Genomic DNA, 144,179 nt, shown 5'->3' with positions numbered 1-144,179 from the left:
ACCTCGCCAGTGTTGGCGCGTTTCGATGTGGCCGCCGCCACCGAAGTCCATACTGACGCCAGTGGCTACGGCATCCACGCTGTGCTCTCCCAGCGGCAGTCCGGTCACGGCCGTGTCATCGCATACGCCAGCCGCCTCCTCTCTGCCCCAGAGCGCAATTACTCCTTTACAGAGCGTGAGTGCTTAACCCTTGTCTGGGCAGTTGGGAAATTCCGTCCCTGTATATACGGCCGCCCATTTGCGGTTAAAACCGACCACCATGCGCTGTGTTGGGTCTCTTCTCTGAAAGACCTTTTAGGCAACCTTGGTCACAGGGCATCGCGCCTGCACGAGTACCATTACATAATGACCTACAAGTCTGGAAGGTTGCACAGACACGCTGACTGCCTCTCCCGTTAGCCTGTTGGCCAGTGTAACATTCTTGGCACTACCAACGAAGCCAACCTGTTCTCTGTCTCTGTATTCGCAAACGTGGGCGAAGAACAGCGCCGTGATGACGAGTTGCGCTCAATTATCGACCACCTCAACTCCAATCCCTTAAACCTCGGATGCGGCACTTTGTGCTCATGATGGAACAGCGCTTTTGGTCACGGTAGCTTCATGACGCCTGCTTGGCTCGTCTGTCACCGCTGGCTGGGCCTCCGATCACAACAAGTACAAAATAAAATGCATTGCGACTCAAGAAGTGAATAAGCAAGTCAAAAAGAGTTGCCTAGTGGAAAACCGAATACAAAAGCCAAAAAAATATGAGCATAACAAAACACATCCCACGGAATAGGATACATAAGTGCCATATGCTTCGTTCAGGTCTTCTAGAAAGAAGTTCACTGTTTCGCAGTTAACCACGTTTGGAGGCAGAAAACTCTATTCAGCGATAGTGAGGACAGAAAAAAGCATTCGTTTTACAGAAAAATGTTGCCACTTTTATTGAATAATAGAAACCCGGTAGGGCGGCGAGTAACGGGCGCGACTAAATACATTAATCTATGGTTATTTTATTATGATAATATAAGAAGAATAATTTTAATCTGTCGTGGTGACCACGCATATCTCGCTATTCAAGTACTATCGGGGACAAACTTCTGCGGATTACGCGTTCCTCAAACGAAGCCGATAGTTCTGTTATTAGCCGGCGGCTGGAAACCCCACTTGTGGAAGTGAAAGAGAAAAAACAATTATTCTTTCAGCTCCAAAAGTTTGGTCTCCAGCTAAGGGATAATAGCAGAGCTATCGGGTTCGTTTGAGGAACACATGGTCCGCAGACTTTTGCCCCCGACTGTACTTCAGTTTACAATACGGGTGTACGGGATTTATTCCTTCTTCGACAGTTAAAACAAATCTATTAGCTTTGCCTAAGATATTTTCAAGTTTCAGTTTGTTTTGGTCCACGGATCCAATTCAGCCGCAACATATTCTAATATCAGCCGTACAAAAGTTTTATAAGCTAGATGCTTTATTTCTTTTATAGACTGCGGTAGTGTTATTAAATAACGTAGTTGTGATTGGGCTTTTTTTAATATAAGAGAGATGCTCATTTCATTGGCGGGCAGAAGATAGCGCGATTCCTAAGTATTTGTATTTATTTACGGCTAAAAGGCGTTTGTTGGCTATGCGCTATCTAAAACTTAAAAAATTCTATCTGCGTGTAACAGTCATTGCTACGGTCATTTTGGAATTTATTGTTATTTGCCACGTCGAGTACCATTTTTCTGTTGTAGATGGGACACAACTAAAAAGTAGCTGGTCGTTTGACTGAATTTTTTTAAAGTTATCGAGTCATAAATGAATATTCGTATTTTAACCTGTGTATTCTGAACAATGTCACTGATAAATACCACAAAACAGGACCCATGCCTGAGCCCTTCGGAATGCCAGATTCCCCGAGACCGGATCAGAAAGGACATAATCGACCACTATACTTATATCTGCGAAAGACAAGCTTCAACTCAGCAAAGAAGGTAGTCAAGTTTTAATATAGTTTTGACTTCTACAATAATTTCTGATGGGATGAGCGATCAAACGCCTTTTCGAAGTCGAAAGAAATAATATCAACTTAGTTCATTAAGTTTACTCACCAAAAAAACACTGTTGACCTGGACAAAGTCATGATCATTAATGTTGGGTACCGCGTGCAGCAGGCCTCCATTCCTAAATTTTGATAAGGTCAAACCAGTACCGAGTTAACAGTAAAGTCCGTAAAAAAAAACGCGGGACAAGCGCATTCGAACGTCCCTACCATGCTGCTCCCAGTCGTTGTTTCACTGAGCGAAATCAACTGCGGGCATGGTTGTACTGCCCCCTCTTAGTGGTAGGCCGATATATTGGCGTTGTTTCGAGCCACCGCTTCAGCCAGTCTGGGCGCGCGACGGTGCCAGATGCAAAGAGTGCGCTGCGCTTGACGGGGGCGAGAAATAGTCTCGTCCTGACAAAATTAAAAAGTGGCGAGGTTGTTTTATCGCTCAAAGGCAAAATAGAAGTAAAATGTATTACTGGGCTGGTGGGATTTGTAGGAGACAGTGTTTTCATTTTGTAAACACAATTTTGAACGCTCAAGGTGGTGGTGAGGCGCGGCTTGTAATGCGCTCTTGTAGTGACAGTATTATGTGGGGCCGAAACTAAGATAGTGTCGTTTCTAACACAGCAGACATGCCTTTTACGAATATAGCGAAAGTACACATGACTCTCCCTATGTAAGCATCTGATGGAATTAGAAGGCTGGCTACAAACATCGTGCGACCATAGCATACAGGCTACCAAGCGGAAAATTGCGATCACAATTTTGCGGACCTACGAAACCATCAGACTGGTGGACCATTTAGACGGACGCGGCACAGCGCTCTTATTAAAGATGAGGATATTATGACTAAAACTGTATTATTATTCTCTTTGGGATCCCAGTCGAGAGTCCTTAACGTGAGCAGGCATCGCAGTGTCTCGAAGTCATCAGTATGGCGGATTTTTCGGATACAGCGCTTCCTTCAAAACCACGTCCAGCCCCATGATAATAAGTGGCCACAATACGTTCACAGCAAGACCGACTTTGTGAATGAGATTCTCATAAAAATGCAAGATAATCCAGATATTCTCGCCAAACTGACGAGGACAGCAAGCATCATTGTTCTCCATACGCAGATAAACATACAAAGTGTTCATTACTGGAATTGAAAAATCGCTTCTAGTTCTTGCCCTGACAGCACCCTTACCAAAGGTCGTTTAAGGCGTTCTAGGGGATTTTCGATTGCTGTTTTGCTCGGTCCGGTCCCTTTTTTCTCCACCAAACGCTGAAGGCACGATCCTATGTCCTGGATATGTATCAGCAGCGCGAACACAATCAGGAAACCGATGCAAATAAGACAGAGCTTAAGTAGAACAGAAAACTGGGCGAGTTGGTGAAGGTTCAACATTATGTATAGCGCGAAAAACTAAGACAGGGGAAGAAACACGCAGACAAACAAGCGCTGACTATCAACTGAAAATTTTATTAGGAAACTCGTGGTTATAAAGGCTTCAACCCTGCACGCGCAGGCGCACAAAGCCTGAAACAACAAAACAACAAAACAGCAAAACCGAAACAGCAAACCAAACCACACGTGTGCATTAGCCTCATTGCACTGCCGCAGTACTATCAATATATTCCAGTTCTACCTGGTGTAACGCCACCGAAGGTTTAGCAACGCATGGAATGCGCGATGTGGCGATCAGATACGCCTCTACTATTTCCCGGCACTTCTGATCCCTGTGCCTGAAGACAACGTCAGCACTCCCCAAGTCCGGAGTACACACGCTGTCATTTTTCTTACTGCAGTCACGGCAGTGCAGAGCGAGATTAGAAGAAGCGGCAGACGCCCCCAGCGACCTCTCGTGTTCTCTCAGGCGAACGTTGAGGCACCTTCCAGTCTGCCCATAATAAATTTTCCCACATGATACGGGTATTCATGAATAAATTTTCCCACATGAATACCCGTATCATGTGGGAAAATTTATTATGGGCAGACTGGAAGGTGCCTCAACGTTCGCCTGAGAGAACACGAGAGGTCGCTGGGGGCGTCTGCCGCTTCTTCTAATCTCGCTCTGCACTGCCGTGACTGCAGTAAGAAAAATGACAGCGTGTGTACTCCGGACTTGGGGAGTGCTGACGTTGTCTTCAGGCACAGGGATCAGAAGTGCCGGGAAATAGTAGAGGCGTATCTGATCGCCACATCGCGCATTCCATGCGTTGCTAAACCTTCGGTGGCGTTACACCAGGTAGAACTGGAATATATTGATAGTACTGCGGCAGTGCAATGAGGCTAATGCACACGTGTGGTTTGGTTTGCTGTTTCGGTTTTGCTGTTTTGTTGTTTTGTTGTTTCAGGCTTTGTGCGCCTGCGCGTGCAGGGTTGAAGCCTTTATAACCACGAGTTTCCTAATAAAATTTTCAGTTGATAGTCAGCGCTTGTTTGTCTGCGTGTTTCTTCCCCTGTCTTAGTTTTTCGCGCTATACATAATGTTAAGACAGAGCGCTCTATTATATCTCCATATTTGTCTTTATTGTGTTCGCGCTGCCAGGGTCTGTGACTACTCGCCAGGGTCTGTGATTTGTCGTTTCACAATTCCAGTTGCCGGAATAGTTGATTCACCATAGTTGTAGTGAGAAATTTTAAATAATTTTATTAAGCACGGTCGCATAACACATAAGATATAATCAACGGTGACTCCAACTACGTTTATCGAAACTGCAATTACACTCCCAGTGCAAACCATGCAAGACTCGACTTTATTATAACAAATTTCATTCCACGAGCAGAGATAAAGCACGCAGTGCCACCGGAAGTATTTTTATCACTGCGGCAGTCGTCTAATCCATCAGTGACACATTTCGCTCAAGGCTAGATTGCGAAAACAAGTTCCTGGGTACATGCGATAAAGAATCCCTTTTTGCTGCGAGTTTTTAGTTTTTTGTTTTGCTCCGTCCTTTCGTGCGTTTGTTTGGATACGGTCCTCGTTTTAAAAGTGAATGCGATATGCCAAAGTGCAGCTTAATAACAAGAACTGATTCTTTACAGCTTAATTTCCAGGAACTTTCTTTCCTGCCAGCAAGGAGACAGATGTGTCACAGATGCTCTAAATGCCTCTCGTTGTCATAAAGAAGGCCTCAGACAGCTCGCTTACTAATCGACTTATGTTGAGGAAAGAATTTCGACATGCTCAAGTCGAGGATCGCATCAGGCGCAGCGGGTGGGCATATTTAACGAGCATTCCAATCACGTCAGGGGACACGAAAGACCTTTGCGCAGTGCATCGAACTTGAATTCGCCTGCCCACTGCCGCTCATGGAAGCATCCACTTGAGGATGCCGAAGTTCTTTCCACGAGCAAGAACAAACTAGCGCGCGAGCCGTCAGAGGCCTACTTTATCATAGCGAACAGAATTACGAATGTCACTGGCACTTCACTCGCCCTGATAGCGAGAAAAGTAATGTCGCTGGCATGCAGAGGATAAAGCAACACATTTTGCTTCAAGAACGTCACTAACACGAGACGTTAGAGATGAAGAACCAAAAGAGAAGAGAATTGTATTGAAGTAAATTTGTAAATTGCGCATTGTGAAAAACATGTGATATAATAAAAGACTGGCTGTACGGTGGCGCAGCTCGAGTAGCTGTATGTCTGAAAGCGATTTCAGATACTTAACACTCGTGCTGTAATGGTATGAAGAATGAATAAATCTGACGGCGCGGTTTTGCAATACTTCTAATTCGTTGTTCAGGTAAGCTTGATGTGGGTGCCAAATGGGTGATGCATATTCTAATTTCGATTTCACAAGTGCTTCGTAGGCTAATAACTTAATGTGCATGGGCGCATCGCGAAGATGACGTTTCAGAAAATCAAGGGATTTGTTACCTGAAGAAATGATGTTAGATATATGCGTTTTCCAGGAGAGGTCAGCGTGCAAAGTTACGCCTAAATATTTGTATGATTCTACTGGCAGCACGGGAACGGAGTCGGTATGATACAAGGACACGAGCGGGTTACGGCGGCGATGAAAACTGAGTACGTTGCATTTGTGTGGGTTAAGCTCTATTAGACAAAATTTTACACCAATCCTGAATCATGTTAAACCAGTACATGACCTCAGCCATAAACAAACACCAGGCCAGCCTGCAAGATCTGAATCTCAGCAGAGCGTCGATGATCGCTCATGTATCGTGGAAATGCAGCACACATTTAAGACCAGGAGTGGCTTGCCTCAGTCAGCTTCTTTAGCTTCTTTTCCACAGTTTTCGAAGAAAAAATTTTCTAAACTGCTCAGCATCTTCAACCCTTCTATGAAAAGACAGGAATACATCTGTAAAAGCGTAACAGGTTCATCCTTGAAGTTGATCTTATTAGTATGTAATGACTTCATTGTAAGGCACTTTTAAATACTGAACAACGCTTACGGGCTAATGGCGACTTATGGGTACCGGCGTAATGATATGCCGCATTTGCTTTTTCTTCTGTCATCATCAACGTCTCTCGCGGCTCGGTTAGTCAAATCCCAACGGCCTAAGGGGTACTACTCGCAAGCGCTGGTCATTAGGATTGTTATCAGTTAGGTTTTCTTAAATTTTGTCTCGACGAAATTCGTCCGCAGCCGATAGATTGAGCCTGAGTGAAGTGTGCTGCAACGTTCTCTTAGTTAAGCGTGCAAATTTTTTTAGTAAGAACCTGCCAAACCGTGAATGACATAGTTTCCTCAACGTTAGCGTTGGTGCTGTATCCTTCCTTTCCCTCTCGTTTTTCACCACTATTTCTTTTCAAAAGGGCCGGATCGAACTGCTGGAATCTGTAAAATAGCCTTGAAAAGGAGCACCGATATGTTCATTTTTACGTTCTACTCTTGCGATATACTTTTCTGTTTGCAATATAGTGTACTCCCACTTCGTTCTTCTTCTTACTCAAAAGCACAGCGTCGAATATCACTGCGCGAGCCGAGAACAGCTTGCACGTAAACCAACATTCCTTTCAAAGCACTTGAACATCTCTTTCTAGTTCGCTCTTTCTCACAAGGCTATTGCTATGGCTTCTGTGCTCAGTTGGCTGGAACCGGCTGCACAAGACGTATTACAGATCGAGTTGAAATGCCTTAATTACATTAAAGAAAAAAATTGTTTCTCGCTGCTCTGCACCATGCTACTTTTTGTTTATTGGCATGTCACAAGAAAGGTCATGCTCTCTCCAATTAATCTCATCGTGACAACGACTTCAGCTGCGCATCTTAAAGATAACGGTTCAATAACTGAACAGTCATTAAAAATAATAATATTTAATTTCTTAAAGCAAGACAATACGGTTAGCTTTAACAGTGTTGTCTCGAAGGAGTATATATACTAACCAGGATCTCCAGTCGAAACAGTGGTTCACTGTCGAACAGGCAGGTCTATAGCACCAGATATGAAGTCTGCAAAGATTTCCTTGTTGTTTGTTTTGGTTTCTGCGTCCCAGTCCACGTGAGTGCCGTCTAATTTTTTTTTCTAAACAGAAAGCATCATTTTGCAATTTTTTTCACCAACAGAATGAAAGCGCAGGAGCACGAAAAATGAACTCTAGTTTAACAGGCCTGATGGTGGCGACGGTCCCTTTGCGAAAACTAATACATTTGGAATATACGGCGGGGTATTTATATTGTATTTTAAACCTATCTATATTTTTTAATGCAGTAAAAAATCCAAGAAATAGGTCGCGGAAATTTCATGCTTGGTATCCGAGATATATTCTTATAATTTATCAAAGATGCCTCACCTAAAGAATTTACCCAGCGCGTATCTATCAAATGAAAAGATGTGTTTGGCATCTTTATGGTTTTGGCATCTTGTCAGTGTATTAAAAGTTTATTTTTCTGAATTCGAAATCAATTGGTACGAAGTATACTTGAGTTCTTACAAACAGGCAGTCCTTGTAAACATATTTGCAGCACACTTCAAACTGCCGTGGAATAATCGTGGACTCGAAATCGCGTTTCAGGAAATTGCATTTGCATGTTGGCAATATATCTTAAGTGTACTTTTGTAAGCACAAAATTAGTTCGTCTAAACTATCATGCAATTTTAACAACTGAGCAGTCCATGTAAAGATAATTCCAGCACACTTCAAGCTGCTGTAGAACAATCCAATGCTTGAAATAGCGTTTCGGAGAACAGTGGAAACTCGCCCTTTTCTGTCATCCTTTCGTTTACAACTTCTAGCAGGAACACAACCACCACTTATTTACATTACGTGTGGAGAACGTATTATTCCGGCAAGATAGCCTTGACCATCTCCAGGCCCGAGCATGCCAGCGAAATAGACACCGATTCGCAAGGTCGACCGGCTCCCATAGGGACCCTTGTATTTTTTGGTTCACAGTTCGACTCTTGACCGGTGTCTGACGAAAGCTATCATTAGCAGTTCGGTTCGAGGTCGCCCCCAGATTCGAACGTGACTAGGGCAGCAATTGTGCGACAATTTGCGGGCCGATAGTCTTTGCGCCAAACGCGCCTCACCGGGCAAGATAATGTGTCGTCTCTCGGGGGGTATATATAAAGCAAGCCAAGTAACACGCTTGTCGGAGCAGTTCCTGTTTGTTACTTCACTTTCTGTCAACATTTGCTGTGTGGAGACATCTTTCTATTTCAAATTGTCTCACGTGAGCTTGTAATGCTATAGATCTCTTGATTTATAGCAACAGCGCGTATTCTCAGAGATGGGTTCCTTATGCTTTTTGCTTGAAGCCGAGTAAGTCATTAGTTCTCCTGTGGATAACTTTTATTTAATGACTCTCGCCCAGTAAAGCTGACCAGTAGACCTTTTTTAAGCCGAAGTGAATGTATTTTTAATGTATAAAATGGATATTCATTACGTATTTTAAATGTAATGCAATGTATTTCATATTTATTTTTAGTACAGCTTTAATGCATAATAAATATGCTAAGCCGCAAAAGTTGTATTTTTTTCGTATTTGCAAGAATCTTCAAAATATTACTCCTATCATACTTCGAAAGCATTCGTAATGAAATTTAATAATAGTGACAAAAAATAAAAATTAATATCAAATTAATACGATATGCTCGAAATGTATTTTTAGCACACCCTTTTTCGGCTAAGGGATGGCTTTAAATCTACAAGGTTTTTGTTATGCACGAAAGAGGGCTCAGAATTAAATGTGCGCACTCTGGTATGCCAAGTAACTTCGGTTTTACACACGTCTGTGTCACGCCATCATATTCAGCTGGTGTATATCTCCACAATCCACACCTTAGACCGCATCTCTTGAGGCGGTTCATCTGGGCACCCGAAAGAGCGCCAAACTGCTAAGTGAAGCGAATAAATTGATCCACTTGACGCTTGTCTGCGCAGAAAAATGCCAGATCATCAGCATAAGCTAATACTTTGAGCTCATCGTCTATTATACGGAAACTCCGAGTGGCATCTCTGCAGAATACTCACGCATAACGGCTCTAAGCAGAGCGCGAACAGAAGTGCCGATAATATACACCCCTGCTTGCAAGGTGAAACGGTAGACACGGGTTGTGAAAGAGAACCATTCACAATCAAGTCAGCAGAGCAATTATTGCAGTAAACACATATTCCCTTCTAGACAACTGAACCGACATTAACGTGTTGTAGAAGCGAGAACAGAAAAGTTTGCCGGACACGATAAAAGGCTTTTGCAAGGACAATATGAAGCATTGACAGTAGGGGTGTGCGAATATCAAATTTTTCGAATACGAATCGAATACGAATACTTGGTTCCGAATATCGAATCGAATATCGAATAATCAAGGACAGGCGCATTTAACCACAACAAAACATTTATTTGAGCTCTCAGGAACATCACAGTTCAACTATCAGTGATGAAATGAGCACAAAAGGTGTGTGTGGCTGCACAAAAAGTACCAAAGTCTCGAACATTGTTTTAGAAGAGTGAAAATATCAGAGAAGATGGCTAGTACACAGCATTGACCAAGGCTAGCTTGTCATAAGCACAAAAGCGCGTTGCTGGGATGAACATAAAAGGTTGTCGTGAAGGAAAACCGGCTGCTCCACATGGTCAGGCAGAAGTAGTTCCCTTCTAGCTGAAACGACTTCTCCAGCCACAGAAAATTCCCTCTCAATTGGCACTGAACTGGCTCGTATTGCGAGGTATTTCGTGCACAGCTCTGACTATACCAGCTTCGCAGGTATAGCCACAAAGAAGCTTACCAGCGCAGTCAGCTACTGCATGGACCAACGTTACGCATCGCTCTGGGCGCCGCCATGTTCTTATGTCTCTGTCGATAGGACTTGCGGACCGAAATGAACGCCGGTGCTCGCAATAGAATATTCGGCTAGATACGAATATTAGCGCCGTGTTGAATATTCGAAACAACACGAATACTTGGACTTCGAATCGAATACGATACTAAAAATATAATATTCGAATTATATTCGAAAATTTCGAATATTCGCACACCCCTAATTGACAGCTGTTCCTTAGTGTTGCTGCAGAACTGTAAAACTCTTCCGCAGCTATGTACGTTAGTTTGAACGGAACGGCCCCTCAAACCACATGTCTGATGAGGTCCAATGGCAGTCTACATTGCAAACTGTTACCGATACGCCAGAGCTTTTGTAAAAATCTTATAGGCTACAATAGACAGCGTAATGAGCCTGTAGGCCTCTACACACTGCAATTTTTCTTTGTCAGTGCTCTTTGGCATCAATACTATGTTCCACAAAAAACACTTTACTTTTGCCAAATATATGTAAACCTATTGTAAGCTTTTCCTTACGACTGTATGCTAATGAGTCGGCGTGTCATAATAAAAGAAGGAGTATTTAAGTAGCCTCTCAAAATATCTCAGGATGACACGATGATTTGGAATTAAAAGCACATAAGTAGTCTTAAGAGCCCTCCGTAAGTTTTTTAGCCAAGTTCGCGAGGAAGAAAGCGACGGGTCCCGCCCCGTATCCCTCGACGCGAAAGCAAACGTGATCAGCAAGAAGCAAATGACACTGAGCGAGAAGGTTTATGAACGCAGCGACGCTAAACTTTCTGTTACAATCGAGAAAGTGTATCGCGCGTACATAGGTCTACAAGGATTTTCGGGCTCGAATGGATCAAGTCGCGTACCTTGCGATGCCCGCTCAGCCGCGGATACCGGTGGCGCGGTATCAACTCCACTAGCATGATGTACTGTGTGGGCAGAGAAGGTGCAGTAGACTGTAGGAGGGAGATGCTATGTGGGCGATGCCGCAAGATGTGGGGAGTGTGTGGATGGCCACCAGTGTGTGGAGAGGCCATGCCTGGTGGTTAAGCGCACGGGCGGTAACGTCCGCTACCTTATTTTCCTCTAACCCCGCATGTCCTGGGACCGAGATGATGGTGCGCCGGGTTGCGACCTCGGCGGCAGCGTCTCGGTGGAAGCGGAACGCAAAGGCGCCCGTGTGCTGTGCAATGTCAGCGCAGAGGGGAATTGACGTTAAAACTTAAACTCCAGACAGTTGACGCCAGCTTTCGAGATCGGGTGTAAAGGGCAGTAGCCGAAAGGGTTTAATGTTGCTTTCCGCATTCATTGCATTCCTTTTCGGTCTCATGCTATGCGTCGACATGATGCCAGCAGTAAATTTTTCTCAGACACCATCGAGCTTCGCGGCGCAAACACCCAGAGACGTGCCAGAAAAATGGCCTACGAGGAACGCTCGTTCAAAGAACGCCTGAAACTGGCGAGCTGGCGATCCCGGCGTCTCAGTGCTGTGTTATTTTCGCTTGAGCTTCGTAGTTGTCCTACACACCAGTAGGGGACTGCGTCGGGTGCTACAGGGGTTTTTGAAGGCTTCTAACTAAAATACTAGATGCTTCACAGCCCCAATATTAAAATAACTGTTGTTCATAAGATGCGCAGTATATGGGGTGCGGAATTAGCCGAAGTAAATTTTGGTCAAGCAGGCCTTTAAATTTTGCCTTAAAAGTACTACGCGATAGCTTTAATGGCGCCGTTTAGCGGCCTGAGGTCTTTCTTTCATGTCACTTCGCAGAAACGGGCACTGCCACACAAGACACAAAGGGTCCTTATTTTAACCACGTCGTGTGAAAGTGGGTCGGTGGACCAGGGGCAGCGTGTCTCAGTCGGGATCCAAGGGGCGTGGGCTCGAGTCCCATCCCACCCCAATTCTCTCCTCAGCGCAATTAACAAAATTTATATTCGTACATGCCATAATGACTTTTGAGACAGGCTGCGACCTTACATCCACAATTTATGCGATGTTTTAATAACCATTTAAATCCGCCGCTCCATGTTCCGCGCCGCCCAGTTCACCGCTCTAGGGCAACATAACGCTATCTTGTTAAATTAAGGCAAGGTACTATAAAACAAAGACTTTCGAACATGCAATTACTTGCGTGCACTTCCCTTCTTGAGCCTAAAAGTTTGGTTATTGGGGTCTAACGTTCCAAAGCAACTCAGGCTATGAGGGACGCCGTAGTGAAGGGCTCCGGAAATTTCGACCACCTTGGGTTCTTTAACGTGCACTGACATCGCACAGCACACGGGCCTCTAGAATGTCGCCTCGAGCGAAATTCAGCCGCCGCAGCCGGGTTCGAACCCACGTCTTTCGGGTCAGCAGCCGAGCGCCATATCGACTGAGCCACCGCGGCGGGGCTGAGCCTAAAAGTTTATGCCTCGTTGTATGTTACCCCAGCTAACGTTACATGATACGTAACGTTTAACATCATGCGACTTCCTTCTGTAAACTTCCAGGAAGTAAACTTGCTCTGTGTACCGTTTTATTTTTTTCCTGATTAGAAAACTTACTGGAAGCAATGCATATTTTTCTCCTAATAAGCACGCTAAACACGCTATAAATGACACGTCTGGCATTCGTTTTTTTCACAGCTGGAGTGCACAAATTAAAATACAGGCCAGATCCGAAACTACAAATAATGCGGCAGAGTCATGCGTGAACAAGACAACGACGGAAACCACAACATCGACAACGGAATCCTCGTGAGTTTTTTAGGGGAGCACGGGGCGAATATGCGTGCAGGCTGACCGGCTCTTCGCGAAAAACAGGAAGGGCATATCATTTAATCGCCATGCCGCTGCAGGCGTGCTTTCTGCTGAATTGCTGTATTCATCCGCTAAATGAAGCATCATCTTGCTGTTACCTCTGCGGTGAAGTTGATGTTCATTTATTTATTGTGGATTGGGGTTTAACGTCCCAAAGCAACTCAGATTATGAGGGACGCCGTATTGAAGTGCTCCGAAAATTTCGACCACCTGGGGCTCTTTAAGGTGCAATGACATCGCACAGTGCACGGGCCTCTAGAATTTTGCCTTCATCGAAATTCGGCCACTGCGGCCGGGATCGAACCCGCGTCTTTCGGTCAGCAGCCGATCGCCGCAACCAGTGAACCATCGCGGCAGGGCGCACAGACTCAGGAGCGTTCACTCAGATTAAATTTTATTTTTGCTCCCTTGTGATAAAACCCACTCCGATGAAATCCTCTTCAAAAAATGTTAAAGACTCGGTTATCAAATACGTATGTTGTGTATCTTTGCTTTAAAGGCCTGTACCAGAAGTAGGCGGTTAAACGTGGACAAGAATGCTATTTTTTTAGTATTCTCGAGTAATATGCCAAATATTGGGGCAAAAATGTATCTTCCATCAGTAGTACGACCTCATGGCAACTGAGAAAAGTAGTCCCGGCAGTCTCGGAAAAACTAAATGTGCAAGAAAAGATTCATCTTTTCCGCGGCCTTCAAGTTGAGATAAGGCGTGAAGTAGCTAACCGTGCTCAGTATCAAATTTTGTACCCACCTCATTAAAGTATTTTATTTAAATCCCCGCCGTTTGCTGGCAACCCGCCTGATGAGGCTATCTGCATCATGTGGCTCTTCATTCGCTTCAGAATCCCTCCGTTGTGGCCGTGAGACTGGAGAACTAGGCAGAGAATTTGTATCTGCTCTACTTTTGGGACTTCTGCTCCCGCTACCTGAATTCGAATTTCCTAAGGCGCCTGGCACCTGAGATGCTTGTATTGCAGATGAATAATTCCGATTTTTGTGGCGAACAAGGCAATCCTTGCTCGGTCGCGTACCTCATGATTGTTTCGGTCACCGGCAGGAACCCTTGTTCAATTTCTGAGTCACTACCCTAGTTGACCCATAAGGTAATGTTGTCCGCGTAAAGTCTCTAGAATTTCACCTACATCGAAATTCGACCACCGCGGCCGGGATCGAACCCGCGTCTTTCGGGTCAGGAGAAACTAAATGTAACAATTGTACTATTCAGAACATAGCTCAGCTAGAAAATAATGTAGATTCATACCAGACGCGTCATTTTGAACCATGGAAGGTTAACACAAGTAGAACTACATGCGGTCTACAAATGCTGCAAAACAAGTTACCCCGATTACTAAACAGTTTGCAAGCTAAAAATATCCAACTCGACAATATAACTTTCAAAGCACTGCGCGATCTTTTCAAAACGAAATAAAACGAGATTTTGTGTCTATAATATTTCCCCATGAATGTATTAAAAATGTGAGTACGTGTTACACTGAAATGTGGTAACAGTATATATGTTTTAGCGTTTTTCTTGTAATATGTTGTTTTTTTCGCTTTTATTCTTTACATGTTGTGATAAAATATGCTGTGTATAAACTTTTTTTTACGACATTCCGCCAACTGCCAATGAAAGGGGGCCTGCGGCCCTGTCAAGCTGGCTTCTGGCAGCTTTTTCTGCAGGCTTCCTGCATCATGTAATGTGATGTGAATAAACTTCTTCTTCTTCTTCTTCCTCTTCTTCTATCCCCTCGATGAATTCCAGCTACCCGGGGAGCGCGACATGGCCACGTAAGGCTCAGATCTGAGAAGCCTGGTTTGGTTTAGGTTTAGGTTTAGGTTTATGGGGGTTTAACGTCCCAAAGCGACCCAGGCTATGAGGGACGCCGTAGTGAAGGGCTCCGGAAGTTTCGACCCGTTGGGGTTGTTTAACGTGCACTGACATCACACAGTACACGAGTCTCTAGAATTTCACCTACATCGAAATTCGACCACCGCGGCCGGGATCGAACCCGCGTCTTTCGGGTCAGGAGCCGAGCCCCATAACCACTGACTCACCGCTGCGGCGAACAAGCCTGGTCTGAGACAACGCAGAGGTAAACGATACACTGCTCGCATGGAAAGTTTCACGCTCGGAGGAGACACTGCAAGAATCACTGCTTGCTGGCGAAAGGTTTGGGTGGGAGATGAACTTGGCAAACTCGTTGTAGACGTGCAGTCCGGCGTGAGAGTTCAGGGTGAAATGTGCGGGACTTAGCAGGACCGACGGGTAAAAATAAATTTCGCGAGGTTTAACTCTTGCAGACCTAGTGATACAGCTCTCTTCCGTTGCTTTGCAAGTCTAGCTTCTCGTTTCTCCTCTGTTTAAGCGGCTCGTTTAGCTCGCGTCCTCTGCTGCACACCTTCTCGGCGAGCGATACCAACTGGATGATAGGACGCGGCTTGACGGCGACGCTGAAGAGTTGACACATGGTCCGGCGCGTGCCTCATCCATGGCGAAACTGAAGGAGAAACCGCCGACATAGCAACTGTTACACCCTTTCCTAGTCACGTGGCATCACAACGGTGAAGCCGGCCAGGGCGCACAGCTGCGCCTCTCCCAGCCTCGTCGGTAATTCCCGCAACTATGAGTAGCTCAAATGGGAGAGACCCTAGGCAGCGATAACTACGTGCTACAGACCATCTTCGAAAGCAACAAGCACCACAGATCACGAGAGCAAGCCAGAATTACAGACTGGGAGACATTCAGGAAGGACACAGAACTACCTACATTTGATTAAATAACCAATTACGAAGATTGGGCGGCCTCCATTCTCGACCTTAAAGAAAAGCTGACAAAATCCCTCGCCACCACGGAGGACCACCCAATTTTGGACAACCACCTCCTACACATTTAGTAAGCCAGACTAAAATGGTGTAAAAAACAAAGGCACAATCTGAAACTCATAATTCGAATAGCCAAGCTTACTATTCAAGCGGACCAATACGCATGGGCCCTCGCTCGCACCAATTGACTAGCAAAGTCCGAATCCCTGAAAGGTCGCCTAGACACCAAGGCTACGTGGAACCTTCTGCGATGCCTAATTGACCCTCCGAAAGCGAAGAGTGAACAACAAAGGAATTTCCATCGAGGCAAACACAGCTTTCAAGGCACGGATCACGAACTCGTGGGTGAACTCACGCTTTGCTATTTCTGCACCGCGAGAGACCCACAACATTGCAATAAGGAGTACCGAGGGAAACCTAACGAAGACATAGACAGAGAATTCACTTTAGAAGAAATCATTGCAGCGTTAGCACATATGCCCCGACGCCCAGCCCCGGCACAACACAAAATTACGGTCGTACTGCAGGCCAACCTCGGCACGGAAGCTCTGCAGAAACTCACGGATTACAATAAACGAATTCTGGCGCACCGGCACCATTCTACAAGCATGAAAAACAGTCAATGTACACTTCGTCATCAAACCCGGCAAGAAAATCAGCATTGAAAACCTACGCCCTATTGCTCTGACGTCATGCGCAGGCACACTCACGGAAAAGGCAGTCCACGCGCGTCTCTCCTGCTATCTTGAGGACATGCATCGAGCTACTGTGACACACGATGTTTGGATTCAGGGCTCACTTGTCCACCCATGATATGCTTCTACAACTTAAACGCGATGTCATTGATCTCGCACGAAGAAGCAGTAACCTAGCGCTTCTAACCCTCGACCTCAAGGGAGCGTGTGACAATGTCAAGCACTACAAGATCCACAACAACCTCCACAACATGAACTGTGGCCCGGCGAGTCTACTCGTACATTTGCGGTTTCCTTACGGACAAAACCGTCAACATCAACACCAGCACAAAACAAACAACGCAAGTGAAGATGGGCACGAGAGGTGCTCCGCAAGGGGCAGTACTATCCCCACTTCTCTTCAACATTGCACTCACAAATTCCCCACCCATTCTCAATCAGGTACAGGGCATACGGCACGCCCTGTACGCTGATGATATAACCGTCTGGACAACCATGGGAAGTATGGGAATGATTGAAGAACAACTACAAACAAAGGCAACAACAGTTCAAAATTATGCACGGACGTGTGGACTAACGTGCTCTCCTGAAAAATCTGAACTCATAGACTTCCGTCAACACAAGAAGCAGGACAGCGGAGGTAGTGACGAAGCACGGCTACGGCCGCTTATCTGCTTTTTCAGCCAGCATCCGCTTCGGTAGACGCGGTTGCTGCTGCGACGCGCGTCTTTTCTTTTCTTTCTCTGTTTCCTATGATCTTATAACTCTCCTCTATCTGCACGTGGCAGCGGTGGTGGCTCGGCTGGAGCCAGTTGGCAGGCCCGTGTAATTTCCATTTCATCCTTCTCTCAGTCGCAACACACACAGCAACAGCAGGACAGCATCGACATCCGCCTTGACAACTCACCCATAAAGGAAGTTCAGACCTCAAGATACTGGGTCTGTACATAAATAACAATGTCCACAACCTTCTTACGCTCCAGAAAATCCGGCTCGTGAGCGAGCAAGTCGCCAGGATGATCGTCGGGACAACGACGTGTAAATCAGGGATGCGAGAAAAAGATACTCTGCGGCTGGTGCAGGCTTTCGTCGTAATCCGCGTCGTCTACGCAGCAACCTACCTCGGCCTCAAGAAGCGTGACATCAAGAACCTCGACGTCATAATCAGAACATCCTACAAGAAGGCCCTGTGCCTCCCTCTTGTGCCATCGACGGACCGACTCTTACGACTGGTCGGGCACAACACGATAGCCGAGCTGATGCAGACACATCTCACGGCGCAGATGGTATGGCTCTCCGCTGCTTGGACTGGGCGACAAGTCCTCACTGATTCAAATAACTGCTGCCGGCAGCTAGACACAGAAAAGGACATCCCAGCCCCATGAAGTGGACAATTCAAGGCAGTTCCACTACCCAGGAATATGCACACCGATTTTCACCAGTCAAGACGACAAGCACGAGCCGAAGCTTTGAAAAGGCACTACGGTGGGCGCGAGGGCGTGTTCTAGGTAGATTCTGCGGGTCCCGAGCAGGGAATGACGGCCGTCGCGGTAGTGCACCAAAATGAAACAATCGACGGGCTAGTGCTGGCTAGCCAGGACATGCTGGCTGCGGAAGAAGTGGCGATTTTTTTAGCTCGAACACACACTAGCTCAGAATGCATTCTTACAGATTCACAGACAGCGTATCGCAATTACCTCAAGGCCAGGATTGCACTGCTAGCAGCTAAAATCCTGCAAGTTAGCTACACGCGTAGCGGCTGCCAACCCACACACAAACACTTAAGATGGGTACCAGGCCACCACGTCATCCCAGGGAATGATAGCGCACATTCCTCAGCCCGACATTGCCGTCGCCTTGTCTGTTACAACCAGCAGAGGACACCTTAGTCGCGCTTTAAGCTGCGAAACCAATGGAGCGGGAGCTTGGAAAGCAAAAGAAAGGCTCATAACTTCCCACCCGCTGACGTGGTGGTAGTGACAGGTGTGCTGCATGCGTTGGCATTGGCAACGTAGTGCCATTTTAAGGGAAGGAAGAGCGCATAACTGGCTCCCTGGGTCAGTGGACGCCTCAATCGCGGTTATAGGTACGTGGGGGGACGGAAGAGAGGTGTGGGCTGCAGGCATTAACAACGTTGTGCTAGAAACGCTGCGCTGAAGCCATAGGCCGTCGTCGTTTATTGTGTTCATTGGCGTTGGCGTTCGCAACGTTTTACACTCCGATCATTTTTGGGAAAGGAAGTGCGCATAGCTGGCTCCCTGGGTCAGCGGACGCCTGAATCGCACGTATAGGTACGTTTGGTGATTAGACAGATATGTGGGCTGCATGCGTTAGCGCTGACAACGGTAAGCGAACTCTCACGATTAACCATTAACTGGAACTTGCCCGAGTGGCAGTGTGGGTGGGGACTTTAATGTAGATATAAAGACAAACAGGAATTTCTTACCACTTATGCGGGACAACATCCCGCTCCTCTCGCTCGTAACGCCTCCTACGGCTGTGACAACCTCGTGAAAAACTTTCGTAGACCTCGTCTTTACGAACCAAGCATTGGTGCATCAAGTCTAGCCTATATCCATCTACTTCTTCGACCACAAAGCTTCCTTCATGACATTCAAGAACTGTTAGTGGAGTGTTTCTTGAAGAAGGAATGTGTGTGAAAAATAAGTTGTCTCTAATTGCACATACATATCTTGCTCGAATTATTTACCTCAGTCTATCGAAAAGCTGAAACAGCTTATGCGCAGCGCTCAAATTTCTCATTAATAAGTAACGTAATCGTCGGCAATTTTTCAAAGATAAATATTTACTGGCCTAGACTGGCCTAGAGGAGCAGGTGGTACTATAGACAACAACAGATAGAAATGACGAGTAAAATCATGGTTAACTTAGTCGAACCAAACTCAAGCAGCATCGCTGTGTCATCAGCCGTACACGAGAGTCTAATCAACCCTACGATTCTTTTTTTTTTCAGGAATAACGCACAAACCACGCTGCCCACTACGCGAAATTGTTTCTGCGAGATATGTGATACCGAGTAGTGAGCGATTTATTGTGGCGCCAACTGGGCAGAGTAGCTCGCGGTGATCACTTTCTCTTCCATACCTACATATAAGCCGTGCAATTATCGCACCAAAGCAAGGTTGCCCCAATACCGACATATTCATTGACATAGAGGCGCAGAAAGCCTACTGTCCACAACAGGCGCGCGTGAGGTACAGAAGTTCCTGCGATGTTTTTTTTTTCAATCCGAAGCTGTCCAGACCTATTATCTAACGAATTACAGAGTGCTTGCATAAAAACTCCGCGTACCTGCTGCGACAAACCACGTCAAAAGCATGCCAGAAACAACCAAGATAGAGTCATTTTCTTTTCCCAGACGGCAACATAACGGGTGCTGCGATCCCAAGTGTAATTATTTTGAAAAATCATCCATCCGCTACTAGTAACTAAAGAAAAAAAAAGCTTCCCCAGAAAGACTGAAAACTGTCCGCAGCCTCGTGACAAACTCATCATTCGACGAGAATCAAAAAATACCGCATTCCGCCCGAGCTCGGATTCCCTGACTTGACCGACAGCTCTATTGGGGACCAGGACGCCGGCGTTGAGGCTTCACCGCGATAACTTTCTCACCACTTAGCCTGCAAAGAACTCTAAACACTCGGCTTTAAGGTAAAATTATGGCTACAATTATGGCATAGGAACCATATTCGAACTACGTTAAAACCCTACCATTTATTTAGTATAAATCTCTTCTACTGATCTATAATCTTACGGCACTTTTGTCTTCTTGAATGTATTCTTCTCGACGCTTGGAGGTCATTGTGACATGTCATTTTTTTAGTGTCTGTTTCTCTTGAACCAAGCGCATGTTTCATGCATTTTTTTTTTCAAAGCACAGCTAATACATGGTAATCTGCATTTGCATCCTCCCACCTGTTTTGTCTTGCTATACTGGAGCATATTGTCACGTAGTGGTGACTGCAGTCCGGAGAGCAGGGATACAGCGAAAATGACTTCTAAATGAAACTATTTGGGCGGACTTGGCGCCCACAAAGGACTGAATCAATCGGCGGCGGTCTTAGCAACAAGCGTGCTCGGCGGTCGCCGAAAAGAATGCCAGCCGCTTTCGGCCGTGCTCTTTTTAAAGCTAATAGCGAACTTTCCAGATACAGCGTGGAAAGTTCCTAGGATCGGCTCCACCTGGATGAGATCAATCGAGATAAACCTAGGTGTGTCTTGCATCACAAACAAAGCGATAAAGCGGCGTGCCGGCAGCTTTAAACAATGAACAAACACTGCAAAGATTCGTGGCAATATTTTAAGAGCGAAATAGATACCGCGCACCTCTTCGCTTCACAGCAAACAACAAGGCCTGCATTTAAAGCCTCCTTCCCCCAAGACAAAACGCTCCCACAAACGTTTTAATGCAAGCAACGCATCACAAGGCTTGCGAGGCCGCCGTGTCATCTTTCGGACACCATACTAAACTTCTAGTGGTGCCTTCTATTGGCTGCGAAGTTGCCATTTGTCTCCGTTTTACTCAAAACAACTGTCCCAGATGACTTTCCAAACGTATTTCTATGTAGATACGCCGAAAGATGTCCTAAATATTCTTTGTAATTTTTCGCCAAAGCCTGTGCACTGGGGAACTTCAGGAGAGCTTGAAAATAGGCAAAAGTTGCTATTTAATAACCTGGGGATAAGCATACGTATTTCACTGCCAGCTTATTTCTGTGTGCATGGTGGGAAATGTCTAGAAACACTTATTTTTAATTAAATAAGCTCTTTTGTAAAGAGTAATCATTTTTTCTTTAACAGTCGACATTATTTCTGTGGAGGCTTCCCGATGCCACGCAGTTAGCACACCTCCATAGGCCATTTGTTTTGTCGCATCTGTTTCTAAGGCCTTTTGAGTTTCCTTCTTTGCCTTACTCATACTTCCCAGCCCTTCAGCCTCGAGGAATTGGTCTGCAGTGTCGGAAAACTCTTGCAATGAACACAACTTTCTTTCTTTCTCTCAGGAATAGCGCTAGCTTTGGACTGCATTACACTCAAGGCTTTACTGTACACGTTTTCCTGCCTTCTAAGGCAAAAAAGCCTCTACCACTTGACGAGACATATGCTTCCGATTATTTCACTGAAGCCTTTGATACTAGTTTGCCCGTCTTAAGAATAAAAACGCTTCTACCACTTCAAGCGACTCTTGGTTCTGAACCAAAATGGTAACCGAAATCTAGTGTCACGTGAATTGTTAAAAGCATTGGTAGAAATGAACAGAGAAAATAGCGTATAGGATGTCATATAGAAACGACATTTGAAAACATTGAAGCAACTGTGCAAAAACGAGAGCTCTTTTAAAGAAAACAAAATGCGAGGCCTGCTAACAGACTTGTCATTTTTGCTCTATTATTTCTTGTAAACGCTATGCACCATCATGCCGAAATACAAGTTTTATTAAACTCGATTACTTCTCTTAGTATTAGCGACGACATTTGAATGGGGATGGACGACCTCTGTTCAATCGAGGACACCCATGGGTGCATGAAATACAGGATGCTCTTCGAAAATAGGGCTTCATCCGCCGCAAGCATACTAATCTTCGAGCGAAGATCGATGATCGCTTGCTCCTCAGTCTGGAAGTCGATGTCCAAGATTACATCGAGGGAAAACTGCTGCAGTGCTACAGAGGCCGCGTGCTAAGTGTGCTCGTTGGCCGTAACTGGCGCGGTGTATCGTCCTTATGGCATGATTATGTGGCTCCAGCGGTGCGGATTTGCGGCTGCCCCAAGCCGTAGCAGCATTGTTCATCAAGGCGGCGAAGGGTCCAATGATAATGGAATGTTCTGCTTCCGCGTCGACCAAGGCAGTATCACTGAGACCATCGAATGTCACTTCAAGGTCTGCGGTTCTTGCACTCTAATTGCACGTTGGCCTCGAGTTGTGCCACGGCTTCTGCGAGTATGGTAATCGTAGCTCAGGCACATTGTCGTTCTTTCTTTGGCTGGCATCGTCATCTGAGATTTGCGTCGCGTCGCTGATGGGCTAATTTTTGTGTGTGGCGTCGTCCTTGCAGATACCGCATCGTCATACGTCGTCGTCGTGGGAGAATCTTCGGCACTTTGCTGTAAAACAACCCAACTACCAGAGGCTGCTCTTTTGGGCTTCGCCTAGAATGGCGGGGGGGGGGGGGGGGCGAGGGGAAGGGGGACCTTGTCCGACTTCTCCACCCTTTCCTGTCATTAAAATTCTTTTCACTCTCTCTCTCTCCCCGCACAGCCAGTGCTAGCCTCGGGCAAGTGACGCAAAGTCTGTTGTGGAAGAAGATAGGAAGCGGGGCAGACAAGTCAACGGCATGTACTCCTCTAGATGCAGGCAGACGTCGATCTCTGTAGGTCCCTGTCGAAGGGGTGATCGCAGTGCCACCGGAGAGTTGCCACGTAGTCTCATCCACCTATATTTGCTGTGCCGAAGGATCTAATCGAGCTCCCCGCAAAGGAAGCAAAGAGCGCAACGCTAGTCGGGGGTCCTCCAGACGCCAGGTTCCTTTCCGTGGCTGATTTACATGTGGATGGGCTACCGGTTAGTAGTGGTCGTTGGAGCCAGACAAGGGGCCTCAACCGCGGACAGATGGGGCGCCTTGGTGTGTGCACATTGGCGGCATAGATGATCATGTCATGGGCCGGCATGGGTGGTTGCGTGGTTGGTGGCCCTAGTACAGGCTGTGTTGTGTCAAGTTCCTGCTGTGCTTCCTCCCACAACAAGTTCGGAAGGGACAATACTTGCGGCTGCTGTTAAAATGGCATATGTCGCAGTTCTTCTTGGATGATCTCTCTTATGACCATCTGTAGATAGTGATCGTTGGTGCCAAGTTTTGCATGTTGAGAGAGAAGACTTAGGTCCGCCGGTGGGTCTTACTGGTGTGTTACTTACTCGTCAGGCAATACCATTTTTCTCCAACCCACGTGAAGAGGGAGATTGCCTCAGAGCTAAAGGGTGTTACATGCAGCAGGAAACCGAACATTTCGGGACTTAATTGATTGCGGGAAAGAGTGCAATGCGTTTAAAACCTAGCTTTGGAGCCCGGTCCATTGCTTTGAACAAGGATTCGATTCTCTGCATTTTAATGTTTGTCGAGGAGGGAAGATTTCTTTGTTAGCCAGCTGTGGCTTGTTTTTCGCTCTGCTTGATATGCTGTAAATTTTGCACAAATCCGGTAAAGAAGCTGCATTCATACTGGTGTGGCACCACAGGGACAGGGACAGAGACAGAGTGACAACAACACAAGTGCTCACTAACAACTGAGTTGTTAGTGAGCACTTGTGTTGTTGTCACTTTGTCTCTGTCCCTGTCCCTGTGGTGCCACACCAGTATGAATTCGTACCAACTCGCCCAATTTTCAACCCTTTTGAAAGAAGCTGCACTTCATCTTGTCGTTTCTTCCCGTCATTGCAAGTTGTCATTGCAATGTTCTTGATGTGGCAGATTACCTGCAACGAGCTTTCAAGTCAGCAGACCATCTCCCACTGGGCGCCCCTTTTATCACGAAAAGAACCATTGGTATTTTGCTGTTGGATTGCAATCTAACCTTTCTTCTGGCACTGAAAGGGTGTTTTCACACTGAGAGCAGGCATGCATGACGTGTCAGGCATAAAACAGGCGTGTAATGCTTCTTATGCAGGTTCTGCTCAAAGTAGTGAATTCTTATAAACATTTGGCAGGGTCAAAGAAACATTCGGGCTCGTGAACACCTGTTTGGGGCTACCAAGCTTTTACAGCTACTTTACGTGATCAAATTATTGTTGAAGGCGTCATAAAACGGCTATTTGTCGCTTATTCTTTCTACAGTTAGAGCAGCAATGAAAAAAGCTGACTGACGGAGCAGCTTCAGAAAATTCGGTATCTCCCGGCGTTCCGGCTACTAAGCACAGTGCTCGAGTTTCACTCTTGCATTTGAAAATTAGAAAGCCCGGAAGCGAAGAGACCTACACACAGCTCAGCGGACGAAGGACGAAGTACACCAAACGTCAAACGTATGCTGCCCAGGGCGTTTGCTTGTGAGGCCTGCTGCATGCCTTGTTATGCATCCTCACCGACCGTAACCTCTCAAAAGAGGAATGCATCGCGTCCTCAATCCTCCTAAGCTTTAGACTGCTAGATATGCTAGGGAGCCCCACTAAACAGCTAAAGAGAGTTGCTGTTTTATACGGAACTGTAGTTACTCGCGTCGATATATTATCATCGTGAGCCAGGAAACGCTACTCCGAATTGGTAGTGTAGCAGTCACGTGAGCTCATAATGTGCTCTTCATCGAAAGCCTAGTTCAAATCCACACTGCAGCATTGAATCATTTTAAACTCATCAGCCATGTCGACCGCGCCAACTATAATATAGATATGAATGGAGTTCTCCTCCAGACCATAGACCGTTCGAATTATTTCCTGGGAGTCGCTGTAGCCACTGGCGTGTTTTATGTTAACTAACTTCACTCAGTCAAAAATGTAGACGACCTGAATGCCAGTGCATTTCAGCTTCAAAAAGGAATTCATTGCGTGTTCTGCATATTGCAATCAAATAAGAATTTTGAACTGTTCACCGAATACTTTTGAGCAAACATATGGCAAAGATAACTTTTTTCTGGGAATATAATCTTTCTCTCGGCTGCAATTTTCTTTCTATCGTTTTTTTATGAGAAAAGTCATCTAAATTCTACTTCTTTCGAGCGCCAATTTAGAGCTCGAAATGAACTGGATGCTACTGAGAAAAAGCTGCAGCCCTGATGTGCACAACATCTTTTAATTAAAGGTTCTTTGGGATTTGCTCAGCTAACTTCCCGCCTCAGAACTGCTTTAATTGTAGATGAACCTGAAACGCTGGAAAGGAAGTGAAAACCACCTGACAACATTTCAATGCTTTCCGTTCCAGTTGTTAACTATCTTACGTATACCTTAAGAATTCCTTCCTGGCAGTTTGCAGTGTCGTGACCGAATGATAATCTTCGCCAATCGTTCGTAAACCGTCTAAATTAAGGCTTCATACAGGGTAAGTTCCGGTGCGTCGATTCACTTTTAAATCCTTTAAATCAGTTCTCGTATCTTACCTGGTTTGCAGTTCAGTTTATTTTCGTTACTCGTCGCGTAGCGTAGCATTTTTTTTCTTTATACACATTCTTAAGAGCCATGGACCATATACTTTCTAAAAGCATCCCTTTTGTTGACAGCTTTAGTTCTGTAATGTATAAGCAAAAACGTCACTAACTGTAATGTATTAAGCCTATCTGCTTGCAAAGGCGAAGTTCTATACTTCGAACATTAAATGCTGCTTGTATGGATGATGTGAATGCAGCAGTATAAATACACGTGGGGATGGATGAATAACTACAGATCTTCGTACAGGGACCGCTTTTTAGTATTAAAAGACGACTCTAGCCACGCTCCTATCATTTTCACTTCTTGCGAATGCCCCCGTGATGATGGGCGTATGCTATGATAATTTCTAAATGAGCAAAACGCGTAGTTAAAAAGCTGCTGTAGTCTTTAGTGTATTGTCTAAATCTACTCCTGTAATCGCTTGGACGGTTTCATGCTGCCTGCCTTGATGTCGTAAGAAACAGCGTAATTTCTTTACAGGAGATTTTTGGAAGAAGACGAAGAGCGCTGCGAACGCAGCTTATCTTGATCGAGCTCCTGCTTTTTCAAAATAATTTGTGCTTCTGTGGCCTTCAAGGCAACCTCGCCGTCCCAGGCGATGGCGGATGACCCGCCGCCTCTGCTGCCTTCTGTGGTTAGCAGTGTGAACCGCACAGATCAACCTGGATGCAGTATGGATCTTCCCTCCGAGCTCCCGGGGTCGTCTAGTTTCTCCGACTCGGATGACATGGAGTTCGACGGTGGCTACACCGAGATTGTGAGTCGGCGCCTGAAGAGGAAGCTTTCCAAAACCCCGACTGAGTGTGGGCCCAGTGTGCGTACGAAGCGGGCTAACAAGTCCATTGTGACCACGAAGATGCCTAACCAACAGAGTGTGAGCAAGAAGACTGCTAACGTGGCCAATGTAAGTGAGCAATCTCTCACTTACACAATTTCATACATGCCTGTTGAGGATTTAGAGAATCTCAACTCCATCAACAGGCAGACTTTGACTCTTCTTCTTGAACGACTGGTTCCGGGCCAAGTCAAAGAAGTGCGTATTAATGCAAGAAGGAATATCCTCTCTGTTGATGTCTCTAGCCAGGCCACCCTGGAGAAGTTGAAGACCGTGTCTGTCCTTGGCAACATACGAGTCCGCTCGTTCTTCGCTCATGGACTTAACACTACTGCTGGTGTGATTTCTGACGTGGACATAGAGATCAAGGATATGGACTTGGTGCAACTGCTATCAAGTTCTGTTCGCATAACTGACATCCACCGTTTCGGCCAATCACGGTGTGTCAAACTAGTGTTTGAGGGTACTACTTTACCATCCCATGTGAAAGTGGGTTTTGTGAGGCACCCAGTGCGTCCTTATGTGCCCCGACCGGTGCAGTGCCGAAAATGCCAGAAGATTGGACATGTAAGTGCTGCGTGTACGAGCACTAAAGCATGTCCGCGTTGTGGTGGCGTGCACGAGGGACCTACATGTGCGATTGAGCCTCCAGTTTGTGCCAACTGCAAAGGTCCTCATGAGGCAACGTCTAGGGAATGTCCGAAGGTGAAAACAGAGATGAAGATCTTGAAGAAAATGGTGAGAGACCATTCTACTCACCGAGAAGCAGCAATCGCGGTACGTCGCTCCAGGAGGAGGACACGAAACCGGCAGAAGAAATTGAGCTCAGTAAATGACGTGTCAATACATCAGGAGGACCGAGACCACTCTGCCGCGCAGAAGCCACCGCCTCCAGCTCCGCAAGAGCCAAGACTGTCAACCACCCAGGAGGACTCCGCAGAGTGGCCACCTCTACCATCGCGTACTGTAAGCTCTGTGACACGTCCGCCTGTGCGTCCGCCGGATGTGTCTACAACAGATGATCAAATCAGGGCGATGCTGAAACAGCTGATAGGCACCTTACGGCTGATAATTGCTGGAGTGGACACGCCAATTGCTAAGGCTGCCGTCCAAATTTTAGACGCTATTGAACCGGTGCTTGCCACCCTTTAATAGCAGTCAAAAATTATGGCTCTACCGTCGTCAGCACCCTCACTACAGGAGAGAATCTCTCGATCGGCAGTATTACAATGGAATGCTCGAGGTCTGCGAGGCCGCCTAGCAGATTTTAGGCAGAGGATTTTCAAGTACCGATTTCCAGTGCTTGTAATATGTGAGCCTAATATCACATCTCCTTTTCGACTGTCTGGTTATGAAAGTTTCCTCTCTGAAGCGGCTGGGCATTTGAGCAAGGTACTACTATGCGTCCGTCGTGACCTCACTTACATTCGGCATCAAATTCCTGGGGGCAGTAGCAACGAGTATGTTGCAATCACTGTGACTCTGAATGGGCGCACAATCTCTATTATAGGTGGCTACATACCGCCAAGGGGTCGATTTGATGCCCTACGACTACAATCGCTACTCGACAGCGTTTCGGAGCCCCATATAATAGTAGGAGATTTCAATGCGCATCACCACGGCTGGGGAAGCGCCATTACGAACGTTCGAGGGCGGGATATCGCCACGTTCATGGACAATGCAGGTCTTGTTTTGCTCAATGATGGTGCGCCGACATTTCTACGAGGGACTACCTACAGCAGCTGCCTGGACCTTGCATTTGTATCCAGGCGCCTCTCATCGTTCGCAACGTGGTGTGCTGATATTGAAACTTACGGAAGTGACCACATACCAACGTATGTGCAGCTACGGTGGTTTCACCGTCTTCCAAATGCCAAAATACGTTGCACCGACTGGAGTGCTTTCCGCATTGCTCTAGAAGAAACCTGTGGTAACCTCGCTGATCCAACAGATGTAGAACAGCGTATTATTTCGGCCATGCAAGATACAACGCGCAACATCTCAGCGCCCAATTCCACAGCTCCAGTGGATGTGATCTACGCGCAGCTTCGGGCGATTCGTCGGCGCGCAGAAAGAAAATACCGGAGGACAAAGGATGTCTCGGATCTCCGGGCCTCTCGACGTGCCCAGAAGCAAATACAGCGCTATTTGGAGAACCTAGGAAAACAACGGTGGCGGTCATTTTGCAGCAGATTGGATCCCCGCAAACCACTCTCCAAAATCTGGCACGTCGTTCGAGCACTGCCTACATTTCCCCAGCAGAAACACCCTTTCCGTGCATTGGCACTTTATGAAAGACGGCAGGAACTAGAGGTGGCAGAGGATTTCTGTTCGAGAATTGCCGGAAGCGCTTCTTCACCTCGGCAGCATCGATGTGCTCCCCCCACGATGGACGATCGACTGGACATCCCCTTCACAATTCAAGAACTGAAAGCGGCTCTTTCTGCTTGTACGCATCCTTCGTCCCCAGGACCTGATGGAATAACATACAATGCGCTTCGTCATCTAGGCCCACAGGTAATGGAAGCCCTCTTGACATTGTTCAACCACTCTTGGGCCTCTGCCACTGTTCCACAGCAGTGGAAAAGAAGCCGCATTGTGGCCTTGCTCAAACCAGGGAAATCGCCACTCGACTTAGCATCCTACAGACCAGTAGCTCTGGCAAGTTGTATTGGCAAGACGATGGAGCGTATGGTGCTAACCCGTCTAGAATGGTTCCTTGAAAAACGTGAACTGTACCCTTCCACAATGACGGGTTTCCGCAAAGGCCGGTCTGCCATCGACAGTGTAATTGATCTCGTGTCAACGGTAGAACATGAAAAACGCCGTCACAGGTTGACTGCTGCTCTTTTCCTCGACATCAAGGGCGCATTCGATAATGTTCAGCATGATGCAGTACTAAATGCACTCGATGAATATGGCATAGGCGGACGTCTACACAATTGGATTGCAAGCTATTTGACAAACCGGACAGTCTACATGGAGACTCTTGAAGGAGACACAGCAGATCATCATGTTGCTTGTGGTGTTCCTCAGGGAGGAGTGCTTAGTCCAACGTTGTTCAATCTCGTGCTCATTGGCCTTTTCAAACAACTGCCGAAGACTGTTTCGATATCCGCCTACGCAGACGATATTTGCATATGGACATCAAGTGTCACGCGTCCCCAAGTGCAAGCAAGATTGCAGCGTTCGGTTTCCATTACGTCTGCGTACTTGCGCCGTCAGGGGCTTGAACTTTCGCCAACTAAAAGCGTAGCATTGGCTTTCACACGCAAGTTAATGGCGTGGTATCCGGTCACAATCGACGGGCAAATTGTTCCATACGTAACACATCACAAATTCTTAGGTGTTACGATAGACCGTGACCTGTCCTGGACGAAGCACATTTCTGTGCTCAAGAAAAAGCTCGACAGCTTTGTAAGCATTGTGCGGTGTATGGCAGGAAAATTTTGGGGTCCCTCTGAGCGATCTTTACTACATGTGTACCAGGCGCTGGTAGTCGGTCTTCTCAGATACAGTGCACCCGTTCTCTCGGGAGTCAGACTATCAGGCCTGCATGTGCTTGAAAGCGCGCAGGCTCGTGCTTTAAGAGTATGCTTGGGTTTGCCATGTAAAACTTCTACATGGGGCACATTTTATGAGGCCCGAGCCTGCCCAGCACGAATTTATTTTCAACAGGAGCCACTTCGTGTGCATTTGCGGCATCTGACCAGGCATCGTCATCACCCCCTGACCAACATTAGTGCGGCGCGTCCAGATGCAGCCTTTTCCAGAGCCCTTAGGATGCAGCGCCATGCGGTGCCTTCGAACTACGCGCCACACCAGATTGCGGAGGTGCCACTTTGGGCAGTACCAAAACCATCTATACGGACAACAATCCCAGGGATAACAAAGAAGACGCACATTCCAACAGTCGGACTGAAACAGCTGGCGCTGTCATACATTACATCTATGTATACTAACACCCAGCATGTTTTCGTGGACGGATCCGTGACGACCACTTCTTCAGCTGCAGCGGTGATAGTGCCAGGAAATGCCTCATGTCACCGTTTCAGGCTCATGCACAAAACGTCCTCTACGGCAACCGAATTGGCAGCCATACGAGAAGCCGTCCTTTATATTGGTCACCAGCCAGCGCAGCAATGGACTATATTCTGCGACTCGAGATCGGCATTGCAGGTCGTACAAACTTATCTAAAACCAAGGGCATGCGAGCAGCTGGTTCAACAAATTGTGGTTTTGTTAGCCGAAGCTTTCCACCGCGGCCATATCATAAAGTTTCAATGGATACCGAGCCATTGCGGCATAGCGGGAAACGAGCGTGCTGACGCCGAGGCTCGGATGGCACATAGTGATGGTGCTTTCATTGAGATAGCCTTTTCTAGATCAGACATTGGAGCCTTGTTGGCGCATTTAATGCAAGCGGAAATGCAGTCGCACTGGCATGATTCGAGTCATCAACAGGACCGCGTCTGTAAGCTTCACGCTGGCTCACGATTACATTTGCCATCTATGGTGGTGCGACGTCATGGGACTTTACTCCACCGGCTACGGCTTGGCGTTGCCTACACCAAACACTATCTTCACAAGATCGGCATCGAAAGTAACCCAAATTGCGCACAGTGCCACACTCCAGAGACTATTGGACACCTTCTTTGCGAGTGCCCGAACTATACTGCTGAAAGAACAACATTGGAGGCGACTGTGAAACGACTGGACTCTCGCCCTCTCTCTGAGGAAACTCTTCTGGGCGCCAGGACGAGACGTTCTGATTGGTGCCGTGTGACAAAGGCCCTGCTCACCTTTTTGTGTGAAACAGGCCTGGATACTCGTCTGTGACCGCCTGTGCACAACCTACATGGTTAATGACATGTGTCGGTGTTTGTATTGCTGACACCAGTTTTATGAGTTTTATGTGCGTCTACTCACCGCGATGCGAGTGCCAGCCAGTGTGGTGTGTGTGTGTGTAGACATCACCCGAGAAACTCATTGTGTTATGCCATCATCAGCCTTCATTCGCACTTTCCTTTTCCTCCTCTTCCCTTTCCCCTGTGTGGAGTAGCAGGCCAGGGCCATGTTACCACCGGCCGACCTCTCCACCTTTCCCTCATTAAAATTCCTTTCTCTCTCTCTCTCTCTCTTTGCAGGAATCAGCAACCCTATGTACGCTGCGGTTACTATGACCCCGGATGTGAAGCGATCAGCACGGTCAGTCTGTTTTTTCTATCCTTCTGTATAGGTCACTGCGTCTGCTGTGTGAAATTGTGGTGAACTTCTGAGGTGAACTTCACAATTAGTATGACTCGTTTTAAAGCCGCTGTTACAGTTGTCCCCTCCGCAGAGTTCAGTGGAGGACTGTAGGACACACTGCCTTGGCTCAGCCACTTGCGCGGTCGCTCTGATACTCCTATCGGTGCAAGCAGATTGTAATTGCAGTATATCACAGAAGGAGCCAACCAAGAGCCAACCAGATGTATCACAACCTCCCGGAGTTTGTTTAACATAAGCTATGGCTGCGGCATGACAGGCACCGTGATGAACGACAAGTAGCGCCGCATTGTGGCCGTCACCTCGTAAGAAGCGACCATGTTACACGTTTTGAAAGGAACCAAAGAAGAAAACAGTTATTCCTGCACCGGCAGGGGGCCAGGAAGCGATATCGTCGTATTCTGATTGTCTTGAAAATCACACATTCACTGTAAAGGTCAAAAATTTTAAAAGGTAAAATTTCCTGAAATGCTCTCATAATTTTTTTAAGTGCCGGCTACCAAACATTTTGTTGCGGCGCATTTGGCGAAAGTAGTTATCACCTGTCTATTAAAATTAGATTATCTGTGCACAATGTAAATCACGACGGCTTAACTTTCTGTGATCAGCTGACTCCAAGCTTTCTGCCAAATTAATATCAGAGTTTACGTTTTCCGGCGTGTGTACGCCGCGGGGCAGGGACTCCAAAGACGGCCATGCAACGACCGACCCAAGCTGCCCTGCTCACCGGCGAGCTACGCAACACCTGCGCGCAGAACATTAATGAAAGGGTTCAGTAGTATGCACTACAGAGCATAACACTTGCGGTGACATCCGAGCGCTAAGGTGCCACAAATGCATTGGGAACCATGCGCCAAAAGACCTGAGGGGCCCAGCAAACAGGAGTCTTAAGTCTAAAACTCACTACGCTACTCGCTCAAACGTGGAAACAGCAGCCACTGATGCAGTCCCGAAAAGCCGCCTGCTTCTTCGGCGACGCAAGAGCAGCAGTAAGCCGATAAATTTTCAAGCCGGTGCTCAGGTGGCCGTGCTACCAGGTTTCAATGCGACACGGGCAAGCCGTGTGCCAGTATCATCACAGCTCGACCGCCGCCCGTGTTAGGAAGAAAGGCGGAGTTTCCCCTGCTTCCCGAATCTTTCAAGCTGCTCGCCAGGCACACCCTCCGCATAGACAATGATCGGAGTCTACAATTACGGCTACTAATTCATTCAGTGTTACCCGCAAGAACGCCAATACCGCGCCAGCGTAGCAACCCATGCGCCTGTTTTTCGCGGATGACCATCAGTTCCCTCCTGCTCGCGTGAGTGCATAGGCCGGCCACAATTTCATCACGCTTTTTCTTGAACTTGTGCACCGTTTCAAGCACAACCAATACCTGATGGCCGGTACTTTGCAAGCCATCAACTCAAGCCTGAACTAGATGATAAGGCTTACTCAAGTTCTAATGGAACGTCACAATTGCAAGCTCCAGAAAATCGTCAAACCCGCAGCGAAGAGTTAGCCACGTGCATCATTCAGTTGAATTACCTTTGTTTTGCTTGCGAGAAAGCATAGTTTCCTGCTCCGCTACACGACGAGATCGTGCCTCCCTGTCCTCCTACTGCAAGATACCCTAGTTCCAACTCTTACACTTCCCGGATATGTTATTATCAGCAGCCAACCACGCCACACCTGCTGCGAACAGTGATAAGAGCAGTTGGGACAGTGAAGCATGCAGTGGTGCTCGTGGCTTCACAAATCCTACATGTGAAATTAACGTCAGGCTTTGGTGTACAGCAGATCATTAAATTGTTAAGACACGTTATATAGGTTTATGTATCCTAACTTTACCCCGCAACTACATTAGCGTAATTTGGTCTTGGGTCAATGGCGTTCGGAAGAAACACCCCGGTGCGGTCATTGGGATTCTTGGCGAATTGAACATGCAGCACAATGAATGCGGATGGAAAAGAGACATGCATCGCAGCTCGAACCTCGTGAACGTGATGGATGAGGCTCACTTTAGTTTCCTCAACCAGCCCACCAAAACTACCCGCATCAGTGCGTACTCCCTCCAGAGTGACACCACGACTAACCTTATGAGGACAATCCATCTTGAGTTCTCGCTGGCTTGTGCTTCTGCACGCATGGGGGAGTAATCATGTGCGTATATTTATTACACTTCGTGACCCCAAAGACGCCGAGGTCAGAACGTACGGACAGTGCCCTCTGTTGGGAAGCTTTCCGGCTGACACTTGAGCGGACCTTTGAAGATCCTGTGGCAGACCGAGAGTAGGACCGGGGTTTGGCTCACCTTGAACAGGTTGTGCACCAGGCCGAGTGCAGGGTAGCCAAGCGGAAACCTTTCTGGTTAACATCCCTGCCTTTCCCGCTTATCTGTATCTATCAGTATCCCGTATGGACAGAACACAATGCGCCTTCATCTCACTGATCTTTGCAGCAACGCCTTGATAACCTGCGTGAGCACAGGTCGGTACAGTACCAGGCCTGTAATGCTGTCTGAGCTTATTTAGGGCTGAGGCACGCGACTATATTAACAAATAAATAACTCTGGGCTTCACGGCAAGATTTCTGCTCAAAGTTTAATGGAAACAAGGGTGGGCAGCGCATATGGCAGCTGTTCCGCATGTGGCAGTCGTAACGGCCCACTGTAGAGCATAACGGCTCCATCCGGTATACAGCGATCATTCAGAGCGCAAGACTAACTGGAGGCCTCCTACGCGTTCACTAAACGCCTTTTCGATCAACGAGCGTACCAAATTAGTCAGCGACAACATTAGCATTCCACGTTCAAACAATATCGGTGTACTGCAGGGCGCGACCGTAGGGTTGGGAACGTAGTAAAGTGCCTGTCGCTTTTATCTCTCACCTCCATCATCCTGTATCGATGAAAAATGATAATAATAATACTTATTGCTATTATCATTATCCACGTTAAAAAACCTACTTCATTAAATTTTAGCCTTCACGCCGGGTTTTCATTGACAGGTGTTGTTTCATAGGAACCTTTTCCACAGGATTTAATTGTCGGGAGGGTCTTTCCTTTCACTTCACCTGTCATAAAGAGGGAATCCTTTTTACGTTACTGCGGTTTTGTTTATTGTATTTTAAATACAATAAATACAATAAAAACCTGTGTATTGCCGCGCAAACTTGCCGGGCCAAGTCCTACAAGCCGCTTGTGGCTTAGACGGGCCTATGAGCTTTGTAATGAAGTATGATTGCAATAAAGTATTATTATTATTATTATTATTATTATTATTATTATTATTATTATTATTATTATTATTATTATTATTATTATTATTATTTCGAGAGTTGTCCTGCACGCCGGTAACCCCTGGCTTACGTTGGTGCGCGTGAAAGCTGTGCGCTGCTAGCTACCTTCCAACGGAAAAGTTGCCTGCCCCGCCCCTGCTCGCCTTTTTGGTCACTACTAGCTGGCTTCATTCAGCGGGGCACCTGCACAAGTTGGCAGCTGTAGCGGTGCTGCGGCGTGACTTTGGTAACGGCAACTGCTTCGCCCGGTGTGCGCACCCACCCCTTCATTCTTTCGAGAGTTGTCCTGCACGCCGGTAACCCCTGGCTTACGTTGGTGCGCGTGAAAGCTGTGCGCTGCTAGCTACCTTCGAACGGAAAAGTTGCCTGCCCCGCCCCTGCTCGTCTTTTTCGTCACTACTAGCTGGCTTCATTCAGCGGGGCACCTGCACAAGTTGGCAGCTGTAGCGGTGCTGCGGCGTGACTTTGGTAACGGCAACTGCTTCGCCCGGTGTGCGCACCCACCCCTTCATTCTTTCGAGAGTTGTCCTGCACGCCGGTAACCCCTGGTTTACGTTGTTGCGTGTGAAAGCTGTGCGCTGCTAGCTACCTTCCAACGGAAAAGTTGTCTGCCCCGCCCCTGCTCGCCTTTTTGGTCACTACTAGCTGGCTTCATTCAGCGGGGCACCTGCACAAGTTGGCAGCTGTAGCGGTGCTGCGGCGTGACTTTGGTAACGGCAACCTCTTCCGCCCGGTGAGCACCCACCGCTTAACGAACACTGTTCCCCTGCATGTGTTTGTAAGAGAGATTGTGTTTCGATTCCTTTGTTAATTTCCTTTTTCATGCCGCCGATTGCTGAGTGTTATTTCTGAACATTGCTGCGTTGATATGGGTGACAGCGAGGAATGTATTGTCTGTCAGAAGACATTGCCGGATGATGGCCGTTTTATGAGATGCATGGATTGTAAAGAGCCGTATCAATTGGGACAGAACTGCTCAGGTATCGCTCCAAATACGTTCAGTACGATGGGCCCGCAAAAAAGAGACGTTTGGGTGTGCAAAACCTGCCGTACTAGCAAAAAACGCAGTGGCTCGAATTCGCAGCAGCTGACACAAGCAGCGGACAGCTCTGACCTACTTGCAGCACTTATGGCAGAGATTAAAGACATTAAACGAAATGTCGAATCCATACCAGAGCTCCATGTAAAATTGGATTCTTTGCTACTGCTAAAAGCAGAATTCACTAAGCTTTGTACAACGGTTCATGAGGTGGAAGAATCGGTAAGCTTCCTTTCTGCCAAGTATGACGCAGTGGCCGAACAACTTAAAGCCGATAAGGAAGAAGCCTCGGCTCGTAATGAAGAAATATGCCAACTGCAGGAAAAGGTGCACGCTCAGGAATCTTTGATTCAGCGACTGCAGAATGGGCTTAACGATTCTGAGCAGCATAGCAGGAACGCTAACATGGAAATTCATGGCTTGGAGATGGAAAGAGGTGAAAATCTGATTAAGTTCCTTGACGAGCTGGCTGAGAAACTTGAACTGCAAAAACCTTGTAATGGGGAAGTGGTGGCTGTCCACCGTCTTCCAAGCAAGAAATCATCGCCTCCGATCTTGGTACGATTCTCCTCTGTTGCTGTTCGAGAACGCTGGTTCGCAGCGAGGGGCAAGCTCCAGAACCTTTCTGGTCCGGAATCATCGGACCAGCTTTACTTCAATGAAAATTTGACAGAGGGCAACAGGAGGTTGTTTTGGCTTGCAAGAACCAAAGGAAAGAAAGAACACTACAAATTTGTTTGGGTTAGAGGCGGCAAAATCTTCGCAAAGAAAGACGAAACCGCAGCTCTCATTCGAGTTACTTGTGACTCTGACATCGATAAGATAAAATGAATCACGGGTCCTTCACAAATTCACTCGAGTTTAGAGACTTTGCTGCTTTTAAGGCAAACCTTGGCCGAAATGCAGGTCAGGAATTCACGTTGGTAAACTTCAATATTCGTAGTCTTCGCAAGTATTGGGAAGAATTAAAGATGTTAGCAGATGAATCGGTAGGTTTTGTTGACATATTTGTTGTCACCGAGATAAATTCACCGGAATCCTGTTTACATTTGTTCGCCGTGAATGGTTACCGTGCTAGTTTTGCCACACGCGCGGCGCGCCGTGGTGGAGGCATTGCTGTCTTTGTGAACCAAAAGTACGATGTTTCTGTTGTCGACATCTCGTTTGCACATGCGGAATGTTTAGCCTTAAATATAGATCTATTGCATGCGTCCCTTACATTATTGGCTGTGTATAGACCACCATGTGCTAGCATAACACGATTTGTCACTGAACTCGAAGAGATGCTTCTGAAGCACAAAGCAGATGACTTGTTCTGCGTTGCAGGGGACCTGAACATCGATATTTTATGCCCAAATAAGATTCCTGTTTCCGATTACCTGTCCTCTCTGTCGGCTTTTGGAATAGAAAACATGATCAGTGCCCCTACGCGTGAAGATCTCATGAACGGTCGACTGGTGAGGTCTTGCCTTGATCACATTGCTGTTCGTGCACTCCATCACACCTTGTCCGCATGTATTATTTCACAGCGGTTAGCAGATCATTATTTCACTGCCTGTCGTTTTTCGCCGAAATATAAGCTACCTGGAACCACTGCATCAAACGGCAGGGATGCTAATATGCTAACTGTCACAATTATAGATGAAAGAAAATTGGATATGCTGATAGAGTCCTTTCGCTGGGCACACTTAACTGAAGGCGAACCGGTGGAGATAGTATACAGAAAGTTGTGTAATAAACTTGACCAGCTGAAAGAAACGTGTACTCGGAAACTAGTGCGTAAAAAAGGCGGAATCACAACTGGTTAAACCCCGAAATTGTGCGGGCAATCGCAAATCGTGATTGGCTTTGGAAACGCTCTAAACGTGTTCCTAAAAATAATGACCTTCGTTCTGAATACAGAACCGCCAGGAACAGGGTTGTGGCCCCTTATTCGATCCGCACGACGGCTGTACTTTCAGCAGCAGTTCCAACGATCCTATAAAAATCCTGCAAAAATGTGGTCTCTGATTAAACACCTTCAGGGAAATGATAGGAACCTGTCTTGTTCGGACGTTTTGGTAGACGAACTTGTGTCGAAAGGTGATGATTTGAATAAGTATTTCACGCTAGCGGCCGAAATGGCAGCAGCACGGCAAGGCTTGAAATGTACACTAAAAAATTCTTTATCAGCTTCCGCATATCTTCCAAGGCTATCAAAGGACGATCTTGCCAGGTTAGTGTTTAGCTTCCGACGAAACAAGCCCGCCGGAATAGATGGTATATCGGCTGCGCTGGTACAGCGGAATTTTCGCGCTCTTTCGGACATACTGCTCTTCTTGATTAACGGGTTTCTGGAAAACGCCGTAATACCTGAAGATTTGAAAACTGCTATCGTAAGGCCGCTGTTCAAGGGAGGACAAAAGAACGCTATCGAGAACTACAGACCGATTTCTATCCTGCCAATTTTATCACAGATTCTAGAGAAATTCCTATTTGAATGTATGACTTCCTTCTTAGATAAATTCGATGTCATTTCAAACCGTCAATATGGGTTCATTAAGGGAAGAGGAACTACATTATTGCTTGAGGAATTTGCTGATGAATTGTACGCTGCTTTCGATGAAAACACGTTTAGCTGTGCTCTTTTTCTAGACGTTAAGAAAGCGTTTGATACGGTTAATCATGCTATTTTATTACAAAAACTGTACCTTCTGGGTTTTCGAGGACATTTCTATGCTATTCTAAAGAATTTCTTAAGCGGACGTTCACAAGTGGTCAGAATTAACAGCCAAATGGAGCACAGTGCAAAGCTCCCTGTGAAAGCGGGTGTACCACAGGGATCTATTCTATCTCCATTGCTCTTTAATATATTCACAAATGATCTCAGCTCAGTAACATCCAAGTGCTTGATTTTTCAGTACGCGGACGACACAGTTCTGCTCACGAAGCATATTAACTACGAGACGGCAGTGAATGTGTTGCAGGAAAACATTAATTAAGTCATGAAATGGTTTTCCGAGAATGGAATCTCGGTGAACATAAACAAAACCAAAATGGTATGTTTCAGAAATCCTTTAAAGACGCTACTTATAAACAGACAAGTATTCTTGCATGATCATGATTCCCTTCCCTGTGGTTGCAAGCCAATAGAATATGTAAACTCGATCAAATATCTTGGTGTTGTTTTTGACAGCAGCTTATCTTGGCATGACCACTTGGCATATCTGTGTGCTAAGCGGAAGGTTACATGGTTACTCTTCAATATGAAGTCTTTGGCGCCGATGTCGGTGAAAAAAACTATAATTCATGCACTTGCGTACAGTGTTCTCAGATACGGCTTAACTGCATTTGCGCCATGTCCTTCACGCTGGCATTGTCGTATTGATAGTATACTAAAAAACATGTTGAAGAGCATTGTGTACAATTGTCACATGCCATCCGGCACGGACGTCTTTCAGTTCCTAGGTCTTCCGTCATTTCATTCTCTTTTTGTGCAGACAGTTGTTCAGCGGCATTTTTGGAATTCAGACTTTTTAATTATTAATACTCCTAAACGGAAATTAAGGAAAACAATTCGTTATTATGTACCGCGCAGTGTAACTAGATACGGAAAAGCAAGGCGCTGTGCTTATGTACCTGAAATCTTTAATGAATTACCGGATGAAATTTTTGCTGTAACTTCTATGCGTGACCTGAAGATGCATCTGAAAGCCCTGTGTTGATCTTGGTATTCTTCTGTTAGTGAAGTTATGCTTAAAATGTTCGTTATTTCATTTATTTTTATTTTTATTTTGACGTATACTCTTGGTTTATAGTTGAATTTCTGAATACTTGTGCTGTTAACCTGTGTTTTCCAATTTTTGTTTGTTTTTTTTGCTCTCGTTTGGGTGTAACGAGAAGCGTTACTGTATCTATTGCCTTTTTTGTAGTCCTGGCCGTAACTGCCGGGCCCAGTCACTCAAGCCTCTTGTTGGCTTTGACGGGCCTGAACCTTATTGTATTAGCTACAAAGTGGCAATAAACATTATTATTATTATCATTATTATTATTATTATTATTATTATTATTATTATTATTATTATTATTATTATTATTATTATTATCATTATTATTATTATTATTATTATTATTATTATTATTATTATTGTTATTATTATTATTATTATTATTATTATTATTATTATTATTATTATTATTATTATTATTCAATATTGCAAATACCACACATTGGCCGTTCCTTGCTACCACTCTGTCATTGCATTGCGCCTTTCACGCAGGCAGCATCTCCATACATGAGCAACGACACGTAGAGCGGGTGAGCTAGAACATACTCTCCAACTAGGTTTAATTCCATCAAAGATTTCTTAAGCATAGTGCGCATGTCAGCATCGCGAGAAAAGACTGAATACGTCGTTATAGTTAATGGCCCACGCAGACAGGCGGAAGTACTCCGCAGGCTTATCAACCTCTCCATGTCTGGCCAACTTACTCGACGCCAAGCTTACATAAGGATTCTGGTGGCGTATCTTGATCAGACGGAAAGGGCACGACACGGATGAGCAAAGAAAGGGGAGCAGTGCAGTGAGCAAGTAAGCAATGCAAGACCCTCCTGTGCTTTATTAGTGGAGTGACCAGTGTTGAGTCGTGTACAGTAGAAAAAGAGACCCTTCCCCTAGTCACAGCCTTTCTTGGCTTATGGATTTTGTTTTAAAAAATTACCACTTCTTCGCAAGAGAACAGTGCGACAACCTTCAGACGCTGAGTTGAGAATCCATTCACATTGCTAGGTGTATGCCGAAGCATGCACATCTCAAGGAGCTTTATACGCACAGTGGCATGAACCTGCTCTTATAGATTGCTGGACAGCCAGACCTCGTCCAAAAAAAAAACGGATATTTGAACTTAATATGTTTTAGGAACTTCATATGCACACGAATGTAAAGTTCTCCCCTCACAATACTACATCTCCTCCAAAGGCCCCTACACTTGTACTCAAAGACTGCTAACTACGGCACGGAAAAATAGCTCCACGAGGTGGAAGCTAGGAGCGACACAAGCGCTTCACTAAAGCGCACAGACTACCGACTACTACCACTATCAAATACACCGATGTGGCAGAGACTGTAATCTCCACAGCCAGTGAACATAATACCAACGAGAACAGTCCCCAACCATGTCCGGACAGTGGCGGGGGTTGGCACCACACGTCGCATGGTGAATACATCTATACTCCCCATTGTCAACGAAGTCAACACTATGTAAGTAGAACACACAGCTCTCCTAAAAGCAGCCCAGTGGGCCCTGTAAACGTTACCGCGTTATGACTCCAGACTCAGACTGTACCTCTTCACAGTTCCGGTTCACGCATAACAAGCGTGCAGACAAATGAGCGCAAGCCCATCAGCTAACTATACCATCGTCAGTGACCTATTAGCAACATTTAAGAGACTCAACCACAAACTAAACATTACGACTATTTCATGGGTGCCTGAGCACGCAGTCATCGAAGGCAATGAGTAGGCCAACAGCGATGTGCAAGCAGCAGCCCACAAGATTGCATCCGCGCCAAACTCTTTTCACACTTTAGCGGGTACACAGAACTGCCCGTTGGGCCCCAACGCTTCCAATAAATTGCGAAGAAGCGACGCAGCAGTTCTGCATCTCAGCGGAGAACGAGACGAACGCGCCGAGGAGAAGGCGCGCCTTATTCCTCCTATACTGGAGGAGCTACCGAGGGGCACACAGACTCGGCATCACAACCAACACTGCACTAACCGTGCTATTAAGGCATAAAATATACAATGACTACAACGAGGTGATGTGCTGTCGCTGCCGAAGTCCCGCAACTGCTACCCACATCGTCTGGGAATGCCATGAATACTCGAACCCTTCTCCTAGCTACGTAAGTGTCTAGCTCCTGTCATGCACATGCGACAGCACGGCCGTCGCTCTGCTCCGGGCTAAGCTAGAGGAATTTGTTTCAGAAGGCCCTAGCACTAAGTTTACAGCAGTCAGCGACGAGCGAATCAGCACCTGCCTTTGTCACTTGACAACTGTGTGGCTGGAGGCCCACATAGATGCCTCGAGCATTATCCACGTGATGGTTTTTTAATAAAATATGTGTTTTAATCAATCTTAAAGAAATGGCACCTATTTTACCCCTAGCTTGATTCTCAAACTAATCGACCGTAGTGATCTCAACAGCTACCGCTGAAAGAGAATAGGCACCATAAAAGAAATTAAGATATTCTTTAGCGTTGTTTTAACCGTTTTGAGAAATGTCGTTAAGTTAAGCGCAAAAATCGCAGAGCATGATCTCAGCATCACTCCTGGTATTGGGGTGCATAGCACGTCGGGGGGCCTTTATTGATTGCGCTATCTATTTGGCCCAAGCTCAGTTCAGATTCATTTCTGAGTGTGCTGATGGAATGATGCCAATAGGTGTCGTTTTCACACATTGTACCTGCTGGGTCAGCGAAGATGATTTGTTTTTGTTCCAGCCAACATACGCACTGAAGCTGTAATCATTAATGCTGCAAGATAGTTTTCAGGCGAGCGTCTGAAATCTCGAATAGCGAAAAGGCGAAGAAACCTCTGGCATGCACGGAAAGAGTAAAATCAAATCTTTGATATCTACGCTCGTAACTGTTTTGGTGAAGTATACAGAGCTACCCTCAGTGATTGAGGTGCGAGCTCTAAGCTGAATAATGCTACTGCATGAAGTCTGCTGGACATAAAGCATGATTTCAAGATGCCACGGCTCTGCTGCTTTAACAGTTGTTATGGTGAATTTCTTTCTCTCCTTTATTCTTTCAGTAGCCATACAATCATTTGTTAGGCAACAAATATATAGAACTAATTTCCAGTTACCCTAGACGACCCGGCGCTGCAGAAATTAGAAACACGCTTTGATCATCAAGAAGCTGCTCTTGCTTCCATCAAGACGACGAAAACCCGAACTAAACTTGGTGCAGCCACCTTCGATATGCGCCGTTTTCTCTTTCGTTGTTGAGTTTCTATAGCATCTTTTTTCGGGGAAACAGAGGTTACTTTTCGCCACTCTTTCTTGGGCTGGCGATACCTAAACGCCATAATTAAAGGGTAGGATATTCAGTGTCGTGGATTACATTTAGGGAGATAAGAGCGGCAAAGTGTCTTGTCTTCCGCGGGGCCCATACCGTGTTCCCCTCATGGAAAGAATTCGTGCGGTAGTCTCAACAGGATACCCTTACCTTCGTCTTTATTCTAACCTGTTTTTTTTTTTCAGAGCTGCGACAGTGATGCCGACTGTGCTAGCGGATGTGGTTGCTGGGGAAACCTAGTAGAAGGACCTGAGAATAACAGAAAATGCTGGTGCAAAACAGGAGCGAAGCTGGAGCCGTAAACTTTCTCGTTCACACATGATGTCTTTGACTAAATTTTCGCTTGAAGCAAAGCTTTCGCAATTGCGTTTTCTTAGCAGATGAGATTGTGCCTGCTTTTTCTGGCTCGGTGGACGATGAAATGAGGCAGGCGCTCCTCGAGAACAATTGATAAGGAAGAAATACGCACTGAACGTTATTCAACGAAAAAAAAAGCTCCACAAAAGTGGCTCGGTCACACATTGTGCGAGCTCTGAAAAAACAATACAATATATTATCTGGGGTTATTAGACGTTAAAGGCTTACTGTACCGAAATTTTGCTGCGGCATTTTATGAAGAAAACGATAATTTACCTTTTAAGTCTGGTGACTGCGAAGAACGCTCTCATGAAAAAAAACTTGGGTGCCTTCTTAATCACATTATTAAAAACAAAGATCTGTCTGCCTTTATGTCGCGTGGTACGGTGTCTAGAATGAGGGCCTAATGCTCTTCCGGTTTTGCCGACACAACTCCGGCTGGAACGAGTTCCATTGCCCTTATGTGGCATGCATGGGTCATGACCTTCGATTTTATTGTATTAACGTATGGCATTATACTACTCCAACCCACTATCTACTTCACTCACTCGCTAATCCCCACTAAGCATTTTTAATTTATTTCCTCAATTGGGCCTAGTTCAAAAATTTTGGTGGCCCTTTGGAATTTTGGGGGAGGGCTAGCTTAAAAACTTTGGAGTCCTCAGATTTTGAAATTTGTTGGTGCCCTATGATTTGCTCACTGGTGGTCACGTGGTATTGATGACGTCACGACCCTCTCGATTGCATAATAGATTTTGGGAGGTCCTCAAACCATACAGCCGCAGTTTTGCAGCAGTTAAACGATCCGCCACTGCCCGAAACGTGGCTGTTTCAAACGCAGCCACCGGAGGGTCTTGTGACCCAATTTGGTCCTCCCTTGCACCCGTAAGTGTCATGGGCTGCGACATGGAGGACAAGTTATGATGGCGTCCCAAGATCACGTGATCTTTCTCTAATGATATAATTTCTTGAAGAGAAGTCGGAAATTTTTGTGACTAGACAACCTAAATACTATGGCATTAAAAATCGCCTTACATATAATTATTTGCAATATTTTAGCATAGCTCCGCTACGCTAGAAAAGTTGCATTATAACACAGCCGCGTCCTGCTCCCGCGCACATCAAATCGCTGTACGCGTGTAGGCTGTGTAAGTAACGGCATAGAGTTACCCATGCACAGGTTTCTTTCAGCCGTCCCCATTCCGGTGCCCGACCCTCTTTCCTGTAACGTCCGCCATGGCGTAACGGAATGCTTAGGTACTAAAGCATTCACGGTGGTCACAAAAGCATCATTCATCGAGGCACTCCCTCATGTACGTTTTTCAGAGATAAGAAGGCCTGAATACGTTAGATTCGCGGAGCGCAGCAATGACAGCTAACACGAATGCTTTTAAAAGTCGAGTTCGCTCTATCGAAGCATTTTTAACAAAACGAATATTCATTCAGTCAAAATGAGTAAAGTACGTGACAACATGCTGATGAGCAACCCCTGAAGCACAATACGCTATCGCCCTCTGAATTGAACAGGCAGCGGTGTGAGGACGTAGGTGCGCGTTTCAGAACAGGCGTAAGGAGGCTGTCACCGTTTCTAAAGCGAAAGCTTTAGTAGCCTAGCGGCGCTGATTTCGCTGTGCCTGCACAAATAACCTTGAACAGGAGTTGCGGAGCTGCGTAAGTAACCATAGAACGCACCACGTGTCTCGCATCAGCTGCAGCCGCGCGCTCCGCCGTCGCCGCAGCCGTTGCGCGGACCGCTGCGCACTGCCTATACTGTGTCTCGCTCTGGAAGTCAGCCGGAGCCCGCGTCCTCGAGAGTAGGTACTCGCAGACATCGGGCCGGGTCTGATTATCTGCCTTATATTCTAAGGGGCGAGACCAACTGGAAGCAAGGGTGGTCTAGCGGGCTAGTTGGCAGTTCATATTGGGAAAAAACAGCGCACCCTTAAGACCTGGCCTGAGCAAGAAAGGACGCCACAGCGCTGCGCTGTGTGGTCTAATCTTGCGCACTCCGTGCAATAAGGGTGTGCCGTTTGTTCCCAATATTAACAGAAGTCTCTCCTCGAGCGCATCTCTGTAAATATAACCAAATAAATCCTTTCGCCACCGCTGCCAACAACGGAGCGAGAGAGAGAGAAAACTTTACTGCCGGAAAAGAAGGGTCCTTGGATGCTTAGCAGAAGGGCCAGGTGGCCGTTAGCTGATTACTGGCGGCGACCTATTCGGCGAGCTCGGTGGCTCCCGCCTGGACGGCGGGGTCCGAGCTGCGCAGCACTTCTCCCCAGGCTTCTGGAGAGGGAGCTTCTATAAGAGCTTCCGGAGGAGGCTCTTCCGGGCAGTCCCATAGCATACCCGCGATACATCAGTGGTGCGGGAGAGACCCAATCTAGGGTCTCAATCTACTCTGTCCCATAGCATATGACAGAGGGCGGCAATGCGACCGCAGTGAATGCAGGTGGGGTCTATGAGGTCGGGGTACATGTGAGCGTAAATGTACGGATTCGGCTAAGAATGGGTTTGAAGTCTTCCCCAAGCCACCTCTTGGTGTTTGGAGAGTGACTTGTGCGGGGGAGGATAGATTCTTCTGGAGAGTTTGTAGAATTAAGTAATGTTGTGGTAGGAAATCACTGCCTCCATCTCGTCACCCTGGACGAGAGCCCACCGCTGGGCCGACAAAAACTCGAGCGTGTTGGTGGGCTGCTTCGTTCCCTGGGTTCCCTGAATGGACAGGAGTCCATACCAGTTCTATCTCTCGTTCTAGTGTAATATTTGTGAGAATGTTTCTAGCGGTTAGAGCTTGGTAAGAGGTCGCGTGAAGTTGTCGAGAGTACATAACCCTCGACGACTTTGTCAGCCCACTCCAATGCCAAAACTTGCGTTCTGGGGTCAGAGCTAGCAAGCATTGTCTTCCACCGCTCGAAGAGGAGAAGCGGTAACTAGGTCCCCCGGAGGTGGCTCTATTTTACAATCCCACAGGATGTGATTGTAGTTTGATCGTTGGTCACAGTGTTTGCAGGTGGGCTTGTATAGAACAAGATAAATGTGCGCGAGGAGTGATAGGGTGCATATGGATCTCGTATGTAGACGACGCCACGTAACCTCTTGTTCTTTAGTCAGGCTTTTGTCCGGAGGGGGGAAAGTTCTCTTCTCTAGTTTAAAATGATTGGCGAGATCATGATATGGGATCATGGAGTCCTTCGGGAAATTCAGGGAGCCGGACTCATCCACTGCCCGGTCGAGGAAACCTCGGGCTTTACTGTGGGCTGCCTCGTTCCCCGGATTCCGTGAATTGGCTGGGACCCATATCAGTTCGGAATAATTTGGGGAGAATTTGATGGCGTTAAGGTTTTTAAGGGAGGTGTTCATGTTTCGCCCTTTTGCGAGATTATTAATAGCCATTTTGGAGTCGCTGAAAATGATGCTCTCTTGGGTATGCGCTAGGGCGTGGGCTATAGCCGCCTCTTCTGCCATTTCAGAGCATTTCGTTTTGATTGTTGCTGAGACGATGTTGTCACCATTCTTGTTCACAGCCACAATTGCAAAGGCATTCGTATGTTTGTATTCTGCCGCATCTACATACGGTGTTCCAGCGCACTGTCCGTATTTATTACCTAAGGCTTTGGCTCATGCCTGTCTTCTACCCTCATGGTGTATGGGGTGCATGTTTTTGGGGAGTGGTTTGATTAGTAGGGCCATCCTATATTCACGGGGCAAGTCTACTTTAGCGTCTTTATTCGTAGGTTGAAAGTTAATACGAAGCCTGGTAGGAATACACAGCGTAGCGAGATATTGGAAGGAAAATTGTAGGCGTAACTTTAAGAGACAGGAAGAGGCAAGGGTGCGTCAGGAAGCAAAGATGGGTTAATGACATCGTAGTCCAAATCACGGGGAAGGAATGGGCTTGGGCAGGGCATATAATGCGAAGGCAAGATAACCGATTATCGTTAGGCTAATGGACTGGATTCCTAGAGAAGGCAAACGTAGCGGAGGTCGGGAGAGAGGTTGCCTGACGAAGTTAACAAGTCTTCTGGGACAGGGTGCTGGCACTGGCACAGCACAGGGTATTTGGAGTGACATGGGAGAGGCCTTTCTCCCGTAGGGGGCGTAGCCAAGCTGATGCTGATCGCACAATCCCTACAAGCATCCTCCTTACATCTGCCTTATTTTTTTCACTCTGACTTTCCTGCTGTCTCTCCTGTCCGAAGTGCCCGGATGAGCATATACATGCGGAGCGCTCTCCTTTATCGTGTCCTGTCACGTTGCCCACTCCGTTCATACTCTTTTCATTTCGTTATTTGGCACTGCCCGTCGGTCCTTGAGCTTTAAGTGCCTGTTTTGGAATTTAAGGGCTAAATGCCAGCCTATTTGTAATCTTCCTAGTGGCCAGAATGTTCGTCTTCGTTGTAACTTGTAGATAAATCTCTTTCAAGAGTGGAAGGCCTGGATGACTGACTGACCCTAAACGGATTGCATACCGGATGTCCCAACTAAAGCCAGTCAAGCTTTTCAAAACGACGCAATTCCCTAGCCCTAGTGAAACAACTGAGGGCTGGTCAGAGGAGCTTGGGCATGTCTGCAATATTAAGATTTCCTACTAGAAAGTCAATTACTGGTGACGATTCATTATCTAACTTTTACTATTTACTTCAGCAATAAATTGTCAATTCAGAAGTTGTAGAGCTTCAGAAACGCCATACTGAAACGTTTGCCCCAAGTAGCATTGATATAAAGTAGCTTCTCATACCGGCCTTAAAAACTTCCACCATACAAAAAGGTTCAAGGTGTTGGCATCCAGTAATGGTTCAACGTCCCAATTAAGCGTCTTAGAGCACAAAACCCCTTTTATCAGAAGAGCTGTCCTTGCTGCGGCTTGCCGTTGCACTGAGCGAGAGGTGCGCTCAGCAGCTATCAGGTGGCAATTTTCTTTTGACAGCCCTGAAACAAGCTGCTTAGACGGTATCTTGGTGCAAACATTTCAGCCAGCCTATTTTGAAGTCGATCTACAGCTCCTGAATTGACACTTTATCCCTTAAGCCAACAATAAAAAGTTACGTACTTAATATTTACTAACGAATTAACTTTTGAGAACAAAACACAGTAGACAAGGCCATGCGACTCTAAACAGCCAGGACACTCCGGTTTCACTGGTTTCACTCGGCCAGGACACTCCGTAGTTTCATAATATTGGTTAGTTTTAGCTGCTACACCCGGTATACAGTGAACACACTGAACGAAGATACGTGTTATGCGGTCGTAATGATTGCGCGAGACAATAAAGGTTGCCTAGTGGCTTCCACTTGAAGAAAACTAAGTCCTCTCCGCAACCAAAAATGCAGAAAACCCAAAAACTTAATTGTTCATATTTTGCTGGTTAGTGCGTTGTGTTAAAAACTGGCGATTGTTATGGCGTTTGTTGTACGTGGCAGTGTACATTGCCTTCCTTTTGTTGTGTTGCCTTTGATTGCGTTTGCGTTATTTTCCCTCCCTGCTAAAATCCCTTGTGCATTGCAGTATATGTAAATAAAAAAATAAATAATAAATAAATATTATTGCAGAATTGTAGGAAGATCTGAAGCTAACAGGAGATACGAATCCGAAGAAAGTAACGATAGCAAGTGCACAAGATGGACGAGTATACATGTTTACAGTTTCGCGAGACCTGAGTTGGTTTTACCTGGAGTTAATCCTTCTTGAAAGAAAAATATATTCCTCAATGACAGCGAGAACAGTTTCTTTCGGACATTTTATCAGCTGAACCAAGACTTCCCTTTCTATCCACTCCGAAATGTTAGTTTTAGCAAACAAGTGGAAGAGTGTGCACACACTGTTCCACCACTGCCGAAGAGTTCGCGATCGCGCAGGCCATCGCAGATCCCTGCACACACGCACGATTCTCAGTGACTGTAAACGAGCCATTAACATTTCTTGACGAAGTCAATTTGTCTACCGGCCGCAGTCATCCCCGCGGCTGCACTCTCGACCGCACTGTAAGCTTAGTGTGAGTACCTGCGTACGTGGGGAACTCTGGGAACGAAGGGGTCGACCGTTTTGCCCGAGGCCTAACCAAGCGAGTAGCCGGCCCCTTGAATCCGAATGCTCTCGCCGAGGCCCCCTATCCTATGCGGAAATCACCAACTTCTACAAGGAGAATGAATGAACGAAAAGCTTTATTGTTAAAGGGTTCTTTCTCTCCGCGTAGGTGGAGCCCTCAGTCCAGGACCCCAGTGGCCTTTGCAGTCTTGCGAGCCCTGTCGATCAGCTTGAGCTGCTCTTCAGACTTCGAGCTGGACAGCGCAGCCTCCCACTGCTCCGGTGTTGGTGTGTTGTTTATCGGCGCTGCCTGCATTTTCTGACAGGCCCATGTAACGTGGTAAAGCGTTGGGTGTTCACCGCATAGCGGGCATTTGTTGTCATGTGTGGGAGGATAGATTTTTCTAAGTAAACTCAGATTGGGGTATGTATTAGTCTGCAGTTGACTCCAGGCAACCGAGTGCTCTCTACTAAGGTCTTTGTGGGGAGGGGGCTAGGTCTTCCTGAGGGCTCGTTGGTGTTCTAAGATCACTCCATACCGTCTAGTGACTGCGTCCAATTCCCCTTCGGTGCGCGCCTCCCGGTTGGCGTATGCTCGGGCGTTGGCGTCCGCACGTTGGTTCCCTTTGACAGCCTTGGTGCCTTGGTGACAGGCTTGGTGTCCACGTGATGAAGCATCGCGTAAAAGTGATTGTCCTCGCCTTGTGTATGTTAATGGCTGCAGTGGATATGCATCCACTGCTGCACTTTCTGCACGCCTCTTGCGAGTCTGTAATGATGTGTGCATGGGGCTCGTCACTTTGCTGGGTGATGGCGAGTGCAATTGCTGCTTCCTCAGCCCCGAGGATGTTGTTGGTTTTTATCGAGGCGCAGTTGATTTCCCTGAGCTGATGATCCACCACGCTGGCTACCGAGACGTATCGATGTCTGTATGTGGTTGCGTCAACGTATAATACGTCTTTTACTCCGGCGAAGCTTCTTTCGTGGAATTCGGATCTTGCCTTTCTTCTCGCCTTATGTATGTCTGGATGCATGTTTTGCGGAATCGGACAGATCTCAATGATCCTCCTGATTTCATTTGGCACGCTCGCTGTGCTCTTGATTTTTTTCAAAGCGTCCCTCATGCCCAGCAACCGCAGCGTGTTTCTGCCCGTTTCGGACAACATCAGTCTTGTTTTCTGCGCAAGAGGGTGGGCCTCGATATGTTCTTGAACTGTGTTGTTTATGCCCAGTTTAAGGAATTCCTCCGTCGAAGTGTTGACCGGCAGTCCGAGAGCGCATTTGTATGCTTTTCTAAAAATTGCCCCTAACAGCTCCTTTTCTTGCTCGAGCGGTGTTTGGTAGGGGACGCCGTATAAGATCCTACTGACCACGATGGCCTGTACTAGCCTACATGTGTCTTCCTCCTTCATACCGCTTCTTCTGTCGGAAATTCTTGATTTCATCCTGGTGATCTGCGCTGTGGTATTTGCTAGCTGCCTGATCGTGTGGTCAATACGATGGTTGCTTTGGATCCACATGCCAAGGATACTTCTGGAATCTTCGTTTCCCCTATGTAGATATCTATAGGGTTCTGCAGATCATACCCTTTTCTGTAGACTCTGAGCAGCTCGGATTTTTCAGGGGAGCATGCAAGTCCGCAGTGTCGGGCGTATGCGTTGACCGTGTCTGCTGCACGCTGAAGGAGCTCTTGTTTTTCCCCTAAGGATGCCCTTGTCACCCAGATTGTGATATCATCTGCGTAGAACTTCGAGCGCCCTTGCTAAGCCAATCACTGCGATGTTAAAAAACAAAGGAAATAGCACAGCGCCTTGCAGTGTTCCTTTTTGGGGGTGTTGAAGCTGTCAGCCCTGATGCCTCCTATTCCAATGGTAGCGGTTCCGTTAATCAGGAAGGCTTTCACATAATTGAATATTCTCTACCCTCAACCCAGTTTGCTGAGCCCCTACTGCATACCCTGTGGCTGACGTTGTCGAAGGCCGCTTTAAGATCGAGAGCGAGCAATATGTTTTCTTCATATTTTGGGACGGTATTAAGCACCTCCTCCATCTGCAGGAGAACGTCTTGTGTTGATAGGTATATTCGAAATCCAAACATAGTGTGCGGCATGAGTTCGTTGTCCTCAAGATGGGTCAGCAACCTGTGATGCATAACTCTCTCGTACATTTTTCCCAAGCATGGAGTTAACGAAATGGGCCTAAGATTTTCCAGGTTTGGAGTCTTCTCGGACTTCGGAATCATTACTATTTCCGCATGTCGCCAGTCGTCCGGGAGGATCCCCTGTTCCCAGTTTTTGTTGACGAATTCCATGAATCTTTTGATTGAATTGTCATCCAGATTCCTTATCATGGCATTGGTGATGCCATCGTTCCTTGGTGTTGTGTTCTTTGTGGCGGACATCACAGCGTGCCTGACTTCTATGGTAAGGGACGAGAGAAGCCAACAGCCACAGAAACCAAGGAGCACAGGGGATTTTTTTTTACTTAATTTTTTTTTGTGGTGTTGATCAAGTAAGAATATTACTGAATATGTTGTCGCTTAAAGCTAATTGATGTTCAGAGCGGGATTCGCTCCGCCCGTGTATGCCAAGCTGCTGTCGGCGTATGTTGCATTGCCGATGTAACGCTGCTTGATGTTCTGTAGCATTTCCTCGTCAGTGCCTTGAAATTGGCGCGCTCCTTTGGGTCGTCTTACGAGTTTCGGATTTTGTCGCGGTTAGGTCTATAAGAGCCCTTAGCAAGGCCCATGTCTTGGCCCAACCTAACGTCCCCTGCATTTCCTTGCATTTTCGATCCCAGTCGCGCCTCGAGAGCTCCGTCGCATATTCTTCGGCTTGTCTGGTGACCTCAGCGATCTTACGCTTGAGCCGCCTATTATGCTTTTGCCTTCTCCATCTCTTTAGTAGGCCCCGTCTTGCGTCCCAAAGGTGTAAGAGATGTTTGTCCACCTCGGGTGTGTTGGTAGTGAGGGCAAACTGGAGCCGAGACAAGACGCGTGTACCCGCCTCCCCACCTCGACCTTTACCGAGCGCAAACCACCGTGCTTCGCAGACTGCAGACCAATTCCATTCTGAGTCATTCTAGATTATACCTCATTACTGACGGAGAATACGACCCCGTCTGTCCTAATTGCGAACATGGAGTATTTGCCGCTCAGGCACACATCCTCTGGGGATGCGAGGGTAACCCGCCCCCACAAACATTACCGCCAGCTCCCTCCTCGGAGGTTTGTATCCAACTTCTTCCAAGACCAGACAAGAATACACAACCCGCACTCGTATCGTGGGCTCACGACTTCGCCATCACCTGGGGGCCAAACTCAGCCCACCTTCCCTGACTCCCAACCCTCAAGTGGCAAATAAAGTTGTTCTCTCTGTCTCTCTCTGTCTCTCTCTACTCGGGTTCGAACCCTACCGCGGAGGCCACGTTTCGATGGAGGCCAAACGCAAAAGGCGCCCGCGTGGTATGCGATGTCAGCGGGGGTATCTGTTCTCGCTTCGGCGAGCGCGGCTTCGGCCGCTTATCTGTTTATTCAGCAGCGTCCGCTCCGGCGGACGCAGTTGTTCCTGCGACGCGCGTCTTTTCTTTCCTTTTTCACTTTCCTGTGATCTTTTACTCTCCTCTATCTGCACGTGGCAGCGGTCGTGGCTCGGCTGGAGCCAGTTGGCAGGCCCGTGCAATTTCCTTTTCATCCTTCTCTCAGTCACAACAACATATGCGATGTCAGTGCACGGTAAAGATTCCCAGGTGGTCGAAATTATTCCAGAGCTCTCCACTACGGCCCCTCTTTCTTCATTTATTCTTTCACTCCCACGTTCCTCTCTTCTCTTACGGTGTGGTTCAGGTGTCCGTCGAGATGCGTGATACAGATACTGTGCTATTTCCTTTCCTCAGAAAACTAATTTACCAATTTACCAACGTGAGGACGGCACCTTTGTCATCCTTTCTTCTTTCACTCACTCCTTTATTACTTGTCTTACAGGGCGGTATGGGTGTCCACCGAAATATGTGATACAGTTACAGCGTCATTTACTTTCTTTAAAAACATTTTCACGGTAAAGGGTCTCTTAAAATGCTCCATTTCTCCTCAAAGGCACCAGTTAGGAGGAAACCTGAGAAAGAGTTTACTAAAAACTGAATACTTGATCTAAAAATTGGCAGCGGCTTAGCTCACCTATGCCAGGATATATGTAGCGAAAGGCCTCAACTGTGGTTGCGGCGCACGGGAGCTCTCCTTTTCAATCCTCCGACATGTTATGAGGCATGCGACGCAGCTGGCGAAGCGAGCGGAAGCGAGCGCAACAACGAGGAAAGCGGTGTGACGTCATACCGAACGGTGGCGGCGGCTCAGCGGCAAGGCGCACGGTGTGACGTTATGCCAAATGGCGCAGCGAGCGCGCGGCGTCCACTAGCTGCGGCGGTTGCTAGGCAACGACTCAAAGTCGGTCTCTGTTCTCCTCGGAGCACAGCCACAGCAAAATCGCAAGTTCGTGGCCAATGTAGCTTTCGTTACAAAATCTTCCGGGCGGTTTAGCATTGCTAAGCACAGAATATTGAGGGAAAGCAGGTTTTTGTAGGCGGACATCAGTGCCACTCACAATAAAAAAATCGAGATTGAGGTGTCCATTGACCAAAGGAGCCAGTTTTGCGCCTTTCCTTTCGTGAAAACCAGCGGACTCTACGATGTTGTCAACGCCAACGCCAATGAACGCTGGTGGCCCACTTGTTCTGTTAGGTGTGGTTTTTGAAGAAAGGATAAGACACAGTCACTGTCACATATTGGTGGACGAACCACGCCGTAAGGGAAGGGATAAAGAAGGGAGTGAAAGAAGGTAAATAGAAAATTGTTTTTGAGGAAAATAAATGGAGCACTATCTGTCTGACTACTAAGTGGACACCTAAACCACGCCTTAAGGGAGGGATAAAGGACGGAATTAGATGATATGTCACGTGGCTGCCGATCCACCACAGCTCCTCCACTTGAAAGTCCAATTGCGGCGCCGATGACATTGGCTTTAAAGGCCAGTATAAATTCCCCAGTCATTAATTTAACCGCCACATGCCGCTGTTAGCAGGTTGGCGTGACTCCGCAAGGCCACGTTACATAAGTGGCCACCAAGGCTGCTGCTCTGTGAACGCCAAAATAATGTCTCAATCATAATATAGAATACTGCTGTATGCAGTTTATGGCCAAGTAGGGCAGCCAGAATTTTTTTTTTTTTTTTTTTGTAGAGCGACCTCTTGTCGAAGTGACAAAATAATTTTAGAGGCCAATAAAAAAAACTACACTTTCGGAAACGGTTTCAAAAGAGCAAACGTTTTAGGTTACACAACTTATCATTAATAAAAGAGGCAAAAGGGATTCTTTGTCGCATATCTCAGGGGATATTATTTCCGAGCTTGTTTACGTCGGGACAAAAACAACACACAACGAAGCACCAAGCACTTTTTTTTATTATTTTCTTTCCTCAAACTGTGCATTCAAACATCGTCGCCAGAGCTGGTGGGCCACTGTGGCATGTTAAGTAAACTGTTCTCCGTCGGAAGTCAGCTTATCAGGAATTGGGGTTGGTAACCTAGCCCATACTGAAGCTCTGACAACTGTAGACGAAGGAAAGTGACGCGAAGTAGGCCGTTTCTTGAAGTACTTTATTGTAGACGAACATGAGGTATGCTAGGAACAGGTCCCAGGCTTTGTGTCGAAGATGCGAACACATCGAAATCATGCCGGCAGTTGTTTTTTTTTTAGTTTCTCTGCCATCTATTTTACGAATAAAAAAAATATCCCATGATATTAAAACTGTTGAACGCCGCGGATAGTTGGATCCTGTTGTCGACGGCATTCACCCCGCTGCCGCAGCGCGCACAGTTTGTTCCCATCTTTACACGTTCCCGGTAGTCGCCCCGGCTAACGGAGGTCTTCGGAGAGGCTGTGCTTTTGTTCGCCACAATTATCCCGCCGCAAATCATATCCTTCAGCATGGTATGGTTGTCCATAGCGGCAGAAGTGGGAACACGCACAGTGGCTGCCGCTATTTGCGTTGCACTCTCGTGATTGAGAAGGAAGGAGAACAAGTTGTTGGATCTGCTGTAGCCTCAGGTCTGTTGTGTTCAAAGTGGTACTGTCGCCTCGGGAAGCGCACGGTGCTCCGGCGCCGACATCTCTAAGGGGACTGCGTATACCGAAGGAAGCCAGCGAGAAGAAGGTGGAGAAGATGGTCGATGTTTTGACGTTAGAGCGGCACTCAGTTTGTTTCCTTGTTACATATTCTATTTTGCCGTCTGGTTTGAAGAAATAGATTATCTCTGCATGCCATCGTTTATTATAAATTTTTCAGCTCTGTTAGCACTCTCGCCAAACAAAAATGATAAATACTCTGGAACCATGCCAAAAAAGGCTTCATCGCCGGAACCCAGCAGATCAGTTTCCGAGAGCAGGGTCATTCCGCAATAGTTATCATTTTTTTAACTAAACTGCGTAGAGAGTTGTAAAATTTATCGAAAGGGATGATTCAGAGTACATTATGCTTCAAACGATGCGGGAAAATATAATATGTTGTCTGGCAAGTAACTGAGCAGCATTTTAACATAAAAACTTCCATCACTTTCGCTGCGAAAGGTACGAACACGCGAAAATGCCGAACCGGCAACTAAAAGAAGACCCTGCGCCGGTTAGAAAACAGTGAGCCGCTTTTTGTCAAAATATGTAAAAGAAAAAGCATGCCTGAACAATTCGCCAAAATCAATCAAGAATCCCTAGTTCCGCATTGATGCTAATTTGTGGTTTCTCCTATCAAGCTGGGGAATGGGAACGGGGAAAGGGTCGTGGAGGCGCAATCGGCAACAACTTCGTAGTCGATCACACAGCGGCCCCGCCACGCACTTCGCGGTGCGCACCAAAGGATCGAAGCAATCATGAGGCATGCTGCTTTCGATATTCCGCAGCCCATGAGTGTTTAAAAATGGACCTCCATGTTATCGAAAGAATAATTTAGAAGTAAGAATACGATTTAGTATTGCAGCATACGACCATTAATTTGTGATTATTCCAGAAGCTCTAGATGGGGAAAGCCAGCATAGTCTTTTTGCAAGGATCAATGAGGCAGCATGCTACGCGAAAGAAATCCAAAAAAAAAAATAGGAAAGGCTCTGTTTGTTTTCAAAACTTCAAGACTTTTCAAGCAGCCGGCCGTCCAATGCTTGGCACAACCTCAACACACGCAACATTGTGGAGCATACAAAGTATAGGGGAACGCATACTTCTTTGTCATAAGAAGCCGCAAAGGTTGCCATGTACAAGCAAGCCGATCCCAAAGCAACCAACAAATTCTTTAAAAGTATTTGGCGCGGGGAATGAGCTTTGGTTTCGAAGTAAGCTATTCTCACATCAGGAATTTTGTGCAGTAAGCAGCCAATGTTTAAAAATGTGTCTTTGACAGTTAATAAATGCTTGCTTCAAGTAGAGCTGAACATCAGTTTTCACGCAGTCATCGACGTTACAGAAGTCTGAACCTTGAACTTTTATTGTTCAGTTCCCTTATGTATCTTCAGATGGTATGTATATCTCCCTGAGACAAAAAAAGTGACGTTCAATACTGTGATCGTTAAGCATCCTCACGTAGCTTCAGAATTTTATGTCGATGATGTTGACAACAACATGCATGCATTGGATAATCCTTATACACACAATTAGAAGTCAATGTCCATCCGCTACACTGCACAATACCCACGTTGTTACCGTCCCTATAAGTCTAAATTAAAAATGGCATAGAAGTGGCAATGAAATCGAGATGCGCTGCGCGAAACCCGACTTTTAGGAGACCTGCTTTTCTATCCTCAATTGCGTGGCGTGGGTGACGAATAAACACATGGGCTGCTCCACAGTAACGATGGCAATAGTCGCACAAAAAAAACGGGGAACCATCTACCCACCAGAAAACAGAGGTACTGCGCTAAAGAGAATACACAAGATGCGGACAGGACGCGTGCAGATTAACTGCTGACCTTTATAGGATGTCATATATACAATGAACAAAAACCACGTGTTCAGAGGGTACCAAAATCACTTTGCTTTAGCTTTATTTTGTTTTTTAGGTTTCCGTGAATAAATAGTTTCATTCGCAGATAATATAGCCGCAAAATAAGCCCGCAGAAATAAAAATACGCGCGGACTGTTTGCTACTACGGATTACTACGTATTACTCCGCTGATGGCAGAGCGGCAAGCCGCCACGGGAATGGGTGAAAGGCACTCCACGCGTTGGTCGACTCCGCCCACCGTACGGGGAGCATTAAAAAAAAAGGCGGGAGCCGGACGTTAATTCGATTTAATAAGAGAAATCGGCCACACAGGGCAATAAATCGAAGTTTCTGAGAATGCTCGGAACGTGAAGATTGAGTTCCCGTGGCAAAAAGACGAGTTCAGATTCCTTTTCATTGCACCTTTAAGTAAACTGCTCTCCGTCGGAAGCCAGTTGATCAGAGACTGGAGTCGGTAACCTACCACATACTGAAGCTCACGACTGTAGACGAAGCAAAACAACGCGAAGAAGGTCGTTTCTTGAAGTACTTTATTGTAGACAACATGGCGTATGCTATGAACAGATGCCAGGTTTTGCGACGAAGAAGCATACACAGAGAAAGCATGGTGGCAGTTGTTTTGTTTAGTTTCTCTTTCATCTATTTTTCGAATCAAAAAAATATTCCATGATATTAAAACTGTTCTTCAACTCTAAGGATAGTAGGATCCCGCCGTCGACGGCGTTCACCCCGTTGCCGCAGGGCGCACCGTTGGTTCCCATCTTTACACGTTCGCGGTAGTGGCCCCGGCTAATGGACGTCTTCGGAGAGGCTGTGCTTTTGTTCGCCACAATTAGCCCGCCACAAATCATATCCTTCAGCATGGTATGGTTGTCCATAGCGGCAGAAGTTGGAACACGCACAGTGGCTGTAGCTGATATTTGCGTTACACTCGCGTGATTGAGAAGGAATGAGAAGAAGTTGTTGGATCTGCTGTAGCCTCAGGTCTGTTCTCTTACTTATTTCTTGTTGTGGCCTTGCAAGATGGCCGCGTGCTCAAAATGGTACTGTCGCCGCAGGAAGGGCACGGCTGTTCTGGCGCCGACATCTCTAAGGGGTCGGCGTATACACAAGGAAGCCAACGAGAAGGCAGAGAGAGTGGTCGATGTTTTCAGGTTGAAGTGGCACTCCCTTTGTTTCCATGCGACAATCTATTTTGCCGTATGGTTTTAAGTGATAGATTCCCTGTAGCATCGCTTGTTATAAATTTTGCAGCTCTGTTAGCAGTTTAGTTAAACAAAAATTATAAATGTTGTGACCATGTCAAAAAGGGCTTCAAAGACAGATCCTGGCAGACGAGTGCCCGAGAGCACGGTCATTCGGCAATTTTTTAACTAAACAGCGTGGAAAGTTGAAAACTTTATCGCATAGGTTGATTCAAAATATCTTTTACGTCAAATCATGCGGAAAAACATATTGTATCGTCGGGCAAGAAACTAAGTGGCATTTGAACATAAAAACCTCCACCACTTTCGCTGTGAGAGGTACGAACACGCGAAATTGCAAACAAGCAACTAAAGGAAGACCCTGCACATGTTAGAAAACAGTAGGCACCTTTTCGTCAAAATATATTAAAGAAAAAGCATACTTGGAAAATTCGGCAAAATCGATCAAGAATCACTAATTCCGCATTGATGCTAATTTGTGGTTTCGCCTATCAAGCTGGCGGAATGGGAAAGTGAGGGGGGAGGCTCAATGGGCAACAACTTGGTAATCGATCACACAACGGCCCCGCCACGCACTTCGCGGTGCGCACCAAAGGATCGAAGCAATCATGAGACATGCTGCATCCGATATTCCGTATCCCATGGGTGTTTAAAAATGGCCCTCCATGTCACCGAAAGAATAATTTAGAAGAAAGAATACGATTTAGTATTGCAGCATACGACCATTAATTTGTGATTATTCCAGAAGCTCAAGATGGGGAGAGCCAGCATGGCCTTTTTGCAAGGATCAATGAGGTAGCATGCTACGCGAAAGAAATCCGAAAAAAAAATAGGAAAGGCTCTGTTTGTTTTCTAAACTTCAAGACTTTTCAAGCACCGGCCGTTCAATGCTTGGCACAACCTCAACACACGCAACACTGTGGAGCATACAAAATCAATGCATGCATTTTGTTGTCAACATCATCGACAAAAAAATCTGAATCTACGTGATGATACTGAACGATCACAGTACTGAACGTCATTTTTTTTTCTCAGAGAGATATACATACCATCTGAAGATACATAAGGGAACTGAACAATAAAAGTTCAAGGTTCAGACTTCTGTAACGTCGTTTAATGCGTGAAAACTGATGTTCAGCTCTACTTGAAGCAAGCATTTATAAACTGTCAAAAACACATTTCTAAACATTGGCTGCTTACTGCACAAAATTCCTGATCTGAGAATAGCTTTCCTCGAAATCTAAGTTCATTCCCCGCGGCAAATACTTTTAAAGAATTTGTTGGTTGCTTTGGGATCGGCTTGCTTGTGCATGGCAACCTTTGCGGCTTCTTATGACAAAGAAGTATGCGTTCCCCTATGGTTTGGTTTGGTTTATGGGGTTTAACGTCCCAAAGCGACTAAGGCTATGAGGGACGCCGTAGTGGAGGGCTCCGGAAATTTCGACCACCTGGGGTTCTTTAACGTGCACTGACATCGCACAGTACACGGGCCTCCAGAATTTCTCCTCTAAAGAAATTCAACCGCCGCGGGTTCGATCCCGGCCGCGGCTGAATTAGTGCCAGGCTAAAGACGCGTGGCTTTCCCTGTCGATGGCCTGAATACTAGCAGGAGTTTCTATTCATTCAGCATTGCCTTACTCTGTGGTATGACAGCATTGTCCAGGAAGCATACATTGAAAAGGAAGACAGCCTGTAGATAATGCACCTCTCTTCCTCAGCATGTCCACTGCCGTGATTTAACATCTGCTCCGCACGATGATTTTTTACGCTGTCAGGGGTCCAGATATCCCGGCTTCGGAGATTCCGTTCAAGGTATCTTGAACACGCATCACACGGCGAGGAACCAAAGTGCGGCTGTAAAAAAAATTGAGGGGGCACTATGCTGACCTAATGTGCGGTGAGGCGAAAGCCTTTCGCGCGGTGTTGCTGCTTGTGTCACTGATGTCTGGATAAGATCTTAATTAAGTGCGCAATTGTTTGTGAATCTTATATGCTTAAACCACTATAAAGGTTGCTGCTGCGTAATAGTCATGTTTTGACAAATAGTTGCCATTTTCTCCGCAGTAAACATGCGGGACGGTGGCGGATATGATTTTAAAAATCTTTGTGCATGCTTTTTTCATTCACACCGGGCAGTTTTTTTTTTCTAAAACAAAAATCAGTAACAAAAAAACTCCACACAAAAAGTCTGTGACTCGCAGATACGCACCCTTCCGTGCATAACCAGATGCCCACTTGAGGGCAGCATACACATCAGGTTCACCACTCTGCTTTGAACACTTTTATGGACACGTAAAAAATATGGCTGTGGAAGTTATCACTCACTGGCTATATAATTCACTTGCCTTTGTCGAATGGGCAAAGTGAGGATTAATCCAGCGAAAAAATATCCTGAAGCTGCGCCGTGTATACTGTGCGATGTCAGTGCACGTTAAAGAACCCCAGGTGGTCGAAATTTCCGGAGCCCTCCACTACGGCGTCTCTCATAGCCTGAGTCGCTTTGGGACGTTAAACCCCATAAACCAAACCCAACCAAACCTATTTCGTAGTTAAATATAGTAAAGTGAGGCTTCATGGCAATTTTTAAACACATGCAATTAAGTTGATGTGTTTGTGAGATAATTTTTAGTGAGCTGGCTACGCAAGGAAAAATACACCGCATTTGCAATATAAATATTACCATACTCATAATAAAGAGAACTACAGCTCTGCAGGGCGCACACTGTCACAAATATTGACTCTGTACTGTACAGACGTGTGTACAACGCACCTTAAATGGTCAAGCACTGCAATCCAAGTTTCTTGTCCCAATTTTCAAAAACAAATTCCAAAAGCATTGTCACTTTGACAGTTCTTATGTCATACTACGAATACATCTGGGAAAACATAACTAGCAGCTCAATAAAATGCCAGATTACCCATATGTTATGATATAATTCGTATGTCGCTAATAACATTCTTATTTTTTGGGCTTTTACGAGTTCTTGCGAATAGCAGAATGATAAGGCTCATTCACGTGATCTTCTTTTTCTCGTGTTCTCTCGATCGGCCTCTGCACTCTCGGTTGCTCATGGACCGATCGCCGAAGAAGAACGATGAAAGAAATTTCTTGTTTGTTGTTTGTTTATGTGTTTTTAATGTCCTAAAGCGACTCAGGCGATGAGGGACGCCGTACTGAAGGGCTTAGGAAATTTCGACCACCTTGGGTTCTTTAACCTGCACTGACATCGCACAGAACACGGGCCTCTAGAATTTCGCCTCCATCGAAATGCGACCGCCGCGACCGGGATCGAATCCCCGTCTTTCCGGTCAGCAGCTGAGCGCCATAACCACTGAGCCGCCACGGCGGCTGGATGGAAAAATCACAGAGAATGTTTACTACATTAGAAAGAGAGAGAGAAACATTTAATGCATAGAATATTTGTGTGTACCCTCATTCCAGGAGCCCACTAGTTTTTGCCGCCGCTGTTGCCCGGTTCACCAGCGAAGGCTGGCATTCCGACTCTGAGCTGAAATACGCAGAATCCCAGTCCTCTGTGGTTGGGTTATTGATTCTTGATATAGCTTGGTTTTTCTCGCATTCCCATACCGTGCCGTACAAGTTAGCCACTACGCCGAAGGCACAGTGCGAATCGCGCAAATTTGGAAACATACAGCTTAATTTGACTCAATCATATAGGTATTCGATTGGAATTTCTTTAAAATTATCCTATGCTTTCTGTTTCCATTTTTGTTCGGTTCGGCGTATACATTCATCATTAATCTGAAATGTTGAAGTAAATCCCTATAGCTTAATAGTGGTTCAGAATAATTATGTCCCTGCGAATGTTGGCGGACCCGAGGTAATAGCGCGCGGGCAGCAGCGTGAGCGCCTGTGATTCCAACATCCGCGCAGTGTACTGAAGTACATATGACTGTGGATATATACTCTACCTTCATTAGTTCTGAGTATTCTGTATGCGTTTTTACCAGTCCTTCCTCTTGTATAGTTACGAAATGCAGTCTGGGAACCCATAATTACACACGAGACCTTCTTGGAAACTATCGCCAAAGCTATCGCTGCTTCATCAGCCTGGATGATTCCCTGGCATCGAATTGATGTCCATTAACAATTTCCCTTTCCCATCCGTGCACGCTGTCGATGATATCCCGTCTACCTGCCCGGCCGCGTACACGTAAATTGCCTATTCAATCGCGCCGAATGTTCTCCTGGTGGCGTTCGGTTTAGCCTTTCCCATTGTGATATTCGGTGTTCATATTTCGCGGAATGGGGTGCACCTCGATCTTGCTTCTAAGCTGATCTCCCAAGTCCTCTCTGCCCTCCGTAGATCAAGTGCATGGGAGCTATAGTCCATCGATTACGTCCCTTCCTGTCCTGCTTCCTGATAGCCGTATATAATTTGACTTACAGCATTGTTACTGCCCATATGTAGTAATCTTTCTGTTCCTGCGCTGACCGGGATACCAGGTGCTCTTTTATATGTTTTGCGTACTATGACGTGCAAACTGTTCTTCTTATTTATCTTCCATGTCAGATATGGCGCTTTGTAAGCGATCCTGCTCACAATAAAAGCCTGTATTAATTTTACCCGTTTTTTCTCTAAGTCCGTGTTGTGGTTTGGTACCCTACTAAGCACTTTCGCCACTTGCCCAGTTGTTGCCTGCAATCACCTGATCACTTCCGCGTTGTTGCCCTTGCAGTCTATTAACAGACCTAATGATTTCGCAAGCGGCATCTCTTGAATTTGCGTTTCTCCTACAAATACTATAACAGGGTCACAGTCTCCTTTTACTACATGCGATTCAGTGAAAAAAAAAAAAGGATTTTGCTACGTAGAAGACAAAAATGAGCAGACAGAGCCGCGGGACGGAGCACTCGCGCCTGGCGAGCAGAAAATAGGAACAGGCAAAGCGAACAAACAAAGGACCATTTTTCTCGAGGTTGGTACCTTTCGAATTAGTGCTTATGCAGTAATAAATTCAGTCAGTATATGAAGTATCCACTCAGAAGAGCTGAGGTGTAAAGTGGAATAGTGAGACATTCCTTTTGAAGAACATTTTACCAATGCAAACTGTTTGAACTGGCTATCTTGAGAATGAATAGCGGTCACAGACGACATACGCTGCTCGGAAGCACCGAGCATCAGGCTCATTAGCTATGAGTTCATGAAAAATTTTCTGCGAACGGAATGTATCCTCCAGAAGACAGGTATGGATGAAGAAAAATCAAGGTGCAGCATTTTTCTGTCAAGCATTAAAATAGTTCCACACCAATCTTCCGCGAGAAAATAAAAATTCACCTCATATAGATCTTGATCGCTTCTGCGCTCTTTGTAGCGAATATTGTCTGATATATCTTTAATGAGTGATGTATCACCTGCCGGGGAACCCTGACACGACAACATCTGTTATGTTTATTTGTATGGTTGTTTGTTTTTTATTGTTATGCATGGTCTCATCATTTTAGCCGTTGTAAACCAATATGTCCCCTAATGCCTTCGGGCCTTTAAGGAAACAATGAATGAAATGAAATGAAATGAAACGAAACCTGCAAAACTGCAAATTTCACGTTTTGGTGGCAGATTCCACTCGTGCAGTGCAGATTCCACCTTCGCAGCTCGAGTGCGACTTCCAGTCCTTTCAAGATTACCGGTTCAAGCGGTTCGCATTTGTAAACGGCTCTTGAAAAGCATCATCTCAATCTTCTACTTTTGATTTCAACTCTCCCGAAGGGAGAGTTGAAATTCCGACCTAATTTATTCTTTTTTTCTTGAGAATCAAAAATGGAATTTGTGAAGTTCTTAGAGCCACATCAGTAATGAAAAATGCTAGCCAACATAAAATTGAAAGCATTAAAAGCTCTCTCTCAATTTTCATCACGGCGCTGATGGACGTCAGCGCCTACTAATGCCTCGGTGACCATAAAAAATAGACCTACCGCGCCTGCACTCAGTGAGCTGTGCCAGATAACAAAAAAATACATATTGCCGATCGAGAAAGAATGCATTCTTTAGTTTCCCATCAATTTTAACTTTCATTACTCTATTTTGGTTTTGTTTTGTTTTGTTTTTTATTTCTTGTTAAAAAGCACAACTGCTGTCGTAGAAGTATACGGAGTTTAGTGCCTCAAAAGCACAACGGTGCTATGTCAGGCCCTATAACGGTGCGCTGTGCATTAAGTTAAACCAGCTGGAGCCTTCTTACATGCAGAGGCATCGCATAGCACTCAGGCATACTTTCATTTTTTTTCCATCAAAATTCTGAAGTGTAAAAACGCGTATGGGTCTATGAAATTTATGACTTCATGGCAACAATTCTGACGGCACCTTAGTGACAGACAAAAGCAAACATCACTCCATCGGCGTCAAGGCAAGCGAAAAATGATATACAAAACCTGGGTGGAATCCTTCGCTTAAATAGTGACGTCATGACGCAGTATATATACCCCTTGCTATCTTTACGGGATATAGTGGTTCAGCAGAAAGCAAGCACCTCCGTAGCACCACTCATGAATGCGGAAAAGCTAGTCTTTTTTCTTCTGTTGTGCCTGCTTACGTGAGTACTATCTCAGATATCTCTTAAGCAAGAAACTTTGCTATTATACTCTTCTAACATAGTTCAGGAAAGCATGGCAGAGCGGAAAATGATCCGTTACGTAAAAGGCATGATAGCAGAGAGGGTGGCTCGAAGTACACAATGCTTTTGCTTTGCACTAAACAGAGTATATACATAACAGTGCTTTAAATTGGGCTAGTTGGTTAATACCGTGGCCATAATTGCATTATTTAGCTTTCGAAATTCAGCGAGAACACGGATGGACAGCCCAGAACACGGATGGACAGATGTGATCTGCGTTTCTTCCTGTTTTGTGCACAAGATTTTGAAAAAACTCAAAATGAAAGACAGTGCATAATTAAATAGTGCTCCATGAACACCGTCGATACATTGAAAAGACAAGGGAAATAAAAAGAGGGGTTCTTTGCGACATGCATGACGAAAACCAACAGTCACAGAAACCAAGGAGCATAGGGGATGCTTTTTTTTTAATAATTTGTGGTCTTCATCATTGCGATATTAATAGGTAAAACTGATCATAAAAGTGATCAGAAAGCAGAAGAAAAAATAACATGCCGTAGGACAAACCTGCGACCTCCGAATTTCGCGTCTGGTGCTCTACCAACTGACCTACGGCGATGGTTCAATCTGCTTTCGCGAGTATTTATTTGTAGCGCAATCGAGCCACCAGAGTGTTCACCAACGCCACCCTCACCCATAGCCGCGGACGTAGTACATCTTCTATTACCGCAAGTGCCACGTAGGAACGTGATCGAACAGTGAAGGCGGAAGCTGTGCGAGCACTCTCAAGGCTGAAGATTCGGCTGCACTATCCATAAATACTCGCTAAAACAGAAAATTGGAAAGCCGTCGCCGTAGCTCGGTTGGTACAGCACGTGGGCAGGTGGGCCATCCAGGTCACGTGACCTTGCGACGTCATCAAAACCTGGAGCAAACTGCCCACCGTGGCAGGTGGCAGTTGCTTCAGTGATTGGTCGCTCAGGAAGAGCAACCTGGGCCGCACAAGGCGCCATAGCAGCGCAGTGGCGCATCACTGAACTACAGCACCGCTGCGCTAGGAGGGGTATGAGGATTCCCAGGGATCTACGAATGCAAAGTAGACAATCACTAATTCTGCTTATGTGGGAATTAACCAGTTAAGCTATCGCGTCATACCCTTAAAGCGGAGCTGAAATCGCCCCTCCAATTTTTTGTGGCACAGTTTCAAGTGTGTTGCTAGCACTAAATCTTTCTTCAAATGGTCGTCGACCACCTGTTTTTCGATTTCGGTGTAGCGAAGTCGCTTTAAATAGCTTACCAGTCGTTACTTCTTCTATCCATGCCTCTTGTTCATTTCAAATCTGATTTACTTCGTTTGCTATTTGTTTCATAGTTTAGCATCGCTTTTGTTCACAATTCTTTATGAAGTATCCTGCACGCACTGCTTTCAAAACATACATCCTCTTCTTTCTCTCCGGTTTAGTATTGCAATCTGTACAGGAAAAAAGCCGCACATTATGGTTGCTTTAAGTTAAACATACTGCAAAAGTCCTCTTGTTTAAAAGTATGGACCACTAGTGCACATGACGACCGTCCAATCGCACAAAATAACACAAGCAGTTATTTGGAACAATGAACCATATTCTAGGATAGCCTGTTTGATGTAAAACACGATTCTTCTCTATCTGCTGTTCTTTGCACCTCTGGCGGCCACTCTCCTGGCGTGTTGTAGTATGTTGGAATTTATAAATGAAATATTTCGGTGTTTGAACACTCCAAATTAGACTTTTATCTCGTACCTTAAACTACCGCTTCTGCTCTCGTATGGGTCGACACGTCCTGTATGTCTTCCTCCAAACTTCTAGAACCGAAAAAAAGGGTCTGAATTTTGCATTCATGAACTGTTAAAGCCACTAGATGCCAGCGTACTATCAGACCGACCGGAGTTACGGGGCGCTGTGAGGAATTCATCACCGAAGTGTAGCTACCGCTTCTCTGCTCGGTATATGAAAAACTTTTAGACTAGATCTAAATCACATACTCAATTTCGGAGCCTTCGCGCTCAAGATGACAGCTCGTTGAAATGCTGCAGACAACGGTCAAATGCTCCCGAGAATGGTCGACTCGCGGCCAAGTAATTGAGAGAAGTTTCATTTTATGACGCTGCATCAAAAGTGCGTGTTCTATGCGGTATTGATGCAGTGGAACTCTGACCTTATGTCTATCTTCCTTATGACCTATTCCAAGCGCCGATTAGGAAGCGACTCTTCGAAACTGCAGGAGCAAGAGATCTGCCACGGTCCAATCAAAACTCAGGACCTAAATCCAAATCACCCACTGAAACAAAATATTCGGTTCCGTGGCGCTAGAAAACTTTCTCCAAATCCTTGATTATTATGCGCAGTTACCAGACAACGTTTTGCGCTGCTTTCTTGAAAAAAAAAATAAAAAAGGAAAAACCATTCGTGAAACCCTTGCGTAGTATAGGGGCAGCAAGTCGCACAGTTTTCGAATGCTTGAAACAGGGCAAAATTAAATATTTTCTGCAACAGCATCGCAGGTGTCGTTATCGCTCCCTTTTTTCAGCTCAATTACACCGTTTCATATATACCGCACAACGTTGCCAAAGCTAGCGCGTTTGTACGGGCTGGCAACGTCCACACCTGAAAAGTAGTTTGCATCATGTCCAAAGTAGACAAAAGCACTGCTCGTCGTGATAAAGATTATGTACCATGATTGCAACTCCCTGCACTTCCTTTTTCCTTTTAACAAGTTTCCGTCCTGCCGATCAAAAAGACCTCGAGGAGTAATAGTGACATGACTTGGAGTGATACGAGCCTTTCTCGCTTATTCGTTTTGTCTTTATCCGCAGCCAAAAAATAGCTCGCCATCAGTGCACATTACATCAGAAAACCCAGTAACTGAACGCCTGATAACTTTGGTCATAATCTGCAATGCTTAGCACGATGTTTTATATTGCTCTTTGTTTTAGTCCCAGCTCTCACCAAGGCTTGGAGAAGCTTGAGTGATATGTGGCAGGTCGATAGGCTTCTGAAGATGGACTTTTTGCGTAGCTTCCACAACACTGCTTGTTACGCATGAAATGGAGTACAGCCGGCTCTTCGCCGTGCTATTGTAGTGATTAGAGAGTTCTGTTCAAAGATTTCAGCCTATACGTGGGTACGGTATGTAGGTTTGCATGCTCGCATATAAGTCTTCAGCATCGATGTCTTCAGCGCGAATGCAATGTTCTTTTAGGAATGGATGCTGCTTTGCGTTCTGTCACCCCCACCCCCCGTGCCATAAGTTCGGAGAAATGGGGGTGAGTCTCTTTTTACTGTCTTTTTGTAATGGTCAGTGTTTCATGTGATCACTTTAGGCGAGCAGCTCACTTCATATTTGATTAATTTAACATCGACAGTAAATAGCGTCCCCATCGCAGCATTACATAGCACGGGGGTTGGACAAACTCCATCAACTGTTCGCGCCCTCGCCTTCATATCGGCAGCTGGGCAAGTTGATTTTTCTAGTATATCGAGAATAAGGGTACTCCAGGGACCTTTCAAGGCCCCTTAATGGCTTTTTGAAAAAAAATAAACAGGAGCCTTTAACCTAAGTGCCGGCTGTGGCAAGGAGGCGCAAAAGAAAGTGGAGGTAGAAAAAAAACAGTGCACGCTATCCCCGTCGCTTTGTAAGGAGCTTTCGTGATAGACTTGCTAAATATTACGCAGAGACACATCCTTCATGCACCGCAGGCATATCAGGAAGTGGGAACTTCTTATTTAGATTTGCTTACAATTGACTCAAAATATGGATTCCGTTTCATTACACAGATTTCCTAATGCAGACTCCTAGAAATGATTTCACGGTTTATAGGCGCCAGCTGCCACTTGTTTATTTGCAATGAAATTTCAGATAGTAGTAAAAAACGTACTATCAAACTGATTTAGCTGTGCAAAATGGAAATCATTGCGCCGTTGCCTTCTTCTAGCAGCTGAGTCAATATTTCCTGCCAAGCCAAATTTGAAATTCACACTCTCCGGCATTCCGGTGTTCAGTGAAGCGCTGTTTAAAAAACTTACATAGATGGGGGCGCCACTATTTCTCTCTAGGTTGAAGGCGGCTGAACCACACAAAATCAAGACGGGACAATAAAGAGCGTACAACAGCACGAGCACTCATTTTCCATTCCTTATTTCTCGCTTATACCATACAAGACAAGTTTTTCGGTTGTAATATGTGCGTGCTTCATTCTCCCACACGCAGCAACCAGGGCATCTACACCTTGATAGGCCTCGCTGTGTGTTATATTCACGGCCGATGAAGCGCATTTCGTTTAAGACGCCCATCATTTCCTTTCCGTCCGGTTTGCTCTTTTGTTGTTCATGAACGCGCTATTATCTTTGCGTTTGAAGCATGAAATGCTTTTAGCTCCCGTTGTCGGCAGTGTGGTGACGTCACGCCGAGACCGAGAGCCATCATCCGGGCACTGAATTCCACTCATCCGGGCACTGATTTCCACTCATCCGGGCTCTGAAACGAGAACATCCGGGCACCGTACGAGACTTAACGAGATTCAACGAGACTCTCTAAGCCCTCCTACGGGACCGGCATACAAGCGCCGGTTGCTCTCCAAACGAGTCGCAAAAAATAACTGCTGCCAGTGTCTTCTCAATGTTTATCAAGATATCAGTCGAGCTGTGCATTTGATAATGCACGGAATTATAATTTCCGATTTCTAATAACGCGTGCAAAAAGCACATACATGCCACAATACACTTCATTGTCATACGTGATCTGTTAGGGGCTTTGAGAGAAGGCCGCTTAGAGAAAGAGGGGAGCTCCAGGGCGAGAAGGGCTTTCGGCTGCTGAAAAACTGCTTTCGCGCGCTCCCCAAGGATGGCGCTGCGGTCCTACACTAACGCATGTAAAAGACCGGCCGCAGGGCCTTCATGCCCTTTCCCCCTCTGGCAGGCAGATGTATACACGATCGCGGAGTATTCGAACGCGCTGCATATAGATAATATAGACCAGAATTTTGAGCCTTTCCCGGGCGCGGCCATTTTGCACCGACTGGCGCGCCGCGGTGCGGGCGTTTCTTTGGGGACTGCGGGGCTGCGGCAGTTCCGCGGCCGCGCGTGCATATAGCCGCGCTTCGGGCGCTAAAAAAACATTGTCGAGCATACTTCCGCTGCGTGGCTGTGTTGCAGGAAGTATTTACGTTATCACAGCGATAACATAGACGCGTTTTAATGACATTTAGTTTGACATTGAGGCTAATTGTGCCGGCGCTTAGAACGCGCTCGTGCTTATATCGAATTCCGTCTTGGTGCTCCACCGAAAAGAAACTTTTTGTTCAATATCAAGCATTAGGTGTGCGGCTAGCATGCAGTTCCAATTTCCATGCACTCTTATTCCTTCCTGCCAGCCGGCCATAAAGCCCCCCCCCTCCCCCTTCCACAAACAGGGCTTTCTTGTCGCCGCGCCAGTTGTCAACAAATTACCGCTGTGAGCTCAACTGAGTCGCAGCGCCAACAGAAAACAAATTTTGTCATGGTTTCTGCAACCTGGTGCATAAAAACGTGCTTTCGCTTAATTTATCGAAGCTTGAATAGATATGAGCTGCTAATCCAGCTTTCACTAATTTTGAGGTCCGAAGTCGCGTTATTTTATTCAGGAGCTCTCGCCGCGTGTCAGAGCGTTGCGTAGCCGTTTGGCTAAGTGTGGAAATGTAATGAAATCGCGCATATTTTTCTATGAATAAGGGAGATACCGCACCGCTGCGGTGGCTCAGTGGTTACGGCTCTCGGCTCCGGCACAAAAGACGCGGGTTCGATCCCGGCCGCGGTGGCCGAATTTCGATGGAGGCGAAATTCTAGAGGCCCGTGTACTGTGCGATGTCAGTGCACGTTAAAGAACTCCAGGTGGTCGAAATTTCTGGAGTCCTTCACTACGGCGTCCCACATAGCCTGAGTCACTTTGGGACGTAAAACCTTAATAAACCAAACCAAACCAAACTAAGGTAGATACCAGCAGCAGAAAGATACTATAGATAAACCTTTACCCCCCTGATATCTCTGACATGCGTGCGGAAAAAGCAGCTGAAATCGGTAGCGGTCGTGCTTACAATCCTGTGCATGAAATGTGTTTAATGGGAACAAGAGCAAGCTCAGCGGAAGGATGCCGAACACGTACTGGTGATCGAAAACACGCGCTCCGTCGGGACAACCTTCAGTCTGCAGCTCGCCTATCCAGTTACTACTCCACTGAGTCAAATCAATAGATCTACATTCTGATGCATAAAATTATCATAGATGATATCGCACGTAAAAGGCGACAACAAACGACACGACAGAGCAGAAATCTGCTTAAAAGTGCCGGTTTCCAGTCCGTACACTACCTGGTCGACTACCCCCGGATGTCACGTTAACGAGTAACTGCGCACAAGATAACCGCAGTACTGTCTGGAAGAGGGAAAATGTGAGTAGTGACGCACAGCACACACCCTCATAGGTTATCTGATGGAGCACAGCAATGGCAGAAGCGAACACGTAAACATGCGTTCTACGCGCGGCGCCGGCGCGACCCGCAGTCCCTCGGGCCGCGCGCGCCGACAGATGGCGACTGGTGTCGAGAGTAGGAGCGCGCCCGCAGCCTGCGTGCGAGGGTAAAAAAATCTGGTCTATACATTCTTGTCAGGCCTGCGTCTCGTCGTGTCCGCGTACGCTTCTGCATCGTCCTGGATTTCAATGCCGCCACCGTCACAGCTGCTTAAGCCGAGCAATGGAGCCTGTGTTAGGCCGGTAAACATTTCTTGCTTACTCTACTCTCGGTTACGGGAGAGGCACAATTTTTTTTCTGGATATTTTGTCGCTGGTGGATTGACATCCCAAAAGCAGGCGAAAAAGCACGTAACTATATTATTTGAGGCTAGCATACCGCTACTGATGAAACTCATGCCCTGCTGCGGCATCTAGTATGAAATAGAATTGCCGAACCAGCCCCTCTCCGAATGGCGATAGGACTGAGAGGTGTTGCATCGCAGATCAAAATGACAAAGTGGAAGTTACTTGGTTGGACATCATCGACGAAACTCGAGAAAAAGACGAGCACGCGAACACAGGGCTGAATTTACAACTGTTGTTAGTAACTAAGTAAGTTGTAAGTTCCATGTGCTCGTCTTGTCCTGGTGTTTCGCGCTGCGTCGATAATAGGGTCAAAATAGTCCACACCACTCATCCATCTACTGTTGTTGGATGCTACTGGTTCTGAGCCTGTAACTCCTACCACAAGCCGGTTCGTTAGTTTCGTGGACACTTATGTGATTTGCTCGGGTTCATGCAAGTTATAATAACTCATATATGTTTATGTCTTAAAGGACATGCACATTTATATTGTCTCGCCATAGACAAGCGGCTGCAACCCCATCTGAGTGCCAAACAACTTTTTCAAGCTTACCGTCGTACTTTCCTTCTTCATGAAGGTTCTCTCGGTTTGTGTGATCGGTTGCTGCCAGTGGCGGTCCTAAGGAGGGGGGGGGGGGAAGGGGGGGGTGGACACCCTACGTATGCTTTATTTTGCCTTCATTGAAAGCCATCTATCATACTGTGTCGAAGCATAGGGTGGAACTTACTATACGTATTTAGATCCTATTATCCGCCTGCAAAAGCGTGCATAAAGGGCCCCTGCCCACCCCATGGTCGCAAACACTCTCTACCTCACTCTGAGCGAGCCTCCTCTCCTTCCATTCCGTCCTCGAAATTTTTCTCTCCCGCTCCTCGTCGAGTAGGCTCGGCAAGGCAAAATCACCCCTTCCTTCTCCGATGTAAGCCGGAGGCGTGGTGTCTGTGCACAGAGTGCGTCACAGGGCTACGTCATGGCCCCGCCTTCAATAAAATTCTTTTCTTGGTTTTTGTTGCTGGGTCTGTTCGAGGGGAGGGGGGGCGGGGGGCGGTGCGGGCGCGCACACTGAACGATCGAGAGGCGCGATCGGCTCGACCACCTAGACTTGTTAGCGAGCGCATCCTTTCATACATCTGTTTGTCATTCCCAGTTAGCGAGCCACCTTTTCATTTTTTTTTAGGCCTCCCCACCACTTCACGAGCGGAGGGGCGGAAGTCGGTTCTGTTCGAAACACACGGCGAAGTGCGGGCCCGGCAACCGCCCGTTTGCTTTTCTTCATGTGTGTTTGTGTTCTGTGTGTTTGTGTCTTTTCTCCGCTCCGAAGCCCATGTCGTTCATTGGAGTCAAGGCGTACGCAAGATGCACGAAGGATAAGCGGTGTCTGTGCGGAGCGGTCAAGTGGGCGAGCGAGGGAAAGGCTCTGCTGCACTACTAATTAAAACCTTGTTTTAGGGGGCTTGCATAGAAGAAAAAAAAAACTGAGAAGGGAGCGCGCACGCAGAGCGTCTCGTGACGTGATCACGGCGGGGGGGGGGGGGCGAACCAACTCCCTCAGTTTTACTATTTTTTTACTTTTTATGGCTAGGGTTCAAGGCTGTCGCCGCGCGCTCCCTCCGCAGTTTTTTTTTTGTTCCTTTATGCGGGTTTGTAGGCATGAGCCAGAACAGAAGGCGCTGCGGAAAGCGTTGTGCAGACGACGCGACGCCAAGGCTACGCCCAACCTTATCCCGTCAGTCAGAACGGTGCACCAATGGAGTGCCTTTAGCGAAAGTAGCCCCCCATGACGTCAACGGGGTTCAGAGTAGTGGGGCGGGCCGTTTTTGTTGAAGGAAAGAACGAGCGGGCTTTGATTTGAATTTTCGCAGCTTTTCGGGGCGCGCATGGCTCTAGTATTTTGCATAGGTTATCTTCGATGCCTCATCTATGCAGTGGGCTTGTTTTTCAAAAATGTCCCGACCCTGGGCAGTGGCCCTTTAAGAATAATAAATATGCCTAACCATTTTCAGCACAGCAAACCGTTATTCTGAGTCAATGACTCTTCTATTTTATTTATTGTACCAATTAAAAATCTATGTGTTCAGAGCATAGTAAGACACAGCCGCCCTTTTCATGCATCAATACTTCATCCCTTGCATCGGTCCACTAGAAACCTCTTTTTCGGCAATTTCAACCTCCCTCCCATCCGCAATGTATATGGTGTGCGTTTAGTGCAGTCTGCTGGGGTAAAGATCTGAAACGCGATACACATGTCTCTGAAAAACTCACACAATTTTGCTGGTATGTTTAAAAAACACTTTTCTGAAATAACTGATTTAACCTGAAATTATTTTTTCGTTATAGTTTTTGTTGTTATGTACTTTGTATGTGACACGATAGTTTGTACTGACACTCCATGCCCGAAAGTTATCTTTGCATGTCAATTTCTCAAAGCTATTTTCTTTCTTCTTTGTCTTGACGAATGTCATCTACTAGTGCTATTTAGACTCCTTTGCTTTTAATCTTTTTTGTACGTTTAAGCTATTCTATTAAGCCCGCGGTTTTTTAATTTGCTTTTACGTATTTTGTGTACTTGGAGCCGAACTAGCCGTTGGCTACGGGTCCAAAAATTGTTTTGTATTTTCTCTAAAAAAATTCGGAATAAAATGAAATTGAATTGAAAAAAAAAGAAGTGAGACAACTCCACAGCTCGTCGTCATTTTAGACTAGAATCAACAATGACGCCGAAAAAGCGCATGTGGCATAGTTGCCGAATGCAAGAGTGACCAAGACCTACATTCAACCGTGCATAACGTGTTCCTATACCTGGAAACAGGAAGAAGCCGGATTTTTCCAGACAATCCCACACCTTGAAGGTGGTCTAGTACCGATAGTTGGGCTTGTCGAGCTACCAAGGAAAATCGCTTGTACTGGTAGCCGGTAAACGAAAGACAGATGTCGTCGGCGTATATGAAAATACGCGCATGCCTGCAATTTTTCTGCACTGATTCGGGAAGACCAGCCATAACAACTTTAAAAAGCGCTGGGGAAAGAGCACTTCCCTGAGGCACACTTCGCGGTACAGCCCTTATGGTACTCCCTAACCGTACTCGAATTGCACGATCGCAGACAAATGAGTGAATGAATCTTAGCAGAAGACCCTGTACGCCTATGTCTTGCAAATTATTCAATATTGAGCTCTGAAGGACACTATCATAAACCTTTGCGACGTCAAGGAAAATGCCTTGTGTGAGAAGGCCGAAAGCACTCTGATGTTTAATGTGCCTCACCAAGTCCAAGACGCTGTCTTGCGCACTTAAACCTTGGCGGAAGCCAGTAATACATTGTGGCAGTGTCTTGATGTCTGCGAGCCACCACGATAACCGTTCACTTGCCAGCTTCTTCATAAGCTCAGCCGCATAGGATGTCAGTGGCATAGGACGATACGAAGCCAGGTCCATCATCTCTTTGCCGGGCTTCAGCACTGGAACAACACAAGCCACCTTCCATAACGGAGGAACGTCACCAGTCTCCCAAAGTCGACTGGAGTAGTTTAAGAGCTGCTTTCTGTGTTCCAGAGGCACGTTCCGCAGCATTTGTTTGGTGATTCCGTCGACACCTTGTGTACACCTGCGCCGCAGGACACTGAGTGCCGTCTGGAGCTCTGTACCCGTGAACGGGGCGGCGTCCATGATAGGAGTGCTGGAAGCACGTAGGAGACAGATGTCAATTCCAAAATTTGTACGTACAAACGCATCGGCACAATCCTCTATCAAGCACGCGAGAGGTTCCTGCTTGCGTAATGCAAGAGCTTCGAAAGGCTTCCAAGGGCGAGGTTCTGCAGCAAGATAACCAAAGGCTCACGATATTTTCGTCATCGATGAGAATACAATCAAGCTAGCACAAAATGAGACCGATTTCGGCCTGCAGATATTGTTCTTGTATCGCCGAATGGCCGAATTCAGCCTATTGAAGGCTGTCTTTAAGGCTCTGTCGTACTTTTTCCGCGCTGAGTTGTCGCTCCGCCCTTCTGCGCGCTGTGCAAAGTTTCATAACTTTTAAATCCAAGGCCGAAAAATGGTGAGGTAGCTTGACCGCGGAGTTGCTACCATCTTACTAGAAATCATTTTGTCAATAGACATCAACGAAAACCCTTGCTAGGTGCTTTCTGTACTTGTCCAAGTTGACAACAAGGCAGATTCTAGAGCCACGCATTCTAAAGTCGGCAGCAAACACAAAAATCGGGTAACGGTCACTTCCCATGCGGTTTTCTGCTGTTTACCAATCACCCGTACGTCAAGTGAATGCAACGTACGTCAGGTCTATAGCTGTGGCTGAGGCTGGAGATCAGAAGAAACTGGGGCTTCCGTGATTGGCAACCCACAGGTCAAAACTGTCATTGACGTCGACGAGTTTGCGTCCGCGGGAATCCGTGTTCCTGTCACCCCAGACGGAATGAGGGGCGTTGAAATCCCCGCATGTAATTCGAGGAGCTGGGCAGCGGTCACAAAACTGCTGAAGGAACAAATCTAATGCTACCTGCCTCCGCGGAGACATGTACAGAGGGCAAAACGCTTGCCTAGAACACGTTCTGGGCGTGTTTCGGGCTGAATGCGCGATATCTAGCGGTACTATTTGGTTTGAAATGGTCTGGATGTAAGCATGCGCAGTTAAGCTCATAGTATTTCGTCGTAATTTTTTGTCTTCCTGGCCGCAGCGGTTTTGGGAGCTGCGGAACACACAGTTCGGGCGTTCTAGACATATGTTTTGCCCTCTGTACTCAGATGCAACAGAAAGAGTTCGAAAGCCGCGAGCTGTATCCTCAAAGATCAGCTACGTTCAAAGAAACATGTCGAATCTCCCGGCATATGTAAAGCGCGGCACTTCCTGCTGGAAAAGGCTTAATGCTTTTTGCTGCAGTTTTTATGGGCGACATATAGAGTAAAAGATCTCTCGCTTGGCAGGCCAGCTTCCGAGAGGGCCAATACTGGAACACAAATCTCAATCAAGAATAGTTTCACTTCAACTAACCGACTTAGAATCCCTGCGCAACTCTATTGCAACAGCACTTTTAGATTTTTTTAGATTCATTAAGCTTCCGTGAGCTTCCGTGAGGTTCAACACTAGCCATGTTAGAGGGAAAAGAAGCTCGCTGCGAAGGCGATAATCATAGATTCAAAGGAAAGCCCAGCTGCAGGAAGCTCTTCAAGGAGCGAGACGGCATCGCTGGAACATATGAGCACACGCCTTGAAAACAAAACGCGTAGAAGGTCGGACATACCTTCATTTCTGAGCCCCTTATTTTGCGCCACGCACTGACTCACAATGTCGATAAAATATGGGGTCTGGGACACACTCTTGGCTACTAGAGCTGATTTTCAAGTCACTTGTGAGACATGGGAGAGTGCTCCCTGCCGTCGAATCTGGCTGTGATCTGGTCGCTCAGGTGCATGACACTTTTTGCTGTTGTTGCTTGAACAAACGGCTCGCACGCAGTGGGCCTTGACATCTTGCTGGAATCATGTCTGTTAGGGAAACTGCCTGTTGACGCAACGGGAAAATTCGACTCCAACGCCGGGAACTCGTCACCTCCGGGCACAGGCTTCTCAGTCGTTTGGGTTTTGGTCCAGTAATGAAGGGCAATTGACGGTGTAGGGCACTCACACGGAAAGGCCAGCGACAAACACTCGCTTGATCGTCACCACTGCCGTTGGCACAAGCAAAATCTGCTTTTCAAGCTTTAAAATCGTGGGCGCCTCCGCCCAGCCCTTACTTTGCCCACATTCCCAAACTGCTGGCATCGAAAACACCGGGGTTTCGGTGAACTCGGTGACTGCATGTATTTTGAATCCTAGATCCCCGTTTGCTGGGCACTCTGTGTTAGGAGCGAATGTCATCACAATAGAGTTGGTAGGTTTCTCTGCCCATTCCTTTCCCTGATACGACGCATCCGTCGTCCTACGTGAACCACAACTTGCGGTTTCAAGTAGTCAAGGTCGCTTTCTCAGTACCACTATGGCACACCCTTAATAACACTGGTGTTCTTTATGAGTGGGTCAATCAGACTTTGCCGCATCTCCGACTATCGCACGTATCGCCGCTCATCTATAAACTGTCGTGGCCTCCAGTGTGACGTCAGCGAGCCGTGGACCACGATTGGCTGCCATAAAGAGGCACCGACTACAAAAGGACTGCACCTCGCAGCTGATCGTCATTTGGCAGCAGCGGCTGTACCGACCGGTTCACTAAATCTGCGCATCTTACACACAGGACACCACCCGCTTTCCCGGTGGCTTTGGTCTGCATCTTCGGCGGATCACCGTTGCACGTGCCGCATCTCCGACTATCGCACGTATCGCCGCTGATCTATAAACTGTCGTGGCCTCCAGTGTGACGTCAGTGAGCCGTGGACCAGGATTGGCTGCCGTAAAGAGGCACCGACTACAAAAGGACTGCACCTCGCAGCTGATCGTCATTTGGCAGCAGCGGCTGTACCGACCGGTTGACTAAATCTGCGCATCTTACACACAGGTTTGTGCAATCATTTGTAACCAATTTTTATTTTTTTTTTCTTCCTGCCGCTGCTGCCAAGCTCTTGTACGTGTTTGCTGAACTGCTAATTTGAAATGCCTACTGAAGTGACAAAGCTGTTGAAAGATTTTAAACAGGAAATGCGAGATATGCGCAGTGCACTAGAGAAGAGCTTCGAAAGGAATACAAAGAACTGAAAAAATCCGTTGATTTCTTTAGTGAACAGTTTGATGCTATGGCTGAGCGCTGCGCAAAACTAGAAAAGCAAAACTCAGCGCTAAAGAAAGAAAATGCCGAACTATCACAGGAATGCACAGGACTGAAACAACAACTATCTGATTTTGAAGACCGGGTGACAAACCAAGAACAGTACTCGAGGAACCGGAACATTGAGATTAAAGGCGTTCCGGTCAGCGACGACGAGAACGTACCTTCAATCTTGAGCAAACTAGGAGACGTCATAAGCGAACCCATTTCTGATTCCGATGTAGAAACGTGCCATCATGTGCCAAGGAAAGACAAAGGATGCCCTAACATTGTCGTGCAGTTCCGCTCTCGTGCGAAACGGGAAGCGGTGATTGAAAAGGCCAGGAAAAATCGAATTTACACCTCTGATTTTGGTTACCAGAGTGCTGATGGTTCCAGTTCTCCCCTGGTATTTATTAATGAGCACCTTTGCCCCGCCTTGAAGAAATTTCTTGGACAAGTTGTGGAGCGGAAGAAATCAAAAGAATGGAAGTACACGTGGACAAAGGGCGGCAAAATTTTCGCGCGCAAGACAGACACGTCGAATGTGCTGCGCATATCTTGCGTTGCGGACGTCGATAAGATGAAGTGAGGAACTAGGATTCCGAGCAATTTGCCAAGAGCCATTCCCGTCAATGGCTGGCAAATCGGTGAACCCTGCGGATGTGACTAAAATTTATCATGAAAAGCCATGCACATCTTTCTTCCTGTTGAACACTCAATCAGCGCGCAATAAGTCTGATGAGTTGTGTGCCTTGTTTTCATGTTTTGGCTTCTCATTTGATCTTATTATGCTTTGTGAAACACGGTACCGACACGACCACGAAGTTATACAGATCCCAGGTTACACAAGACGCTACTTAAATCGCTCAGTCAGGAACGGTGGAGGCGTACTTTTCATGGCCAGGGAGAATTTTCAGTGTGAAAAAATCGACGAGTTTACGGCGGTCACAGCGGACTTTGAAACCTTGACTGTCGTTCACAACAAAAGCATATTTTCTGTTTTATATCGCCCTCCAGGCGGGAACGTTGCAAACTTTTTCACATTTATGGAAAACTTCTTATCCTGGATAAATGAAAACAGGTACGAACTCGTCTTGGGCGGCGATATAAATATTAACATGTTGAACGAAACGCAGCTGAGTACTGATTTCACTCGACTTTTAGAAGCTAATGATGTTTCAACACAATTACTGCTCCAACTCGCATTAGCAAGGACTGTGAAAGTTTGCTTGATGTTTTCATTATAAACACTGAATCTCGAACTATTAACTTCGGAGTAATCAGCGCTCATATTAGCGATCATTTGCCAGTATCTCTTCTCTTGGAATCGTATGTCTCGAGTAAAGAGCCAAAGCAGTGTCCCCCGATCACTATCCAAGATATTAATCCAGATACACTCGAGGATTTCCATACAAGAATATCAAAAATAAATTGGCTCGACGTGTACAATCAGTCTGACGTAGACGCCGCGTACGAGTCATTTCTGTGTCTTTTCAAAAAGGCTTACTCGGAATCTTTTCACCCTAAAACACTGAAGCCTAGAAAAGCTAGAAAACCTTGGATAACCAGTGCACTTATGAAACTAATCAAGCAAAAAGATGCTGTATTCAAACGTTTTTTGGACACAAGAGACACGTGCCATCTATCCGAATTTAAGAAATTTCGGAATAAGTTAACTGCAACCCTCGGACAAGCTAAGAAAGATTACCTTCATAGGCTGTTTGATCCTGAAGCTATAAAGCGGACGGACATCACGTGGAGAAACCTTAGCGCAGTGCTTAACATTGGACGTCAGCATCCAGAGGGCGTACGAGAATTGATCATTAATGGGGAACTTTCATCAGGCGCGCATTTAGCAAACGCTTTTAATAATTATTTTGTGTCCCTAGTGAATAGTTTGCACGATGCTCACTCCGCAGAGTACGTCAATTCCAAAACTTGCGATAGGGCTTTTCTGCATCCAACTAGCGCCGAAGAAATTTGTCTCACGTTCGCCGCTCTGCGAAACAGTAAAAGCTGCGATATTGATGACCTGCAAATACGCCCCGTAAAACACGTTTTAGATCTGATATGTCCAGTTCTTGAGCATGTGTATAATTTGTGCTTTGTAAACAGTATATTTCCTAAGCGCATGCAACTCGCAAGGGTTACAGTGCTCTTCATAGCCGGTGATAGAAACAACATGTCTAACTACAGACCAATATCCATTTTACCTGTATTTTCAAAATGCCTAGAAAAATTAATAACACTCAGAATGACCGCTTTCTGCGAAAAACACAATATCCTTACTGACTGTCAGTTCGGTTTCCGAAAGGGTCGTTCGACAGAGTTAGCTCTACTAACACAAAAGGAACTAATATTACAAGCATTTGAGCAAAATTTTGTGACACTAGGCGTTTTCATCGATTTTTCAAAGGCCTTTGACACAATTAATCACACCACACTGCTAACAAAACTTGAAATTTATGGTTTCAGGGGCCCATTCCTTAGCTTAATCAAAAGCTATCTGCAGTTCAGGTGTCAGAGGGTTTCAATAAATAACTGTCTTTCAGATAACTTTCCCATTCATTCTGGTGTACCTCAAGGAAGCATTCGTGGACCATTGTTATTTAATATTTACATTAACGACATAATAAATATTGACACCACTGCCAAATTCATCATATACGCTGACGACACTAGTCTGTTTTTTACATCTGGTTGTGCAAGGGACCTGTTGGCTCTTGCGAACGCTGCTTTAAGCGAACTAAATCGATGGAGTTCATTGAATTCACTGTCTATAAATAAAAGCAAGACAAAGGCTGTACTTTTTCAACCTAAAAACAAAAATGTCCACATTGACGGCCATTTGCAAATGGGTTCCTCGGTTATCAACATTGTGCCATCCATTAAGTGCCTCGGGGTCGTATTTCAAGAGAACTTACTTTGGAATCTTTGTACAGACTCAGTTGCTAACAAAATCGCTCGTGTTGTGAGAATACTAACGAAACTTCGATTTTTTCTTCCCTTGAGCGTGAAAAAGCTGCTTTACAACTGTCTCTTCCTGTCCCATCTGAATTACTGCCATTTAGTGTGGGGAAACACCACGGTGTCTAACATCACAAAGATTTATCTTTTGCAGAAGAAAGCAGTGCGCGCTATCGCTAATTCCTCATATGACGCTCATACGCAGCCTCTTTTCAGTGCCCTTAACTTACAGCCGGTCACCTCCGTATATCGTAGTATTTTACTCAAGCGTTTCACTGCTGCGAAAAAACAGAACACCAAATTCTTCGAGCATTTATCTCTATTGACAATGAGTTCTAACATTTACAACACACGGAACAGAGAAACATGGTACGTTCCTAAAACGCGCACTAACTACGGTCAACAAATGTTACGCCACACACTGCCATCTTTGTTAAACTCATTAGAAACTTAGTAACAACGTATCTCTCCTTTTATGGGCTCATTGTGGATTCGTTTTTTTGTTTTGTTTGCTTTGCTGTAGTATACACTGACGCCATGGATGTCTAACCAATTTTCTTTGCTTGTTAGTAACTTATTATTTATGTTTGTGAATTTCAAAGCTATTTTATTTGTATAATTTTATGCTTTATGCTTTCTGCTATTTAAATCCTTTCAGCATTCTATCATTGATATTTTTTTGGCCGTATGTATTTCTATTATAGCATAGAATGTTATAGAATGTTCACTAATGCTTTTTTTTTCGTTTATCCATTATTGTATCTTTGCGTTCACTTTATTGTGCATAGTGCCATTTCTGTAGGGGGTACAGACCCCGTCAAGCCAAATCCATTTGGCTTTTTGTCTGCACTCCCGTCATCTGTACATGTATAGATGCAAATAAACTTGAATTGAATTGAATTGAACTCTTACGCCATCAATCTAACAGCACTTCTGAAGGATGTCAATCTAAATCTTCTGTTGAGATATCCAAATGAAGAGTCTCTTGCATGGTGAATCGGCTGCGAACCGTAGCTGATCCTAGCGGTAACTGAATGGCCGCGAACAGCATGATAGGGTTTTGTTACCTTAAATCAATCCCTTTCTCTGTGGGCGAAACTATCACCGGATTCCCGACCGTTCTTTGCTTCCGATAACTCACCAGTTTGAATCCCTAGTCATCCAAGTGGACCATCATCATCAGCAGCAGCAGCCTGACTACACCCACTGCAGGGCAAAGGCCTCTCCCATGTCTCTCCAATTAACCTTGTCCTTTGTCAGTTGCCGCCACTGTATCCCCGCAAACTTCTTAATCTCATCCGCCCACCTAACTTTCTGCCGTCCCCTGCTACGTTTGCTTTCTCTTGGAATCCACTCCGTTACCCTTAAGGACCAGCGGTTATCTTGCCTTCGCATTACATGCCCTGCCCAAGCCCATTTCTTCCTCTTGATTTCAACTAAGATGCATTAACCCGCGTTTGTTCCCTCACCCACTCCGCCCTCTTCCGATCTCTTAACGTTACACCTATCATTTTCCTTTCCATAGCTCGCTGCGTTGTTCTTAACTTAAGCTGAACCCTCTTTGTTAGCCTCCATGTTTCTGCCCCATAGGTGAGTACCAGTAGGATACAGCTGTTGTATACTTTTCTCTTCAGGGATATTGGTAAGCTACCATTCATGATCTGAGAGAACCTGCCATATGCGCTCCACCCCATTCTTATTCTTCTAGTTATTTCCCTCTCATGATCCGGATCTGCGGTCATTACCTGCCCTAAGTAGACATATTCTCTTACTACTTCCAGCACCTCGCTACCAATTGCGAACTGCTGTTCCCTTGCTAGGCTGTTGAACATTACTTTGGTTTTCTGCATGTTAATTCTTAGCCCCACCGTTCTGCTCTGCCTGTCTAACTGATTGATCATTGTTGTATCGTAGTAATGATAATTAGCAATGAAACAGTACACGTAGCATACGGTCGAGCCGATCTGTATTCTCCTACTTCGTCGTCTTCTCTACTCCCGTGCGCGCGAGTGCGTGCAGCGCACTTGCCACACTTCATCTTTATCACATTTCCGCCGCACTTAAAAAAAATAATGTCTAGCGGATGTGATAGTCTTTGAACCATGCGGGCCGCTTCTTTTTGCGAGTACTTCGGCGAGGCGGCGCAGGAAGTGAAGCCGCAGTTGCCGCTGTGGATGTACTACACGAGGGGGCTGCCGATTCCGGAGCTGGCGAAACCAGGTGCGATGAAGGGCCCGGGCAGCTAACTTGAGCGGCTGGCATCAGATGGACTGAAGGCGCGTCCGAAGAAGAACCCCGGACCACGGTTCCGGACTGTGGACTGGGCGGCGACATTCTGTTGCCGTCGATAGGCGGCGAAATATCAGCGAAAAGCGCCGCTGGAGCTGGGGAGGACAGTTGCTGCTGAACTACTTCTGGGCGAACCGCAGAAAACTTGGACGAGTGCCACACTCGCCCATCATCCAGCAGATAAGATGCAGGTCCACGCTGCTCCACAACCTTCCGAGGCTCCGAAAATCGAGCTGACAGTTTGCCTCGCACAGTTGGTTTGCGAACACGCACGTACTGACCAATCTGAAAATCACGACACTTGGCGCCACTGCGCTGGTCCGCATAAAGCTTGTACTGCGCTTTCTTCTCCTGAAGCCTCTGCCGCAAAAGCTTAAGAGCTTTTGTCGGATCCGTTGAGAAGCACTGATCCGGCAGTCCTACGACGTTCAGTCTTGTGCGGGGCAACCGGCCATGAAGTAGGATGGCTGGTGCAATTCCTGTCGTGGCATGGGGCGTACAGCGGTAGACACCGAGGTAGTCCACAATAGCTGTACGTAGGTCGCGTCGCTCGCACAGAGCCAGCTGAATATAGGACTTAAGCACTCGATTGAATCGTTCCACGAGTCCATTAGCTTGGGGATGGTACACTGAAGAGTAGCAATGGCGTATCCCCCGTTCGCGGAGGAAAGTTTGCATGGCCATCGATGAGAATTGAGGTCCGTGGTCAGAAACAATCTCTTGAGGGTAACCCTCACGAGCAAAGAGGTCAAGCAGGAATTCTTGAACGGTTTGAGTTGTGATGGCATCAGCGAAGAAAACCTCTGGCCACTTACTATAATAATCCATTAGAGTAATCGCGAAGCGGCAGCCACTGGAAGCTTGATCGAAAGGCCCCACGATATCAATGGCAACCTTATCCCAAGGTTTTTCTGGGAAGGCGACAGGTTGCAGAGGAGCTGCCACCGGACGAGCCGATTTGTCACAGGACTGGCAAACGACGCAAGTCCGTACCATTTCTTCGACGTGCTCGTCCATTCGCGGCCACCAGTAGAGCTCTCGCAGTCGACTTTTCGTGCGGCTTATTCCGGGGTGTGACTCGTGCGCGATGTCCATGAGGCGTCGTCGCAAATTTTCGGGAACGACGAGCCTATCACCTCGGTACAAGACGCCCTGCACGACGGACAGCTCCGAGCGCAGGAGATAGTATGGCCTGAGGTTCTCCGGTAGGGATTTCTTGTCCGGCCATGTCGCAGATGTAAACTGAATGTCTTGAGCAAGTGCCGCGTCGCTGATGGTTGCCTCTTGTAGCTCTTGTAGAGTTACGGCTGGCGATAGCAGGCAGACGAAATCGTCGTCACTGGAGTCGAACTCACTGGGCTCACTGCATGATGAGGTCGGTAAGGGAAGGCAAGACAGAGCGTCCGCAACAGAGTTGTCATTGCCTTTGCGGTACTCTACAGTGTAGTTGTAGCACAACAGGCGAGCCGACCAACGTGAAATTCGCAACGGCCGATGACCCGTTCCTTTCGTCGACAGCAAAGTGACAAGTGCACTGTGGTCGGTGCGTAGAACAAAAGGCCGGCCCCACAAATACACGTGCCACCGTTCGCACGCCCAAACGCAAGCTAGGGCTTCACGTTCACCAACAGAGTACTTTCTTTCTTGGGGTGTCAAGGTACGGGAGGCAAACGCAACAGTTTGCAGGGAATGGCCGTTGTCTTGCTGAAGCACTGCCCCAAGGCCATATCCGGAAGCGTCAGTCGTTACGACCACGGGAAGGGCAGGATCAAAAAAATGCAGCACGTCACATGACGTCAACATGGACTTCAGTAGTTTGAAGCTTGAATCCGCAGCAGCGGTCCAAGTGAAGGCTGAGTCGCTTCCACGAAGTAGGGCGCGCATAGGCTCAACGACGTCGGAGTAATGCGGGATGAACTTGGAGTAGAAACCCGCAAGTCCAAGGAGGGAGCGAAGCTCACCGATGTTAGATGGAGTCGGAGCCTTCGTAATCGCCTCGATGGCAGAAGAAAGCGGAAACAGTCGTTCACCACTGACAACGTGCCCCAAGAAAGTGAGCTTGGGAACATCGAAGACACATTTGTGGTTGAGCTTGAGTCCGGCTTGGGACAGGCGCTCGAGAACAGCACGAAGGTTGGTCAGGTGCTCCTGTAGGGTGGTGCCATGGACTATGATATCGTCGATGTAGAAGAGGACACCTTTGCACCCTTTTAAAATTAAGTGCATCATCTTCTGAAAAGCCGAAGGCGCCGAAGCAAGGCCGAAACACACTCGTTTGAAGCGGAAGAGGCCATCATGGGTAATGAATGTGGTCAATTCCCGACTCTCAGGGCTAAGTGGTACTTGATGGTAAGCCGAGGCAAGGTCCAACTTCGAAAAACGCTGTGACCCGGCCAAGCTATGTAGAAGTTCTTCCGTTTGAGGCAAAGGAAAACTGTCGACCACAATAGCCTTGTTCGGCTCACGCAAATCGACGCACATTCGGATAGAGCCATCCTTTTTCCGAGCAACGACTATCGGTGAAATCCACTTCGAAGCGTCGACCCGTTCAATGATGTCTTGAGCTTCAAGCTTCTGGAGTTCCTCGGACACTTGCTGTCGAATGGCAAACGGCAGCCGTCGGAGCTTGCAAGAAACAGGAGAAACGGAATCCTGCACTCTGACTTTGTGCACGTAGCCACGAGCAACTCCGAGTTCCTTGGAGAAGAGATGTTCGAAGTGTGGACGTAGCTCAGGAGGTAACAGAGGCGTATCAGGCGTCATGGAAAGACATTCCAACGATGCACCTTTTATCTTCATTTGTAGGGCTGCAATGGAATCCAGACCCAGCAGCGTTGTGCCTCCCGACACAACGTACAGCAGGATGCAGGCGGTACGGTCGTGAAACTTGGCTGTGGCAACAAAACAGCCTTGGACTATAATCCGAGACTTAGAATAGTCCAATAGTTGAACTGCAGTTGGTTTAAGCGGGACCATTGCAGCGAAGAATCGGTGGTATAGGTCTTCAGAAATAATTGACACAGATGAGCCGGTGTCAATCAGGAAGCGGATGGACTTGCCTTCAATCAGGACCGAGGCGAAAATTCCATTTTTTTGACTTTCAACATTGAGAATAGACGCACTGCTGGAGCCATCCGGCATCGACGATGTGTCAGCAGTATCTGCAACTTGCTTAACTTGAACAGGACGGTCGGACGACTTGCAGAGAGAATCGAAATGGCCCATCTTGCCGCACCGACGACATTTGCGGTTGCGGGCTCGGCATGCAGGGTTGTTCGCCAGGTGGGCCGTAGGTCCGCAACGGTAGCACATGCGCTCTGGTATTGCAGCAGCAGGTTGCGATGGTTGACTTTGGCACTTGCAGCAATGGGCCGGGGTGGTGTATGCCTCGATCCGCGCTCGCATCCCACACGACGTACTGGAGCGTCCTCCTCAGCCAATTCCCTGGCTTCACGGGAAGCTTGCTCGCACTGTCGAGCAAGGAGCACGGCGCGCGACAGAGTCAAGGAGGAGCCTTCCATGAGTAGGCGCTCACGCAGATGGCAACTCGAGGTCTTCTCCACCAGCTGGTCCCTGATCATATCGTCCGCCATGGTCCCAAAGCCACAGTCGCCGACGAGGCTGCGAAGGACAGCGACGTACTCATCGGTTGTCTCTCCTGGAGCCTGAACTCGACGGCGAAAGCGGTGACGTGCGGCGATTACATTCACGGACGATTTGTAATGCGCCGACAGGATGGATATCGCCGCATCAAATTCGTCAAGGCGCGGCGCCTCGTCACCGGAGTGCGATGCAGCTGCTGTAGGCGCTGGAGTGGACGACGGCGGCGCCAATGTATAAAAAATGCGCTGACCTTCCAGTCCGATGCAATTCAGCAGGATGGCCTTCCGCCTGTCCGCGCCCAGAGTAGAGGCACCAGAGGCCAGCATGTAATTCCGGAACGCCAGCTCCCATTGCTCCCATGGAAGGGCAGGACGACCAGGAGTCGGCAGGAAAGGCGGTGGTGGCTGAAGCCCAGAAAAGCTCATGACGGGAGGTGAGCAGGCCACGTGAAGGTCCCGAATCAAAACAGCATCCTCGTCGCCAAAATATGTTGTATCGTAGTAATGATAATTAGCAATGAAACAGTACACGTAGCATACGGTCGAGCCGATCTGTATTCTCCTACTTCGTCGTCTTCTCTACTCCCGTGCGCGCGAGTGCGTGCAGCGCACTTGCCACACTTCATCTTTATCACAATCATTGCTTTGCAGTTCTTGTCCTGAGTGGCTTAGCAAGGCAATTTCATCAGCGAATCACAGATTACTTAGGTATTCTTCATTCCCTCTTATCGCCAACTGTTCCCATTTCAGGCCTCAGAGTACCTCCTGTAAGCAGGCAGTGAAGAGCATTGGCGAGATCGTGTCTCCCTGCCTGACACCTTTCCGTATGGGAATTTTATTGCTGACTTTATGGAGAACTATAGTAGCTGTGCAATCGTTATAAATATCTTCCAATATTTTCACATAACACTCTTCTACACCCTGATTCCGCAATGCCTGCATGACAGCTGAGGTTTCCACTGAGGCAAATGCTTTCTCGTAATCGATGAAGGCTATATATAGGGGTTGGTTATATTCTGCTCATTTCTCTATCACCTCATTTATACTGTAAATGTGGTCTATTGTCGAGTATCCTTTACGAAAGCCTGCCTGATCATTTGGTTGACTAAAGTCCAAAGTTGTCCTGACTCTATTAGCGATTACCTTAGTAAATATCTTGTAGGCAACGGACAATAAGCCGATTGGTCTGTAATTCTTCAAGTCCTTGACGTCTCCTTTCTTATGAATTAAGATAATGTTAGCGTTCTTCCAAGCTTCTGGTATTCTCGAGGTCACAAGGCATTGCGTATGCAGGGTGGCTAGTTTTTGTAGCACAATCTCTCCTCCGTCCTTCAACAAATCTGCTGTTACCTGATCCTCACCAGCTGCTTTCCCTCTTTGCTTTGCTCCTAAGGCTTTTCTTTACTTCCTCCTTCGTTACTGGCAGGATGTCCCATTGCTGTGCTCGACTACCTCCCTCAGTAACTTGATGATTACATTCGCTACTGTATAGAGTTGTGTAGAACACTTCGGCTAATTCAACTATCTTATCCATATTGCTGATGACATTGCCCTGTTTGTCTTTTAGCGTCGGCCATATCAGCCACTAACTCGTCACACTCCATGATCGTTGATTCGTCCCCACTGAGCGATGATGCCTCGCTTGACTGGTGGTCGTCCCCGTGGCCTGGCTGATCTCCGCCCTGTGGAACTATGGCCGCTTCCTCCACACTGGCTTCTTCGGATGGCGCGGTCCCTTTAGAAGTACCGGCGCTGGAGCAGCCGTACCCTTCCCTTAGGGTCAGTACCGCCTTGAAGATGCGGCCGTCCTCGAATTCAATAAATACAATAAGTAAAATTGGGTAAAACAACAGAGCTGAGGCGATGAATGATGATGATGACAATGATGATGATGATGATGTCCTCAGGCGACAAATGATCGAACAAGGTCTTCTTCGTCTTCTTCCCTTCTTGATGAGTTGCATTGCTTGCAGCACTTTCTTGTCCCATGTCCAACATTCTGGGACCAAAATTTTGAATACTGAAAAATTGTAACACGCTCTTATAGCAGTATTGAAGGTGATGGTCCATTCCTCTGATACGTAACAAATTTTTTTCTTTTAAAGCGTTTCCATTGATCGCATCGAACAGCTAAGACTGCCAGAGAAAACTAATGTGGAATGCTTTTGACGATAGCAAAAACGTTAATAGAAAAAATAATGCAAGACTGCTGTCGGGTGATATGCGAATATACTGACTGCTGCAGTGAAATATATTATTATATGAAAAAAATGCGCTCATAAACAGTTTATTGCTCAAACATTGTTTTTGACCAGAATTGTTGGGTATGTGTCTTCGTTTCGCGCTACTGAGCAGTGATGAACAACCAATGCCGCATAGAACTATCGATAGTACTATCGATAGTACTGCCGATAGTTTTTTTTACCATCGATAGTTCTATAGTGACTCAACTATCGATAGTATAGTTTTGCATCACTACCCAAGCCGACTCAGGCTATGAAGGACGCCATAGTGAAGGGCTCAGGAAATTTGACCACCTGGGGTTCTTTAATGTGCGCAGACATTGCACAGTACACGGGCCTCTGCAATTTTGCCTCCATCAAAATTCATTCGGCCGCGACGGTCGATTTTCGAAGGAGGCAAAATTCTAGAGGCCCGTGCAGTGAAGGAGATTTAATTCACACCCTAAAGTATCTTTTTTTGTTTGTGGAGAAAAAATTTTGTTGTGCAATGCGATCTATTGGTGTTGATGGGACTGTTTAGTCTTTGGAAAAGCCGTATGATGGAGCGCAGAATTCATGTGCTCTTGGAAAGCATGCATGCAAAGCGACCCTTTCAGTGCATGCATATAGTCGAAACAACCAAAACTTGTCGAACCGCGGCGCGATAGGAAATCATGTTTCTGAAACTCTAAACACTGCTATGTAACAAGTAGTATCGATACGTCTATCGATAGCACTGTCATCATCATCATCCTTTATTTTGCCCTTCAAGCGTTCATTGTATTTGGTTTTAACAGACAGGCGAACTCTGGCTTTCAACATTTAACATCTCGTCTTTATTAAATACGCTGAGTTTTAATCAACTGTATCGGAATTTATTGCATGTTTTGAGGCGCATCGAATGTGTTTTAAACTTATCCGCAACATCATTTTCAAATATTTCTCGTGGCAGAACCCGACCGTCCCTTTGCTTTTTTTTTTTTTTTGACGGAACAGCGCAAAACACCGGGACAAGAGACCAGCGCTGGCTTACAACTGGTTTTTATTTCGAAGAAACACCGCTTCTTATACCTTCTTCTCCCTCTAAAAAAACACAAATGCGTCACAACCATATCGTTCAAGCGTCCAAAAAAAAACATAAGATAAATAATCAAAGAGGTTCATAATCACAGTTTTAACATTTAAAATTCTGTCTTAGTCAAAGCAACAGACACAATCGTCGCGCAGACTCGCTATCGAAGCTGCCTCGATTATTTCCCGGACTAACTGGTCTTTGTGATTAGCCAAAGCTTAGCATTTTTGGAAAACAGGTGCACAACTTGTTGAAGGGCAATCTCTGCAATGAATTCCCAGGTTCCGGCAAGCTTGCTCGAAATTAGTTTTGTGTTCTAATAACCTTTCGTTCATGCACCTGCCAGTCTGCCCTATGTATTGTTTACCACATGCCACTGGCAACGAATAAACAAGGCCTTCGGTGCACTCCACAAAGGGGGTTCGATGCTTTATCGTGCATCCCTGCTTCTTTTTGGTCGGGTCTGAATTGACTCGTCTGCACAGACTTTTGAGTTTGTTGGGAGCAGTCATCACAACATTCACGCCAGCTTTTCGACCTATGCTCTTCAGGCGATGGGAAACGTTGTGAATATACGGTATTGCTACTACCGGCCTCCTTTCTTTTTTTTTCTTTGCCTCATCTTGCTGCTCGGGCCTAGCCTGCATCAAGTGCTTTTTCATCTGCTTGGCAACAGAAACCAAAAGGTGCGAGGGGTAGCCCGAGTTGCCAAGCCGTTCAGCCTGGCGAAGAAAGCTCGCTTCCATTTTGTGCACACAGGATTTCCTCAAGGCATTTGTGAGGCACAAGTTCACAATAGCCCTCTTGGTCAGCTTAGAGTGAGCTGATTGGAAGGGCATTGGTGCTTTCTCCCCTCTGGGCTCATAGGCCCAGCAGGCATGCCCTTTAGCGAACTCAAGTCTCAGGTCTAAAAACCTTAGTGACCCTTGAGCAGGAAGCTCGTGCGTGACAATAAGTGACTGCAAAGCCTGCGCAAAGCGACCCACCTCCTCCATTACTGTTTCTAACGTATTCGCGCGTTGGCCATCACAAAGAACCAGGTAGTCATCAACGTACCTAAATACATTTTTAACACTTGTATCAGCGAGGGTTACGTTCAGGAACCGGTCTTTTCGCGCCAAGTACAAATCACTGAGTAGAGGCGCTATGCACGAGCCAATGCAAACACCGCCTATGAGCCCATGAGCCCAGAGGGGAGAAAGCACCAATGCCCTTCCAATCAGCTCACTCTAAGCTGACCAAGAGGGCTATTGTGAACTTGTGCCTCACAAATGCCTTGAGGAAATCCTGTGTGCACAAAATGGAAGCGAGCTTTCTTCGCCAGGCTGAACGGCTTGGCAACTCGGGCTACCCCTCGCACCTTTTGGTTTCTGTTGCCAAGCAGATGAAAAAGCACTTGATGCAGGCTAGGCCCGAGCAGCAAGATGAGGCAAAGAAAGAAAAAGAAAGGAGGCCAGTAGTAGCAATACCGTATATTCACAACGTTTCCCATCGCCTGAAGAGCATAGGTCGAAAAGCTGGCGTAAATGTTGTGATGACTGCTCCCAACAAACTCAAAAGTCTGTGCAGACGAGTCAATTCAGACCCGATCAAAAAGAAGCAGGGATGCACGATAAAGCATCGAGCCCCCTTTGTGGAGTGCACCGAAGGCCTTGTTTATTCGTTGCCAGTGGCATGTGGTAAACAATACATAGGGCAGACTGGCAGGTGCATGAACGAAAGGTTATTAGAACACAAAACTAATTTCGAGCAAGCTTGCCGGAACCTGGGAATTCATTGCAGAGATTGCCCTTCAACAAGTTGTGCACCTGTTTTCCAAAAATGCAAAGCTTTGGCTAATCACAAAGACCAGTTAGTCCCGGGAAATAATCGAGGCAGCTTCGATAGCGAGTCTGCGCGACGATTGTGTCAGCACGCCGTCTGTTGCTTTGACTAAGAAAGAATTTTAAATGTTAAAACTGTGATTATGAACCTCTTTGATTATTTATCTTATGTTTTTTTTTGGACGCTTGAACGATATGGTTGTGACGCATTTGTGTTTTTTTAGAGGGAGAAGAAGGTATAAGAAGCGGTGTTTCTTCGAAATAAAAACCAGCTGTAAGTCAGCGCTTGTCTCTTGTCCAGGTGTTTTGCGCTGTTCCGTCAAAAATGAATAACCAACATGCCCAAGCTGCTGTCCTGGCTGATTTCGTCTCTTTGCTCCGGCGAGATACATATGTTGCGGCACTCCTTAAAGGTGCACTAAACAGGATTCCGAACACGTCTTTTTACCGCGGGAACTCGATCTGCACGCACCGAGCATTCTTACAAACTTCTAATCATTGCCCTGTGCGGCCGATTTTCCTATTATATCAGATTTAACGTCCCGGCTGCCACCTTTTTTTTTTTTTTAACTCACCTCCGAAAAGAGAAGTCAGCCAATGCGTGGAGTCTCTTTCTGCCAGCGGCGGAGCGGTACGTAGCGATCAGCGAAAGCAAAGAGTTCACACGTATTTGCATTTCAGCGGACCTAGTTAGCGGCAATGAAACTATTTCTTGACAGAAACCTAAAATACAATATAAAACCGAAAGCGAAGCAGCCACGCGAATGGCTGAAAGGAACTCCGCACTATGACTGACTCCTCTTTTCGAAGGTGAGTTAAAGAAAACGGTCCGAGCCGAGACGTTTAATTCGACTCTATAAGAAAATTGGTCGCGCACAATAATAATTCGATGTTTCTAACAATTCTCGGAGAGTGTACATCGAATTCCCGCGGTATGAAAATTATTTCAGTTTCCTCTTCAGTGCACCTTTAAAGAAATTGCTTCTGAGGTTAGCGCCTTTGTTACAACACCGAAGCATCCCTTGCCTTTTTTTATTTTTTCGGCATGTATTGCGCATCGATGTTCAGACCTGATATAATCTCCACTTCTGCTAACGTTTATAGTGCCTATTTTCTCAGATCAAAGTTTAATATGTACTTTAAAGTTTAAAACCATGGAGCCTAAAGGTGCATTTTTTGGGCATAAAATGCGGCTCCCACTAATAATCTTAAATATAGTCGAAATTGCTTTATAAGTAATGCAGTATTCCGCATCAAATTCTTCACTTAAGTGAAAATTTCTCGCACACATCTTATTCATTTCTCTTCCGCAAGGGGGTTGCAATTAAGCGGGATTTTTTAAAGTTCCACTTAAATTTTAGTTACTAGCTGCATCCTGTGCGAAACCAGGTTAAATGTGTATCCTTGGTGAAATTCAGTCGATCTGCGACATTGTTCTCATATAGCTGCATTTTTAAGCTTGTCTTTTCTAGGGAAAAGGCAGGTTATCTTTCGCTACTCTTCCTGGCACTGCTAATATCTGAGCGGTATGGTTGGCAAGCAGTGCATCCAATGTGGTGAATGTGTGGCCACCATTAGGACGATAATAACCGTGAATGGCCTCGCATTCTACGGGGAATTTAACTTGGTACACAGATCAAAACGATTCCGCTCGGAAGTTTCTTCAGCTCAAACGCATTTTCGCGTTTCTTTTCCTCTTGTTTTTCAGATTTGCAAGAGTATTGATGACTGTCCTTCCGGATGCACATGCTGGGGTTACTTAGGCAACGAACCAGGCCTTACCGATGGACAATGCTGGTGCAACTCTACAAATCCGGAGCCATAGAAAAATAAAAGGCTCTGGTTCCCGGCCGGTTGTACTGATTCAATTTCGCTCCTATTCGAGCTTTCACCATTATACTTTTAGCAGATTATTTTCAAGACATTTACGCCAATTTTCCGCTGACCATGAGTGCCTGGGAGGCAATCTAAGAGCGCGTGCGCACTCCCATGTTCAGGTTAGTGCAAAACCACCATGGGAACCTCCATCCTTCTGGCCAGAGGACTCCGACCATCGATGTTACAGGAATGAGTTTCACAAAGAGTGCACGCAAACACTCGTGAAAGTTAAGACACAAGCGAAGATTACTATCCAGCCAGCCAAAAGAATTCCATGTTCTTTAACAATCGCGTAGCAAGACCAGATACAGGCGAGACACTGTTCTGCTACACGCATTATCGTACCTTGGCATCGCAAGAACACTTTTTTCCGGCACTTTGCCAGTTTTATCACCGCACTTAAGAGATGTACGATAGCTTATCTGAGCCGGTAAACTGTAACAGTTGACACTACGAAGGACCTTCACCAGTAACCAATCCCACAATGAACGATTCATAGGGGTCATTAGCTTGCTAGCTTTATTCATGTGCAGCCCAAACCAGCTACCGCCATGGCAGCATCTTGCCATCATTTGCAATCGAAAGCGGGCATCGGACGACGAACGAAGACCAAGTACCATCGTGATGGACTTCCAAACGGCTTGTCGGGGATTCGGCCTTGGCACCATCTCTCCCCTGCCGGCAAAAGGTATACCCTCCTGTTCAGCAGACACCGCGCTGGCTACACACGTCCTCTGGACGCCAGGATACACCTTACTTTCGGGTAACGAGCGTGCTCACGCTGTTAGCCAAGAATTCAAGTCGTGGGCCTTGAAGGAGAGGATACAGTTCCACAAACCAGGAATACAATAAGGGAAGTACACCCAGCACCATCAAATAACCACTAGTCACCCAGGCAGGGGCACACCTGCACTAATATGACGCAATATTACAAAGAAGGCAGACTTACATACCCCCTTCCTCACGACTAAAGCAGCTCGTTTACAGCCTAAAAGAGCACCACGTTAGCACGAAATTGCCACGAGGTTGGCTGGGAGAATATAGTGGTCCTCCCCGCGGGCAGAATGGCAGCATCATCACTACGTCTAAACTCACATATCACTCACATGACCTAGAGCGTACCAGACGCTAGGAAGAACGCTAATGTAATTATAATCCATAAGAAAGTAAACTTCAATGGCATTAAATATTACAGACCACCAAGCTTACTGTTCGTTGCCTATAAAACATTTACAAAGGTAATCACTAATAGAGTCAGGACAACCTTAAAGTTTCATCAATAAAATTATAAGCGGGTGCACAGCTCCCATAGTCCTCCACAAAGTCAGCAATGAAATTCCGATAATAGAGCGTGTCAGAAAGGGAGAGACGATATCACAAACGCTATTCGCCGCCTATTTCTAAAATGTATTTTGAGGCACGGCAGGGAAAGAGCTCGGAATAAGGCTTAGTGGAGATTGCCTAACAAACTGCGATTCGCTGCCTATTGCAAAGTCAGACAGGAGAAGAACTGCAAAACATGACCAGAGTTAGACAGGCAGAGCAGTACTGTTCTAAAATTTAATATGCAGAAGACCACACTAATGTTCCGCAGTCTCGGAAAGGAACAGCAGTTTACATTTGGTATCAAGGTTCTCAAAAAGTGGTAAGGAAATACGTCTGCTTAGGGCAGGTGGTGACCCTAAATCCCGACTATGAGAGCGAAAAAAACAAAAGAATACGACTGGGGTGGAACGCATTTCGCAGGTGCTCTCAGATCATGAATTCTAGTTTACGAATATCCCTCAAGAGAAAAGTATACAACAGCTGTATCTTTCCGGTACTTACCTACGGGGTAGAAACGCGGAGGCTAACGAAAAGGGTTCGGCTTAAGTTCAGGACTACGCAGCGAGTTACGGGAAGAAAAATTATTGCTGTAACATTGAGAGGCAGAAAGCGGTCATTGTGGGTGAGAGAAAAAACGCGGGTTATTGACATCCTAGATGAAATCAATGAAATAAAGAGAAAGAAAGGGGCTCGTAAAGGGCGTATAATGCAAAGGCGAGGCAATCGACAGTAACTGACTGGATTCCATGCGAAGGGGCGTCAAGACGTTAGGTCGGCGAAAAAGTTTCAGAAGATTTCGGGAATAGGGTAGCCAAGCTGGCACATCAGAGGGTTAATTGGAGAGGTATGAGAGAGGCCTTTGTCCTGCAGTTGTAGTCAGGCAGCCGTTCATGATGATGAACATACAATTATTGCTTCTGAATCGAGAAGAAATTAATCTCAACCCGCTATATGCATGCTCTCTGCGTCTATTAATCAAAGTGCCATAAACAAGCCGCTCAACTATTCACTTCACTGTTAACAAAGCCTCCGTGCTGAGAGATGAACCACCATCTTCTAATTAAGCTGCTTAGTTTTATAAGCTTCCGGAATGTACTGCCATCATCCCGGCCAGACGATATCTCTTCATACCTTTGGCTTCAATAAAGACTTATCAGTGAACATGGATTTGTTCAGAAGGGCAGACGCTTGGGCTTGCTGGTTCATATTACAAGGGTAAAAGCCTAGCGCAAAAGCATAACGAGGATTTGGACGAAAAAAATATTGCTGCCTTTTCATTCAGCGCAGAATAAACTCGTGAAAAGATTCATTGCTCGCCTTTATTTCTTCATTCTCTAAAGAAGTCCTGCCCGGACCACAGACATCAAAGTTTCTTTCAACAGTGTAAGTTGCTGGATAACGCTGGATACCCTTCCCATGTCTTGGTCTCTGTCGCCGAAGGCGTTCGAAAGAAAGTCTGCCAGAAAAAAGCGCAGGACAATCCAGAGGCTACGCGAACAAACGAAAAAGTTTTCGTTATTCCACACTTTCATCGGCTGTCTCATAATTCCGAAAAAATAGCGCAGCGTTTGGGAGCTAGAGTGTTTTTACGGTCCCGAAAAAGTTGAGTGATCTGTGCACGAAAAATTTGAGATAATCTAAAAAGACGTTTGCCTGTACAAAGCAACATGAGAATAAATAATCTTAATTGCATTGAAAATGTATATCAGATACCTCTTTCCTGTGGAAAGAAATATGTAGGACACGCAGGCATATGCCTGAATGATAGGTATTGGGAGCATGGGCGCGGTCTAAAAGGCGTGTATGGGAAAGGTTTGTCATCGCAATGCTGTGTTTGTCATTGCATACCGCTTCTAAAAAAATGTGTGGTTTTAAAAGCGCACAAACCCTCTTAACACGAGGAATCGTGGAAGCTGATGGATTTCCGTGTTCTAAGATGGCTGTGTGAGTAGCCCTTCCATCGCGCTGCTGACAAAGGAACTCGCATATCTGGCTGATACGCTTTGCTAGTGCATGGTCTGATGGTGCATGTGCTATAAGTCGGTATAAAAACCACCCTTCCTATGTGAAATATATACCAGTTGAAATATATTAGTTTTATAGCTAAGTTTACGCCGAGCCCGTCGTAAAATTGCACACCTTCTCCTCTTAAAGTGTGACAATTTGGACAAGTTGCTTCTATAAAAAAGGGGAGAGCAGCAGAAAGAACACGACGACAAAAGAAAGACAAACACACGCGATGGAAACTACCAACTGAATTCGGTTTTACTTGTGTGCGCAATAAGAACCTTCGAGAAGCAACGGAAATATAAAGGGAGCCCGAGGTCCTACGGACTAAAAACAATAAGGGTTGGACACTAGAGAAGCAACAGAGCAACAGAAAGATTATAGGCACGACGTTGCTCTATGGAGTGAATAAAAAAAAGGATCAGACAACATGTTGTCTGACCCTTTTTGTTGCTGGCGGTATTTCTTGGTCAACCAAATAAAACCGTTTTCTATAGGTAGCAGTCGGCGCGAGGGTTTGTGTTTTTTTCAGTAGTCTGTGTTCTCTGCGCAGCTTTGCCCCTTTTCCTCACATTTTGCATAGATAAAAGATCTGCAAAGTTAGCGACGAAATGTACTGAGTGCAAAGTTTGAAAAATGGTAAGAACAAGAACAAATTTCACGAAGTGAAATTAACACCTATTTGCACTTTAGGACATTCATTTTTATGGAAATATTTTTAAAGGCTCATGGTGAAATTGTATAAATGCTGATTCCCTACATCCCACTTTACCCAACTTTTCCCACGGGCTATTAGAAAACTGTCCGGTCCTGCTCCCTGGCATTACATTCTTGTTCTCTTATATTTTTTTTTGTTTACTTTTCAACGGCCGGTTACCAAACTCAACTGTCCTCCTTTGGGCCTATTCATTTGCATTTACATAAAAAGGAAGATGAAAACAATGTTTGGAAAGACATTTTTAAAAAAAAATCCGTGTTTTTCGAAAACCGTGTTTTTCGAAGACATATATGGCAACGAGAAATCTATAGCGATTCATAGCTACGAATATTAAAGAGACAGTACCGACATTACGGTACGTATTTATTCATGTACGGTCAATACGTAATAAGCGTGCTGCTCCGAAACAATAAACAGCTCTGCACATTGCGGGCTTGAGTCCAAATAACGCGTTGGAGAGGAGGATCAAGTAAAGCGTTTCCAATAAGCGGCGGAAAAAAATTGCATAAGTGGCGGCTATTGTTGCCACATCTTCGCTTCGTGTTTCTAAAGCTTCGTCTCATGCAACTGATGCACTGCTGAAAGCGATAACCTTTCTGGCTGAATGCTGTCAAGGCAGCGAATTTCCACTGTTTGGGGAAAACATATTTCTGCGCCAGCACCGATCAATCACTTTCTGCATTTAATGGCCCGCATTGACGTCCGGTCTCATATAGGCAATACATTATAACGAAACAAAGTAGTGCAAGACACCAGTGACAGTGGGCATATGCACAAAACAAAATGCTGTGAAGACGTAAGCTCCTCCTTAGGCAAGCTTGCTGACGCAAAAGGAATGCCAGAATAGCATCAGGGGTCGTGCAGAGGCAAAGCAAGCACCGCGAAGCACAATGCATGCGCACAAAACTAGGAAGCACGCGTAAGGAAAAGGATAAGTTCAAAACCTGACATTGTGTATTTCAACGTCATTGCGTGCACCATTTCAACTTCGCATTTTTAACCTTGACTCAACCTCACTTTCGTCAATTGCACCCTGCAGTTTTAAACACACGAACTCTTCTAGTACGAGCAACCTCTCTTAAATTTCCAGATATTCTAGCACAAGATCGAAAGGCGAGCCAGATGTTCCACCTTACCGTACCGGTGGTCTTACTGGCGCCGTTTGCTGCAGTCCTTCAGCCTACAATTTTCGACATTGGCAGAAGTGCTGGCGAAAGCATTGACAACACATGGATATGAGAGTACGAAGAATAAAAACCTTATCAAGGCCAACAAAAGGGGATTATCTTTTTATTGAGGTACAGGACAATGTTCGAGATAACCTTCCTTATGAGCTCCCACAGAGGCTCACAAAAAGCTCACAGCATGGAAAACTCCTATAATTTCACAGCCAGCATTCATTGACCCATACATATATTGCAGTCACATTTTTCCGGTCCCACGTAAAAGACGCAGACAAAGGAAAAGACAGGACCAAGTTCTCCCTATCAACTGAACAGAAATATTTAAGGGGAAAAATGCATGCGTTACGCACCGATGTTCAGCTTGATATTATCTGCACTGCTGTTAAAATTTGTAGTGCCAATTTTTTTCCGATCGAGGTTTAAATTGTACTTTAAAGTTAAAATTTTCTACACCTAAAGGTGCACTTTGGGTGCCTAAAAATGCGGCCTCCAGTAATAATCTTCTTAATAGTCCAACTCGAACTCCATATAAGCACAGAATTCCGTATAAAATTCTTCATTTAACTGGAAAGCAGTCAGACATATTTTATTGACTTCTCTACCTGGATACGGTTCCAATTAAGTGGGACTTTCTTAAAGTTTCATTAAGGTATAGTTACTAGCTCCAACCTATGTGGAACCAGCTTATTTATTTATTCTATTTATTCAAGAAAATTTAGACAACACAGTGCCTTGGTGCAGAGGGCAAAAGGCGAAAATCAATCCGCCTGACTGGGCCCTAAGCACCACTCGAACACAACAGCAAGGGGCACATACATGCACATACATAAACAATATAATGATCACAGTGCAAATGATTGTGCAACACAACTTCCTGATAGAAACATTCATTATATTCTTATTAAGCAGAAAACACGTCTAAAAAAATCACAGGAAAGGACAGTGCAAGAACATAGATCAAAAATATGTATGGAAACTAATAGTATACCTAGAAAAACAAAAGAAAGAAGGAAAAAAACACACAAAACAGAGCAGTGCAAGAGCAGATACAGATCCCACATATATATAGAAACTAACTGTGTACACAAAAATAAAACCAATGTGTGATCAAAAGAAAGATGTAAGCAGAAAAAAAATCATAGTGCATTTTCCTGAAAATAAATTCTCGCCCGCTTACGAAAAGCAAAGAGAGAGGAAGATTTCTCCATAATATCAATTAAGTCGGGATAGGAGATCAAAAGGTTTGGGATTTGCCAGTTTAAAGACTGTCTACCATAGTTTGTTATGTTTCTTGGTTTCTGTATTTTGGTGTGCCTGAACTCATATCGTGTTTGATCGGTCGTGTATTTAGAAAAAAATTGTTGACGATTGGCTATGAGTTCCAAGAATGCCACCTGAGATAGTCGCTCATAATATAATGTTTGTATCGGTAGTATTTGGTTTTTGCTGAAGTAGGAAGATGTAGAGTCATATCTTGATAAATTTTCGATAAAGCGAATAGATTTCTTTTGCAATAAAAAAAGGCTTTCAAGATTTTCTTTTCCAGTGACTCCCCAGATAAGCAAACAATAGCGCAACCTTGACTGAACTGCACTGAAATAAAGCTGGCGCCTTAGCCGGAGCGGTAGAAATGGGCGAAGCCTGTTGAGCATTCCAATGCATTGTGCTATGGTACGCTTAATGCGCTGAATATGTGGTGTCCAGCGGAGATTTTCGTGGAATTGTACGCCTAAGAATTTTACTTGCGTAACGCGCTCTAAAGGTCGAGACTGGAAAATTATTAGATTAGCGAGGTGAAATGGTCTGTTGCTAGAAGAGAAAACAATATATTTGGTTTTATTAACATTGAGTGCTAGTTGGTTGGCTGCAAGCCACTGTGACAAATTCGTCAGCCATATATTTATAGTAGCAACTGCAGTTGATAAGTAGAAAAGAAAACGCTGGTGTCGTCTGCATAGAGAATGATTTCTGGCGTGCCTGGTATTGATACAATGTCGTTAATATAGAGAAGGAATAACATACGACCCAGTATGGAGCCTTGCGGTACACCATATATTATGTTTCTAAGTTCAGATTTAACGTTGTTGGCAACGACATATTGGGAACGATTTGAGAGATAACTTTCTAGTAGTGTAAGAGAAATACCTCGTATTCCATAAAACGGGAGTTTTCTAATAAGTATGTCATGTTTAATGGAGTCGAACGCTTTGCTAAAGTCTAAGAATATGCCCAGGGTATAGATATGAGTTTCTATGTTCTGAATAAGTGTTTCTTTTATACTAAGTAAGGCAGATTCAGTTGACTTATGTTTCTGAAACCCATATTGACTGCTACATATCAAGTTGTGTTTCTGTAGATGGCTAGTAATCCCAGAATTAATAACCTTTTCAAAGATCTTTGAAAACAGAGGAAGTACTGAAGTTGGCCTGTAATTTCCAAGATCGTTCACCGTGCCGCCTTTGTAAAGGACAACCACCCTCGCTATTTTCATTTTCTCTGGAAAAATGCCTGTTGTTAAAGTAAGATTTGCTATATGGCAGAGCACAACACATATTAAGTCAGAAATTGCTTTTATTGGTGCTGCTTTGATACCATCATAACCAGAGGAACAGTTGTTTTTTAAGCTATATATTAGGCTGCAGATTTCTGCAGGGCTAGTTGAAGACAAAAACATCGTATCTGCTAGCCTATGCTCTAAGTATTTCTCAAAATGTCCAGAGCCAGCCCATCAAAATTTCCAGAAGTTAAAAAGTGTTTGTTCATTACATTGGCAAGAGCTTCACCTCTTAGGACCTCCCCCACCCTATTTCCATTTCAAGCGGGATTTGTGTTTGCGATCTTTGCAGAAGTTCCTTGACAGTACGCCACGTTTTCTGCGGATCATAGTAAATTTCTGAAAACCTTCCACTGTAGTAATGAATTCGAGATTTCTTCAGGTCCGAGCCTAATTTATTCCTAACTTTTTTATACTGTTCTAGAGTTGACAAATCTTTCGTTTTTATAAATCTGCCAAACAGATGGTTTCGGGCTCTTATGCGCTTTACTAAATCAGAAGTAATCCAAGGTTTTCGTGCTTTTTTGCACTTGGTTAAGATTGCTATAGGAAAAGCGCAATTGTACAACTCTATTATTTTTTTAAGAGTGTATCCTTGGTGAAATCCAGTCGATTGGCGACATTTTTCTTATATAGCTGTGTTTTTAAGTTTGACTTTTCTAGGGAGAAGGCAGGTTCTGTCTGGATACTCTTCCTGGCACTAGCAATAACTAAGCGGTATGGTTCGCAAGCTGTTTACCCAATGTTGTGAATGTTTTTCCGCCATTAGGTCAATAAGGACGGTCCACCTCTGATCCCCTGAAGATGCATAGATCCGCCTCTGATACTAAAGAGCTAATAATAAATAATGAGCAGCTGAGTGGCAAAATGTCGGCTGACAAGTTTAACAGACACTTCGCATGTCTTATTGATAGCACTTATAATGATAGAGCACTGCGTCACCTGAGGTCACTGCTGCAATCATCGATATTTCTTAATCCAACCGACGAGAATGAGGTACAAAGTGTGTCCATGCAGATTAAAAACACCAATTCCGAGGAAATCTGTGGCTTAAAATGGCAAGCAGTCAGATTTATTCTTGACCTAATGACACCGTGTATAACAAACATTCATAAACGTGTTCTACGCACGGGCGTGTTCCGGCAAAATATGAAGCATGCTAAGGTAATCGTGTTGCATAAAAATGGAGAAAAAAACAACCTAGCACTACAGACCAACTTCAATATTACCATTTTCTTCAAAGCCACTCGAGAAAATTTTTTTACTCAGCATGTCCACATTTTTTTATTATCACTCGCCGATCCCAATTTCCCAATGCGGTTTTAGGCCAGGTCTGACCACAGGAACTGCCTCACTCTGTCAAAAAGAATTGTTTTTGCAAAGTATAGAGGCCAAAAAATTAACACTGGGGCTTTTTATTGATTGTTCGAAGGCCTTTGGCAGGCTAAATCATAATACCCCCCGAGGAAAGCCATTCTTTTACGGTGTTCCTGGCGTTGCAGCCGAATTAATGAATAGTTATTTAAGGGATCGATTCCAGCCTGTCTGTGTAAATAAGAACTATTGAGATCGGATATGATTAAATATTGTGCGTCTCAAGGCAGTATTTTAGGGCCCCAGTTATTTGTTATCTGCATTAACGACATTCTAGACATTGATGACTCAGCCAAATACGTAATATACACAGATGACACTGGCCTTTCTTTACTGGAACCGACGCAGACGACCTTTCGAAAGGAGCAAACCAAACACTTAGTAAACTGTACTTATGGTCACTTGAAATTTAATACCTAATTAATAATGCCAAAACCAAAGCGGCTCTTTTCCGTGCGAAATCAACATAATGTAATACCGCCACTGCCCTTCGTATAAATGACTGTAATTGAATTTTCATCACTCGTAAATCACTTGTGGTTTCTTTCCCTGAGTGCATGCTGTGGGACCGTCATACTGATTTCTTCCGCTCTGAACTTTCTCGGTTTTTATGTATGCTAAGAAAATGCCGAAGTTTGCTTTCGCCACATGTCATGCGCTTGCAATACAACGCACTTATTGACTGACAGCGGCGTTCCTTCAATCTAGTCAGGGGAAACAGCATAAAAGGAGCTCTTCAAAAGCTGGTAATTACGCAGAAGAATTCTTTACGCGCAGTTTTAAGTCAGCCTAGTCATTTCCACACTCATTCACTTTTCGCAAAATATCAGTAATTCAAGTCAGTATGCTCTATGTGTAAAAAATTCTGTTAAGTCTCAAATCATAAATACATAAAAGGCACAAAACCCTGCAAAAGATAACAAAATTAATAGAAAACACTTCGTCTCGCCCTACTCAATATCCAGAAATTTGGTTCGTACTGACTCCTTGCGCAAATTGCGACATGCAGATGATTTGTTTCAGTCTTCCACAAGCAATAAATAAACTGCAATTCACTGCAGGAAACCTGAGTATATTACAAAAAAAAAAGAGTTGTTCGCTGCGATCGCATCCGACAACTACGAATGATGTTACTTTGAGTGTATGATTTTTCTAATTGCATGCCCAGTTTTGTTTTTTTTTTTGCATCTATTTTCTGCCACAGCATCATATTTTGTTGATTTCTGTTTGGTGATGCTTGGCTGTTGTTGATACTCTTTTCTCTGCTGCCGCTGTCGGTGTAGATGTTTTTTTCTATGGGAGGTGGGGACTGTCAAGCCACAAAACCGTGGCTTTTTTCTCGCCTTACTGATAACAGTTTGCTGCACAGCGTTTTTCCTCGTATGTTTCTATAATGTAGAATTTTGGCTGTGGTAGAATGGCCTCGCATTCTGCGGGGAATTTAGGGTGGTCAAAAAATGAAAACGAATTCGCGCGGAAATCTGAGGTCCAACACGTTTTCGCGTTTCTTTTCCTCTTGTTTCAGATTTGCGTAGAAATTGGTGACTGTCTTCCCGGATGCGAATGCTGAGGTAGTCTAGGGGAACATGGGCTTACAAAATAACAATGCTGGTGCAACACTATAAATCCGGAGCGATAAAAAAATAAAAGGCTCTCGTTCCATGACGATTGTATTGAATCAGTGATTGTTTTCAAGATATTTACGCCATTTTCTCTTGACCATGAGTCCCTAGGAAGCAATCTAAGAGGGCGCGCGCTCTCCTGTGCTCATGCTAATTGGAAACATCTATCGGAACATCCATCCTTCTATCCAGAGAATTCCAACCCACGACTGTATGTAAATCAGCTTCACAAACAGCGCACGCAAACACTCAAAAGAGTTACGACACAAGCGAAGAGTATTATCCAGCCAGCTAAAAAAATTCCACGATCTTTCCTTATCGCTTATAGCAAGACCAGCTACAGCCGAGACACTGCACTTTCTACTGTGCATTCTGCTACACACGGTATCCTCCGTAACAACGCAAGAACACTTTTTCCAGCACTTTGCCAATTTTTTCACCGCACTTAGGAGCCATACAATAACTTATCTGTGCTGGTAAACTTGAAAAGCCGACACGACGGAGGTCCTAAACCGGTAACCAATCCTACATTGAGCTATTGATAGCGGTTATATGTTTGTTAGCGTTATTCAGGTGAAACCCAAACCAGCTACCGTAATGTCATCATATTGTCATCATTCCCAATCGACAGGGAGTATCGTACGAAGATAGAAAGCCTAGTACCATCGCCATGGACTGCCAGGCGGCTTGTCATGCATTCGGCGGTGACACCATATCTCCCCAGGCGGCAACAGGTATACGTTCCTGTTCAGCAGACACCGCACTGGCCACACATGTCCTCTGGACGCCAGGATACACCTTACTTTCGGGTAACGAGCGTGCTCAAGCTTTCAACCAAGCAGTTACCCTCGGGCGTGGAAGGAGGGGATACAGTTCCACAAACTAGGAATAGAATAGGGGAAGCACACCCACCACCATCAAACAACCACAAGACACCCAGGCAGAGGCACGCCTACTCCGGTATGACGCAATATTACTAAGAAAGCAGACTTACGTACCCGCCTCCTCACGACTACAGCAGCTCGTTTACAACCTAAAAGAGTACCACGTTAGCACGACGTGGGCACGAGACTGGCTCGCAGGATATAGTGGTCCTTGCCACGGGCAGAAAGGCAACACCATCACTACCTCTAATCTCACATATCATGAACTCAAGCGTACCAGAAGCTTGGAAGAACGCTAATATAATCCTAATAAATAAGAAAGAGGACTTCAAGGGCATTAGATGTTACAGACAAACCAGCTTACTGTTCGTTGCCTATAAAGCATTTACAAAGGTAATCACTAACAGAGTCAAGACAACATTAGAGTTCAATCAAAAAAATTATCAGGCAGGCTTTCGTACATTGTTCTCGACAATAGGCCACATTCCCACTATCAATCAGGCGATAGAGAAATGCGCACTTTATAACCAACCCCTATATAAATGTATAGCCTTTATAGTATATAACGAAAAACCATTTGTCTACGTCGAAAGTTCAGCAGTCATGCAGACATTGCGGAATAAGGCTGTAGAAGAAGAGCCTTATGCAAAAATACGAAAAGATATCTACAGCGGGTGCACAGCTACCATAGTTCTCCATAAAGTCAGCAATAAAATTCCACTAAGAAAAGGTATCAGTAAGGGAGACAACATATCACTCGTGCTGTTCGCCGCCAATTTGCTGAATTTATTTTGAGGCATGATTTAGAAATAGTAAGGGATAAGAGTTAAGGAGATTACCTTAGCAATCTACGATTGCTAAGTAATCAGGAGAAGTACTGCAAAAATGACCAATGAGCTAGACAGGCAGTGCAGTGCTTTTCTAAAAATTAATATGCTTAAGACCTCACTAATGTTCCCCAGTCTCGGAAGGGAACAGCAGTATACATTTGGTATCAAGGTCCTCAGAAAGTGGTAAGGCAATACGTCTACTTAGGGCAGGTGCTGACCTTAGATCCGGATCATGAGAAGGAAAAAAAATAAAAGAATTAGACTGGGGCGGAACGCATGTGGCAGGTGTTCTTAGATCATGAATTCCAGTTTACGAATATCCCTCAAGAGAAAAGTATACAACAGCTGTATCTTTCCGGTACTGACCTACGGGGTAGAAAGGCGGAGGCCAACCAAAAGGGTTCGGCTTAAGTTCAGGACAACGCAGCAAGCTATGGAAAGAAAAATGATTGCTGCAACGTTAAGAGGCAGGAAGCGGTTATTGCGGGTGAGAGAACGACCGCGGGTTATTGACATCCTAGTCGAAATCAATGATATCAAGAGAAAGAAATGGGCTCAGGAAGGGCGTGTAATGCAAAGGCAAGACAATCGACGGTATTTAAGAGTAACGGACTGGATTCCATGGGAAGGAGCGTCAAGACGTTAGGTGGGGGAATAAGCTTAAGATTTCAGGGATAGAATGACCTAGCTGGCACATGAGAGGGTTAGTCGGAGACATATGAGAGAGGTGTTTGTCGTGCAGTGTGCGTAGTCAGGCTGACGTTCATGATGATAAACATACAATTACTGCTACTTAATTATGAATGCATTAATCTCAACCCGCTATATATGCCCTCCGTGCTGAGGGCTGAACCACCATCTTCTAATTCAGCAGCTCAGGTCTCCATGCTTCTGGAATGTACTCCCATCCTCCCGGCCACACGGTATCCCTTCGCACCTTTGACTTCAATAAAGACGTGTTCAGAAGGGTAGACGTTTGAGCTTGTTGGTTCATATTACAAGGGTAAAAGCGTAACGCAAAAAAAAACGAAGACATGGACGAAATACCATTGCTACCATTGCTGCCTGTTTATTCAGCGCTGTCTAAACTCATGAAAAGATTCATTGCTCGGCTTTCATTTCTTAGTTGTCTAAAGAAGTTCGGCCCGCACCACAGGCATGAAAGCTTTTATCAGCAGTGTAAGCTGCTGGAGAACACTGGATACCCTACCCGTGTCGTGGTCTCTGTCGCGGAAGGCGTTCTAAAGAAAGTCTGCAGAAAAAAGCGCAGGACAATCAAGAGGCTACAGTTAAAAAAGAAAAAGCTCTCTTTATTCCATACTTTCATCGGCTCGTTCTCTAGCCGGGAGCTAGAGTGTTTTTTCGGCCCCTAAAAAGTTGAGTCATCTGTGCAAGAAAAATTTCACAGAATCCAAAAAGACGTTTGGCTGTACAAAGAAACTTAAGAATAAATATGCTAACTGCATTGAAAATGTCATATATCAGACACCACCTACTTGTGGCAAGCAATGAGTTCGACACACAGGTAGATGCCTGCATGGTAGGCTTTGGGAGCATGGGTGCGACCTAGAAGACATGTATGGGAAAGGTTTGTCAACCCACTACCGTGTTTGTCACTCCATACTGCTTCTCAAAAAATGTGTGGTTTTAAAAGCTCACAAAACCTCTTAACACAAGAAATCATTGAAGCTGGTGGATTTCTTTCTTCTAAGATGGCTGTGTGAGTAGCCCTTCCATCGCGCTGCTGCCAAAGGAGCTCGCCTATCTGGCTGATACGCTTTGATAGCGCATGGTCCGATAGTGTATGTCCCATAAGTCGCTATATAAACCACCCTTCCTTTGTGAATTAAATATTAGTTCGAAGTTATCGCTCTCTGCGTCTGTCTTTCTGAGTCCTCGTCTTTTATGCGCTACGTTTTGTCGTTGAAATATATTAGTTTTGTAGCTAAGTTTACGCAGAGCCTGTCGTAAAATTACACACCTTCTCCCCTTAAAGTGTGACAATTTGTGCCAGCTGTTTATGTAAAAAAAAAAGGAAAGCAGCGAAAAGAACATGGACGACTGAAGAAAGACAAACACGCGCGATGAAAACTACAAACTGAGATTGGTTTTATTTATGTCTGCAATAAGAACCTTCAAGAAGCAACGGAAATATTAAAGGGACCCCGAGGTCCTACGGACTAAAAAAATAATAGGGGTTGGATACCAGAGAAGCAACACAGCAAAAGAAAGATTAAAGGCAGGACGTGCCCTATGGAGTAAGTAAAAAAAAGGCTCAGACAATATGTTGTCTGACCGTTTTTGTTTTTATTACCTAGGACCTTGTGGTGTCTTTAATCTTTGGGTTGCATCTCGATGGTATTTCTTGGACAACCAAATAAAACCGTTTTCTGCAGGTAGCAGTCAGCGCGAGGGTTTGTGTTTTTTCAGTCGTGCGTGTTCTCTGCACGGCTTTGCCCCTTTTCCTCATATTTTGCATAGAAAGAAGATCAGCAAAGTTAGCGACGAAATGTAGTGAGTGCAAAGTTTCAAAAATGGTAGGAACAAGAACAAATTTCACGAAGTGAAATTAACACCTATTTGCGCTTTAGGACCGTCATTTTTATGGAAATATTTTTAAAAGTTCATGATGAAATTATATAAATGGTAGTTCCCTACTTATATGAAAAGGAAGATGAAAAATATGTTTTCAAAGGCATCTTGGAAAACAAAATCCGTGTTTTTCCGAAAACCCAGTAGTGTTTTATTTTTAAGACGTATATGATAACGAGAAATCTTTAGCGATTCATAGCTACGAATATTAAAGAGACACTACCGAGATTATGGTACGTAATTACTTATGTACGGCAGTAAGTAATAAGCCTGCTGCTCCCAAAAAATGAAGAGCTAAGCACCTTGCGGGCTTGAGTCCAAATAACGCGTTGGAGAGAAGGAGCAAGTCAAAGCGTTTGCCATAGGCGGCGTAAAAAATTACTTATAGGGTGGCTATGGTTGCACATCTTCGCTTCGTGTTTCTAAAGCTTCCTCTCATGCAACCAATGCATTGCTGAAAGCAATAACCTTTCAGGCTGAATACTATCAAGGCAGCGAATTTCCACTGGTGGGGGAAAACATGTTACTGCGCCTGCACCGATCAATCACTTTGCTGCATTTAATGGCGCGCATTGAAATTTGGGCTCATATATGCATTACATTATAACGGAGCCCAGTATTGTCCGGCACCAGTTACAGTGCATATGCGCAAAACAAAATGCTGTGAAGACGTAAGCTCCTTCTTAGGCAAGCTTGCTGACGCAAAAGGAATGCCAGAATAGCATCAGGGGTCATGTAGAGGCAAAGAAAGCACCGCGAAGCAGAATACATGCGCACAAAACTAGGAAGCACGGGTAAGGAAAAGTGTAAGTTTAAAATCTGACATTGTGTATTTCAACGTCCTCGCGTGTACCATTTCAACTTCGCATTTTTAACATTGGCTCAACCTCACTCTCGTCGATGGCACCCAGCTGTTTTAAACGCGCGAACAATTCTATTGTGAACAACCTCTCTTGAATTTCCAGATATTGCAGCACAAGGGCGAAAGAAGAGCCAGATATTTCAGCTTACCCTACCGGAGGTCTTACTGGCGCCGTGTGCCTCAGTTCTTCGGTCTACAATTGTCTACAATTTTTGACATTGGCAGCGTTGCCGTCGCAACACGTGGGTATGAGAGTACGTAGTATAAAAGCCTTACAAATGCCAACAAAGGGGAGCAAAAATATATTTTTGAGAGGTTTAGCACAGTGTTCAAGATAACCCTCCTAATTAACTCCGACAGGGGAGTACTGTATATTAAAGCGTGCAGTGAGGGAATCGGACCCTTCACCGAAACGCATAGTTTGGACTCTGGGCCATCAGGGCGTTAGAGGTAATGAGGCTGCGGACGCGGCTCCCCGAGCGCTTACTTAGCGGGAACCTCATCCAGGCTCTTCCGGCTCGGAGATTGTGCAACCGCTTCTGCGGTTCAGAGAAATCCTGGACGACTATTGCGAACGCCATCGGCTTTTCCCGGTCCCTGCTAAGGGCCTGAGTAAAGCTTATGATGCACCTTACTTTCGGGTAACGAGTGTGCTCAAGCTTTCACCCAAGCAGTTACCCCTAGGGCCTGGAAGGAGAGGATACAGTGCAACAAACTAATGATACAATAAGGTAAGCACACCCACCAACATCAAATAACCACTAGACACCCAGGAAGAGGCACGCCTACGCTGGGATGACGCAATATTACAAAGAAAGCAGACTTACATACCTCCCTCCTCACGACTACAGCAGCTCGTTTACAACCTAAAAGAGTACCACGTTAGCACGACGTGGCCACGAGATAGGCTTTGAGGATAGAGTGGCCCTCGCAGACTTACGTACCCGCCTCCTCACGACTACAGCAGCTCGTTTACAACCTAAAAGAGTACCACGTTGGCACGACGTGAGCACGAGACTGGCTCGCAGGGTATAGTGGTCCTTGCCACGGGCAGAAACGCAACATCATCACTACGTCTAAACTCACATATTATGACCTCGAGCGCACCTGAAGCTTTGAAGAACCCTAATATAATCCTAATTCATAAATAAGCAGATTTCAAGGGCTTTAAATATTGCAGGCCGACCAGCTTACTGTTCGTTGCCTATAAAGCATTTACAAAGGTATTCGCTAATACAGTCAGGACAAACTTAGAGTTCAATAAAAAAAATTACCAGGCAGGCTTCCGTAAACTGTACTCTACGATGGACTATATTCCCACTATCAATCAGGCGATAGAGAAATGCGCGCTGTATAGCCAACCCCCACATAAATGTATAGACTTTATAGTACATAAGGAGAAAGCATTTCACTCATTCGAAAGTTATGCAGTCATGCACGCATTGCGGAATCAGGGCGTAGAAGAGCCTTATGTAAAATTGCGAGAAGATATCTACAGCGGGTGCACAGCTACCATAGTCCTCCATAAAGTTAGCCATGAAATTCTAATAAGAAAGGGTGTCAGAAAGGGAGACACGATATCACCAATGCTATTCGCCGCCTATTTACAGTATGTATTTTGAGGCATAGTTTGGAAAGAGTTCGTGATAAGAGTTAATGGAGATTACCTTACCAATCTGCAAATCGCTGCCTTGCTAAGTCAATCAGGAGAAGAACTGCAAAACATGACCAATGAGTTAGACAGGAAGAACAGTACTGTTCTAAAAATTAATATGCAGAAAATCACACTAATGTTTCGCAGTCTCGGAAGGGAACAGCAGTTTACATTTAGTATCAAGGTCCTCAAAAGGTGGTAAGAGAATACGTTTACTTAGGGCAGGCGGTTACCTTAGATCTGGATCATGAGAGGGAAAAAAAATAAAAGAATAAGACTTTGATGGAGCGCATTTGGCAGGCGCTCTCAGGTCGAGAATTCCAGTTTACGAATATCCCTCAAGAGAAAACTCTATAATAGCTGCATCTTACCGGCATTCACCTATGGGGTAGAAACGCGGAGGCTAACGAAAAGGGTTCGGCTTCAACTCAGGGCAAAGCAGCGAGCTATGGAAAGAAAAATTATTGCTGTAACGTTAAGAGGCAGGAAGCGGTCATTGTGGGTGAGAGAACGAAAGCGGGTTGTTATTGATATCCTAAATGAAATCAATGACATCAAGAGAAAGAAATGGGCTCGGGAAGGGCATGTAATGCGAAGGCAAGACAATCGACCGTCTTTAAGAGTCACGGACTGGATTCCATGCGAAGGGCGTCAAGACGTTAGGTGGGCGAATAACCTTAAGATTTCGGGGATAGGGTGGCCAAGCTGGCACATGAGAGGGTTAATTGGAGAGATATGAGAGGGATGTTTGTCCTGCAGTGTGCGTTCATGATGATGAACATACAATCATTGCTACTCAATCGTGAATAAATTAATCTTAACCCGCTATATACGTGCTCTCTTCGTCAGTTAATCAAAGGGGCATAAACAAGCCGCTCAACTATTCACTTCACTGTTAACAAGGCCTCCGTGCAGATTGATGAACCGCCATATTCTAACTCAGCTGCCCAGGTCTCCATGCTTCTGGAATGCACAGTCTTTGTCAAAAGTAACCAGGCTGCCTGGTTTTGCTTCTCAGTCATATATTTTAACTATTATGCCAGCCCTCAAGCTCTACACCATTGTATGGTAAGGAGAATCCCTGTCCTCACCTTCAAAGAACTTTTAGATATTAAGGAAAGCCGTAAAGGCTCTACTGTACAAATTAGAAGCAAACCATGCAGCCTGGTTCCTTTCGACAAAGGCTGTACTCTATCCTCCCGGCCACATGTTATCCTTTCATACCTTTGACTTCAATAAAGACGTATCAGTGAACATGAATTGGTTCAGAAGGGTAGACGCTTGGGCTTGTTGGTTCATATTACAAGGGTAAAAGCCTAGCGCAAAAGAAAGGACGATAACTTAAACGAAAAACCATGGCTGCCTTTTCATTCAGCGCAGAATAAACTCTTCAAAAGATTTGTCGCTCGCCTTTATTTCTTAATTGTCTGAAGAAGTCCTGCCCGCACCACAGCCATGAAAGTTTCTATCAGCAGTGTGAGCTGCTGGAAAACGCTGGATACCCTTCCCATGTCCTGGTCTCTGTCGCCGAAGGCGTTCGAAAGAAAGTCTGCCAGAAAAAAGCGCAGGACAATAAAGAAGCTACGCGTAAGAAAGAAAAAGTTGTCGTTATTCCACACTTTCATCGCTGTATCATAATCTCGAAAAAATAGCGCTGCGTTCGGGAGCTAGAGCGTTTTTTAGCCCCGAAAAAGTTGAGTCATCTGTGCACCAAAAATTTGACAGAATCCAAAAAGACCTTTGGCTGTACAAAGAAGCATAGGAGTACATATCTTAATTGCATTGAAAATGACGTATATCAGATACCTCTTTCCTGTGGAAAGCAATATGTAGGACACACAGGCAGATGCCTGAATGATAGGTTTCGGGAGCATGGGCGCGACGTAAAGATATGTATGGAAAAGGTTTGTCATCGCAATGCCGTGTTTGTCAATGATACCGCTTCTCAAAAAATTTGGGGTTTTAAAAGAGCACAAAACCTCTTAACACGAGGAATCGTTGAAGCTGATGGATTTCTCTCTTCTAAGATGGCTGTATGAGTAGCCAAAGGAGCTCGCATATCTGGCTGATAAGCTTTGCTAGCGCATGGTCTGATGGTGCATGTGCGATAAGTCGGTATATAAACCACCCTTCTGATGTGAAATAACTATTTGTTGCAAGTTAGCACACTCTGTGTCTGTCTTCCTGAGTCCTCGTCATTTTTGCGCCAGGTTTTACCTTTGAATTTGATTAGTTTTATCGCTAAGTTTACGCTGAGCCCATCGGAAAATTACACACCCTCTCCTCTTAAAGTGTGACAATGTGGGCTAGTTGTTTCTATGAAAAAAAAGGGGAGAGCAGCGGAAAGAACATGAACGACTGAAGAAAGAAAAGCACACGTGATGGAAACTACCAACTGAAATCGGTTTTATCTGCGTGCGCAATAAGAAAATAAGAACCTTCGGTGAGCGACGGAAATATTAAAGGGACCCCGAGGTCTTACCGACTAAAAAAACAACAAGGGTTGGACACCAAGGAACCAACAGAGCAAAAGAAAGATCAAAAGCACGGCGCTGCCCTATGCAGTAAATAAAACAATGGATCAAACATATTTTGCTGAACCCTTTTTGTTTTTTATTCCATAGGGCCATGTGGTGTATTTAATCTTAACATGTTTCTACGCCAGCACCGATCAATCACTTTTCTGCATTTAATGGCCCGCATTGACATCTGGACTCATCCATACAATACATTGTAACGGATCAACCTATTGTCAGGCACCAGCGACAGTGTGTATATGCGCAAAACAAAAAGCTGTGAAGATGTATGCTCCTTCTTAGGCGAGCTTGCTGACGCAAAAGAAATGTCATCATAGCATCAGGGGTCGTGTGGAGACAAAGCAAGCACGGTGAAGCACAATACATGAGCATAAAACTAGAAAGCATGTGTAAGGAAAAGGATAAGTTTAAAATCTGGCATTGTGCATTTCAACGTCATTGCGTGCACCATTTGAACTTCGCATTTTTAACCTTGACTCAAGCTCACTCTCGTCAATTTCACGCTGCAGTTTTAAACACGCGAACTATTCTAGTGTGGGTAACCTCTCTTAAATTTCCAGATATTGTAGCGCAAGGGCGAAGGGAGAGCCAGATATTCCAGCTAACCCTACCGGAGGTCTTACTGGCGCCGTCTGCTGCAGTCCTTCGGCCTACAATTTTCGACATTGGCAGCGCTGCTAGCGAAAGCATTGGCAACACATGGACATGACAGTAAGGAGGATAAAAACCTTATAAAGGCCAACAAAAAGGGATTAAACTTGTATTGAGGTTCAGCACAATGTTCGAGACAACCTTCCTTATGAGCTCACACAGAGGCTCAAAAAAAGATCACTGCACCGGAAACACCTGTAAACTTCAGAGCCAGCATCCCGTGATCAATATATCTATTGCAGTCACATTTTTCATGTCCCACGTAAAAGTCGTCTGCTACAATTCCTGATGACTGGCGTACAGCGAAAGTAACACCCATTTTCAAATCCGGAGACCGCACTATTCCACTTAACTATCGCCCTATCTCATTAACCAGCAACATCTGTAAACTCCTGGAACACAAAATTCATACTCAAGTAATCAATTATCTAGAGGAGCACGATATAATTTTTAAGTACCAGCACGGTTTTCGCAGGGGTTATTCATGCGACACCCAACTCGCTGGATTTACTAACATGTTTTCAGCAGTAGACGCTGGCTTACAGGTTGACGCAGTATTTTCAGACTATTCTAAAGGTTTTGATCGCGTTCCCCATCACAGGCTCCTAACCAAATTGACAAACTTAAATCTCCATCCGAACGTTATTTCATGGATAAAACAATTCCTCTATAATAAAAAACAATTCACCTCTGTCAACGGCTTTAACTCGTCTTCGGTCCCGGTAACATATGGAGTCCCCCCAGGGAAGTGTACTTGGCCCTCTGCTTTTTTTTTATTTTTATTAACAATCTACCCAAGTGTGTATCGTCTCAAATTGCGTTATTCGCGGATGATTGTGTAACATATCGTAATATTACTAATGAAACCAACCGCCATTCCCTTCAAACTGATCTTGACGCTGTAATGGCTTGGTGTTCCTCCTGGTTAATGTCTCTAAATGGATCTAAAACAAAGTTCATTTCGTTTACTAACCGTTCCACTCGAATTCGTACAGCCTACTTCCTCAATTAACGATAGAGTAGAACTTACAACAACTTACAAATACCTAGGAATTCACTTTCAGTCTGACATAACTTGGCATTACCATATTAACACAATCTTAGCATCAGCAAATCGCGCACTTGGCCTTCTTAGGCGTAATCTCAAAAACGCGCCTTCACACTTAAAAAGCTTGCTTACATCACGCTAATCCGCCCGAAAGTTAGGTATGCTTCTCCCATATGGGACCCTCAACAAGCGAACATCACAAAAAACATTGAATCCCTGCCAAACCGCGCTGTGCTAGTGAAAAACATTTATGGGCAACTGAATCTTTTACAGAAAGGTGATTGGGGTAGGACCCTATTGGCCCTTTCCCCTTACAGTACTGGGTGGAGTCCCTATTCCGGTGCCCCATTGGCAAGCAACGCCGCTGCCTCCCAGTCCTCTTGGTGGGGTTGGGGGGGGGGATAGATCGGTTAAATTGACACGCCCAAACCATGTGGAAGGTGTCAGCCACCTCCCCACAGAACTGGCACGCGCCATCAAAGGATGTATTGAAATGTTTAAGCACCGCCGGGCACAGTACAGTGTTAGTAAGAATTTTGATGAGGAGGCGCTCGTCAGCGCGATCCAGACCCTTACAAGGGGCCGGGTAGCGCCGGTGCTCCTTGTAGTAATCGGTGATTTGTTTAAATGTAAGGGCCAGATTGTCTGACTGGGAGTACTCTTCCAAGGACAGGGAGATAGCCCGGGAACAGAGTGCGCGAGCGGCCTGATCGGCCTGTTCGTTTCCCTGGAGTCCCTGGTGACCGGGGGCCCAAATCAGGTTGCGTGGAGTTGGATCTTCGCATCCACAGCTATATTCCAGTATGCGCCAGGCAAGCGCGGGAGCCCAGCCCAAATCGTAGTTCCTACAGGCCCCTCGCGAGTCGGTGATGATGTGTTTTGACTTGGGATTCGTGACAGCCAGAGAAATGGCAATCTCCTCCGCGTGTGTTGCGCTGTAGGCTTTGAAAGTGAGCCCGTTAACTGTGTTTGTGTTGTGTACAACTGCGGCCGTGTACCACCCCCCGTGGTGTGGGCCGGCAACGTCCACGTAATACACGTGTTCTTGGTTACCATAGTATCGCGCCAATGCTTCCGCGAGCGCCTGGCGACGACCGCTATGGCCTTCTCTGGACATATTGCGGGGAAGGGGTCAGACCCGGAGGGCGCGTCTCCAGGGTTCTGGCACTCTCTCCCTTTCCTCAAAGTGGTAGTCATGTTTGATGTGTAGCCGGTCTAAGAGGCGGCGACCGGATGTGTTCTGTGCAAGACGCGTGTATTGGTTGACTAAGTGGGCTTTTCGAAGCTCCCGGAATGTGTTCACCACGCCCAAGGCCAGAAGCCTCTGGTTGGACGTGCTGACCGGGAGATCGAGAGTAGAGGTGGGGTGGGTAGGCAGGATTGGAAGGGCATGCCCACACCATGTGGTAGGTGTCCGAGAACTCCTTCTCACAGTGTGGGCACCCGCCCGAGAAAGAAGAATTGAAGTGTTTAAGTACTGCCGGGCACAGTACAGTATTGGTATAGAGGCGGAGAAGCCAGCGCTCCTCCACCCTGGTGAGGCCTTTACAGGGAGGGGGATAGAGACCATGAAAGTTTTGATAAAGAGAGGTGATCTCTTTAAAGATGATGGCTGGATTGAAATTGAATTCCGGATCAGGCTGAGGATGAGGCGATGCCCGGTGAGTAAGCGCGCGGGCGGCAGCGTCGGCTGCCTCGTTGCCCTGAAGACCCGCATGAGCCGGAGCCCACACGATGGTACGATGGGTCGGAAACACTGTGTATTCGCATGCGTGGAGAATTTTGAAAGCACGGTCTGGGATATACCATTGCTCAATATTGCGGCAGGCGCCCCTGGAGTCTGTAATAATGACTCGGGACTCTGGATCTGCGGCGGCCAGTGCAATGGAGATTTCTCCCGCCAATGTAATGTTTGGGGCACAGAAAGTAAGGCCCTGAACTGTAGTGTTTTGGTGGATGACGGCCGCCGTGTACCAACCCCCATGATGTGGGCCGGCCACATCCACATAGAAGACACCTGGCTTATGGCCATATTGTTGAGAAATAGCCTCCACCCGCGCGAGAAGCGAGGAAGTCGCAATAGCTCTCGCTGCCGCCGATCCAAAATCGAGAATGGTTATCACAGACTCTCGCCGGGCCTGTGAACATTATCTTGCAGGCGGAATATCACCTCTTGCCTCCCAAATTCTAAGACGCGCTCCAGCCGATCCAACTCGCACAAAAGTGATCTGGGCTCCTGGCCACCGGGGTCTACGAGGCAATGAGGCCGCTGATGCGGCCGCCCGAGCGCTCACACACCGGGCTCCTCATCCTAGGTCTCCTGGCTCAGAAGCTCATAAACCGCTTCTGCGGTTCCGTGAAATCCTAATTCATTATTGCAACAGTCACCGCCTCTACCCGGCATCTGCCAAGGGGCTGAGTAAGGCGGAGGAGTGAACTCTGCGGCGCCTGCAGACAGAAACTCTTCTCTGTCCTGCCATAGCAAAACACTTCGATCCGAACACAGATGGGCGCTGCCCGCACTGTGGAGAGATCTGCGATATCTTTCACATGGTGTGGGCATGTACTCAGAATCCTCACCTTCCCCCTTCCACCACCCCCACCCGAGAGGCATGGGAGACTGCACTCCTCAACTGCTCCACACTGGAGTCTCAAAGGGCTCTAGTAAAGCGGGCGCGAGACGGGGCCTCGTCGTGCGGTGTCCCGGACTAAGGATACCGACCATGCAGCAGGGTTTTCTGACCCTCAAACTCTCTTTGAATGTTAAAGTTTTTCACCACCACAAAGCGCCAGGCTTCAGGGATGCGGACACGTTCTTCTGTCTGTGTTGCGTAGGATATGTGTAAGCGGGTCAGAAGGCGGCTCCCCGCAGGTGTTTTGCTCAGGCGTAACTCCCCAAAGGTGTTGGTCATCCTCAGACTGAGGAGGCGCTTGTTGGACGTCGTTATGGGAAGGTCGAGCGCTCTCTTATAAATCTTGCGGAGAACTACTTCTAAGGCATTCTCATCGCATTTGCGTAGGTGGAGGTAGGGAGCCGAATATAAAATCCGGCTGGTTAGGAATGCATTGGCCAGCCGCAGGGCATCTTTGCATCGTAGTCCCCACCTTTTATTGGATACCCGGCGGAGCATCCGACCCACCTGGTCCCCCACCTTACGTAGCTTGTTTAGGGTAGTGTCTATCTTGCGCCTATGATGAATGAAATGTCCCAGTACCCGGACCTCCTCATGTTCGGGTATCGGTCCGCTAAGCAGGGAAAGGACAATTTTGGTTGTGCACATTTAGTTGGGGCGTATGTGCACAAATTCTGATTTGCTCGGGGAGCATTCAAGACCACAGCGACGAGCGTATTCGTCCACAATAGCTGCCGCTTGTTGCAGGTTGGTCTCGATGTCTCCAACCGATTGTTGTGTTGCCCAGAGGGTGATGTCGTCCGCATACAGAGCGTGCTGCACACCGGCGACCTCTGCCAACTGGGTAGGGAGCTTCATCATGGCCAAATTAAATAGTAATGGCGAGAGGACAGCTCCCTGTGGGGTCCCTCGTGTGCCAAGTTGATATGGGCCATATTCTGTGTCTTGTAGCCGGATATAGGATTGGCGATCTGTAAGGAATTGTTTGATATAATTGAAAGTATTGCGCCTACAGTCTGTTTGCGACAAGTGGGATAGGATGATCTCGTGGGTTACATTGTCGAAAGCCCCCGCAGGCCAAGTGCGACGACTACTTTATCATTGCTGGGGTACTCGACGGGGTCGAGAATCTCCTTGTGAAGTTGCAACAGGACATCTTGTGCGGACTGGTGTGGGCGGAAACCGCACATGGTGTCTGCGAAAAGGTTTTGCTGTTCCAGGAAAGCCGACAATCTGTAGCGGACCATAGTCTCCATCAGCTTAACCACACGAAGTGAGGGAGATGGCTCGGAGGTTGTCGGTGTTAATGGCTTTACCTGGCTTGGGAATGAAAGTTACAAGTGCCGTTTTCCAATCTACGGGGAGTGGTGTGCCTCCAATCCAGATAGCGTTCAAGTAATCGAAGATTGTTTCGTAGGCGGGATCTGGGAGGTTGGCAACAAGCTTTACCGTCACCTTGTCCCGGCCGGTGCTGTACCTCGCTTCATTTTAGCCAGGACCGCTTTTAGGTCATGGAGCTGGAACGGTTGATCCAAATCCGCGTTCTCGGAACATGCATACCAGTACGCCGGACCACGGGGATCCTGGTGTATGCTCAAATATTTGTCGCGGAGCGCATCGGCCAGTTTGGCCGTGTCTCCAGTGAAGTTATGTATAGCCCTTTGAAGCTGTTTTTGTGTCTCAGTACGGGTTTGTGCCGAATCAATAAGGGCGCGGAAGAGGCGCCACGTACTCCGACTCGACATTTGCCGAGCTGCAGTGTTGCATCTGTGCACCCAATTGGAGTCGGCGAGTTGGGCCGCGTAGTGTGCCACCTGTTGGGTGATTTCCGCGATGCGAATTTTGAGTTTCCCATTGTGTTTTTGACGACGCCAGCGGCGGACTAGGCTGTGTCGTGTCTCCCAGAGGTGGAGGAGGTGGTTATCCACCGCCGGGCTCGCCTCCGAGAGTTGAACATTTTGCTCGACTGATTTCAAGTGGGATACTAGGTGTTAGGACCACGTTGAGTATCCTTGGTCCATTATCGACTGAGGATTAGAGTAGCTGCTCCTAAATTTGGTTCAGTCGGGTAGTTTTGCATTGGCCTGTGGTCTTGTGAGTGGCTTGGTACGGATTGTAGTGGTAATTACGCAGTGGTCGCTACCGAGGGATTCCTCGGTGTTCCTCCAATCTGCATATCGAATATTTTTCGTAAAGGTGAGGTCCGGACACGTATCGCGTGTAACGGAGTTACCTATACGAGTGGGTTGTGCGGGATCCGTGTGAAGAGAAAGGTCCAGTGTGGAAACAAGCTCCGCCAACTTGCGTCCGCGTTTCTCTTCACGTGTGTACCCTCATAAGGGGCTGGGAGCATTAAAGTCCCCAACGATTATGAGGGGATCCCGATTCGCGACCTTCAAAACCCGGCTGAAGATATCTGCGAATGTAACATTTGATAGCTTTGGGGGACATAAAATGTAGAGTATGTGCTATGGGGGTCCTGTTTGCGTAGAGGAAAGATCGTCACCGTTACATAGGAGAAATCAGCGCTAACATCCAGGTCAACCTGGGAGGCCGTTTAATTTTTATGTACGCAGAGGCAGCTCTGCGCATCCTGCTGGTACACCGTGCAATTGGCAAGGGTGGCGCCATTTCCTGGCTCCTGAAGGGCCACCACAGCAGGTAATTCTGGGAAAGTTGTAAGGAAAAGGCATAGTTCGGCTCGCTTTGTGCGTGCCTTGAATCCGCGGCAGTTCCACTGTACAATTTGAATAGGGATGGAATTGCTTCGAGGATGCTTCCTATTTCTAGGGTCGCCCGCCATGATCAAGGGTAGAGTCGTGAGTTTGGAAAGAGGAGGTTTGAGAGCCAGTGGCTCCAAGGAGAGGAGCGTTCTCTATACTGGAAATGGCACAGGGGACCTCTTCTTCTTCTCCGGCGATCCGACGCGTAGACGCTTTTAGCTGCCGGCCTGCGATGGTTTTGAGCGGGCCAGCGCGCTTGGGAGCGCGGGTGAGTTGAGCGAACTGAGCGGTTATGAGGTTTGGGATAGATGCCGCAAGGTGGCTAATTTTGTTGAGTGCCGACGTAAGTGTGGCATTGATTTGCGTCTCCAATGCGGATATTCTGTTGTCAACTTGAGTTTCTAGCGCGCTCACTCTCGCCTCGAGTGCCGCGAGGGCATGCGCAGCCTGTCCTGAAGGGGTTGCGTCGCTTTCCGTGGCCTCTGCTGTGGGTGGGGCAGAGGTGTGGTTGGGGGAATTTTGGCGGGCCTCCGCTATTGCGAGGCGCTTTTGAAAATTTGCAACCTGCTCGCGGAGAGCAGATATTTCTTTTTGTTCGGCAGAGATTTCCCGTGGTTGGGATTGGGAAGGAGAACGGAAGGGAGAAGCTGCCCTGCCCGCGCCGCTCACCTGCGAGTGTTGCTCGACAACGTTCGCCCACGTATTGGAGCCGCCGTTCTGGAGAGGTCCGAGGTGCTTCGCTGCACCGGCATGAGGCGGCAGTGGCGCAGCTGGAGGTTTTCCCTGGCTCCCGGTAGAGGAATTCACAGGCTGGTCCGTGGCTTGGTCGGCAGCCTTGGCCTTCAGCTTGTCAGGGCCACGCTTGCAACGCCTGCGTCGGTTCCGCTTGGATTTATGCCCGCGTTCGGCATGCGGGGGCTGGATAGCGCGATATTTAGCCGTACACGCAGGGCCCCCCGTGGCATGGGCCCCGCAGCACACTGAACAGTTTGGGTTGCACTCGTGAGGGGCCCGCACCCCCTCAACGAGTAGAGTCTGCTGTCCGCATAGGCCACACCGGTCCAGCCTCTGGCCGGGGCAGGCGTCAACGCGGTGGCCGACCACACCGCAATGTCGGCAGGCTGGAATGGTCCGCTGGCAAGGCCTAACTTGTACAAGCCCCGAGTCGTAGTGCACGAGACGTGGCTTTTCTGTTCCGGCGAAAGTCAGTCTCGCTTTGTTGGAGCTCCCAAATTTACGCACTTCCACGATGGTGCCGTAGCGCCATTGGAGCCTAGTACGGAGCGAGTCCGTAGTGTCAGAGTTACGCACGGTAACGACGCCGTAGCAGGCGTCCTTGCCGTCTTGGCGCAGGTGCCCCACAAGGGGGACCCTCCCGCCGGGTGCATTACGTTTGAAATCCCCGATGATACGGTCGGCTAGCTCGGGTTTAGCAGTCTGAACAATAATCAGGTTTTGGTCTCTTACCGGTATTATGGTAAAGCCTGATGAGGGTTGCGTGCCCAGGAGAGACGTGAACGCCCGGCTGTAGCCGGTCTCCTGGAAAGTCTCGTACAACGAGACGCGGGTCCGAGGCTTGATGGCGACAACGTAGTCGTCTGGAGCAGGCTTCGGGATAACAGACGGTTTCAACTGCGTGAGCAGTCGCCGATTGCGGCCCGCCGCGTGCGGTGCGGGTGAGTGCTGGTTTCCGGCGTGAACGCCGGCCGCGTCTACGGACGACGGCTTTAAGGCTTGGTCTTGCACTCGGCGCAGCACTGCGGCGTTCAACGCGGCGCTGCGAAACCTTGCCGAAACTGGGCCTCCGGTTGCCGCTGGGGTAACCGTTGCCGAAACTGGGCCTTCGGTTGCCGCTGGGTTAACCGTTGTCCAGTGCACGTTTTCGGGGTCGTAGCCCCGGCAGGAGACTTGCGTAGCAGCCGTACTGGCGTCGGTGGCCAGAGGCCCCGATGTGCCGGGTACCGGTTCGGCCGTTAGGCCTAGCCGCGCCACCAGCCCGATCGGGCCATGTGTTGCCCTAAAAAGAGGTTTAACCGGGCCCACCTTGGAAAAAACTGGTGTCCAGATGTTCCCGACAGCTTTCGGTGCACGTTGGGGTTGATCTTGCTACGGTCAGGCGGAAACTTCCGCTGCTCCGGCTGAAAATCGGCGGAGCCGATGCGCAGAACGTCTGACTCCCCGTGCGAACGCGCGCGTCCTTCGCATTGGAGAGGCAACAAAGACGCTTGAAGGGGACGATGCAATGGAGATAGTTGATACCAAACTGATTCCCATGTGGGAGGCAAAACATGGCATGAAGCGCAGACTAAAGAAGCAAAAATGAAACCGTAATCTTAGACGCAGGGTCGCTTGGCGTAACAAAGAAATTGAAAACTACGCGATCAAATTATGCGATCAAAATTGGTGTAGCAGATGTGACGAGATGGAAGAGGGCATGAGCCTTTCCAAAACGTGGGGCCTGCTGAGACACCTGTTAGATCCGACCATTTCAAAAACCCAATTGAGAATTAGATTATCAAAAGCCAGCAGGCACACGTTTGAGGGAACAGATGCGGAATTTATGGACAAACTAATCAACATGTACATTGGCGATACCCATAGTACCACTCTCCCAGAATACGATGGAGCTACCAACGAGGAGCTCGACGCTTCCATCACGGAGGCGGATGTCAGGGCAGAAATACTGGGACTAAAAATGAAATCGGCCGCATGCCCCCACGGGATAACTAACAAATAAGAAACCTGGAAGACAACTCCAACAGCGCTCTGACGGAGTACAAGCAAGAAATTCGGACTAAAGGCCACCTGCCTCGACAGTCGAAGTCGACAAATATATAAATGATGCAATCGTCTGCAAATAATCTGGCCTTGATTTCTGAATCTTCAATGAGGTCGTGGCCTAGTGGTTTGAGCGCCCGTCTCGGCTGCGGGAGGTGGGTGGTTCGAAACCAACCCACCGCCGGGCACCCACCGGTCAAAAGGGTACAAGCGTCCCCCGGCCTGGCGCTCGGCTTCCTTTAGGGGTGTACGTTTGGGAGAAGTGAAAAAAAGGGCCACAAATTTGGCTTATGCCGCACGAGGCGGACTTATGGTTGCTTGGCAGGGGAACTTATCACTCATCCGCCAAGGCAACTGTTTGGTCTAAGACCCTTTTCCCAAGCATTTCTCCCTAGAAGAGCCGAGCACCAGGCCAGGGGAAATCTTGTACCCGTTAAAGAAACCGGTGGGTACCCGGCGGCACTGGGGATCGAACCCAGCACCTCCCGAATGCGAGGCGGATGTTCTACCACAAGGCCACGCTTCGGTTGCGGCTTAAGTTCTTGTTCCTCCTCTTGAATAACGACACAAAACTTGATAAAACTAGATACCTGCTTACGCCTAATACACGTGTCACAAGAACAAAACATGAAAAACATCTATCTGAATATAGATACCACAGTGATGCATTCAAATTTTCATACTTCCCGCATGTAATCCGTGAATGGAATATGTTGCCATCTGAAATTGTAAGCCAGCTCACTCCTGAAGCATTCGTGTCGAAGGTAGCAAACCACTTTCAAAACGGTTAACATTGTCACCATGTGTCATTTACCATGTTTCTTTCTATGAGAGTGAAAAGTTCCTTCTCTGCAGTCTTTTATTGTGTACTTTTTCATGCATATGTGCACCCAATCCTGTTACGGCCTCAAAGAGAGGCCAACAGTATGTAATAAATAAATAAATAAATAAATAAATAAATATATACAAGTAACAATAACGGTCCGAGTACCGAGCCCTGTGGTTCTCCCGATGTAACGTCACACACCCGGGATGTGTTTCCGCCAATACTTAAAACTGCCTGCGGCCCACACGATAACTTTCTAGCCACCGAGCGATATTTGAGTTTCTGAGTACTGACTCAAATTTGCTTTAAAATTTTCTATGAGTTACCTGATCGAAGGCTTTCCTAAAGTCTAGGAATATTACGTCAATTTGCCCTTTCTGGTCAATGATTTCGCTAAAATTATGCAAAGTTTCTATTAATTTTGTAACCATTGACATGCCCTGCCGAAAACCGTGCTGACATCTATTCAAGAATTGAATATCTGTTAAGTTTTGCCGAATGTGCTTTGAGACAATGTGGTCTAGAAGCTTACAACAGGTCGACGTTAGAGCGATGGGACGATAATTACTGACCGTTTTTGGATCTCCAGTCGTAAGAATATGAACTATTTTGCTAATTTTCCAATCATCGGGAACCATGCTTGTTGATAGTGACTTCCTAAAAACTAGTACGAGGTATCTAGCTGACCACTGTAACACCCGACATGTATCCATCATCCACAGCTCGACATGCGGCAAGCTCGACCTCTAGACTACTGCTGCCTGCGAAAAACGATGCCTCTCAATCCCTGGCAAACATGTATGCGCATTCAGAAACAACAGGAGCATCGCTACGTAGGGTGTCCGGGTGTTAGAGGAAATGCGGACGTGGCAACGGAGGCGCTCTTAAGAATGTACAGTGTTCAGATATGTGATCGAGGATGGTTAACGACACTAATTTTGATTGCATTACACCAGAATGCGCTTCACGAAACGCGCAGAAGCCCTTCCCACGTGAACAACAATCTGAATGGCGAGCATATGAAAGTTGGAAACTTTCGCTTGAAGGAGTGTGAAGAAATGATGAACGTCTAGAGGATAAACTCTCAAAGGCAGCACTTACCGGAAGGGTCTGTTATCCTTGTGGGACGCACCCATAATTAAGAGTCATACGTATGTGCGGCGGGGTAATCGCAGCTGTATGTTGCAGTTAATTCGTTGCCAGGATCGGTGCCGTGATGCATCTATTGCTTGCAATTCTTTTCCATGGTGGACTAAAATTTTGGAACGTTTTCGGAGAAATAAGGTCCATGTGTAGCTCATGATTTAAACTGTGCAGTGTGCTGTGAGCGCTGCCGATGCGTGCTTCTGCCAGTAGGATACCCAAGAATGCCGAGGGGCCACGAAACAAAAGTTTGTAGAGCAAAGCTTACCGGTTTAGAGCATGAAGAAGAGAAAACTGTTAGAACTTTGCTATATTTAGTGAAGTTAATCCTAATCTGTCCCCTCTTTTTCCCTCTCTTTGGTCTCGCACTTCTCTCTCTCATTCATCTAACTTGGAGCGAGGATTTTCCCTCTCCACTTTTCCATCTGCCAGGGCCCATTTAATTAAGTCAGTAAAATTATAATATTATTTAAACTAAATTATTAATTGAATTAAGGTATTTCGGCTTAGGCTGTAGATTGCAGTCTAGAATGGAGGGATATACAGCTCAACTAAACTACAACCGCTCTCGCTCTGAAAACGCTAATGCTTAGATTATTGCGAGGATGCTTTAGTGAACAAAGCAGATCACTTCTGGAATTTTGTTAGATTTGTTCCGATGGCTAATAAAAAAAAACGTCAAGTCAAGCTAATGACATACGGCCCATCGATACTTAAGCTGAATCCCTAAATATTGCAGTTTAAATTTATATATTCCGTTGGCTGACTAGCTGATAGCCTCAAAACTTAGGGTTCTAGCATTTATTACTTTGGCGTTGGTAAAAAAGACGAGTGCATTGCTGAAGGCATGCTCAAGCCTTCTTACAAGAAATTCCGGTATGAGTCTTTCCATGAGTACACGGTAAATCAGTCGACATATGTGCACGCCAGTACTGAATACGTACTCAATCATTTCCCGTGGGCATTACATGCCATTGTTTCTGTGGCGATTTCTGACGTGCTGAGGGGAATGGAGCTGTTAGTGACGTATTTTTTATGATATTTAGTTTGCAGCGGTTGCTAGGAGGTCTGCCCTGTTGCGCACGATGGAAACAGCCTCTGTGATGTTTGCGACGGCTGATTTTTATTGCCATTTTTCGAACTAATCCCGCAGCACTTATTTCAAAGAACAGGTTACGAAACGAACATATATTGATGTTCTGAGAGAAGATTAAGCACTCTAGCGCTTTCAACGCGGCTTTTGAACTGATTATTAAATTAATTTTTGTTTGCAGTGTGTTTTTGCAGTTGTCATTGGATTTTAGCCTGAGTCAAACTAAGAGGCATGGTGACAATGTTGGTTGCAGCGTCACTATAAAAGCGACGATGGAGTTGCAGAGCGTACGGTGTTGCACACGGCCAGTTTGCTTGTGTCGGCGGAAACAGTTCATCGCTTGTAAGAAAAATGGGGCTCCTTGCAAGTATGGTATCTGCCACTCTGGCATTCGTTGTCTTTCAAGGATTGTAAGTGCACTTCTCGTATTCGTTTCCCCTGCCGAGCAAGGAAAGTATGCGAGATATCGCACAATAACATTTTCTGCTAAAAGAATTTTTTTTCCAAAGCAGATTGCTGTCACGTGCAGGAAGCTATGCAATTCCTAATCAACTACTGATGTGGTTGAGGGCTCTAGTCGCTGACTCCAATGTCTGAGAAATTACGGCATAGGCGGCAGATGTTTGGTGCTGTGAAAGGTGTACCGATAAGTATTTAAAGTCTTCCGTGTAATGGTGTCATGCAAAGAATCAATCAATTGTATCCTGCAGTGTAAACAAAAATTTCAAATTATTTAAATAATAAAACTGGCACCAGATCCAGGCCGCTACGACTGTGTATTTGGGTACAACCCCCGTGCCGCCGGGACCTAGCACTAGCTTTTCATTGCCTTGTGTTCAGTTTCACTGTAGTAAAGCACTTGGAAAATGACGTTTAAAGACCCCACTTGTTGAAGACCAGAAAGCAAACAGTAAACTGCAAATTGGAAATTGCGGTATTTAACGTCCTGAAACGACACTATAGGGGATGCCGTAGTGGAGGACTGTGGTGTAATAGGAACCACCTAGGGTTATTTAATGAGATGTGCGGTGGTGCTGCGGCGGTGAGAGTATGATTCGACGAATTCGCAGCTGAACCACTATAAGCCACAGCAACTGAACCACTACGACGTCTACGGTCGATAAAGAACCTTAGCAGGGGCACTCTTGTTGTCTCGTTATCGGTTTGACCGGTCCAGCCGTGGCAGGTGGCAGTTGAATTAGTGAATGGCCGCAAGAGGCTGCTGGTGAAGAGCAACCTGGTTCTATACCTACTGGTGGCAACCTGCCATCGCCGGGCAGGGGTGGATTGCTCAATCGCTGCACCACCTCCCCAGGAGTAGTATGAGGACTCCCAGGGATCTATGAGTGCAAAGTTGAGAATGACCGATTCCGCGTATATGGGCCTTAACCCATTAGCGTTAACGCACCTTACCCTTAAAGAGGATCTTCAGTCCGATTTTGCCGATCTTTGTCTGAAGCCTGCTTGACGTTGAACTGAATCTAGAACAGAAAGCGAAGTGAAAACTGAAGTGCGAACGAACCAAATCCGTTTTTGGCGCACACAGACTACAACTTCCGCCATTTTTTGAGAATCATCCTTTTTCTGCGCACTAAACGATACTAACATTCTATCCAGCAGAGATTTGAAACTTTATCGGCTTCACTAATCTCTGCATAACAGCTCTAGATGCTCTGAAAAAAAAAAAGATGCATAGAAATGCCGTATGTACAGTCGTAGACGCCGTACCGCGAAGAGATAAAAGGCACCAAATGAGCAGCAATCATCACTGAAGGCCATCTGATACTATGCCTAATTGTCAACATGTCATCAAGTACACTCATCGCACTTTGAAGCGCACTGAGGAAAAGCAGTTGTTCTGTATCTATAAAACAACACGTACCGCGGGTGTCACGTGGAACGCGATCGAAAGATTAGTTGATACCTGTGCGAGAATCCTCTTATGCTACCTCTACCATAAAGGCTGCCAGAGCTGAGGCGTTAACGAGCTGCTGTTTATAAGGACTTGATTTACTGTTCTTTATGGGTAGCTATATTAGTTTATGTGTAATATGTCCTTTATAAGAGCTATATAAATGAACTCTGCATGTCCAACTCTTGCTTTAGGGAGCTGTGTTAGCAGGACGTGCATTTTTTATGTGGTGAACCTCATATTCTTTCATATCCCCTTTTTGGGGTCGGATAAAAATGTTTCCGCTTTTCTACTTTCTTCAAGGTTCAAGATAAGCCAATCGAACGTCATAGATGCCGACGCCGGAAACGTTACGGTTTGCGTGAATGCCACTGGATGGGTAGGTTTACTAAATCGCATTTAAGTAAACCTTTCTGCCTATACGTGCTTCCTTCAGCACCGAAAGGCTACTCATGTCGTAGAACAAGGGAAAAAAACATGGCAAGGGATGACTTAAACATTGCGTCAAATGTCTACACCCGTTGGTATGTGTCATGCTCAACTGCGATGCTGTTCACGACGTTTCATCGTATTCTACCTTGACGATCGTCGCTCTAAAAGAGAAGTGCATCGTGTATTTGTGAAGTTCTCACACCGACACCGTCCGCTCAACACCAAGTAAAAACAGGCATTGGCACCCTCGAAGCTGTAACTCTCGGTAATGTAAGGAAAACCTATGTCGTCACCTTTCGAGACCCCTGCATCCTTAGCGAAGCCGTAAGGGCTCCACTCTACGACTGAGAAGCACACCAGAGAGCCTGGTTACTTTTAGCAAAGAGGGTACATTTAGGCACCATGCAAGTTGGATGCGTAATACGACAAGGAATCAGAGCCTGAACAAAAATGAGACACCTTCTTGTTCTTCTTGGTGGGTGTAGCGAAAAGCAGATTGAACAGGCCGCCATTGTCTGGCCACCGGCAGATAAAGAATGTGTGCCTTCGAATCTGTGTTATAAATGTGTAATAAATGGGATTTAAACCCCGTCCAGTTTAATGCAGCCGATACGCATGTTTTCTAGAATCCAATATCTCTTTTGGGCATTTACTTTTAAATAATTGTAATCTCCTTGCCGTTCTGCTGCATTAACTTTCGTTTCAGCCTGTTAAGTGTGAAAAGGAAGAGGACTGCCTCAATGCCACTGTTCCTCCGGTTGACTTCCGTGGCTTCAAAGCCCCCCCGAACACCACTGGAAAATGTGACTGCACTTGCTATAGATTCGGCAATAGCCTATCCTACTGCGTTAATGTTCCTTCGGAGCCGGAGTATGACTACGACAAGTACTATATATAGAATGCTACTACCTGAAATAAACGATATAGCTTATCCACTACACGCAACTAGAAAAATTTGTACCAGTGTCTTGTTGACGAATACATCTTTATTCTACGTCCTCTTGGTCGTCCTGTATATAAGTTTACCGGGATAAGTAGATAACATCATCATAGGCTAGCACTTTATACAAATCTAAAAGTTATGTAACCAATTATAGCGTAGGAAATTATTAGAAGAAAATTTCAGCACACGTTGAGAAAGCGGCCTCGTTGTTTGAAAGTAGGTCCTCATACTTACATTAGGAGCTAAGAATGAAGGATTGCTCACATTAAGAAACTGCAGTTTCTTTCCCTGTAATAAGGTGGTCAAAGTAAAATTACTGGGCAGTGCCTACTTCGCATTAGTATGCCAGTCGTACAAAAAGTAAATAAAATACAAGATACCATTGGTGTGGATCAAGAAAACGAATACGTCGTATATGGTGGCTTTTCTAAAAACTTTTGCACGGGTTGCTACACCTTTACCATCATATTAACCTGGAAATTTGAGAACACTCGATCAGCGTCGGACTCTCATCGTAAGCTATGTAGCTTGGTCCGACGTTGAGGATGCTGCTCCGTTTTAAAATCAGTAATGCTTCCTGCAATGGGAGAAAATGTTCTTGCGTACATTAAAACAAATCTCCATGTACGGCATCTTTGCAGCCTTTTGGAAAATGACCGCATTTTTTCGTACATTACCTTATAGTATTCTTTCAGTATTCTTCACATTTCTAAAGCAGAGAGGAAGGAAAACTAAAGGAACTAGCCAAGTACCACTAGCTACTCGTGTTTACACTTTCGTGTCTCCGCTGCACAAGAGCTTTCAAAAACAGGGGAGACTAATGGAAAATCTCGACCGTTGTCAGCGCGCAAGCAGCAAGCAATTAAGCCTCCGTTCTGAACCGAAGCGAACGAAAAAAATAGGCACTTAAATCTCGAGCATGCACTCGTTTCTCGTACCTGATTTTCACAACTCACGCCGGTGTTATGTTGACACGGTTACGCTATTCGCTCTCAGGTGCTCTATTGTCGCATAGACCGACAGGCCAATTTTGAGACCGGAAAAAGTTAGTAGACCTGAGCTAACTGGCTTAGTGCATTTTTCAGAGAAAGCTGACTGGCATTGGCGGCCGAGAGGACTGGAGTGGCAGGCCAGTTTTGACGCTTCACAGACGACTGCCCGGTTGTGTGTCTTACAGGCTTGCTTTGGCATCTCTATACTCCGTTTCATACATAGCTGTCAACGCTGCCAAAGGTACGAAAGTAGTCCGCTGCAAAAAACAAGCAAAATGTATCCGTCCGCCTCGCGTCGTGGCTGAGTGGTACGAAGCGCGCGCCTGTGTGTTCATTTTACAAAGGGCCTAGGTTCGACTCCCGGCTTGGCTAGTTTTTTTATTCATATCTTTTTATTTTTCTTATAATTATCATTAGGTAGAAAGTCAAAACTGTCAAACTCTGATGCCTACTTTGAAAAACACTGAGCTATTTACTTGCGCTGCTTACTTGTTTCGAAGGAAAAAAGCAGTGTAGTGTATTGGCGACGGACGTGATTGCGAAGTGCTGTTCTCGGGTGTTCAGTGACTCTTTTGCATGCGGCACACAATGAATCATTAATTGTGTGGTGATAGAATTCAGTGCGGCGTCGATTATTCCGAGAAGCCTCGGCTAGCGGCAACCCGGCATTGATTGGCGTACTCAGCGGCTTTAAAGTGAGCGGCGTCTGATTCGGGAAGTCTTCACTTTTGAGCTGTTGTCACAAAGAAAATTCTTTGAAGTGTTTCCGTTCGTAGTAATGTTTTGTATTAGATGTCGGATTCGGTGTGTTATGGGTGTGAGCTAGTGAGGTGAGATGGGGATTGTTGAAAGCTATGTATTTGGGCCGTGAACAGAGATTCCGCTGCGCAGGTCATCGAACGCAACAAGTGGTGTCATATATTAGCGCACTTGCCGCTGCACTTGACATTGTTATTGTGAGAAACCGACGACGAGGTTCCGTGCTTCCTGAATAGGGCTCACAAAGAGGTTGACGAAGCTCGCTGTTCGTTCTCCACACAGTAGCTTGTCATCGTCCTCTCGCGGTAACAATATAAACGAGTAAAAATTCGGGCTTCTTACACACCAATGAGATGTAAGCGCAGCGTGAGTGAACGTTGTAGCTAGCATTTAATTGTTGACATCCGCTCTCATGTTTTTAATCTTTGTAAATATCATCTTTGTAACTAAAGTTGTCCATTTGCTCGATCGTAATCTACTATCGTTGTTTTTCACTGCTGCCACAACTCACAAGAGTGTAGAAACTGGTGCTGTAGGGTATGGAATGGTATATATAACATTTGCTACGCGTATCAAGTGAGTGGCCTACAGCGGTTGTGCGGTCGGTGATCTTTACAGAAAAGAGAACAGCGCACCAAGTCTCGGAGGAAGGAAATGCTTCAGGTGAAGCACTCAAGCAGACGACATGACCGGCCGGCCTGCGCGGCCGGCCTAACTGCGAAAACCTGATACAGGAGGGACCGGGAAAAAAAACCAAAAAACTAAGGCACTCTGTTTTTTAGAACATAAAACAAAGCAATCTTTTTGCAAAATAAAACACCGTTATCATTATACTGCAATATTAACCAACATTTACATTAATTTTGAGTTCATCACGATTTTTACTTTTGACGCACTACATTACGATGCGGACGAGGAGCGCGAACAGGCGCCGCAGCCTTGGCTGCGTTGACTGCTATGTATGAAACGGAGTACACTCATGTCCGAACTCGACCTTCCCCTCCCCCTCGCTAACAGAAGCCGCCCTACAGCGGCAAATTGATGAACTGAGACGCCAAACACAATTCTTAGTGAGCAAAATTCAGGAGCTCGATGCTAAGTTAGGGGAACGTAAAGAACCTAAAGCTTTGCCTTTTCGAGCCCATACACGAAGCCGAGCCGGAGGACCGGCACCAGACTGCCTCGGTCGCATCCGGGCTGACTAGTGTGTCACAGCACTCGGCCAACACAGTGGTCGGCAGGCTCCGAATGGTGGAGCACCGCTTATCAATCCTGAAAATTGAAGTTGATGATCTGTCAGGCTCATCTCATCTCCCACACGCTCATCTCCCACACGTGTGGGCAACTCGGTTACGCGAGGCTCATGCCCTGGCCTGTCTCTCGTGAAGAACGAAAGAGACTCAACCTGGGAGAAACTCTTGGTAGCGATCATATTTCTGGCAAAGGCGGCTCGCAAAAAGTGGAGCCAGGCAAAGTTGACCGATTGGCATAAGATTCGAACAGGGGAGATACCACTCGTGCTCTTTTCTGGCGGATATATGGAGTGGGCAAAGCAGTTAGACACAATAGAGGGACAAATACTTCCTTACTTATACATATACTTATACTTCCTAAATTAGAATACGCAGCATCAATATGGGACCCTACACATGATAACCTTGTATGTTCCTTGGAACTAGCCCAAAATAATTCCGTTCGCTTCATTCTTTCAAATTACAACCGTACGGCAAGCATCACAGCCATGAAATCTAACGTGTCACTCCCACCGTTACAATCTCGCTGTAAAATTGGTCGCCTAACACTATTTCACAAGCTATATCATCACGTTACGCTTCATATCACCTATTTCATATCACCCCCAGAATACATTTCACGTCGCATCGATCACCGCCACAAGGTTGGGATCCCAACATGCCACACCAAATCTTCTTTTCAGTCATATCTTCCTCGCACATCTGTGGAATGGAACCGCCTTACCCCCGATATTGCAGCCATTGCAGATAACAAAACCTTTCACGACGCAATAGCTAACATTGTTTATTCTGAAAGAAGTTGATCATGTGTTATATCTGTTTCCACTGTGTTATGTACATTGATTTTATGTTTTTTACGCTTTGCGAATGTTGTTTGTTTTAATCTGGAGAAAATTTATTTTGTACTACCTGTTTTCACTGTATTATATTCATTGTTCTTTATCCTAATTAACCCACTCCCCTCTGTAATGCCTTTGGCTCTAAGGGTACAATAAATAAATAAAAACTTCACGACACCTCAGACCACCGAAGCGATCCGTGCAGTAGACACTCCCCTCCTGCAATTGTGGGAGGCGCGTCGGAGCCTCACCAAACGGTGGAAGAAGCAAAAATCTTAATCGCAAGCTTAAGGCTCGTATTGTTGACATCCCGGCGAAGGCTTCCGTGTATGCTGCTCAGCTCGCCGGTTCAAATCAGATAGAGAAGTGTAATTTGGCAACGCGTAAGGAGCTAGAAAGGGACATGGCGCCTCCTTCGCAGTCTCATCAACTCTGCTAAAACGAGAGGGGAGACGCAACGACATCTCCGGTGGGCTTTGCACAGGTACCAAGGTACCATGGCTCTTTCCGCGGACACCCTATGCGACAGGTATTTCCGCCGCACACAGGACCCGGTTGATCCCGAGTACGAGTACGCGGGGAAGCCGAATCAAGACATTTATGCCTCTATTGAGTTACATGACCTTAAGGCAGCCTTAGCTAAATATGCGACGAGCCACGGCACCACGGCTCCGCGCCGGGTTAGTCGAAGAGTCAAATTATTGGCGAATCTCCCCGACATGGCCTACCCCACCTGCTAGAGTACATCAACAAGATTTAGGACGGGCGTCCACTTCCTCCCTACTGGAAGACCACCTTGCTCACTTTCATCCCCAAGCTAGGCAAGACGGCGAATACCTACAACCCTGCAATAATGCCTTCGGGCGCTGCAGGTATCTGAATAAATAAATAAATAAAAATTCAGGGGGCACTTTGGCTCTCTAAAGTGCTGCAAGGCGAAATGGCGCACTGTTTGTTTTAGTTACTTTTTTATATTTAATATTTGTTTTCTTTATTTATTTTGCTGCTTTTCTCATTTTTATTGTTTTTTATTTTCATATCTTACTTTTATTTTGTTTTTATTTTCGTTTATTTTCTTATTTTTATTTTTATTTTTCCTTTTCTTGACTTTATTCCTTTTATTTTATTTATGAAACCCATGCATTCACTAGATGCGCCTTTATTAATGCTCGAACCTTGAGCCTTCGTGGCGGAGTGGTAGCGTCTCCGCTTCAGATGCCAAAGGCCCTGGTTCGATTCCCACCCTCGGCGCAGTTTCTTTTAAGCAGTGACGCCGAAAAGCGCACAAATCTGCCGACACGGCTGCCGACGCGTCTGCTAACGACAGCATGAGGCATTAAAAGCTTTCGCCTTAATAAATAAATAAATAAAGCTATCTCACTGACTTCGCGTGTGAGCAGGCTTGTGGAGATGATGTTTAGGGATCGCCTCTCCTCACACATAGAGTCTAAGGACCTCATTGGGTTTGAGTTCCGACCGCTTATGTCTGCACAGGACGTCATCCTCTAATTACACCGCGGCATGACATGGCCCACTGCCTTGCGCCACAATGGCAAGGCCATATCCTTGCCCTCAATGATAAGGGGACCTTTGACAACGTCTATCATGGCAGCATCCTGGTCAACTTGAGCCCCGCTGATTGTGGGCACAAGGCATTCGCCTATGTGCAAGGCTTTCTTTCGAAGCTTCAGGCCCTCCTCATGATCGAGGACGACGAATACGAACCATACACAACGGGTACACGGGGTACACTTAAAGGGGCGGTCTTGTCACCGCTTCTTTTCAACATTAAAATGATACTGCTTCATTACTAAATAGCCCGGGTGGAGGGCATCCATCACACACTCTACGTGGATGATATAACAATTAGAGCTATCGAAGGGAATCTCGGGGAAATGAAGGACCACCCCCAGCGGGCCGCCACCGTAGTCGATAGATGCGCTCTCGACTGTGGCCTCCAATGTGCTCCCGCGAAATGGGAACTTATGGGCCTCAGAACCAACTCTAAAAACAGCCCGAGTTTGCCAACCTCTCTGACGGGAGGTCCTACCAGAGATGTCGAGGAGCTCGGCATAATGAGTCTGTTTATCCATAACAGGTTCAGCCCGCAATCCCCTACTGTCAAACTCAAGCGCATAGGCAAACAGGTCGGACGCGCGGTCCATCGCGTTTCAAACAAACGCGACAGGTTGCGGAGCAAGGACGCGCTTAGGCTCGTCCATGCCTTCGTGACCAGCAGGATCCTCTACTCCGTTCCCTATCTTCGCACTACGAAACAATACGAGGCACGAATCGACTCCTATCTCGTGAACCAGTATACGCGACTCCCGCGGACGGCAACCGGGCGCCGCCAGCTAGACCGCCTGCCCATCTAACACGAGTGCACTGTAGAGGATACGTGCCGGATTCCGGAGCTATGGCGTCGCAAGCTCTGGGTCTTTCCTCTTCCGCGCAACATGGACACTCAGACGCACAAAGGCAGACGAGATGCGCGCGTTCGGGCCCTCGAGCAGCACCAACACGGATCCAGACAGGGTATACGAGTATACTACGTTGGCGTGGCAGGGCCGTCACCCATTGAGCTCTATACGACCGCCGTAGTTCACCAGGACGAACACGTTAACGACCTCTCATATTGAGCTCCAATTTAATGCTGGCTGAGTAGATAGCCATTGCTTTTGCGCCTGTGGCCCGAATTCGAATGTAATCACAGAGTCGCGTCGAGCCTGTGAACACTACCCGGCTGGCGGTGTTTCACCTTTCGCCTACGATATTCTAAAACTGGCAGTAAGGGAATCGGACCTTTCACCCAAACGCATAGTTTAGACTCCGGGTCATCAGAGCATTGGAGGTAACAAGGCTGCGGACGCGGACACACGAGCGCATACCCACTGGGCACCTCATCCAGGCTCCTCCTGGTCAGAGATTAGACAACCGCTGCTGCGGTTCAGGGAAATTCTGGAGCACGACTGCGAACGGCATCGGGTTTTTCTCCTCCCTGCTAAGGGCCTGAGTAAAGCCGATGAGCGAACTCCAAGGCGCCTGCCGACCAGCAATTTTTTGAGTCCTGCAATAGCGAAACATTTTGACCGCAAAATTGATTGCCACTGCCCTCACTGTGGGGGAGTGTCCGATAACTTCCACATGTTTTGGGCCTGTCAGGAAAATCCTTCCCTTTACCCAAACCCTTCCCCTTCCCGAGAAGCATGTGAGGCAGCCCTGCTAAATTGCTCGCCACTTGCTTGTTTTGTGTTGTCACTGATTATTTTGCTTGCAGTGAATGTGTGATATCAGGCCACGACTCGCCTATATATTGTGTTGTGCGGTTCATAATAAACTGTTTAATAAACTGTTGCAATATCGCGCTCTTGTGCGTGTCAACTGTCTTTCTTCGATATCTTCGTCCGGTTGTGCGCGTGCGCCTAAACTTTCATGTAATGTCATACCAACACGTCTAAACCGGAACATTAGTGTGCCTTGCCATTAACGGCATGCGTTTACCTGGTGGTCAAGTTACAGATGCTGTTCGAGAGGTCGTGCAGGTCAGTATGAGTATGTGGGCTCACTCTGCCTGCTGTGTAGAAGTTTCATCAGGGTGTCGAACCAGAATTTTTTCGGGATCGGTTCGTGTTCACGTCTTTCGGGTTCGGGTTCGGTTTTGGCTCCGGAGACACATTCCGTTTCGGTTCGAACCGGCTCGACCCAGCCCGAGCCGGTTAAAACGGGTTCTCAAAAAAAAAAAGCTTGGGGTGGCCTTTTTATTGCACTTTTTAGTACTGTTTTGTTTCTCATTCTATTCTGTCATAAAAGCTAAATATTAATAAAGTAGTCTCTCTATTCTTTTTTGCAGTCAGATGTGACGGGGCCCACCTGACTGTACAGACCGTAGCAACACGTTTATAATGAGTGACCAACAATTACAGCAGGATGGGAAAGATATACGTGATGTACTCTAGAGATCCTTCCGCGAAGTGGTCATTGCCAGTCGGCCTTATACTGCCACTGCACCGTTTATCATCTACGTGAAACACCAAATGACATAAAAATATCACTTTGGGTAATGCAGCCATGATTAAAAGTAACCACTGTATTCATCCTGGATGTTTTCAGCGTTTAAATGCAAATGAGCGCATTTTGCAGCAAGCGCGCCCTGAAACAAAACTGCGGGGTACTCATTTACGTTTTTTTTTTTTTTCATTTCTTGCTATGGCACTTTAACTGGAAAGCAAACTTAAGCGCCGCCTCAAGAGTATGACGCAATAACGTTAACGGCTTAACGCATATCTATGCGGAATTCGTCCCTCTCTACAGCGATGCGCCATTGCTCTGCGACGGCGTTGCAGCAACTGCTGGGGCTTTTCAAACCGAGGTTGTTCTTCCCATGCAACCCGCGTCACCAAAGAGAAAGAGGCAAAATAGGTGAATTTGTGTCTGATAGCGCTAGCGCAGCATTAAAACAACTAGAATGCTGACGGCAGAATACACCAGCGAAACGAGAAAAATCTAAGCTGCCATGAGCAACGAAAAAACTACAACTGGGAGCCATGAGATTCAGAGACCACTGACTAAATATTTATTATCAAGCCGCCTTCTACGGTAACCACCATGCGGATGAATCTCGCAGCAACCACGGCCAGGTCCGCACTACTCTCTCGGCATACTCTCTTTTCACGGTAACCTTCAACCCTCGAAGGGAACCACCAGGAGGCGGTCTCTGAAGAAGAGAGGCTTCCGTGGAAGATAATTTTTGCCCTATCGTCATAACCTCTTGCTGCCCCGCCGCGGTGGCTCAGTGGTTACGGCGCTCGGCTGCTGACCCGAAAGACGCGGCTTGGATCCCGGCCGCGGCGGCCGAATTTCGATGAAGGCGAAATTCCAGAGGCCCGTGTACTGCGCGATGTCAGTGGACACTAGAGAACCCCGGGTGCTCGGAATTTACGGAGCCCTTCACTACGGGGTCTCTCATAGCCTAGGTTGCTTCGGGACGTTAAACCTCATAAAACCAAACCAAACCAAACAAACGCTTTTATATGCAAAAATTTTGTGAAAACGAAAGTCGCTTGGCATTAGCCCTCGCAGATTCGTACAACTGCTACTAGAGGGCCCTGCTGCAAGCGTAGGGAAGAATCCAGAGTCTCATAATTAAAACGGCGCGAAACATACGACGGATAGATAGGCTAGACGCAAACAGGAGCTCTTAATTTTTCGCTCCGCATTCTGTGGAATCGGGCGGCGTACGGCTGTTGTACGCCTCATCGCTCTTGTAGCTCTCATCGGAGTTCACGTTCTGTTATGCTTGCTTGGCGGCCGATGAAGTGGTTTCGTTCTCACTTCAGCCGTAGAATCGGCTACTTTGAGGAAGCTGCGGATGTTCTGAAATTGGAAAATATGTCTCGCTTTTTTTGTAGTATGAACTCATGTTGGCAGCGTATGCACGCACGTTGATCTTCAATGTATTTGCATAGTGTAGAAAGGCGAATATGCTTTGAGATGTGGTAAAATATCTGAATGTATGACATCCATGCAATATCACCTGGAATTTGGCTCACTAAAGAAAAAAGTGTCCAGCGTGGGTCATCATGCATGCCATACGTGAGGCATCGGCATGCAAGGCCGGATTTTAGGGCTTATCATTCGAGGGCTCGTTTCTTATAGTCCAAGCTGTAATACTGACTCGATATCGACCTAACCTTATATTAACGTACACACGCCTACGCAAGAAAACAGTTCAACCAGACTATGTGTGTTCGTCAAAGATTATGCATGTATGTCCAGTCGACAGCTATAGCCCGCAAGTGACTGACGACAGCTGGGCGCAACGCATCTTGCTTCTTTTATGCTTACAAACCAACCGAAGCAATTCTCAGCGTAGAAATCTTTACTAGCACCGAACAATAAATTACAAAGGTTTGTCTGCAGTCATACTTACAGCGTATGGTAGAGATAGGCCTGGTAAAAGCGTTCCTTCACAATACAGTGTGATAAGGGAGGGGGAAACATCAATGTGCTTGCAACGTTTCGACAAGAGGACTTGTCACCCTCTTGGCAAAGCGTTCATTATTGGCGGAGTTTGTACAGGGTCTTCGCTCCAAGAAGGAAGGGCCAATGTGGTGGAGTATGGTATAATATTGACGCTGGTTTCCTTTTAGCATCGGGCCGATGCTTTTCGAACGGAGGGGGGGGGGGGGCTAATGACGCTAGCGCTACAGAAGACGACGACGTGAGGACGCTAAGAGAAAAGTACGAAGTTCGCCACCGTCGGACTCGGCCCCGGACGTTCTTGGGAGCCTTCCAAACAGCCCCCTATTCTAAAACTCCCTAATATGGGAAGACGTTTAGCGTTGGGACCGTGAACTTGAAAACCTCCAGGCTGCATAGCAGCTAAAGAGCTCTACACGGTTGACCTGTAAAACTGTGAAAAAGAAATACGTGAAATCATCACAACGGAAGATGACATGGTATGACTGGCTGTGTTGACCTGGAAAGACTGGGCAAAATGATTTGAGCAGCACGGCAAAACAAAATAAAGGGTAGCGGAAAAAGAGGAAAAAAACAAAAGCTACCCATAATGTGCCGCCGCGGTGGCTCAGTGGTTATGGTGCTCGGCTGCTGACCCGAAAGACGCGGGTTCGATCCCGGCCGCGGCGGTTGAATTTCTTTAGAGGAGAAATTCTAGAGGCCCGTGGCTGTGCGATGTCAGTGCACGTTAAAGAGCCCCAGGTGGTCGAAATTTCCGGAGCCCTCCACTACGGCGTCTCTCATAGCCTGAGTCGCTTTGGGACGTTAAACCCCATAAACCAAACCAAACCAAACCACATTCGAAACAGCGCGAAAGAACGGTATTCGCTACATAGAAGACGACGATACGCGGGCAGTGCCGCGGGACGGAGCGCTCGCGCTAGGCCAGCTGCGGACAGGCAAGAGACGATTTTGCTCGGGGGAAGCCACCGAATAACTGCCAGGCAGAAGATGACGGAGAGCGGTCAGTGTCGCGGGACGGAGCGCTCGCGCTAGGCCAAAAGACAACATGACAACGGACGATTTCGCTCTCGGGCTCATCTAATTTTATGGGGTTTCACTTTCCCAGGCGGCAAATTAGTGCTTACGCACTAATAGACACCGGAGGGTGCGGGTGCGGAGAAAGAACAGTTACTTTACTTGCATTAGTTTACTTACACAAGGGAAGGGAAAAGGGGCTCGTTATGACATACATGACAGAAGCCAACAGTCTTCGGAATCAAAAAAGCATAGAGGGTGTTACTTTTTGAATCGAAAGCTTCAACCCCTAGGTAAAGCCAGTTTCTTCATGGCAGCAAGTTTGACCTTCAAAATGACCTTCGCAACCAAAGCCCATGACACGTTACCAACGCATAAACCAAAGGAAAGGAAATGTGCATAACTGACCCTCCGGGACAGTGGACACCTTAGTCGCGCTTTCAGCTACGAAACCGATGAGTCATCACCGTACCGCGCTGAATACGCCGGTTCTCGTCCGAAGAAGAGCGGGAGCTTCGAAAGCAAAGGAAAGGCACATAGCTGGCCCCTGGGACAGTGGACACCTCAGTCGTGCTTAAAGCTACGTGGTGGCGGTAGTGTTAGATATGCTCTGCATGCGTTGCCACTGACAACGTTGTGGCGTGGCAGAAATGCGGCACTTAAGCCATAGGACGTCGGCGTTCCTTGTGTTCATTGGCGTCCGAGCTGACAACGTTTTAGACTCCGATGATTTTAATGAGGAATTATCGGGTGATCTCATCGAGCTTAGTGAGGTTAGGAGGACAGATGAGGCGTATATAGTACTAAAGGGCAGGTATGTACTATGATATCGTGTATTAGCGGACAGACGAGAACTAGGTGTGGGATTCCTCATCAATCAGGATATAGCTGGCAACATAGAGGAGTTCTATAGTAGGAACGAGAGGGTGGCAGCCATCGTAATTAGGCTTAATATGAGGTACAAGCTGAAGGTGGTGCAGGCCTACGCGCCTAAATCAAGCCATGATGACCAGATCGTTGAAATCTTCTATGAAGATGCGGGATCGGCAATGAACGAAGTGAAATCCCAGTGTGTTGTGCTGGTGGGCGACTTCAATGCGTAGGTAGGCAAGAAGCAGGCTGGAGACTAGGCGGTAGGTTACTATGGCATAGGTTCTAGGAATAGCAGGGGAGAGTTATTACCAGAGTTCGCAGATAGAAATAATTTACGGATCATGAATACCTTCTTTCTCAAACGGGCCAACAGGAAATGGACGTGGAAGAGTCCCAATGGTGAGACTAAAAATGAAATAAACTTCATACTATGCACTCACCCTGTCATCGTAGAGGATGCGGAGGTACTCGGAAAGGTTTGTTGTAGCGACATCAGAATGGTGAGGCCAATCCCACATCTTCATAGAAGCTTTCAACGATCTGGTCATCATGGCTTGATATAGGCGCGTAGACCTGCTCGACCATACTGCGCATGCGCGAGGAGCAAGTGACGTTACTACGCACAGCTGGCGTGCCTCGCCTCGCGCGCTCGCCGCTATGGGCTACTGCGCATGCGCGAGGAGATGGCGCCGCGTGTATAAGTGTGGAGAAATACACAGCTACTGCACCGTGTTCCATGGAGGAGAAACGCCAACGGCCATGAGCACAATGAACGCCGACGGCCTATGGCTTCAGCGCCACGTTTCTGGCACAGCCTTGTCAATGCCTGCAGCCCATATCTCTCTCTCACCACCCCACGTACCTATAAGCACGATTCAGGCGTCCACTCACCCAGAGAGCCATTATGCGCACTTCCTTTCCATAAAATGATCCATAGAGTTTCTTACTATTACCTAGAGGGAAAGCTGGCAAGCCGTCTATGGGAGTTTGCATGGAGACCCCACGTGACCACCTCAGCCACCATGGGCGCTCAAAGCATCATGGGGCGGTGAGCTACTTGTTGCGGAACTGCAACTTTTGGCCAAAAAACAATAGAAAAATAAAGCTGTTTGATAACTACAAACGTCCTAACATTCAATATCTTGTGTAATGATTGCAACAAACGACCAGAAAAGGATTTAAGTGCAAAGTTTGCCCAAAATAGAGACGACTCCCTCTCCTATTGGCCAAGTGATGAACACTAAAA

At 46.3% G+C, this 144,179-nt stretch overlaps 1 protein-coding gene across 1 annotated transcript; it reads right to left on the bottom strand.

Annotated features, from left to right (window-relative positions):
- Positions 1-32,638: 32,638 nt before the first annotated feature.
- On the bottom strand, positions 32,639-143,451 carry LOC149364076 (uncharacterized). The gene is made up of 5 exons (XM_089568632.1): positions 143,374-143,451; positions 122,902-123,777; positions 86,343-86,530; positions 85,292-85,661; positions 32,639-32,680 (listed from the first exon to the last, which is right to left on the bottom strand). The coding sequence occupies exons 1-5, from the start codon at positions 143,449-143,451 to the stop codon at positions 32,639-32,641; spliced, it is 1,554 nt and encodes a 517-aa protein (XP_089424758.1).
- Between the last annotated feature and the right edge of the window lie 728 nt (positions 143,452-144,179).

Source organism: Amblyomma mixtum, chromosome 2 (genome assembly GCF_055824585.1).
Source record: "Amblyomma mixtum isolate Tamu chromosome 2, ASM5582458v1, whole genome shotgun sequence".
NCBI classification, from domain to species: domain Eukaryota; kingdom Metazoa; phylum Arthropoda; class Arachnida; order Ixodida; family Ixodidae; genus Amblyomma; species Amblyomma mixtum.
The sequence above is the reverse complement of the archived record's forward strand: the minus strand, read 5'-3'. Positions and strand labels throughout refer to the sequence as shown.

Bases quoted from the DNA above. Each gene is read 5' to 3' on its own strand.
- LOC149364076 (XM_089568632.1), bottom strand. From the start codon at position 143,451: ATGTGGGATTGGCCTCACCATTCTGATGTCGCTACAACAAACCTTTCC. The intron at 86,531-122,901 runs GTGAATTCCTCT...TCGGCTTTTCAG, and splicing joins ACCAAGCCACGGACCAGCCT to AAGATGATGCACTTAATTTT. The intron at 85,662-86,342 runs GCACGTTGTCAG...CTCATCATGCAG, and splicing joins CCCAAGCTCACTTTCTTGGG to TGAGCCCAGTGAGTTCGACT.